The 136,246-nt window shown below is 45.4% G+C and overlaps 9 protein-coding genes across 13 annotated transcripts; 7 read left to right on the top strand and 2 right to left on the bottom strand.

Moving 5' to 3' along the window:
- The first annotated feature begins 27,278 nt into the window (after nucleotides 1-27,278).
- Nucleotides 27,279-30,771, top strand: LOC124704225 (pentatricopeptide repeat-containing protein At4g31850, chloroplastic-like). The gene has a single exon (XM_047236468.1). The coding sequence runs from the start codon at nucleotides 27,294-27,296 to the stop codon at nucleotides 30,558-30,560; it is 3,267 nt and encodes a 1,088-aa protein (XP_047092424.1). The 5' UTR covers nucleotides 27,279-27,293; the 3' UTR covers nucleotides 30,561-30,771.
- Nucleotides 30,772-35,122: 4,351 nt separating this feature from the next.
- LOC124704224 (nuclear poly(A) polymerase 1-like) lies at nucleotides 35,123-41,516 on the top strand. Its single transcript, XM_047236467.1, has 12 exons — nucleotides 35,123-35,511; nucleotides 35,623-35,700; nucleotides 35,791-35,898; nucleotides 36,178-36,240; nucleotides 36,317-36,478; nucleotides 36,718-36,831; nucleotides 36,919-36,981; nucleotides 37,583-37,912; nucleotides 38,474-38,638; nucleotides 38,728-39,606; nucleotides 40,702-40,769; nucleotides 41,182-41,516. Exons 1-12 carry the CDS (start codon nucleotides 35,410-35,412, stop codon nucleotides 41,222-41,224), a joined length of 2,175 nt encoding a protein of 724 aa, XP_047092423.1. The 5' UTR covers nucleotides 35,123-35,409; the 3' UTR covers nucleotides 41,225-41,516.
- Nucleotides 41,517-45,343: 3,827 nt separating this feature from the next.
- Nucleotides 45,344-48,659, bottom strand: LOC124704223 (protein phosphatase inhibitor 2-like). Of its 3 annotated transcripts, XM_047236465.1 has the most exons (6): nucleotides 48,534-48,659; nucleotides 47,587-47,677; nucleotides 46,782-46,897; nucleotides 46,518-46,685; nucleotides 45,755-45,963; nucleotides 45,344-45,555 (listed from the first exon to the last, which is right to left on the bottom strand). In XM_047236465.1, exons 2-5 carry the CDS (start codon nucleotides 47,589-47,591, stop codon nucleotides 45,773-45,775), a joined length of 480 nt encoding a protein of 159 aa, XP_047092421.1. In that variant the 5' UTR covers nucleotides 47,592-47,677; nucleotides 48,534-48,659; the 3' UTR covers nucleotides 45,344-45,555; nucleotides 45,755-45,772. The 3 variants fall into 3 exon arrangements, with proteins under 3 accessions (XP_047092421.1, XP_047092420.1, XP_047092422.1); XM_047236464.1 differs by lacking the exon at nucleotides 45,344-45,555 and having other exon boundaries at nucleotides 45,566-45,963; XM_047236466.1 differs by lacking the exon at nucleotides 45,344-45,555 and having other exon boundaries at nucleotides 45,566-45,963; nucleotides 47,587-47,691; nucleotides 48,534-48,602.
- An 885-nt stretch (nucleotides 48,660-49,544) lies between these two features.
- LOC124700475 (cyclin-H1-1-like) lies at nucleotides 49,545-53,278 on the bottom strand. Its single transcript, XM_047232600.1, has 13 exons — nucleotides 53,211-53,278; nucleotides 53,023-53,073; nucleotides 52,850-52,922; nucleotides 52,515-52,633; nucleotides 52,362-52,435; nucleotides 51,964-52,084; nucleotides 51,818-51,886; nucleotides 51,665-51,706; nucleotides 50,726-50,803; nucleotides 50,450-50,508; nucleotides 50,245-50,329; nucleotides 49,725-49,798; nucleotides 49,545-49,628 (listed from the first exon to the last, which is right to left on the bottom strand). The coding sequence occupies exons 1-13, from the start codon at nucleotides 53,268-53,270 to the stop codon at nucleotides 49,562-49,564; spliced, it is 972 nt and encodes a 323-aa protein (XP_047088556.1). The 5' UTR covers nucleotides 53,271-53,278; the 3' UTR covers nucleotides 49,545-49,561.
- Nucleotides 53,279-53,809: 531 nt separating this feature from the next.
- On the top strand, nucleotides 53,810-56,151 carry LOC124700474 (magnesium-dependent phosphatase 1). The gene is made up of 4 exons (XM_047232599.1): nucleotides 53,810-53,941; nucleotides 54,021-54,192; nucleotides 54,958-55,074; nucleotides 55,670-56,151. Exons 1-4 carry the CDS (start codon nucleotides 53,832-53,834, stop codon nucleotides 55,796-55,798), a joined length of 528 nt encoding a protein of 175 aa, XP_047088555.1. The 5' UTR covers nucleotides 53,810-53,831; the 3' UTR covers nucleotides 55,799-56,151.
- Nucleotides 56,152-59,063: 2,912 nt separating this feature from the next.
- Nucleotides 59,064-68,829, top strand: LOC124704222 (E3 ubiquitin-protein ligase HOS1-like). Its single transcript, XM_047236462.1, has 10 exons — nucleotides 59,064-59,130; nucleotides 59,986-60,376; nucleotides 60,489-60,623; nucleotides 60,781-60,950; nucleotides 61,331-61,738; nucleotides 61,838-61,996; nucleotides 63,026-63,532; nucleotides 64,642-64,773; nucleotides 65,501-66,225; nucleotides 68,568-68,829. Exons 1-10 carry the CDS (start codon nucleotides 59,071-59,073, stop codon nucleotides 68,731-68,733), a joined length of 2,853 nt encoding a protein of 950 aa, XP_047092418.1. The 5' UTR covers nucleotides 59,064-59,070; the 3' UTR covers nucleotides 68,734-68,829.
- Nucleotides 68,830-76,188: 7,359 nt separating this feature from the next.
- Nucleotides 76,189-106,388, top strand: LOC124704219 (CBS domain-containing protein CBSX3, mitochondrial-like). Of its 2 annotated transcripts, XM_047236460.1 has the most exons (7): nucleotides 76,189-76,293; nucleotides 78,175-78,440; nucleotides 78,517-78,598; nucleotides 79,599-79,672; nucleotides 79,767-79,827; nucleotides 79,912-80,054; nucleotides 106,107-106,388. In XM_047236460.1, the coding sequence occupies exons 2-6, from the start codon at nucleotides 78,183-78,185 to the stop codon at nucleotides 80,052-80,054; spliced, it is 618 nt and encodes a 205-aa protein (XP_047092416.1). In that variant the 5' UTR covers nucleotides 76,189-76,293; nucleotides 78,175-78,182; the 3' UTR covers nucleotides 106,107-106,388. The 2 variants fall into 2 exon arrangements, with proteins under 2 accessions (XP_047092416.1, XP_047092415.1); XM_047236459.1 differs by lacking the exon at nucleotides 106,107-106,388 and having other exon boundaries at nucleotides 79,912-80,313.
- Nucleotides 99,166-106,388, top strand: LOC124704221 (CBS domain-containing protein CBSX3, mitochondrial-like). The gene is made up of 7 exons (XM_047236461.1): nucleotides 99,166-99,291; nucleotides 103,945-104,208; nucleotides 104,283-104,364; nucleotides 105,287-105,360; nucleotides 105,461-105,521; nucleotides 105,604-105,746; nucleotides 106,107-106,388. The coding sequence occupies exons 2-6, from the start codon at nucleotides 103,951-103,953 to the stop codon at nucleotides 105,744-105,746; spliced, it is 618 nt and encodes a 205-aa protein (XP_047092417.1). The 5' UTR covers nucleotides 99,166-99,291; nucleotides 103,945-103,950; the 3' UTR covers nucleotides 106,107-106,388.
- Nucleotides 101,823-114,232, top strand: LOC124704218. 2 transcript variants are annotated; one of them, XM_047236458.1, is made up of 11 exons: nucleotides 101,823-102,033; nucleotides 111,509-111,838; nucleotides 111,927-112,021; nucleotides 112,503-112,545; nucleotides 112,646-112,678; nucleotides 112,761-112,858; nucleotides 112,989-113,095; nucleotides 113,173-113,263; nucleotides 113,406-113,585; nucleotides 113,775-113,902; nucleotides 113,989-114,232. In XM_047236458.1, exons 1-11 carry the CDS (start codon nucleotides 101,892-101,894, stop codon nucleotides 114,101-114,103), a joined length of 1,362 nt encoding a protein of 453 aa, XP_047092414.1. In that variant the 5' UTR covers nucleotides 101,823-101,891; the 3' UTR covers nucleotides 114,104-114,232. The 2 variants fall into 2 exon arrangements, with proteins under 2 accessions (XP_047092414.1, XP_047092413.1); XM_047236457.1 differs by lacking the exon at nucleotides 101,823-102,033 and adding an exon at nucleotides 109,859-110,154.
- Nucleotides 114,233-136,246: the final 22,014 nt, after the last annotated feature.

Here is a 136,246-nt window from a genome sequence, read left to right as displayed (position 1 = left end):
ATGCCTAATGAAAATAAAGATATTAAGTCATTTGCTACAGCAAACTCCATCCAAGTTAGAATTAATGAGAATATAAGATTGATGGCCGAATTGCGTGCTAGGTGGGAAAAATAAGAAAATGCTAAAGATAACAATGTAGCTAAAGTTTGGACTATTACCACCACTAGCAATGCTAATGCTGCACATGTTGCTGCACCTCCTACTATCAATGGTAAAATAATTGGTGTTGGCAATGTTTCTACTTCTAATGCAAAGCCTGCAAAACTGCCGGAAACTGCTAAAACTGCTGAAACTGCTTCGTGATAAAGCTAGCTGAAATGTTTTCCAACATTGGGGACAATGATCCCATTGCTTTAGATCATAATGGTTTAGATTTTGATGATTGCCACATCTCTGAAGTTATAAAGTTCTTACAAAAACTTGCTAAAAGTCCTAATGCTAGTGCTATAAATTTGGCCTTTACAAAACATATTACAAATGCTCTCATAAAAGCTAGAGAAGAGAAATTAAATCGTGAAGCTTCTATTCCTAGGAAGTTAGAGGATGGTTGGAAGCCCATCATTAAGATGAAGGTCAATGACTTTGATTGTAATGCTTTATGTGATCTTGGTGCAAGTATTTCCGTTATGCCTAGAAAAATCTATAATATGCTTAACTTGCCACCATTGAAAAATTGTTATTTGGATGTTAATCTTGCTGATAACTCTACAAAGAAACCTTTGGGGAGAGTTGATAATGTTCGCATTACGGTTAACAATAACCTTGGCCCCGTTGATTTTGTTGTCTTGGATATTGAATGCAATGCATCTTGTCCCATTATATTGGGAAGACCTTTTTCTTCGAACTGTTGGTGCTATTATTGATATGAAGGAAGGTAATATTAAATATCAATTTCCTCTCAAGAAAGGTATGGAACACTTACCTAGAAAGAGAATGAAGTTACTTTTTGATTCTATCATTAGAACAAATTATGATGTTGATGCTTCGTCTCTTGATGTTACTTGATACACACTTTCTGCGCCTAGCTGAAAGGCGTTAAAGAAAAGCGCTTATGGGAGACAACCCATGATTTTAATACAGTACTTTTGTTTTATATTTGAGTCTTGGAAGTTGTTACTACTGTAGAAATCTCTCCTTATCTTAGTTTTGTTGCATTGTTGTGCCAAGTAAAGTTTTTGATAGTAAGGTTCACACTAGATTTGGATTGCTGCGCAGAAACAGATTTCTTGCTTTCACGAATTTGAGCAGTAGTTTCTGTAGGTAACTCAGAAAATTATGCCAATTTACGTGAGTGGTCCTCAGATATGTACGCAACTTTCATTAAATTTGAGCATTTTCATCTGAGCAAGTTTGGTGCACCTATAAAATTCGTCTTTACGGACTGTTCTGTTTTGACAGATTCTGCCTTTTATTTCGCATTGCCTGTTTTGCTATGTTTGATGGATTTTTCTATTCCATTAACTTTCAGTAGCTTTGTGCAATGTCCAGAAGTGTTAAAAATGATTATGTTATCTCTGAACATGTGAATTTTGATTGTGCACTAACCCTCTAATGAGTTTGTTTTGAGTTTGGTGTGGAGAAAGTTTTCAAGGATCAAGAGAGGAGGATGATACAATATGATCAAGGAGAGTGAAAGCTCTAAGCTTGGGGATGCCCCGGTGGTTCACCCCTGCATATTTCAAGAAGACTCAAGCGTCTAAGCTTGGGGATGCCCAAGGCATCCCCTTCTTCATCGACAACATTATCAGGTTCCTCTAGTGAAACTATATTTTTATTCCATCACATCTTATGTGCTTTACTTGGAGCGTCTGTATGTTTTTGTTTTTGTTTTCTTTGAATAAAGTTGGATCCTAGCATTCATTGTGTGGGAGAGAGACACGCTCCGCTGTTGCATATGGACAAATATGTCCTTAGGCTTTACTCATAATGTTCATGGCGAAGGTTGAACTGCTTCGTTAAATTGTTATATGGTTGGAAACGGGAAATGCTACATGTGGTAATTGGTATAATATCTTGAATAATGTGATATTTGGCAATTGTTGTGCTCATGTTTAAGCTCTTGCATCATATACTTTGCACCTATTAATGAAGAAATACATAGAGCTTGCTAAAATTTGGTTTGCATAATTGGTCTCTCTAAGGTCTAGATATTTTCTAGTAAGGGTCGAACAACAAGGAAGACGGTGTAGAGTCTTATAATGCTTACAATATGTCTTTTATGTGAGTTTTGCTGTACCGGTTCATACTTGTGTTTGCTTTAAACAACCTTGCTAGCCTAAACCTTGTATCGAGAGGGAATACTTCTCATGCATCCAAAATCCTTGAGCCAAACACTATGCCACTTGTGTCCACCATACCTACCTACTACATGGTATTTCTCCGCCATTCCAAAGTAAATTTCTTGACTGCTACCTTTAAATTTCTATTCTTTATCTTTGCAATATATAGCTCATGGGACAAATAGCCTAAAAACTATTGTGGTATTGAATATGTACTTATGCATCTTATTTCTTATTAAGTTGCCTGTTGAGCGATAACCATGTTCCTGGGGACGCCATCAACACTTTGTTGAATATCATGTGAGTTGCTATGCATGTTCGTCTTGTCTGAAGTAAGGGCGATTTACCATGAGTTGAATGGTTTGAGTATGCATATTGTTAGAGAAGAACATTGGGCCGCTAACTAAAGCCATGATCCATGGTGGAAGTTTCAGTTTTGGACAACAATCCTCAATCTCTTATGAGAATATTAATTGTTGCTAAATGCTTATGCATTCAAGAGGAGTCCATTATCTGTTGTCTATGTTCTCCTTAGACCTTTGTACAGACGGCATAGAGGTACCCCTTTGTGACACTTGGTTAAAACATATGTATTGCGATGATAATCCAGGTAATCCGAGCTAATTAGGACAAGGTGCGGGCACTATTGGTATACTATGCATGAGGCTTGCAACTTGTAGGATATAATTTACATGATACATATGCTTTATTACTACCGTTGACAAAATTGTTTCTTGTTTTCAAAATAAAAGCTCTAGCACAAACATAGCAATCAATGCTTCCCTCTGCGAAGGGCCATTCTTCTACTTTTATGTTGAGTCAGTTCACCTATTTCTCTCCATCTTAAGAAGCAAACACTTGTATTAACTGTGCATTGATTCCTACATACTTTCATATTGCACTTGTTATATTACTTTATGTTGACAATATCCATGAGATATACCTGTTACAAGTTGAAAGCAACCGCTAAAACTTAATCTTCCTTTGTGTTGCTTCAATGCCTCTACTATGAATTTATTGCTTTATGAGTTAACTCTTATGCAAGACTTATTGATGCTTGTCTTGAAAGTGCTATTTATGAAAGGTCTTTGCTATATGATTCAGTTGTTTACTCATTGCATTTACATTGCTTTGAATCGCTGCATTCATTACATGTGCTTACAATAGTATTGATCAAGATTATGATGGCATGTCACTTCAGAAATTATCTTTGTTATCGTTTACCTACTCGGGACGAGTAGGAACTAAGCTTGGGGATGCTGATACGTCTCTAACATATCGATAATTTCTTATGTTCCATGCTACTTTTATGATGATACTCACATGTTTTATACATACTTTATGTCATATTTATGCATTTTCCGGCACTAACCTATTAACGAGATGCCAAAGAGCCAGTTGCTGTTTTCTGCTGTTTTTGGTTTCAGAAATCCTAGTAAGGAAATATTCTCGGAATTGGACGAAATCAACGCCCAGGATCTTATTTTTCGACGAAGCTTCCAGAAGTCCGAAAGGGAAACGAAGTGGGGCGACGAGGCGCCCACACAACAGGGCGGCGCGGCCCAGCCCCTGGCCGCGCGGCCCTGGCGTGTGGGGCCCTCGTGGCGCCCCCTGGCCTACCCTTCCGCCTACATAAGCCTTCGTCGATAATAGTTCCAGTACCGAGAGCCACGATACGGAAAACCTTCCAGAGACGCCGCCGCCGCCAATCCCATCTCGGGGGATTCAGGAGATCGCCTCCGGCACCCTGCCGGAGAGGGGAATCATCTCCCGGAGGACTCTTCACCGCCATGGTCGCCTCCGGAGTGATGTGTGAGTAGTTCACCCCTGGACTATGGGTCCATAGCAGTAGCTAGATGGTCGTCTTCTCCTAATTGTGCTATCATTGTTAGATCTTGTGAGCTGCCTAACATGATCAAGATCATCTATTTGTAATGCTACATGTTGCGTTTGTTGGGATCCGATGAATAGTGAATGCTATGTTATGTTGATTATCAATATATTATCTATGTGTTGTTTATGATCTTGCATGCTCTCCGTTATTAGTAGAGGCTCGGCCAAGTTGTTACTTGTAACTCCAAGAGGGAGTATTTATGCTCGATAGTGGGTTCATGCCTCCATTAAATGCGGGAACAGTGACAGAAAGTTCTAAGGTTGTGGATGTGTTGTTGCCACTAGGGATAAAACATCAATGCTATGTCTAAGGATGTATTTGTTGATTACATTACGCACCATACTTAATGCAATTGTCTGTTGTTTGCAACTTAATACTGGAGGGGTTTCGGATGATAACCTGAAGGTGGACTTTTTAGGCATAGATGCATGCTGGATAGCGGTCTATGTACTTTATCGTAATGCCCAATTGAATCTCACACTACTCATCATAACATGTATGTGCATGGTCATGCCCTCTTTATTTGTCAATTGCCCAACTGTAATTTGTTCACCCAACATGCTATTTATCTTATGAGAGAGACACCACTAGTGAACTGTGGACCCCGGTCCATTCTTTACATCGAATACAATCTACTGCAATACTTGTTCTACTGTTTTCTACAAACAATCATCATCCACACTATACATCTAATCCTTTATTACAGCAAGCCGGTGAGATTGACAACCTCACTGTCACGCTGGGGCAAAGTAATTTGGTTGTGTTGTGCATGTTCCACGTTGGCGCCGGAATCCCTGGTGTTGCGCCGCACTACACTCCGCCGCCATCAACCTTCAACGTGCTTCTTGGCTCCTACTTGGTTCGATAAACCTTGGTTTCTTGTGAGGGAAAACTTGCCGCTGTACGCATCACACCTTCCTCTTGGGGTTCCCAACGGACGCGTGATGTACGCGTATCAAGCACTTTTTCTAGCGCCATTGCCGGGGAGATCAAGACACGCTGCAAGGGGAGTCTCCACCTCCAATCTCTTTATTTTGTTTTTGTCTTGCTTTACTTTTATTTACTACTTTGTTTGCTGCACTAAAACAAAACACAAAAAAATTAGTTGTTAGATTTACTTTATTTACTATCTTGTTTGCCATATTAAAAACACAAAAAATTAGTTACTTGCATTTACTTTATCTAGTTTGCTTTATTTACTATTGCTAAAATGGGTACTCCTGAAAATACTAAGTTGTGTGACTTCACAAACACAAATAATAATGATTTCCTATGCACACCTAATGCTCCACCTGCTACTACAGCAGAATTTTTCGAAATTAAACCTGCTTTACTGAATCTTGTTATGAGAGAGCAATTTTCTGGTGTTAGTTCTGATGATGTTGCTTCCCATCTTAATAATTTTGTTGAACTATGTGAAATGCAAAAGTATAAGGATGTAGATGGTGACATTATAAAATTAAAATTGTTTCCTTTCTCCTTAAGAGGAAGAGCTAAAGATTGGTTGCTATCTTTGCCTAAGAATAGTATTGATTCATGGACTAAATGTAAGGATGCTTTCATTGGTAGATATTATCCTCCTTCTAAAATTATATCTTTGAGAAGTAGCATAATGAATTTAAGCAATTGGATACTGAGCATGTTGCCCAAGCATGGGAAAGAATGAAATCTTTGGTTAAAAATTGCCCAACCCATGGACTGACTACTTGGATGATCATCCAAACCTTTTATGCAGGACTGAATTTTTCTTTGCGGAACCTATTGGATTCAGCTGCTGGAGGTACCTTTATGTCCATCACTCTAGGCGCCGCAACAAAGCTTCTTGATAATATGATGATTAATTACTCTGAATGGCACACGGAAAGAGCTCCACAAGGTAAGAAGGTAAATTCTGTTGAAGAAACCTCCTCCTTGAGTGATAAGATTGATGCTATTATGTCTATGCTTCTAAATGGTAGGACTAATGTTGATCCTAATAATGTTCCGTTATCTTCATTGGTTGCTCAAGAAGAACATGTTGATGTGAACTTCATTAAAAATAATAATTTCAACAACAATGCTTATCGGAACAATTCTAGTAACAACTATAGGCCATATCCTTATAATAATGGTAACGGTTATGGTAGTTCTTATGGGAATTCTTACAGCAATAATAGGAATACACCCCTGGACTTGAAGCCATGCTTAAAGAATTTATTAGTACACAAACTGCTTTTAACAAATCTGTTGAAGAAAAGCTTGGGAAAATTGATATACTTGCTTCTAAAGTCGATAGTCTTGCTGCTGATGTTGATCTTTTGAAATCGAAATTTATGCCTAATGAAAATAATGATATTAAGTCATTTTCTACAGCAAACTCCATCCAAGTTAGAATTAATGAGAATATAAGATTGATGGCCGAATTGCGTGCTAGGTGGGAAAAAGAAGAAAATGCTAAAGAAGATAATATAGCTAAAGTTTGGTCTATTACCACCACTAGTAACGCTAATGCTCCACATGTTGCTACACCTCCTACTATCAATGGTAAAATAATTGGTGTTGGCAATGTTTCCACTTCTAATGCAAAGCCTGCAAAACTGCCGGAAACTGCTAAAACTGCTGAAATTGCCTGTGATAAAACTGCTGAAATTTTTTCTAATGTTGGGGATAATGATCCCATTGCTTTAGATCATAATGGTTTAGATTTTGATGATTGCCACATCTATGAAGTTATAAAGTTCTTACAAAAACTTGCTAAAAGTCCTAATGCTAGTGCTATAAATTTGGCCTTTACAAAACATATTACAAATGCTCTCATAAAAGCTAGAGAAGAGAAATTAAATCGTGAAGCTTCTATTCCTAGGAAGTTAGAGGATGGTTGGGAGCCCATCATTAAGATGAAGGTCAATGACTTTGATTGTAATGCTTTATGTGATCTTGGTGCAAGTATTTCCGTTATGCCTAGGAAAATCTATAATATGCTTGACTTGCCACCATTGAAAAATTGTTATTTGGATGTTAATCTTGTTGATAACTCTACAAAGAAACCTTTGGGGAGAGTTGATAATGTTCGCATTACTGTTAACAATAACCTTGTCCCCGTTGATTTTGTTGTGTTGGATATTGAATGCAATGCATCTTGTCCCATTATATTGGGAAGACCTTTTCTTCGAACTGTTGGTGCTATTATTGATATGAAGGAAGGTAATATTAAATATTAATTTCCTCTCAAGAAAGGTATGGAACACTTCCCTAGAAAGATAATGAAGTTACCTTTTGATTCTATCATTAGAACAAATTATGATGTTGATGCTTCATCTCTTGATAACACTTGATACACACTTTCGCGCCTGGCTGAAAGGCGTTAAAGAAAAGCGCTTATGGGAGACAACCCATGATTTGAGTCTTGGAAGTTGTTACTACTGTAGCAACCTCTTCTTATCTTAATTTTGTTGCATTGTTGTGCCAAGTAAAGTCTTTGATATTTAGGTTCATACTAAATTTGGATTGCTGCGCAGAAACAGATTTCTTGCTGTCATGAATTTGAGCAGTAGTCTCTGTAGGTAACTCAGAAAATTCTGCCAATTTACGTGAGTGATCCTCAGATATGTACGCAACTTTCATTCAATTTGAGAATTTTCATCTGAGCAAGTCTGGTGCACCTAAAAAATTTGTCTTTACGGACTGTTCTGTTTTGACAGATTCTGCCTTTTATTTCACATTGCCTGTTTTGATATGCTTGATGGATTTCTTTGTTCCATTAACTTTCAGTAGCTTTGTGCAATGTCCATAAGTGTTAAGAATGATTATGTCACCTCTGAACATGTGAATTTTGATTATGCACTAACCCTCTAATGAGTTGTTTCGAGTTTGGTGTGGAGGAAGTTTTCAAGGATCAAGAGAGGAGGATGATACAATATGATCAAGGAGAGTGAAAGCTCTAAGCTTGGGGATGCCCCGGTGGTTCATCCCTGGATATTTCAAGAAGACTCAAGCATCTAAGCTTGGGGATGCCCAAGGCATCCCCTTCTTCATCGACAACATTATCAGGTTCCTCTAGTGAAACTATATTTTTATTCCATCACATCTTATGCGCTTTACTTGGAGCGTCTGTTTGTTTTTGTTTTTGTTTTTTTTGAATAAAGTTGGATCCTAGCATTCATTGTGTGGGAGAGAGACACGCTCCGCTGTTGCATATGGACAAATATGTCCTTAGCTTTACTCATAATGTTCATGGCGAAGGTTGAACTGCTTCGTTAAATTGTTATATGGTTGGAAACGGAAAATGCTACATGTGGTAATTGGTATAATATCTTGAATAATGTGATACTTGGCAATTGTTGTGCTCATGTTTAAGTTCTTGCATCATATACTTTGCACTTATTAGTGAAGAAATACATAGAGCTTGCTAAAATTTGGTTTGCATGATTGGTCTCTCTAAGGTCTAGATATTTTCTAGTAAGGGTCGAACAACAAGGAAGACGGGGTAGAGTCTTATAATACTTACAATATGTCTTTTATGTGAGTTTTGTCTGTATCGGTTCATATTTGTGTTTTCTTCAAACAACCTTGCTAGCCCGAGCCTTGTATTGAGAGGGAATACTTCTCATGCATCCAAAATCCTTGAGCCAAACACTATGCCACTTGTGTCCACCATACCTACCTACTACATGGTATTTCTCCACCATTCCAAAGTAAATTGCTTGAGTGCTACCTTTAAAATTTCTATTCTTTTCCTTTGCAATATATAGCTCATGGGACAAATAGCCTAAAAACTATTATGGTATTGAATATGTACTTATGTATTTTATCTCTTATAAGTTGCTTGTTGAGCGATAACCATGTTCCTGGGGACGCCATTGATGTCTACTTCCCCCTCCTTTTCCTGTAGACGGTGTTGGGCCTCCAAGAGCGAGAGGTTTGTAGAACAGCGAGCAAGTTTTCCCTTAAGTGGATCACCCAAGGTTTATCGAACTCGGGGAGGAAGAGGTCAAAGATATCCCTCTCATGCAACCCTGCAACCACAAAGCAAGAAGTCTCTTGTGTCCCCAACACACCTAATAGGTGCACTAGTTCGGCGAAGAGATAGTGAAATACAGGTGGTATGAATATATATGAGCAGTAGCAACGGTGCCGAAAAATAGCTTGTCTGGCGTGTAGTTGATGGTGGTAGTATTGCAGCAGTAGTAACACGGTGAAACAAGTAAACAAGCAGCGATAGCGATATTTAGGAACAAGGCCTAGGGATTAGACTTTCACTAGTGGACACTCTCAACTTTGATCACATAACGAGAATAGATAAATGCATACTCTACACTCTTGTTGGATGATGAACACATTGCGTAGGATTACACGAACCCTCAATGCCGGAGTTAACAAGCTCCACAATTAATGTTCATATTTTAGTAACCTTATAGTGTAAGATAGATCAAAAGACTAAACCAAGTACTAACATAGCATGCACACTGTCACCTTCATGCATATGTAGGAGGAATAGATCACATCAATACTATCATAGCAATAGTTAACTTCATAATCTACAAGAGATCATAATCATAGCCTACGCCAAGTACTAACACGGATGCACACAATGTCACCATTACATCGTGCAGGAGGAATAAAACTACTTTAATAACATTGCTAGAGTAGCACATAGATAAATTGTGATACAAAATACATTGCAATCATAAAGAGATATAAATAAGCACCTCACTATGCCATTCAACAGTGAATAAGTATTCTGTGAAATATAGCCTAAGAGACCCACACGATGCACACACTGTCACCTTTACACACGTGGGACAAGGAGTCTCCAGAGATCACATAAGTAAAACTCACTTGACTAGCATAATGACATCTAGATTACAAGCATCTTCATATGAATCTCAATCATGTAAGGCAGCTCATGAGATTATTGTATTGAAGCACATAGGAGAGAGATGAACCACATAGCTACCGGTACAGCCCCGAGCCTCGATGGAGAACTACTCCTCCTCATGGGAGCAGCAGCGGTGATGAAGATGGCGGTGGAGATGGCAGCGGTGTCGATGGAGAAGCCTTCCGGGGGCACTTCCCCGTTCCGGCAGCGTGCCGGAACAGAGACTCCTGTTCCCCAGATCTTGGCCTCGCGATGGCGGCGGCTCTGGAAGGTTTCTGTGGTTTTCGTCGAACGTATCAGGGTTTTCGATCCAGGGGCTTTAAATAGGCGAAGAGGCGGCGCAGGAGGGTCGAAGGGGCGATGACACCATAGGGCGGCGCGGCCAGGGCCTGGGCCGCGCCGGCCTATGGTCTGGGGGCCCGATGCCCCCTCTCGGTCCTTCCCGGGTGTTCGGATGCTTCCGGTGAAAATAGGAACTTGGGCGTTGATTTCGTCCGATTCCGAGAATATTTCGTTACTAGGATTTCTGAAACCAAAAACAGCAGAAAACGTGAACCGGCACTTCGACATCTTGTTAATAGGTTAGTTCCGTAAAATGCACGAATATGACATAAAGTGTGCATAAAACATGTAGATAACATCAATAATGTGGCATGGAACATAAGAAATTATCGATACTTCGGAGACGTATCAGCATCCCCAAGCTTAGTTTCTGCTTGTCCCGAGCAAGTAAACGATAAACAAAGATAATTTCTGGAGTGACATGCCATCATAATCTTGATCAAACTATTTGTAAAGCATATGTAATGAATGCAACAATTCGAAACAATGTAAATGCAATGAGTAAACAATTGAATCATATAGCAAAGACTTTTCATGAATAGTACTTTCGAGACAAGCATCAATAAGTCTTGCATAAGAGTTACTCATAAAGCAATAAATTCTTAGTGAAGATATTGAAGCAACACAATGGAAGATTAAGTTTCAGCGGTTGCTTTCAACTTGTAACATGTATATCTCATGGATATTGTCAACATAGAGTAATATAATAAGTGCAATAAGCAAGTATGTAGGAATCAATGCACAGTTCACACAAGTGTTTGCTTCTTGAGGTGGAGAGAAATAGGTGAACCGACTCAACATTGAAAGTAAAAGAATGGTCCTCCATAGAGGAAAAGCATCGATTGCTATATTTGTGCTAGAGCTTTGATTTTGAAAACATGAAACAATTTTGTCAACGGTAGTAATAAAGCATATGTATCATGTAAATTATATCTTATAAGTTGCAAGCCTCATGCATAGTGTACTAATAGTGCCCGCACCTTGTCCTAATTAGTTTGGACTACCGGATCATCACAATGCACATGTTTTTACCAAGTGTCACAAAGGGGTACCTCTATGCCGCTCGTACAAAGGTCTAAGGAGAAAGCTCGCATTGGATTTCTCGCTATTGATTATTCTTCAACTTAGACATCCATACCGGGACAACATAGACAACAGATAATGGACTCCTCTTTTATGCATAAGCATGTAACAACAATTAATAATTTTCTCATATGAGATTGAGGATATATGTCCAAAACTGAAACCTCCACCATGGATCATGGCTTAAGTTAGCGGCCCAATGTTCTTCTCTAACAATATGCATGCTTAACCATAAGGTGGTAGATCTCTCTTACTTCAGACAAGACGAACATGCATAGCAACTCACATGAAATTCAACAAAGAGTAGTTGATGGCGTCCCCAAGTGAACATGGTTATCGCACAACAAGCAACTTAATAAGAGATAAAGTGCATAATTACATATTCAATACCACAATAGTTTTTAAGCTATTTGTCCCATGAGCTATATATTGCAAAGGTGAATGATGGAATTTTAAAGGTAGCACTCAAGCAATTTACTTTGGAATGGCGGAAAATACCATGTAGTAGGTAGGTATGGTGGACACAAATGGCATAGTGGTTGGCTCAAGTATTTTGGATGCATGAGAAGTATTCCCTCTCGATACAAGGTTTAGGCTAGCAAGGTTGTTTGAAGCAAACACAAGCACGAACTAGTACATCAAAACTCACATAAAAGACATATTACAAGCATTATAAGACTATACATCATCTTCCTTGTTGTTCAAACTCAATACTAGAAATTATCTAGACCTTAGAGAAACCAAATATGCAAACCAAATTTTAGCATGCTCTATGTATTTCTTCATTAATGAGTGCAAAGCATATGATGCAAGAGCTTAAACATGAGCACAACAATTGCCAAGTATCACATTACCCAAGACATTATAGCAATTACTACATGTATCATTTTCCAATTCCAACCATATAACAATTTAACGAAGAAGAAACTTCGCCATGAAAATTAAAAGCTAAGAACACATGTGTTCATATGCAACAGCGGAGCGTGTCTCTCTCCCACACAAGCATGATGTAATCCAATTTATTCAAACACAAACAAAAATAAGAAACATACAGACGCTCCAAGCAAAGCACATAAGATGTGACCGAATAAAAATATAGTTTCAAGAGAAGGAACCTGATAATTTGTCGATGAAGAAGGGGATGCCTTGGGCATCCCCAAGCTTAGATGCTTGAGTCTTCTTGAAATATGCAGGGGTGAACCACCGGGGCATCCCCAAGCTTAGACTTTTCACTCTTCTTGTCGTGGTATCGTCACGGCATATGCCATAGGGTGGCTAATCGAAGTGGTTCCTGAGGGATCTCACGGCGGTATCCGGATGCGGGTATGGGCACGAGCGACACGGCGACGTACCCAGGTTCGAGGCCCTCCAATGGAGGTAAAACCTCTACTCCTGCTATGAGTGTATATGATGATCACACAATACAATGGTGCTCCTAGAGCTGTGTCCGGCTGCTCCTGAGAGGCTAAGGGAGACGATGGTCTCTCTCACAGGGCAGCTCTGTAGGTGGGTGGAAGCAATAAATGATCGATCCCCTGCACGAGAGGGGGTAGTGCGGCTTATATAGGCACCGGCACTTTACATATAAGACCCTATAGTTTACTGGCCGGCTTGGCCGGCTCCGGCTTCCGCTCCTTCCCGAGGCGGTGACGTCAGGAGTGGTTGAGGCATCGTGGCCTGTCCCATCCGGCTGCCACGGTCAGCGGTATGGAGAGGAGGTGTCCCTGTCGCCGTCAGCCACTGTAGCCGGTACGGATCGTCGTAAGCCCTGACGGCCTGTCCGGCGCGTGGCACTATTGCTCCACAGTGCCCCGCGCTTTACGGAAGATGGAGTCAGAGTGGACTTTGGGAACCCGGATCACCAACCCGGTTCCTTCCGAGTGCAAGACTCGCCAGCCTCGAGTCGGTCCGAGGTACAAACCCCGGTCGGATATGGCTTGTAGAAGCCGGCCCAGCCTACAGCATTGGTGGCCGTAGCCGGACCGACTAGGACCTAGAGCCAGCCGGCTTCGGACCAGCCGGCCACGGCGCCGGCCGGCTGCTCCTCGGCCGGCCTTTGCCGCGAGCCGGCCAGTGGCCAGCCGGCTGCTCCGCGTCCATTGCCCTATCCGGGGTCTTCCCCCCGACATTAGCCCCCGAAGCTGGCAAGGTCCTGCGTTTAGAAGGACCTAGGCAGGTTTTCCTGGCTTCTCGAATATATTTGACGGCACTAGGAGGGGCCGACTGAGAATTTCCATTCAGCCGGCTGCGCCCTCATCCGGCTCGTTCCTGCCGGCTGCTTCTAGCCGGCCGCTTTTTACACTTGTACAATTTTTGCTTTCTCGCAAGATCTGATGGCGTCTCCGCCTTGCTGATGAATTTTGGTTCGGATGGGACTTATCGTCCGGCTCCGGCTTGCGGCGCGCCGGAGTCTCCGCCGCCTCGGGTCCTGCGCCCGACTTGACTGGTCTGACGCCTGGCCTGGCGGTCGGTTCGTCTGGTCACATCAATGTCCCTCCGGATCCGGTGCGGTAGTGGGCGACGTGGTGTGGCCGTTTCTGGTAACGGTAGCGGTCGTGGGAGGAGTTACGGCGCAGTAAATCCGGAGACGTGGCCCACGTCGGCCACTTGGAGGCCAACCGCCCGCCGCGGTCGGCTATAAATGCCGCGGGGGCGGTATCGAGGCGGCACTTGCCCCTTTCTTCCTCCTCGCGCTCCTGCCTCACTCCCTTTCTTCACTCGAGCTCTTCGCTGCTCCGACGCCGTTCCTCTTCCGCTCTTCTAGCGAACCTCAGCGAGCGGTTGCCCCGACGATCCTCCGCCGAGCCGCCGCCGCAAACCCGCCAATCCGGCGCCACGGGGCCACGCGCATCGACGGCGCGCCCTTCTCCACCGCGATCTCCTCCGGCGAGGAGCGGCTCTTCTTCGCCCTTCCGCCTCTCCTGGACCTCCTCTTCTGCTTCGTCCTCGATGGCCCAGCCGAGCGGCTCCTGGAAGGGTTCCTATATGCAAGACGACGACATTGCCCGGCTCGTGCGCCTCCGCCGCATCCCGGCGGGGGTGATTACCAGGGCGTCGGGCGCGGAGAAGGAGCCTCGGCCGGAGCCCGGCGAACGCGTGGTCTTCGGCGCGCATCTTGACCGCGGATTGGGTCTGCCGGCTTCCAACTTCTTCCGCCGGTTCCTCGACCACTTCGGCCTGCAGCCGCACCACCTGCCGGCCAACGCCATGATCCTCCTCAGCTGCTACGTGGCCTTCATGGAAGGCTACGCCGGCTTGTGGCCGGACGTGGAGTTTTGGAGCCGGCTCTTCTACATCAAGGCGCAGACGACCGAAGGCCGCCTGAGGACCTGCGGCGCCGCCTCCATCTATCCTCGCACGGGTACGTCCTTCCCGCGGATTCCGACTGTCGATTCTGTAAAGAATTGGCAGATGTCTTTCTTTTACGTGCGGAACGAGAGCCCGGCCTTCGACCATCTCAACCTGCCGGAATACAACCCGGCTCCGCCAGTCGGCCGGATCAACTGGGGCTTCAACGCCAAGTCCTCTGACCCGGACGCGGAGGTGAACCTCCTGTGGGACTTCCTGGGCCAGTGCGTCGCGGAGGGCCGGCTGAGTGCCGAGGACCTTCTTTGCACCTACATCTCGCGCCGGGTCATACCGCTTCAGTGGCGCGTCCACAAGATCGGCCATATGTCCGGCCGGCTCGACCCGACACGGACATCGAAGGTGGAGCTCTCCAAGTCCCAGGTGGCTCACCGGGTGAACAACATCACCAAGGCCAACATGCCGGACAACTGGAATTGGGGGCTGCCGCCTTACGACCGGGAGCAGCCGCCTGAACTGGTAAGTTTAGCGTTTTTGCCGTCTTCCGGCTTGCGGCTGCGTGGCCGACTTTGATATTTATCTTGTTGTTTTCAGCTTTTCACCCGCCAAGGCATCGAGGATGGCGACTTGGCGACGAAGGTCTGGACGCCGGATCACATCGACCCGGCTGACCTAGCCGGCGACCAAGCCGGCGACGACGATCTGCCGGTGGTGCAGGATCAGGGCGGCCAGGGGGAGTATAACCCGCCGCCCTCGCCTGAGCATGAGCAGGAGCAGGAGCAGGAGCAGGAGCAGGAGCAGGAGCCGGCCCAATCCGGCACGGGGCCCATCCCGGCGGTGCCTCTGCGCGCGGCGCCGCCTACGAGCACGGCGACTTCTGCGCCGAAGGGGAGGAAGCGGGCCGGTGTCGGGTCTACGGCCGCTTCGGAGGCGAGGGCCAAGAAACAGCGCCGGCTGGCGCCCAAGAAGGTCCCGGAGAAAGCCGGGTGAGTTCTTTTTCCTTTGTTGTTTGATTCCTTTTCTTTCCTTCCTCTCTGTACTTATGTTTTCTTGCTTGTTCAACTAGGGCCGCGATTAAGTTCACCCAGGGAGGCGGCTCTCGGCAGGCTCCTCCCGTCACGTCGCCGCTTCAGCGGCAAAGGAGGGAGCCAACCCCGCAACCTTCAGCACGCGCGCGCACGCCGCCGGCCGCTAACGTGCCGCCTGCGGCCACGCCACCTTCTGCGGGGGCGTCTTCTTCTGCCGCGCCTGGCGGCGGAGACCAGGGTCAGTCGGCGCGCCGGCCGACCCTAGACGACATGTTCCCGCGTCGCGCCCCGTTTGTGGAGCAGGCAGCCGGAGCTGGCAGGGGCATGCCATCTGCGGCTGGAGCTGGAGCTGGTGGGGCTGCGCCGCCTTCGACCGGAGTCGGCGGGCCCGCGCCCAACGTCGTGGTGGTGGAGAGCTCTCCGGAAGGAGCGCCTCAAGCGCCGGATGCGACGGCTCCCACCGGGCCGACTGCTTCGACCGCGCCGCCTCCAGCCTCGGAGCCGACGAGGAGGGAGCCGACCGGGAAGGAGCCGGCGAGGGAGGAGCCAGCGCGCTCGAAGGACGCCGACTCCCGGGCGCTGGTGAGGACGAAAGGCCCGCCGGGCCCGACTGAGGGCCTTCATGTGGCCAAGGGGGCCCGGCTGCTGCATGTGCCGTCTGCCTCTGACTCCAGCCTTGGCTCGGCTGGAACCATGGAGGCTGCGTGGCACAAGGCGGATACTTGCGAGGTGTTCAGCCGGGAGGGACAGCCTGGTGCGGCGCCCATGAAGGTGGTCTTCTCCGGCTACCGGGCCAGCCTTAAGAACAAGGCCGCCGAGGCCCTTGCCCAGCTAGCAACGCTGGAGGATGCTGACAAGGTAGGTGTCTTCTTGTTTTTGCAATTTTGTTATTATCCTGGTAGCCCTCCGAGGCATGGTCCGGCTGCTTGGAGCCGGTCCGGGTTTCGTCTGGATATCTGATTGTTTCTTTCAGGCGGTTACGGAGCGACGCACCGTCTTGTACAACAAGGTGGTGACTAGCTACCACAAGGCCAAGATCGAGCGAGCCGGCTTGGCTCGCGAGCTGGAGGCTGTCAAGGGTGAGGCCTTCTCTCTTTTGACTTGCTTTTCCTGTGAGTTTCTTTTTTACTGACGGCCCATTTTTGCCGGCTTGCAGCTGAGGCCGCCCGGATCCCACAGCTGGAGTCGGACCTCCGGGTTGCCCGCGCTCAATGCGCCACAAGTGAGGAGGCGAACCGGGCTGCTGCCGCCAAGCTGAAGGTGGCTGACGGGGAGCTGAAACGGCTGCGCCTCCTTGAGGCTAACCATCTCAAGGAACTTGCCGCCCTCAAGAAGGAGCAGGAGGAAAAGCTGGAGGGTCTGAGCAAGCGGTTGGAGGAGGTGGAGCGGCAACGGCTTTCGCTCCAGCAAGAGGTGACCACCAAGTCCAACGAGCTGTCGGCCACCACCAAGCGGTGGTTGGGGGAACTTAGCGCGCTCGACCGCGGCTTGGCGGGTGAGTCTTTTGTCTTATGCCTTCCCTTTTGCCGGCTTTCGGCCGTCGGCTGCCGGCTTAGGTTGGCAGCCGGCGGCAGAAACTTGATTTTTTTGATACCTCCATCTTCGGGCTGGGGGCAGCCGGTTCTTGCCGGCTGTCGCCAGGCTTTAGAGCTTCGGAATCTCCATCTTCAGGCTGGGGGCAGTCGGATCTTGCCGGCTGCCGCCAGGCTTACTTTAGAGCTTCGGAATCTCCATCTTCAGGCTGGGGGCAGTCGGATCTTGCCGGCTGCCGCCAGGCTTACTTTAGGACTTCGAAAATTTGCATTTTTCAGCTTATTTCGGCTTTGATGGCTTCTGACATGCTTTTCTTCTTTGCAGCGGCCTTCCCTGAGGCGCAGGAGGAGGCGTTAGCGGCTGTTGGCAGGGCGCGGGAGGATCGCCGGCAGGCCACTGGGGAGCAGAGCTCCGACTGCTTCACCATGGACGACTATCCGGCGTCCATCGCCGCCCGCGTGGAGCCGGTCACCAAGCTTGGCCGGGAGCTGCGGAAGGCGGCGGAGGAGCTGATCCGACCGCCGTGGCCGACGGAGACGCTGCCGGAAGATCTCTCCAATCTCATCGCTTGGCTGGAGAGGGCTCCCGACCGCTTCTTGGACTGGAAGGAGTCGGCCACGCGCGCCGGAGCCGATATGGCGCTATCTTTTGTGCTTTCCTGGTATAACGAGGTTAGCCTCGACCAGCTGGAGTGCCGGCGCGCCGGCGTGGAGGACAAGCTCCCGGCGGAGAACAAGGCTGCTCGGCTTGCCCGCGCCTGCGCCATTGCCGACTTCGTCGACAAGTCCGTCTTCATCGCGGACCCGAATCCGCCGTCTGTCGACGAGGAGGAGGAGGCTGAGGACGAAGAGGCGGACGACGTGCCCGAGGATGACCCGGCAGCCGGCTCCGCTGATGCCCCTCCGGCTTAGATTTCCTGCTTTCCAGTTGTTCTTTTGCCAAGACAATTCGTTAAATCCCCGGGATGCCGGGTGCATATGTAAGACAATATTATCGCCCTTTAATTAAGTCACACTTTAATGTGTTTGTTAATCATTTTGCGTGCCGAGTTGCTTTCTTTCGACTCGTTCGCTTTTTCCCATCCGCCCCACTCTTTGGCTGTGCCCTTGCCGGTCGTACGTCCGACTTGCGATCCGTCGCCGGATCAAGAGCGGGCCGCTGGGTGAGGCCGACAATATTTCGGCCGACCGAGCTGAATTCGGCAATCCGGCACTTTTATGAAAAGTTGCAAGTCAACTCGCTTTTACTCTTTCCCTTAGTCGTCTTTCGCGTGCCGGCTCCCTAGGCCTTACTCCCGCCAGCCGGACAGCCGGGTTGCGGTCTGTAGCTGGATCGGAAGCCGGCTGTCGGAAACCGGATCACGTTACTGAGCCAACCACGTGAAAGGGTTCAAGCCAATTGGCGAAACGAGGTAAAGTATGCGAAAAACTTGTCGGAAACGGCGCTCTCGGCGCAAGCTTTTTCATAACTTACAAAAGGGATACAAGGGATACATACATTCCTGCTCTCATGTGTAAAATGGGCGGAGTAACCTGACATTCCAGGGACGTTTAGTCTCCTCGTCAGCCTTGTCCGGCTTGTTTTCTCTAGCCTCTTGGGCATCTATGAGATAGTAGGAATCATTGCCTACCGCCTTGCTCACGATGAAGGGACCCTCCCATGGGGGTGATAGTTTATGCTGTCCGGCTGTCCTCTGGATCAGCCGGAGCACTAGGTCTCCTTCTCGGAATGCTAAGGGCTGGACCTTCCGGCTGTGATAGCGTCGGAGGCTTTGCTGGTAGATGGTAGATCTAGACTCAGCCAGCAGCCGGGCCTCTTCGACCAGGTCAACTCCATCTTCACGAGCTTCTTTGGCTTCGGCTTCTGTGTAGAGCTTGATCCTTGGCGCATCATGCTCGATATCAGTCGGCAGGACGGCTTCGGCCCCGTATACGAGGAAAAATGGTGTGAAGCCAACTGAGCGGTTTGTCGTTGTGCGCAGGCTCCACAGCACATTGGGCAGTTCTTCAATCCAGCAGCCGGCTGCTCGCTCGAGCGGCTCCACCAGCCGGGGCCGGATGCCGGCTAGGACTAAGCCGTTAGCCTTCTCCACTTGTCCGTTGGACTCTGGGTGTGCCACGGAAGATAGGGCCATCCGGATCCCCATTTCCCCGCAATAGCGAGAGAAGATGCCTTGGGAGAAGTTGGTGCCGTTGTCGGTGATGATGGTGTGGGGGTAGCCGAATCTCACAATGATTTCCTTGAGGAATGTGACGGCTGTGGACCCGTCCAGTTTCTTGATTGGCTTGGCTTCGATCCACTTGGTGAATTTGTCAATCATCACCAAGAGATGTGTCATGCCGCCTCGCGCTGTTCTGAATGGGCCTACCATATCCAAGCCCCATACGGCAAATGGCCATGTGATGGGGATGGTTTTCAAGGCGGAAGCCGGCTGGTGTCTCTGCTTTGCGAAGCGCTGACAGCCGTTGCACTTCTTCACCAAATCTTCTGCGTCTCTGAGCGCGGTCGGCCGATAAAAACCGTGCTCGGAAGGCTTTGGCCACTATGGCTCGGGATGAGGCGTGATGTCCGCACTCTCCTTGATGGATTTCCCGTAGGAGTTCAATCCCTTCAGCCGGCTCGACGCACCGCCGGAACACCCCACTTACGCTGCGTTTGTACAGCTCGGTGGTTGATGATGGTATAGGCCTTGGCCCTTCTCTCAATCTGCCCGGCCTCGGACTCTATCATCGAGCAGCACACCGTCGGTGAGGTAGGAGAGGAATTCTTGTGCCCATGAAGGTACGCATCTTATCTCGAATACGCTAACCAACCGGGCCTCCTGCGTGGGAGCTTCCGGGTTCGACTGCATGGTCGCCGGGTTCGGCTTGCTAGCCGGCGGGTTCGGCTTGCTAGCCCCCGAGTTTGGCGATGAAGCCCCGGAGTTGGACCGAGAAGTCCCCGGGTTCGGCATGCTAGCCGGCGGGTTTGGCTTGTTAGCCCCCGACTTGGGCGATGAAGCCCCGGGTTCGGCTGAGCAGCCCCCGGGTCAGCCGGCACGAATATTGAATCCGAGTCCGGTGACGGTATGATGGACGGCTTCTTGAGAACCGCCAAGGCGACACCCGGCGGAATAGCTTGCCGGGTTGAGCCAATCTTGGACAAGGCATCAGCCGCCTCGTTGTTTGCTCGTGGCACGTGGTGGAATTCGCAGCCGTCGAAGAAGCCGGATAACTGCTGGACATGGAAGCGGTATGAGGCCATGTTGGCGTCCTTCGCGTCCCAGTCGCCAGATGCTTGCTGTATAACCAAGTCGGAGTCGCCGAAGCAGAGTATGCGACGCACGCCAATCTCCTTGGCCAGCTTCAGCCCATGAATGAGCGCTTCATACTCCGCCACATTGTTGGATGCGGCGAAGTGGATCTGCAGGACGTAGTCCAGCCGGTCTCCCTTGGGAGAGGTGATGACGATGCCGGCTCCCAAACCATTGCGCATCTTCGAGCCGTCGAAGTGCATCTTCCAGTGTGTGGAATCCGGCACAGGCGGCAGGTACTGCATCTCAGCCCAGTCGACGAAGAAGTCGGCTAGGATCTGCGACTTGATGGCTGTGCGTGGCTCGTAGAGGATGGTGTGGGCGGCTAGCTCCAGGGCCCACTTGGCAACCCGGCCGTTGGCATCCTTGCTGCCTATGATTTCCGCCAAGGGCGCTGTGGCAACCACCCTGATGGGGTGCTCTTGGAAGTAGTGCTTGAGCTTCTTGGCCGCCATGTAGACGCCGTAGGTGACCTTCTGGTAGTGGGGGTAGTTTTGCTTCGACTGGGAGAGCACTTCGCTGAGGTAATAGACTGGGCGCTGGACCAGCTGCTCTCTGTTTTCGGCTTCTTTGCTTATGAGAATATTATTTGTTGCTGAATGATTATGCATTAAAGAGGAGTCCATTATCTGTTGTCTATGTTGTCCCGGTATGGATGTCTAAGTTGAGAATAATCAAAAGCGAGAAATCCAATGCGAGCTTTCTCCTTAGACCTTTGTACAGGCGGCATAGATGTACCCCTTTGCGACACTTGGTTAAAACATATGTATTGCGATGATAATCCATGTTAATCCGAGCTAATTAGGACAAGGTGCGGGCACTATTGGTAATCTATGCATGAGGCTTGCAACTTGTAGGATATAATTTACATAATGCATATGCTTTATTACTACCGTTGACAAAATTGTTTCTTGTTTTCAAAATAAAAGCTCTAGCACAAATATAGCAATCGATGCTTCCCTCTGCGAAGGGCCTTTCTTCTACTTTTATGTTGAGTCAGTTTACCCACTTCTCTCCATCTTAAGAAGCAAACACTTGTGTTAACTGTGCATTGATTCTTACATACTTGCTTATTGCACTTATTATATTACTTTATGTTGACAATATCCATGAGATATACATGTTACAAGTTGAAAGCAACCGCTGAAACTTAATCTTCCTTTGTGTTGCTCCAATGCCTTTACTTTGAATTTATTGCTTTATGAGTTAACTCTTATGCAAGACTTATTGATGCTTGTCTAATTGAAAGTACTATTCATGAAAAGTCATTGTTATATGATTCAATTGTTTATTCATTATCTTTACCATTGCTTCGAATCGCTGCATTCATTACATGTGCTTTACAATAGTATTGATCAAGATTATGATAGCATGTCACTTCAGAAATTATCTTTGTTATCGTTTACCTACTCGGAACGAGTAGGAACTAAGCTTGGGGATGCTGATACGTCTCCAACGTATCGATAATTTCTTATGTTCCATGCTACTTTTATGATGATACTCACATGTTTTATACATACTTTATGTCGTATTTATGCATTTTCCGGCACTAACCTATTAACGAGATGCCGAAGAGCCAGTTGCTGTTTTCTGCTGTTTTTGGTTTCAGAAATCCTAGTAAGGAAATATTCTCGGAATTGGACGAAATCAACGCATAGGGGCCTATTTTTCCACGAAGCTTCCAGAACATCGAAAGGGAACCGAAGTGGGGCGACGAGGCGCCACCACACTTGGGCGGCGCGGCCCAGGAGGGGCCCGCGCGGCCCTAGTGTGTGGCCCCCTCGTCAGCCCTCCGACTCCGCCCTTCCGCCTACTTAAAGTCTTCGTCGCGAATAGCCCAGTACCGAGAGCCACGATACGGAAAAACTTCCAGAGACGCCGCCGCCGCCCTTCCCATCTCGGGGGATTCAGGAGATCGCCTCCGGTACCCTGCCGGAGAGGGGAATCATCTCCCGGAGGACTCTTCACCGCCATGGTCGCCTCCGGAGTGATGTGTGAGTAGTTCACCCCTGGACTATGGGTCCATAGCGGTAGCTAGATGGTCGTCTTCTCCTAATTGTGCTATCATTGTTAGATCTTGTGAGCTGCCTAACATGATCAAGATCATCTATTTGTAATGCTACATGTTGCGTTTGTTGGGATCCGATGAATAGTGAATGCTATGTTATATTGATTATCAATCTATTATCTATGTGTTGTTTATGATCTTGCATGCTCTCCGTTATTAGTAGAGGCTCGGCCAAGTTTTTACTTGTAACTCCAAGAGGGAGTATTTATGCTCGATAGTGGGTTCATGCCTCCATTAAATGCGGGACGATTCTGAGAAAGTTCTAAGGTTGTGGATGTCTCGTTGCCACTAGGGATAAAACATCAATGCTATGTCTAAGGATGTATTTGTTGATTACATTACGCACCATACTTAATGCAATTGTCTGTTGTTTGCAACTTAATATCGGAGGGGTTTCGGATGATAACCTGAAGGTGGACTTTTTAGGCATAGATGCATGCTGGATAGCGGTCTATGTACTTTATCGTAATGCCCAATTGAATCTCACACTACTCATCATAACATGTATGTGCATGGTCATGCCCTCTTTATTTGTCAATTGCCCAACTGTAATTTGTTCACCCAACATGCTATTTATCTTATGGGAGAGACACCACTAGTGAACTGTGGATCCCGGTCCATTCTTTACATCGAATACAATCTACTGCAATACTTGTTCTACTGTTTTCTGCAAACAATCATCATCCACACTATACATCTAATCATTTGTTACAACAAGGCGGTGAGATTGACAACCTCACTGTCACGTTGGGGTAAAGTAATTTGGTTGTGTTGTGCAGGTTCCACGTTGGCGCCGGAATCCCTGGTGTTACGCCGCACTACACTCCGCCGCCATCAACCTTCAATGTGCTTCTTGGCTCCTACTGGTTCGATAAACCTTGGTTTCTTACTGAGGGAAAACTTGCCGCTGTACACATCACACCTTCCTCTTGGGGTTCCCAACGGACGCGTGTTGTACGCGTATCACACGCCGCCACGGCCGAGAGCCACGGAGCCATGGCCATCGCTCTGTTGCAGACCACCTAGCACCGCCCTGGCGCGTCCTCATGCCGCGCCCCCTGGTACCTTCTCGTGTCTCCGACCAGGGCCTCGTCGTCCGCCGCCTAGCGCTGCGTCGGCCACCGCCCAGCGCTGCGCTGCGCCGGCCGCCGCCCAAGCGCCAGGGTCGGCAACAACCGACCAGCTGGTATCTGATTGCTTTTTATCTTTCTGTCCAAGGTTGTTTCTGTAAAATTTTGGACCTTTTTGCAATTGGATAGTTTCTGTAAAACGGTGAATGGGTTGAGCTCAGCTTGGCACACCAAACAACATCCTTACTCAGCATGGCTGAGAAGACCCGAGCTACCAAACATGTGGTAAAATCTCAGCTCAGCTCGCGTGAGGTCAGCTTGTATGAGATAGGAAAGTCTTTCTCTAGTGACACTGGCTACCAAACACACCCTAAGATTTCACATGGAAAGGAAAATGGGAAAGCAAATATAATCTACAGAGCCAGGATGCCATCTACAGGGATAAAACAACGACGTGGCAACTCTCAATTGAGGAAAGGAAGATATCTACAGACTACAATCCCTAAAACAATGTGGTCAACCCTTGTGGAAAGTGTTTCCTTGGGGCGGTGTTCTATGGAGAAGACCACGTCGCGTTGAAATAATTTGGCCCCGTTCTTTCTCCATCCTCGGCGTCGCTCCAACCAGTGGAATCGCATGTTCTTGTCGATCTTCGGATATGGTGAGATTCGCGTCTGGTGGTTGGCGTTCGGCACTTTCAGGGGTAACGATTGCATTGACTACTGCAGCTATGTGTGGCGTCTTATAGTTGGGCGCGGGGATGACAGTAGGTGGCGACGTTTCTCTTCTTTTCGATTGTGTCAGGAGAATACAACGGCTTTGGGATCCTGTGACCACGACGAAGATCCCTAGCTGACGTGCCACAAAGTCTCGGGCTCATCGCTTGCGACGACCCGGTTCATCGGCTCAAAAGGCATCCTTGAATGCGGTGGTACTCTCCCAAATCTAGGTGGTTGTTCGCCTCTTTTTTCGGCACTACGATGGTGGCGGTGGAGGTCGATGGATGATGTTTCGGCGAAGCACATGTTTCTCCAAGGGTGGAATTGTAGTTTTACTTCTTACAGTTTTTTTGGGCAAAGTTGCTTGACATGCATGTTTTCTTGTGTGGTGATCATATACGTAATAGTCTAATGAGATATATGGTTAAATCAAAAACTAAAACAATAGGTAATAATATACCAACTCTTGTGGGAAAACTTAAAACGACGACCGAGCTACACATAGCCCTTTATTCATAAACACTCGTAACTTGTATTTCAAAGTTTAAAAAAATCCAAAATAAAATTCTAGAGATAGTCAACTGTGTATACTACATTTGTGCAAAATCTCAATACAAACTATTTCATATTCTAGGCTAAACAAAAATTACAAATTATAAATTTTTTTATAGTGAATAGTACACGTTTCAAGACAATAAAATTTGTTAGAGTTTGTCAATTTTGTGTAGCCTAGAATATAAATTTGTTTGCATTGAAATTTTACGCCATTGTAGCATACATCACTAGCAACCTTTAGAATTTTGTTTCAAATTTTTTAAATTTTAATATATGAATTTTAACTGTTTGACAATAAAGGGCTATGAAACGTTTTCGAAACACAAAGATGTTCGAGGTTAGAGATAGGATGGCTAGATTAAACGATACCAATATACCCCTTGGAAATTTTACTTCAATTAGGCACAACCCATAATAAAGTAGTGCCTTTAAGAGCATCTCTACCGGCGCCCTCGATAGCGGCCCCGATAGCTTTTTGGGGGTCGGGGGTGAAAATGAGCTCGCACCGGCGCGCGCCAAACGGCACCGACCAATTTTCGAGCGCAATAGAATCACCGGCAACCCCGTGCCGGCCCCTTCGCCAAGGGCGCAAATCAGGCGCGCCGGCGCCTCGCGAGGCTAAAAAATTTGGGCGTGGGAGCCGTCTGTCAGCCACACATCCCAAAAGCCGACGCCAGCTGGGAGTGTAGGGGCCGACGCGTCAGCGGCTCATTCAATTTAAACCTAACCGTCGCCTACCTCGCGACGGGAGTTATTGGGGCTCAGCGGTGGTGCAGTTTCCACAGACGCGTAGCGAACCGTCCCGTCACGCGCGCCTTGCTCATCTTGCTGCCGTTAATGAGCACCACCGCTCCCCCGCTCCCCCGCCTCCTTTCGTCCTATAAAAAGGGCCGCCTCTCATCGTCCCTCTCACACACAAACCCTAGCGCCTCTCTCCCCAACCCTAATCGCCACCATCTCAAGAGTCGACGCCATGTCTGGTAGAGGCGGAGGCCAAGCTCACGGCAGTGGTCGTGGTCGTGGCAGCGGCAGAGCTACACGCTCGCCGTCGCCTGCGACGCCGTCGTCTTCATCGTCAGAGATGGACGAGGAGGGGCCTCTACTGTTCGTGTTCGTCCTCGTCCTCAAGGGCGACCCACGCGGCATCCAGAGGCTGTCGGACTCCTTCGCCGACTTCGTTGCCGGCTACGAGCGCCCGGCCAAGATGCATCTGTGGGAGGGTGCGTGCGGCTACTACCGGTGGATCGTGGGCGTGATCTACGACGCGCGTGGCAAGATGTACCTCCACATCGGCTGGGAGAAGTTCGCGCGCCACCACCACCTCCAAGCCGGCTTCGTGCTTATGTTCTCCTACTTTGGCGACAGGGACATGAGCGTCAAGGTGTTCGACGAGACGTGTATCCGCCGCCACTACCACGGTAACAACGCCGAGGACGACGACGACTGGGTGTTGTTTCTTCGCAGCGAATATCGGCACGCATGTTTTTAGATGTTCTTCCTCGAAAGAACCAACAGAGGCACCCTCACCAGCTGGATTTTCCAGTTTGGATGAGTGGGTGTGCCCTCGAGTGTTCTTTGTTGGCAGCGAACACACGAAACCTGTGTTGACCGGCCTAGTTAGGTTTAGTTTTTTTTTGCAATATTTTATATTTATGTCAACCATGGTTCAAATTATGTATTAGTTTGTGGAAAACCATGTTCCAAACTATATCTCCATGTAAACCACGTTCCCAATAATGTATTAGTTTGTGGAATAAAATGTTTCTTATTCAACTTTCTATGCATTTATTTATAATTTTAATTCAATACATCTATCGGCCGTCGTTTTGGGGACGCCGGGCTCCCCAATAGAGAATGTTGTGCCAGCGCCACCAAACAGTGTGCCGGCGCTTATTTGGGGCTGTTGGTGAAGATGCTCTAAACAAATTTAAGATATTTTTTTATGGATAGATAGAGGGAGTAGTTGCTTAACCAAGAGCGAATAGTTGGCACTTGGCACTACCAGTACCAGGGAGGATACGGTTCTCGAGGAGGAAAAATAACCTCGTTGTGTGGCTTCCCGTTCCCTGTGCGGTGAGGTTTCTCCTTCGTTATCTCCCCAGCCACCGTCTCCGGCCTCCCCATCCTCCATTTCCACCACCAGGCACCACCACCAGCTGCAGGTAATTTCACGGGGCTCAAGAACCGCGCTTCAATGTCCCAATGGATTCATTGCTCAACTCCTCACACTCTGCTTCTCAATTTTCAGGTGGGCGCGGGCGGCCACCATGGAGCTATGCTGCTCGGGAGTCGTCAGCAGCGGCGGCGGCGCCGGTGCCGGGACACCCCGGTCCCAGAAGCCCAGGAGCTCTCCTGGGTTCGTGGTTGCCCCGCCCAAGAGGCGGCCAAGCAGCCGCGCCGGCAGCCGCCAGCTCGCGCCGCCGCCCTGCGACGAACGGGCGGTGGGCCGTCCCGGCGCGGAGGACGTCGTCCACATGCTCCGGTCGGCCGCCGACCCGGCGGAGGCGCTCGAGCTGTTCAGGTCCGTGGCGCGGCAGCCCAGGGTCGTCCACACCACAGCGTCGTGCAACTACATGCTCGAGCTGATGCGCGTCCACGGCCGGGTCGGGGACGTGGCCCAGGTGTTCGACCTAATGCAGCGGCAGATCGTCAAGGCCAATGTGGGCACCTTCACCACCATCTTCGGCACGCTCGGCGTCGAGGGGGGCCTCCGGAGCGCGCCGGTGGCCCTGCCGGTGATGAAAGAGGCCGGGATCGTGCTGAACGCCTACACCTACAATGGCCTCATCTATTTCCTGGTCAAGTGCGGGTGCGAGAGGGAGGCGATGGAGGTGTACGGGGCGATGGCGGCAGACGGCGTCGTGCCGACTGTCAGGACGTACTCCGTGCTGATGCTGGCGTTCGGGAAGAGGAGGGACGTCGACACGGTTGTTGGGTTGCTGGGCGACATGGAGGCTCGTGGAGTGAAGCCAAATGTGTACAGCTACACCATCTGTATCCGGGTTCTTGGACAAGCTGGAAGGTTTGAGGAGGCCCATAAGATTTTTCGGAAGATGGAGGAAGAGGGGTGCAAGCCAGATGTCATCACCAATACTGTGCTGATACAGATTCTCTGCGATGCCGGCCGACTTACTGATGCCAATGATGTGTTTTGGAAGATGAAAGCGAGCGATCAGAAACCTGATCGAGTGACCTATATTACTCTCTTGGACAAGTGTGGTGACAATGGTGACTCGCGGTCAGTAAGTGAAATATGGAACGCAATGAAAGCTGATGGCTACAATGACAATGTTGTTGCTTATACTGCGGCTGTGGATGCATTGTGCCAGGTTGGGAGGGTCGATGAAGCTTCAGATGTTTTCGATGAGATGAAACAAAAGGGTATAGTACCTCAGCAGTACTCATACAACTCCTTGATATCTGGGTTTCTGAAAGCCGACAGGTTTAAACATGCTCTGGAGCTGTTCAACCATATGAATGTTCACGGCCCTACTCCAAATGGCTATACATATGTTCTTTTCATAAATTACCATGGGAAATCTGGCGAATCTCTGAAAGCAGTTAAGAGGTATGAGCTTATGAAGAGCAAAGGGATTGTTCCTGATGTTGTTGCTGGTAATGCCGTTTTGTATAGTCTTGCTAAATCTGGTAGGCTTGGAATGGCAAAAAGGGTCTTCGATGAATTAAAAGCTATGGGGATTAGTCCAGACATCATCACCTACACTATGATGATCAAGTGTTGCAGCAAGGCATCCAATGCTGATGAGGCTATGAAGATCTTCTCTGAAATGATTGAGAACAGATGTGTTCCTGATGTTATTGCAATGAATTCGTTGATTGATATGCTCTACAAGGCAGGCAGGGGAAATGAAGCCTGGAGAGTCTTCTATGAATTGAAAGGAATGGATCTTGATCCCACCGACTATACTTACAACACACTTTTGGCAGGATTAGGAAGGGAAGGTAAAGTCAAGGAGGTAATGCATCTGCTTGAAGAAATGAAATCTAAAAGCTTTCCACCTAATTTAATAACGTACAACACAGTTCTTGATTGTCTATGCAAAAATGGGGAGGTGAACTATGCACTGGACATGCTATACAGTATGTCAATGAAAGGTTGCATGCCCGACCTTTCATCTTACAACACTGCTATGTATGGCCTTATTAAAGAGGACAGATTGAATGAGGCATTCAGGATGTTCTGTCAGATGAAAAAGGTCCTTGCTCCGGATTATGCAACAATGTGTACTATCATCCCGAGTTTTGTAAGAGATGGACTGATGAAGGAAGCTCTGCATATTGTTAAAGAGTATATTCTTCAACCTGGTGCTAAAGTGGATAGATCTTCGCTCAGTGCACTGATGGAAGCGATACTGAATAGGGCTGGCACAGAAAAGTCAATTGATTTTGCCGAAAACATAGCATCAAGTGGTATTCACCTGGATGATTTCTTTCTGTGCCCAATAATTAGGCATCTCTGCAAGCATAAGGAGGCTCTGGCGGCACTTGAACTCGTCAAGAAGTTTGAGAATCTTGCTGTGTCGCTAAAAACCGGGTCATATAATGCTCTTATTTGTGGCCTTGTGGATGAAGACCTGATTGAGATCGCTGAAGGTTTGTTTGCTGAGATGAAGAGTCTCGGATGTGACCCTGATGAGTTTACTTACAATTTGATTCTCGATGCCATGTCGAAGTCAATGCGGATTGAGGACATGTTGAAAGTCCAAGAAGAGATGCATAACAAGGGATACAAATCAACTTATGTGACCTATAACACGATCATTTCTGGTCTTGTAAAGTCAAACATGCTGGATGAGGCTATAAACTTATACTACCAGCTAATGAGCGAAGGTTTCTCTCCCACACCATGTACATACGGTCCTCTTCTTGATGGGCTGTTAAAAGATGGAAACATAGAATATGCAGAAGATCTTTTTGAGGAGATGCTGGAGTGTGGATGCAAACCTAACTGCGCCATCTACAATATTCTGCTAAATGGTTACCGAATAGCAGGTGACACAGAAAAAGTCTGTGAGCTCTTTGAGAATATGGTCGAGCAGGGAATAAGCCCGGATATAAAAACATACACAGTTCTCATCGACACCCTCTGCGCGGCTGGGCGGTTGAATGATGGTTTATCTTACTTTGAACAGCTGACAGATATGGGAATTGAGCCTGATCTCATCACCTATAACCTGTTGATTCACGGTCTTGGTAAATCCGGAAGGTTAGAGGAAGCCATCTCCCTCTACGACGACATGGAGAAGAACGGAATCACCCCGAACCTGTACACGTACAACTCACTGATTCTCTACCTGGGACAAGCAGGGAAGGCTGCTGAAGCCGGCAAAATGTACGAAGAACTGCTGGCGAGAGGCTGGAAACCCAATGTTTTCACATACAATGCCCTGATAGGGGGATACAGTGTTTCTGGCAGCCCTGATAATGCATTTGCTGCCTATGGTCGGATGATTGTTGGAGGGTGCCGGCCTAACTCGAGCACCTACATGCAGCTTCCGAACCAAATGTTGTAACTTGTAACTAACAAGTAACAAGCTAGTTGTTGGACGAGCTGTTTTCTGTATAGTTTTTTTCTAAATGGAGAAATGATCAACTGTAGATAGTAACCAGCAGTGACATGTATCTGAGGGTACACTCCTAGATGTATTATTCTGCACTGATGTTCCATTTTTGCTGGCAAAAAGTTCCACGACACGCGGTTTAGTGGTTTGTCTTTGCCATTTCTGCTTTCTGTTCGGGCTTTTTGGCCTGCTATTTGGCTCATTTGACGTCTGCTTACTGGCGTACTAATGGTGTTTTCCTTGATCTCCAACATGGCTTCTTGATGTATATTTTTTCTGAACTTTGTTCTAGCTGTCAGTTGAGTTACGCTGTGCCTTGGTTTGCTTCTACGTTGTATGTTGATATCGTCTAGGATTTCGGCCTCTTCAGAGTTAATTTGTTTACGCGTAAATGCGTAATGTCTCCGTGCTGTTGAATTATCTCGTCTGTTCAGATGGAGCTTGTCTGTTGTTGCGCACTTGGACTGTATTCATGGGCGGTTTGCTGCTACACAATACTACACTACTAGGGGCGGTGAGAGCATCTCCAGCCGCGGCCCCTAAAGGGTGCTGGATTTATTGTTTGAGGGACGTGTTTTCTTCGTGTCACGTACGTCCCCCAAATGTGTCCCTAAAACTTTAAAATAGTGTATTTTTATTTTAATAGATAGAAGAAAACCCTGTACTAATATTGCCTGTACTAATATTGCTGTACTAATATTTAAAATGGTGCAACATAAATAAATTACATATAAAAACTTCGAAAAAACATAAACAAATTACATATAATTTTTTTAAACTACTTCTTCTTTGATGGCCCCGCCTCGTCGTCCTCATCACGGTGGCGCTTCCTGCTCGTCACCTCTTCCGAATAGGCGGTGTCGTTCGACGCGTCGGAGGAACTTGTGTCCTCCTCGTCGTCGACGGTGCTCGTCGGCTGCGCCTTCGCCTTGGCCTTCGCTTTCGCCTCCGCCTCCGCCTTCGCCCGGGCCGCCGCTGCCGTCATCGCCTCCTCGGCCTCTTCCTCCTCCTCCTCCTCCACGGCCTCCCATTCCTCCGCGCTATCAAGCAGCGGCGGGGAATCATCGCCGCTGCTAGGCGTCGCAACTCTATCCCACCAATGGCGCCATTCCGGAGGCTTACCCTCGATGTCGGTGTCTAATGGAAGCTGGGAGAGGTCGCTCATTGTGAGAGGTTTCGATGAATGGCGGCCGGTTGTAGATCAGAAAGCGCATACATAAGGGTTTTATTGAGCGTGGATGAACGGCGACGCAGATGTTGAAGAGAGCGGCGATTGCTCTTCCGCAGAGTTCGCGCTCCATTCCGGCGGTTTGTGCGTCGATCGACGCGGTTGCCAATGCGACGGTTCCCTTTCCCAGCAACTTCACTGTAGCTACATAGGCGGCGGTTGAGCGTCCGACCCGCTGACGCGTCGGGCCCATGTCTCCTCGCCTCGCTTCTCATTGTGTCCGGCGTGCCCGGAGCGTCCCCTGTGTAGCGGGGACGGGCTCGGGGCGCCGGACACCGTATTAGGCCACGTCGGACAAAAAGGGCCTTTGGAGCGTGCGACTGGGAATGATTTTTTGTCCGACGCCCCCAAATCTCTTTGGGGGCCGCTTTGGGGGACGCGGCTGGAGATGCTCTGAGAGGGGCTAGGAGTAGCAGGCAGCGACGAATTTGTGACCATACGGAGTGCAGATGGGCGGCAGCCGAAAGGGGCGATCCAAAAGCGTTGTACATTCGAAAACTATTTTTTAACCGGCAATGGTACGTGCCGGAGTACCCTCCACCACAGATTATGTTTTAAGATTGGTGACACTACTTATCCCCTTTTTGATAAAACTGAAACATCAGTAAATAATTTTTCACAAGTTTCAGACATGTTTCACAAATTTCAGATATTTCCCAAATTTTTAGAAACTATATCAGCACATGGGTGACATCAGCATTACATCACCACTCGGTAAAATTGTTGCGTTCGTTGTACATCTTTGTGTGCTCTAAACTAAATCAACCTACATACTTGAATCTTAAACTAGGCTCTGAAAATTCTAATTAGTGAAGATAAGAGAAATGTGTTATGGGCAGCTTCACTCCAAAGCCTTGCTTTCTTTAACCAGAAATTTCAGGAATAGATTAAGTAAGGAAAAAAGATCACACCGGGAACATCAAACATCTAGATGTGGGAGTGGGCGGACGCCCTAAAATACATAAAAGCACCCACAAAAGAAAGAAAATACAAACATGCCCTTGAAATCACTCTAGGGCACCATCTCCAGTGTGGTCATGTCTGAGGGGACGAGAAAGCAGACCGGAGCAACCGTCATCCTTAGATATGTAGACAAAACTTCATTGGAGTCGTTGTAGTATCCACATGTGGCGTATGGCTGGGTTCGAGAGAATAGGCGGGGCACATTATAATTATACATATGTCCTAGAGGGATAGGTTGAATAGATGATTTGAAACTTCTACGATATTGGCTTGAAATATGCGAAATAAAACTAGAGTTTAATTTATTAAGCGCAAAATCCTAGGCAAAACTTTGTGCATCAACAAGCTATGCTAAACAAGGTAAGCAACTATGTGATAGTGATGCATGTAAAATGCGTACATGAACTTTGTCCTTTATTAGAATGAATTTCCACATATTTGCAACATATATGATGATAATACCATGTTTTACATGTATTTATAGGGATCTACAAATGATTCACTTTATTTGGTTTATAACTCTGCAGGATAGAAATTTTCTGTTGTGTATATTTTGCACTTTCAGAGATTTATATGGAGTCAAATTGAGCTAGGATTTTTGGAGAGTTATTTTTTCATCGGGAGAAACAAGCTGGGTCTGGAAGCACACATGGGGAGGCCTAAGGCCCAAAAGAGACTAGGTGGCGTGCCCAGACATGTAGAGCGTGCCACCCCCTCTCTTTTGGCCGTCGATCGTCAAAATCGCTTGATTCTTTCGCCCATCGATGTATTTTGACCTAAAAAAACCACTATATATCCGGCCCCTAAGGGTTCTCGGAAGGAGAGCGTCGCGGAAACGCAGAAACACAAAAACAGAGGCTGCAACAACGAAGATTGGAGGGGGATACTCCGCTGGAGCCGCCGCCAGAGGGATCTCCACCTTCTCTAACGTCTTCCTCATAATCACCATGATCAAGGGGGGTAGTCCATCTCTGGACTACAGATTTGTGGCAGTAGATTCATCTATTTCTCTCATGTTATTCATAGTTCTTAGTGTCATATGAGCTGCCCAACATAATTATGATCATATTTGTAATACCTACGTGGAGGATTTTTATTCTATGATATGATACTATGAGATTATGCAATACTTTGTGTAAGATGTATTGATAGTTCGTATTATGTACCCCGTTCTTAAGTATTGGTTCTGATCCAACTTATATGCAAGAACGTTTGTGGGGTGTTGTGTGTGTTAGATGGAATAGTATGGTTTTATGATCTATTATGACTTTGCATTTTCTTTTGCTATCCCACTAGGGATAAAACGAATGCATGTGCTTTGTTCATTACATGACAAAAGTAATGATCTTGTTTTTTTAAGGTAGTATATTTGATATTCAAACATCATGTCAAAATTCTTATGACTATACTCTGATTTTTTTTAAAAACTATACTCTAATAATTCTTAATACAAGATTGCTTAAAGTTATTCCTACCTGTGAAGTATAAGAGAGATGTGTTGCATCATCTCTATGTTAGGACATGATGCTCATATGGATGCTTATTTTATACATGTTAAAGTTATTTTCTTCATATCTCATTGATAAATTGTTATTATGCACTAAAAAAAAGGGAATAGTTAAGTGAACCCATGAACCTCGGTCCAATTTTAATCATAAGAAACATCTTTTGATCACTTTTATCTTACTTTTTATTGTAATAATAACACTCCTAGCCCTCGAGTTGGTGGGAATTAGGCAGCAATGCCACTGGATATATCGCCTGTCACCCACGACCCCCTCCTTTCCGGATTCCTTTTCCTCACACCTCCTCTCCCGACTCTCCCCCACATTGGCGCAGCGCAGCCCTAGGCTCGGCGCCCCGAGCTATCTCCGGCGAAAATCGCCCATCGTCTCCGTCGTCCGCCCCGCAGCTTTCCGGGTTTCACCTGCGCCGCCGTACCGGACCTCGCCGCCGCCGCCGCCCTCCCCCGCCGCTCTCCGAAACACGCCTGTACTCTGCTTTTATTTTTCCAATCAAGTACTGTAATACTACTATGTGCTATCCAAACTAGAAACGGACCCGGAATCCATGTGCTCGGCGGTTTCCTTTCCGCCGCCCCACCTTTATCTACCCTTCCCCTCTCCCCAATCCTGACCCACCCAAGCCCCACCCCGACCGCCGTGCCCTAGAGCTGCCGCCGTGCAGCCGTCGCCGCCGTTTCCACCCCTGCAGTCCCGGCGATTGGTTTTTGGGACGAGTTTTCGTCATCGGTTAAACACCACTGACCTCCACCAAATTTTGGTCGGCGCACCATCTAGATCCGGGCCCCCCTCAGGGAGCGAGAGTTCCGGCCGGAGAATCGAATTGTGGAGTCCAGCAGCCAGGCGCCGGCGAAGACAAGGACTCGGCCTGCTTCTGTTGTCTTGGGGCAGCGTCGATGTGTTAGTGTGTAGGCTCAGATTGATTCTGTTTTCATCCTGTAATATTTTTTTTTTGGTTTTGTTCTGAACTCCACCCTGTAAGCTGGTATCTCCGGCATCCCCCTTTGCTTTATTATATAAAGGCTTGTTCAATCGACCTTTCGTCGAAAATAATAAATAAAAAAATATAAAAAATAATTGAGGAGCCATGATGGCGAAGAACAATGCTGGTTATCTTGGCGTCTCGGAGCCAATCTCGCTAAGCGGGCCGACTGAGAAGGATCTCATTCAGACGGCCGAGGTCGAAAAGGTGCGTGCCTGTGGTATATGTGTATCAGATAGATCAAGAATTTGCATTTTTTTTTCTCTAGTTCCCCTGTTGAGTACGTTTTGCTCATATGTTGTTATTGGTGTCTACCAGTTCCTTGCTGACGCGGGCCTGTACGAGAGTCAAGACCAGGCCGTCTCGCGAGAAGAGGTCTTAGGCAAACTTGACCAGGTTCGAGAATGCTCTGTTGATTGTGCTTATATTTTTGGATTATAATTTTGGTAGGCCGGTTTCAAGACGACCTGTTGTTTGTCCTTGCAGACTGTGAAAGCTTGGATTAAGAAGGCCACTAGGGTGAGCGGTTACGGCGAGCAGTTTGTGCAAGAAGCAAATGCCAAGATCTTCACATTCGGTTCATACCGCCTTGGGGTACTCTGTTATGCCGTTTCTTGCGCACTTCTGTTTCTAAAGAAATACTTAATCGCTAGATGTTACTGTGTTTTTATGCTTTTTTTTTCCTGTTCTGTATGTTTTTCTATCGAATTACATTAGTGCGTTAGTCATGATGCATACATCTTTGTAGAGTCTGATGGTTTTAGGTAGGTATACTGGTATGGATATATATCGTTGCCGCTTTTACGAGGTTTTCTATCTCTGTAACCCAAATTAACTGTTGTGATTCTTCTTAATATGTTGCTAATTGCCCAGGTGCACGGCCCTGGTGCTGATATTGATACGCTATGCGTTGGTCCAAGACATGCAACTCGAAATGTAAGAGGATCTGTTACTGAAATTCCAGTGGCATTGCTGTCTTTACTGTGTCAAATGTGCATTTCATTTTATGCAGGACTACTTCTTCCGGTGTCTTCACGATATGCTAGCTGAGATGCCAGAAGTTTCTGAGTTACATCCGGTACCAGATGCTCATGTGCCTGTTCTGGGGTTCAAACTTTGTGGGGTGTCCATTGATCTTTTATATGCAAACCTTGCACATGTGGTGATTCCTGATGTAAGTTTGTTTTACAGCTTTGTTACTTCAATATTGCAGTATTGCATGCCATATTTATCTTGTGCTAATTGTAATAAATGGGTAGAGAATGTAGCAGTATCCATCTGAAAATGAAAGACCATATAGATGGAGCTTAGCATTTTATTCCATAGTTTTATTTGGCTTGCGAATCATTTCATGACATACTTTTGATGATGTTCGATAGAGATTCCTAACCATGGTACACGATTCCTTTTCAGGATCTTGATCTTTCTCAGGACTCCATACTGCACAATGTTGACGAACAGGCTGTCCGTAGTTTAAATGGGTGTCGAGTTACTGATCAGATCTTACGATTGGTCCCGAACATTCCGGTATGTGTCCTTACGAATGCCTGTTCCTCAAGTAAACATGTTAATATTATTCTAGGGACTAAATCCCACTTCTTTTCTCAAATCCAGAGCTTCCGGACAACCTTAAGGTTCATGAGGTACTGGGGAAAGCGTCGTGGGGTGTACTCAAATGTATGCTTCTTCTTGCTGCAAGAGAATTCTTTAAACTATTAGCATACATGCATGATCAGGGAAACACTGGGAGCTTTATGTGGGGAGGCCAACAGAAGAAGAGAAAATTTAGCTTCATTCTGAAAAAAGATATTAAGTTTCATTTGGTTTTAAGCAAAGGGTTGACACCAAATGTAACAATAGACTGCCTTATTTGTCTTCCATTTATCTGCCTATCATACTGTTTTGAGGTCAACTGTTCAAGTACTACTGTGGTAAAATGAGACAAAATATAAGAAAACGGGAGAACTAAAAAACTTATCATACTGTTTTGAGGTCAACTGTTCAAGTACTACTGTGGTAAAATGAGACAAAATATAAGGAAACGGGAGAACTAAAAAACTTAACGTTTGCTTAAGCTGTTCACTGGTATTTGCAAAATACTGTTGCACATAAAAACTGGTGAGGTGAATAAAACGAATTGCACCATGGGGGGCCCATAATATATAGCTATGCCCCATTGCAGGATTACATGTTTACATTATGATGCATACACATATCACTATCAATATTATGATCTATGAATATGAAATATATACTCATATATTGCTTGCTTGTCCAGGTTATAGGATTTTTGGGTGGCATAAATTGGGCAATTCTTGTTGCTCGAATATGTCAATTGTACCCAAATGCATCGCCCAGCATGTTGATATCTCGGTTTTTCAGAGTCTTCAGCCAGTGGAAGTGGCCCAACCCTGTTATACTTTGCCATATTGAGGAGGGTCCTCTTGGCCTCCCTGTTTGGGATCCAAGAAGAAACTTTAGAGATAGGGGCCATCAGATGCCTATAATTACACCCGCATATCCTTGTATGAATTCTAGCTATAACGTATCTAGTAGTACTAAGTATGTGATGATCCAAGAATTCACGCGAGGATTTGAGATCTGCCAGGTACTTGTTATTTCAGAATGATTTTTATATCCTAATAGGAAATCATCAGCAAATAAAATCATTCATGCATTTAGGGCTGATATATATAATATACTCCCTCTGGCCCGAAAAGGATGTCGCAGTTTTGTCCGTATTTAGACTAATCTGAGATATCCTTTTTGGGACGGAGGGAGTAATAGAGATCAAATGGTTATATGTCTAGTGTCTAGTAGTCACAATATTCCTAAGCGCAAACTGTAGTCCCCATTTCTGTACCTTAGTCTGCAAATGTGTAGATAGTTATTATTTTTTTTTTGCGGGGGAGATAGTTATTATTAATGTAGTAGAGTTATGCAAATTCATTTTGTTCTAGAGTTATCTTTAATTATCTGATTAAAATATATAATGTATGTGATGCCTGTGTTTTCACTGTTAACTTAAACTATACATGAGCAGATTCTTGAGATTATGTGGCTTGTCTGTAGCAACTACTTTGTATTTATGTTTAGAACTTCTATTTTGAGTTCATTCTTATGGATGCCTTGCATCGGACTTTATTTAACCTTGATGTATAAACTGTAGGCAATAGATGAAAATAGAGCAACCTGGGATGATCTATTCGAGCCATATCCTTTTTTTGAATTATATAGAAATTATTTAGAGATTGGTATCACAGCGAGAAATGAAGATGACCTCAGAAATTGGAAAGGCTGGGTAGAGTCTCGTCTTCGCCAACTTGTACTGAAGGTGAATAACTTGAAATAAAACTTCCATTCTTATTAGTTTTAGTGTGCACTGTGCTGTCCTTTAATATGTGATTTTGGCTGCTGATGTAGTTTGAGCGATATACACATGAGATGCTCCTTGCACATCCTCATCCCAGAGATTTCTCAGATGGATCCAGGCCATTGCATAGCTTTTATTTTATGGGTCTTTGGCGAAAACAAACTGCCCAACCTCAAGAAGCTGAGCAATTTGACATCAGAGGAATTGTAAATGAGTTTAAGATTTCAGTTCTTGCTTATGTACATCGGAGAGAAGGAATGGATATTGAAGTCTCCCATGTAAAAAGAAAAGATATCCCCTTGTTTGTTTTTCCTGGTGGAGTACGTCCTCCACGTTCTTCCAGAACAGCAGGCAGGAACAGCCGTGCTGTTTCTAGGAATGATGTTACACCTGATCGTCATGTTGGAAATCCATTGGAGACTGAGAGTTGGAGTGATCCTCAGTCTGCTCAAGATGGTTCTGGTGGCTATCAAAGTACTTCGTTGTTGCCCTCTAATTTATCAAGTAGAGAAACCCAAAATATTTTGAATGGGCATTTGAATCTCCACACAGAAACTGTTGAGCATGAACATCCAGGGCGTTTTCTTGGAAGTCCACCTGCTCCTGGGGATAATGCTGTGGTGGATGTGGTTACACAACCTAACAGCATGCCATCTACTTCAAGCAATGGTGGTCCAACAAATGGGTTGGGCATTTGTTTCAACAGTTCACAAAAGGAATCTGAGGGGATTCGTGTAAATAATCTTGTGAGTTCCCCTCCTGCTCCAGTTGATGAGCTGGTATCGTATCAAGCTAAGCCTGACAATAAACATGGACCTCCTCATGGATCATCTTTGGAAGGATGTTCTGAAAGGATCCTGGGGCAAACATGCAACCTGAGCTCCCATGGTAATAATCATTTGAAGCGCAAGGCTGAGGACGAGCTGGAGGTATATTCTTTTTCTAACTCTTTTCATATGTATTTAGGATTTTTGTATGGCCTCGAGTCCTCGTTTTTCCTCTGCTCTTACTTAGAGTTGTAAGCTTGCATAGATGATAATTTACTGCTTTGTCTTCTGTTCCTCTTTCATGCATAAATACATATGTTAAATTGTCAAAGAAACCCCTGTTGATTTACAACCACAGCACATACTTTGTCGTAATTGTAATTATCTACTCCCTCCGGTCCTAAATATAAGCCATATAATTTCTGGCATGGAAATTAAGAAACGCATATTTAGGAAAAATTACACCATGTTTGGCTAGGGTTAACCGTACGTAATTGCCATGAGCTAATAGAGGACTTTGCATAAGATAAGTAAACCTAATCAAATCTCCAAAAATATTGTCCATAGAAGTAGGGCAACGCAATAAACCTTATATTCTGGTATTTTTCTCAAAAAACTATATAGCTTATATATAGAAACGGAGGGAGTAGTTCGTAATGATATTTCAATGAATGACATTATACTATTCTTTACATGTTCTGCCAATTTATTTCACAAGAGCCAGGACACAATGCATATTAAGTTTTCTGAAAATTCGATATGATAGGACCATTTGATACACTAAAGAGCAATGTAGGAAAAACAATAAAGGAACTCACAAATTGCGGTCTCTCTTCGGTCACCTGTTCACTGTGATGAATGCAACGATACCATTTACACATTTTCAATCCATATATATATTTTTTAGTACATACAAGTGGTCAAAGTTGTGCACCAAAGACCGTGGGAAAAATTCGTGCCTTATATTTTTGGATGGAAGGAGTAATTCCTTACCAGAACGTGGATAATAGTAGATTGTTTTATATCACCTCAGTATATTAAAACAAATGCCAACCAGCACTTTATGATGGCTGGGTTATTTTGCATTCACTATGAATAATTTACTCATTCAACATCATTGATACGATAGAGCTACACCATGCCACGTTGTACAGATTCATTAGCTTATTATGTTTTATCTCTGAATGCGTATTGTGACTTGGCTTATTTGCTTGTATTTTAACATTAGTCATGATTTCCTTTTGTTTTTTAAAACAGCCACTTGAGCTTGCTTGCCCGCCAGTTCGCGCTACTCCTGCATCGACTGTCCAAAGAAAGCCCCTCAGGTACCCCTGTACTACCTATATTTGGAAATAGATGACGTCATGGAAAGCATGCAGTCAAACTTTTCTAGACTCCTCTAGTTAATTAATATTCTAACATATGAAGTATTTAGATTGATCAAAGGAAAAGTAACAATCCGTTGGTAGTATGATTTGTCACGAAAAATGCTTCCATAATATGATTTATAAATGTATAACATATGCATTTGTGAAGTAAGTCAAACTAGTATCTTGGAAACTTTACTCATGTCTGTAATTTTCTTATATTGGTTAATTTATGATTGATGGGATCAATGTTTTGCATGGTCATTTTGCTCCATTTATCCAACGGATATTGGCAGTTCCTACTGTTCCTTGATTTTCCTGATTGCTGTGAGATGTTACGCTGCTAATAATATTTCTTAATTTGTTGAAGGCTTCGATTGTCCACTTTGCCGCAACCAAAACAAGCTGAATGAAGCCCCCGAATCCAATAACAGGCCAAGAAGTGAAGATACAGAGGAGGATCGAACAACAAGATCTTTCTTTTTCTCATTTTATCATGTTCGAAATGTAAACACGCCGAATTGTGTACTGCAGAGAAAGTTAAAAGGAAAATGCTGTAATGTTGAGACATTTTTACCCGTGGCACTTGCATCTGCTAGCTCGAAATCTTATCTTGTTTGACTGGTACTAGCTGTAATAACATATGTTCGGCAAATATTATATTGTTTGGCAATAAATGCCAGCCTTGTGTATAAATTGAACTGATGAACTAGCCAGAACCAACTCTAGCTTCGGTGGCGTTGTTAGAGCATCTCCACTCGTTTGGCCTCCCCATGCCGAAATCCGGGGTTAATTTCGTCCGGATTGGACGAAAAAATGGCGTGGAGAGGGCCAGCTTCCCAGCCGCGATTCCAGGATGATACGGCAAATTCAGATAAAATTGACGAGTTCGTTCAAGCATACGCGAAATTTAATGATATTTAACATATAAAGGCGTAATGATATTTAACATATAGAGGCGAGTTCGTACGTACATATATTTGAATTCGGCGATTGATAACCTAAAACTTAAACTAAAAAATGTCCTCCTACATGCCGAAATGGCGGTAGAAGGACGTGGTCGCCGCCGTCATCTTTGTCGCTCGAGCCGGCGCTGTCCTGGAGCGGCGGCGCCTCGTACCAGCGGCTCGTACCCTGGCCAGCGTCGCCGGCGCGTGGCGGTGACGGCCGGTAGATGTCGTCGTCGCTGCTCTCCTCGAGCTTGATCACCTCCCTGGGCGCGGCGTTCCGCGTGGAGGACGGTGCGGCGGCGCGGGCAGCGAGTTGACGCGCGGCGGCCAGGTCCAGCATCCGCCGCTGCTGCTCCGCCTCCTGGCGCTTCCAGTCGCGCCTGGACCATTCCAGTGCGTCGATGGGGAGGCTGTTGTCGGCGGGCACCAAGTCCTTCAGCGACCTGGCGATCGCCTCCGCCACCGCGGCATCCTCTGCGCGCTTCGCCTCTTCCTCGGCGAGCTGGTTCGCGGCGGCCGCGGCGTCCTCCTTCTTCGCCGACTTCCTCTTCCGCCCGCGCTGCGGAGAGGAGGGTTGGTCGCGGATGACGAGGGCGCCGCTGCTGCGCCCTCTGCTCGGCGGTGGAGACGCCGGCTCCTTCTTGACGCGCGCCGGTGTCGACGGAGACGCCGCCTCCTTTTTCACCGGCGCCAAGGATGGCCTCGACGCCGATCAGGAAGACGACGAGCTGACAGCCATGCGCCGTGGCTGCCAGATGTTTCCCCGGCGGCGGCTGGCCGATGCCCTCGATGGAGGGGCATCGTCGGCCACCGGGAAGTTGCCGCCCTCGATGTGCTCGAGGACGTTCTCCAGCGTCCTATTCGGCGCGGTCCACCAACGTCGGCGACCCGCGGCGTTGTTGCGCGGAGGCGGAGGCGGCGGGCCGTCGTAGGCCGCCAGCTCCCGCTCCCACCGACGGAGGAAGAACGAGTTCCAACTCGTGTAGTTGTCGGGGTGGTGGCGCGGGTCGGCGCGCTCTTCGTCCATCATCGTCATCCGAGCCTCCTCGATGGCGACGTCGAGGGTGTGGCCCCGGGGCGGCGGCGGGATTGGTACGCCGCCAGCACTTAGCCGCCACCCGCCGCCGGGAGGCCTCGTGTCCGGCGGGCAGGGGTACCCCGCCTGGTAGAGGAGGTGCCCCTCCCACGCGTGGAGCGACCGGCGGGGGAAGCCGTTGTTGGCTGCGCCGTCTTCGTCGTAGAACGCCATGGATCGGGAGAGTGGAGGGAGAGTGGAGCGGGGATACGCGTCGCGGCGAGTGGAGCGGGGTATATAGGCGTGGCTGGTGCCGGCGATTAAATGACGCGTGGAATGCGACGCGTCCGCGGCGAGCTGACCGGCGGCAGACTTTTAGTGCGCGCGGAAGACGATGCGCACGCGGAAGACGATGCGCGCGCGGAAGACGATGTGTGTGTCGCTGACCGATCGGGTCCACCTCTGCGGCGAAGACGAAGCGAAAAGCGCGGGAGAAATATCTTGGCGTTTCGCGCGCTTTCGCTTCGTCCGGAGTCCCCGAGCGCTCCCCGGTAGGCCGGGATTGGCGTGGGCTCGCCGGATGGATGAAAGCCCAAATCCGACGAAAAAGAGGAACCGGGACGCGGCTGGACCATTTTTCGCCGTCCGGATGAAAAAATGGCACGCCGGAAGCCTGTTCGCGGAGTTACACCTGGGTATGACGTTACTCACAAAAGCGTTTTGATGCCATATGTGCCTCGTAAAATCCACACAAGAGCGTCCTCCTTGGAGGTGTCGTGGACCCTAGTCTTTTGCTGGAAGGATGTTCCTTGTTTTAGGTTATTTTAGTTAGAGCATCTCTAACAGAAACCGAAAAAGGTGCAAACCGAAAAAGTGGTTTTCAGTCTTCCGAAAACAATAGTTCGTTCGAAATTGGCAGTGGCGCAGATTAGAAACCGAAAAAGTGGAACTGAAAAGCGGAATTTGAAATGGCGCGGGTAAATTATGCGATGATCATAGTTCGACATCAAATTGATGCCCCGATTGAGCATCAAAACATACATTGTTCATAAAATTAAAGCTACGTTACTGGTACACCGGCGAGCGCTAGTTAGCTAAAGCAAAATGCGGCCACTATATTGACCTACGCTTGCGGCGATGCCGGTGGTGGCGGAGCGGTTCGTCGGTAGAGGGCGCAGACGCTGTCGTCGACGAGCTTCACTTGTCGTCGGCGCCAAGCTCGACTATTTCGAGCTTGACGCGGCGGACACGGGCCTCCCAGCGGGCCGCCTCGTATTCACGGACGAGGCGGACGGCTGCCGCCTCCTCCCGGCGGAAGCGCGCGCGAGCCTCCGCCTCGCTGATGGCCTTGGTCTGCGCGAGGACGGCGTCCTCCTCGTCGCTGCCGTGGACATAGTCCCCGGCGGAGAAGGTGGGCGACCGCGCGAGGATGAAATCCTCGTCGTCGCTGCTGTCCGCGACGGGGAGCCGCGGTGCGCGGCTTGACTGGCCGGAGGACGAGCCCTCACCGGCGTTCCCGTACCTGGCGAGCTTCCCTGGGGGCGTGAGCCCCCAGTTCGTCCACTAGCGGGCGCTGCGCTTGCGTGCGCCCTCCGACCGGTTCCATTTCCGCCGCTCCGCGTCAGTGCGGAAGACGGGCGGGCGTGGCGGTGAGTCGCCGCCGCCCAATCCGGCGGCACGGCCTTGGGAGCCTCCACGGGACGACATCGCGTGGCGGCGGGCTTTCGATAGGTGGCTGGGGCGAGCAGGATTTCTCGCCGAAAATGGTCAGGGGCGGCGGCGGAGGGAGAGGAACGACGGAGGGGAGTAGGGTTTGCGACCCGAACTCCCCTCCGCGAACCCTTTTAATAGGGGCCGTTCGGGGACCGATTCGGGCCCCTGAACTTATTTTACAGACCGGCCCATCTTTTCGGTCGCTGATCTGCAACACATTCGGCCCGAACCCGTAAATCCGCCGAAAAAGTTCGGTTCCGACGGGATGCTCTTACAATGTGTTCCTCTCCGCCCTATATCTCTCAGTTGGTGTGCCTGGGCGCGTGGAATTAGGTGTCGGTGTGGCTCGTGTCAACGAAGGGTGCGTGGAACTAGGTGTCTTCTTTGGAGCCTTAGCATGATTACTTTTTGTCTCTCTACTACTATTATAATCTTTGCTCGGCTTCGGTGATTGAGCTATGAGGACGACAACGCGCTTTCAAGTAGTCGTCGCTAGGTGATTCAAGGACATAGTTATTATTTTTATTACTTTTAGAACTCTTATGCTACTGTTAATGATTACTTACATATCACAGTTCGAAAAAACTCGTTTCATTATTCCACTTGCCATCTCAACTCGCGTTGCTCATTCCATGATAAGTGTCATTGTTTTAGCTTATTTTTAGTTAAATTTAAAACAAAACAATAATTATTCTGGATCAGAGGGATATGTGATGTGTGAGTGCCTCTAGTCTTGGGTAGGCTTCTACTTGTACTTCTAGAAGAACAGGAGTACAAGCAGGCCTCAATTTCCTTCTTTATAAGCTGTTTCCAGTAAACCAGCTAATCACAAAAACATTAATGCATGATCTCAGGAAGAAAATTTGCTCAAGAGCTAATCACATAACTCAACTCCAGTATTATAAGAAGTGACCCATACAATTTCTTGCTTGTTGACTGAAAATATAAGTAGCTAGGCAACCACAACATCTCGAAACAAGGGGAGAGGGGTACAGGTTCTTTGCGTGCTTCACCGTCTGATCTGATATGCAAAACAAGGATTCAGCAATACACACAGAGCAGGCACCAGCTGCAGTATTACATAACTCAACTCCAGTATTATAAGAAGTGACCCATACAATTTCTTGCTTGTTGACTGAAAATATAAGTAGCTAGGCAACCACAACATCTCGAAACAAGGGGAGAGGGGTACAGGTTCTTTGCGTGCTTCACCGTCTGATCTGATATGCAAAACAAGGATTCAGCAATACACACAGAGCAGGCACCAGCTGCACGCTCGTTGCTCATGCTTGAGGTGATGACTGTTTGTCCTTATCGCATGCCGCCTTCTCTCCAGCTGTCTTGTTTTGGGTGTTGTTTGCCCCTTCTTCGACCAGAGATCCAGAGCGCATTAGTTCCTTGACCTTCCGGAATTCATCGTAGTGAGCACGGCGATGATCGTTAAAACTCACAGATCCTTTGTCACCTTCTGAGTCTGCATGAACACCAACACATCACTTGTTCAAAATAGCGCCCTGGACTTTGGTTATAAGCTTATTATACCCAGTATAATGATAAAATATCTTAGAAAAGCGCTGTGAAAGCTTTAGGAAAGCTAGGAAACTGAGAACAGCTATATGAGTGGTCATTAGTTGGATCACTTATGGACTTCATTGCAGAAAGTTTGATACCATAACAGTCCCTGTACCATAACATGGAGTTACATAACTCAACTTGTAAAATAGATTGCACAGTGGCAAATGCTGATTTACTCTAGAAACTAACCATCAAACAGATAACACCTCATGTAGTAACAGCTATATACATTCTTGATTTGTCATCACAATCTTGAACTAACACGTGGCATAACCTTTGAAGACTAATCATCCATGCAGTCACTCGAAAAACAACTTAGTTTTTTCACTATAAAGCAAGTGACAAAAATTTCTCTCGTTTAAATCGACTCAAATGGAGCAAAACAATGTAATAGAAAATTACTGTAAGCAGAATAACCACATCAAAATGGCAACTGAGCAAGAAGCTACCAACCATCATCTTGTTCCATGGTATCTGCATCATCATCTGAGGTTGCCCAATCATCATCCTTTGAATCATTTTTACTCGAAGAAGCCACACCATTTAAAGCAGTTAAAATAGCTTCAGCATTAGCAGTCTCCTCTAGACACTTGTCGAACGGGCGTGTTGGTGATAGTGACCCTAGACAGCAAGTAGTGGAAGAAATGTTCAGTTCTTGCACATTATGAACAATAACGGTGGTCAGGTTAGATAAGATAAAGGTAACAAGATATATACCATCATCATCCATCATAGGGTGATAGGGTGTCTTGGGCTCAGTTATCTTCTGCCTCACTGGCTTGTTTGATTCAATCTCATACAGATTGTCCTCATTCCACTTCACGCGATTAGAGCTGGAAACAAAAAAGGTTAAATTAATGGAAGCAAAATCAAGCAACTTGAGTTCTAGCTCACACTTATGCAGTCAGTTCAATCGTTTCTTTACCTCTGTATCGTAGCGCAGCAATTTGTGCCAAAAAACATGGTTTCATGCATATATGCAAAACCATAAATAATGCAAATGGGTCTACAAAATCAAATTCATTTTTTCAAGGGGCACATCCCTGTAGATGTCAATAGCTAGTCCGTATCCGGTTTAAGCATGTAACAGAGCAATGATGTTTTCCAAGTCTTCATAGTACCATCACATGCAAGAGCCAAATTGGGAATTTTGTATTCCCCTTAGACAGATAGCTCTACAGTTTACCATTTAACGTAAACTGGGACAGAGGGGGTAAACAAGTTCCCTATAGGAACTTCAGTTTACCACGTGATGCTGCAACTAAAAAATAAATTTAATATTCCTCAGCACTTATCAAACACATTCACTGATCACTTGTTTACAAGATGATACACAAAAATGAGATTATGCTCTATCGTTGTGCTAGTCCAGAGATAATATTTGAAACAAGTCGAGCCAAGTAATGTACTGTAGTAACTAAGAGTCTGAAACCAAATAGATAAACCGCGCATATCTGAACAAGTCAGTATGCAGGTTCAAACAGGTTTTTATTGATTCAAAGGAGGAACTAAGACTACTAACCTCATGCTTTAAGATTGCTGCACAATTTTGACAAAGCAACTCTGTTGAAGGCTTGAAGCCAGATAACACCACACCACCTCTTTTAGCTTTCCTGCAGAAAGAGAACTTTCAGACAGTCAGAGTAAGCCAGATAACAGAGCGCGTGTACCAACTATTTAACTGAATCATACTTCTTCTATTAAAACTACACAGAACGTGACACGGTAATAAGCAACTTCGCTACATGTGAGAGCAATTGTGCATGCCACGGAAATGGTGGCCGTCGGTTACAGGTACTATATTAATATTGCAATGGTCAGCGAGAGATGTGCACAAACTGTCTAATTCAATTTTCCTTTCATCCACCTAGCACAGCTGCTGAAGAACGAGCAGTCCTCGCTCGGCATCGCACCAGCACACATTGCTGCACAAATTGCTCTTCGCTGGACTGGTCGCCTTGCCTTCCTACAAGCAGCGCTCTGCGAAGGCCTGCCAGGCATGATGATGCTCGATAAAGGCAGTCTTAGTTTGCTGCTGGGCGTGGTCCGATCTGGCTCGATGCCATCTATGCCGGGAGCATGCCACGGTGTAGGTCCGTTGAGATAACCACTAGAGCAAGGTGAGGCTAAATCAGAGGATTCGTACTGTGGTGGTGAGCAATTAGGGAAGGGCAACACAATCCCCTAAAAAATATATAGGGTAAGTGTACTACGGAGTACTACAAGTCTACAACAACAATCGCTCAGTGTGTTGGACGATGACCATCATTCTGGAGCGGCAGACCCCATGATTCTGCACGCTTAACGGAGATATTACCAAAATTAAAACTGGAAAACGGAAGATCATCATCTACACGTCCTGCGGAAGCATGCCCATAGTAGGAGCGGATCTGGAAGGCGTGCCAAAACCCGTAGAGAGGTTGCTTTGGGTTGAACTAACTGATCGCCCCTCGATGACCAGAGAAATACCTCGAAAATGGATGTCCGGGACTGCGGGCGGAGCGGAGACAGCTGGGGGCGATGAGGTGGAACGGCGAGCCCGCGTGGGAGGCGGGAGGGTTGGTTGGGGAGCGGGGTGGGCGTCGGCGACGAGGCGGAGCTAGGGCACGGCGGCAGCGGTGGTGGACTTGAGAGAGATTCTAGCGCCGCATCGGACCGGATTTGGGGCTTGGAAGAAGAGGAAAGGCGCCGCACGGAGAGGAGAAGTCGCCAAGCCAAGGAGAGGGATTTTTCTTTTTTTTTTGACGTGCGGAGAGAGGGATTTTGACCAGCCAGAAAAAATCTGATGTACTCCGTACTGTATTTTGACTTGAGACGCTGATTAGAGATTTGATTTTGTGTATAAAAGTACTATTACAGTACTGATTTAATATATTACTACTAGTATTTTTACTCAGAAACAAGTCGATATGTTTCTGCAAACGTGCACATCTGGTTGAGATGCCAAGGTAAAAAAAAAGGTTTCGGTCTCTTTCAGGACAGTGATTCTCAACAAATACTGTCAAAATAAGGCAGATTATCTTGATTGTCAGCTCACTGCAAATGAAGATTAACTCTAGCAACTTTACCTGACACAGGCAGGCAGTTTGTATCATTCCTGAGGTTGTCACTCCCCATGTGACAAAGAATTAACTTACATCAATATAGCATCCAACGTTCTACACCTCAAGTTTCTCTAACATCGCGCCGAACAATTAAGTTATTACTCCAATAAAATTATGAAGTTATTACAGAATACATGTAAGGCACATCATCTGAAAATGGCTTGTCCTTGTCCTTGGCCAAGGCCTAAGCTGGTCAGGAGATCAGCTCAGCATCACTGGTGCAATGGCTGGAGACGTCGGAGTTGAAGTCAACCGGAGAGCCTGGGCACACGAAGAAACATGTATCATAACTTGGTCGCACGATAAAGCTAGGCGCATAACCACGGTGCAAGTCCTTACCACCGCATTTTCCCTAACTGGTTCTTACAGAACACAGCTGCCCTTACAAGGTACTTACTGCCGGGCATCACCAGCAGTCCTTTTTGATTTGTGCTTCGGCTTCTTTTCCTTCTTCTTGTGCCTGAAGAAATTTCCATGTAGCAAAGCATTAGTTGACTACACAAGGGTAAAAAATAATGGAGGACATGCAGGCCCGTAGAGATGAGAGCGAGCTTACTCATCCAAGCAATGTCTCAGCTTGCGATCAGCATGTTTCATGTCTTCTTGAGTAAGTATTTGAAGCCGGTCAACCTGCAGAAATACGCAAATAGTACAGCACATTGATGATTAGATGTCAGAAAATCCATCAATCTGACAGCTCTGGGTGTTCCAGAATGTCGGGTAAACCTCTGCTGTATAAAAATAGACCCTCATCAAGTATCATCCACATACGAACTGTCACATATTTATAACAATAAACCCTCAAGCATCATCCATGATGTCTATGCAATCGAAGATGCAAGCAAACAAGAACGGATGGTACTCTCTGTCAGGTCAATAGATAACCAATACCCTCCGGAACAGTCACATATGTTAAACAAAGCACGGAAGCACCACCTTATCTAATCCTTCTCTGCTAAAACTACATGTATGTGCAGACCAGTGAAATGAAACGCGCAGTTAAAGAACAATTCTTGGTGGGAGTTCACATAATTATGTCAAACTGTATTTGTACCAACCCAGGTAAAAGTCCTCACCAAGTAATTAATCGTATTCATTATCTGAACAAATTGTTCGACTGGACAATCAAGGCGTTGCCTTGAAAAAACACTTTCCAAGTATCTGCAAACAATCAATGAATTTAGCAAGATCAACAATGAATAAATGGAAAATTGAACAATAGCATCATGAAACACAAAGTTCCAACACAGTAAGGATAAACACTGATAAGAAGCTTACGACCTTTCAAAATCGAGGACCTTGAGTGCGTCATTGGACTTGTACAGAGCAGCCAATGCCAACTGTAAAAATAGGAACACTATTTAATCAGGTCATATAAGAGATGGGTAGAAAACAAGGTTTGAACACGTCAAGCTTGACATATAGGATTAAGCTTTCTTAATTAGACACACATTAACCAATTAATTTATGAAAATGGCAGTGATGTAGCAGATTTTTTATTTTAGACAAAAACAGATTAACTGAAGATTATCTATATTATTGATGGCTCAAGATTACCTGTCCAGGAGTATAGAGAAGAGGTGCGTCGGTCAACATCATTCTGTCAACATGAGAATTCGCAGTTTGATACAAATCCTACAATACAAGCATCTGATGCATAAGCAGGGCAGCCATACAACTTTTGCATGTTTTTTTTAACTTCCAACTTGCATTTTTGTTATTTGTACTATCTATCTTTCATTCCATATAAGGAATAAGCTGAAAGAGCATTTTTTTACATCGAGCCAAATTTCCACATTCAGACTATTTTCCCTGTAATGGATGGTTGAATTATTGTTTGAGCAAGTGACACAAAAAGTTACAATATTTATTTGCCTCTTAACCTATGTGGCTAATTAATTGGTCGTAATACTTATATGATGTATCTTACTGTCGACCAGAAACAAGTGATAAAAGTTAATGTTCAACACAAGCCAGTGTGACGTAGTAAAATTGATAGACTTTTATGTTTTCGGTATCCTTTTGTTGGTGCAATCCCAAATCAATTCTGACACCAAATCAATTCTGACACCAACTCAATTTTCACAGCGAACATTCATCTGTTATCCAAAACAAGGGGATCCAGAGGTTGTAGATAAAATAATTCAATCTTTGCCTTATTCTTATATGACAGTATTTAAAAAATGATCCTCAGAAGTTAATGCTACGATCTTGGTACTAGCAATTAGTAAAACCATAAGTGTACTCAATTACCTTCACCTACAAGTTTAGGCCTTCAGGGTTAACCAAACCAGACATGCCTCATTAAATCATATTATTTCTCAATGATTAGGATTACATATAATGTGTAACTTTTATTCATAGCATACTAGGATAGGAAGATTAAGTAAAATATAGAACATATTTTTCCTACACATGTCAGGTAAAGGGTAACACAGTAAACATTAAATTATTGTGCTTGAACAGTATGGCAAAAGGGTTGAAGAAATGTATGACCTTCAACCGTTGGTGTGCACCATTACCTGCCCGACAAAAATCCTTTGTAGAAAGGAAAAAAAAAACTGGCATTAGCCAACGGAGCCATACGATAAGCTCAAATATGATGAATTTATAATGCTGACTATCATGAAATGTTCACAAGGAACTTACATCCATGTCATCAATAAACCCTTCGATAGATCGATATGGAGCAAAAACGATCAGATCAAAATCTAAAGACTGGAAGAAACGAAGAAATTTTGTGTCACATTCTGTTTGCTTGGAAACGTTAAAAACTCCATATGGAAATGGCTTACTTTCAGAACAATCATTTCGTTATTTAGAATAATCTGGTGGTCCTGGTTAATTCCTTTGCCAAGTTCCTCAGCAGAAACATGATTTTCTTCCACTTTGCAAGAAGAATATACACAAGTTAACCTGTCAAATTAAAATCGATTAACTTGGTCCCTGGCAACATACTAACAGGGTCAAAGACATTGACTGATAGGGATATAAGACACTACAAACACCCATACTTATTTCTTCAATTAGAACACATACATCATTGCCTTTAATAGACGTATAAATGGTTCCATTTGTTTGCATGGTTGTTTAGTTATGGTTGAGCGACAAATAATCTCAGCTGAGTATTTGATACACCAGGATCTTGTCTATTCTAAACCACAAAACTAGTCATTTTACCAATGTTGCTTACATAATATGCTTTGGGTGATGCTCCATTACAGACCACTGTAGATAGAATCTCTTGAAATATATTATTGCTGTAGCCTGCAAGGCAACAATTAACCGTTAGCACATGATCATTAAGCTACCAAAGACACTGTGTACTGGAAGAGGAGTGCTTTACCTGAATCTTGTGGGGGAACTTGAATGCTTTACACACTTCTTGAATCTTCTGCTCGTAAAATCTCCGCATCATTTGCTCCTCTTCGCAGGATAGAGGCTTCACACTCGAGCTCCCGGCAACTGAATTCAAAACAGCGATTTAGCACTTTTACATCCGAATGCGACGCCATCGTACACACTTCGCACAAACTTACATTACAGTGAACATTGGCCAAGCGCAAGGGTAAGTATGAAAGAACAAAACTTTGAACTGAAAGTGGCACAAAATATTGCTTTCGATGCTCATGTGTACCAATCAAAACACATAGGCAGCAGAAACCATCAAATGGCACGTACCGTGATCGGGCGCGGGTTCGGGGTTCGATATCGACCCGTCGACAGGGTCCACCTTCAACCGCGTCGTTCCATACTTCACAAAGAAAATTAAAGTAAAAATGAGCAGCCATTACTCATCCATAATAAACAAGTAAACAAGTGGATTGAATGTAATGAGGCCAGGAGAACCCAACCTGCGCGAGGGTCTCCGCGGAACGCCGGTTCACCCCCGTCCACTTATCTATCTGCAAGCATAATTACAGGCATCAGCATACCATGTTCAGGAGTCAGGAGTCTGTAGGCTATAGGTTAGCCGTCCCAGGGCAAAGCAACCTTGGGGCACCGAGGGCAGAAACAGAAACAATGGATCGGGAAGGGTCACCAGGTCTTGGGGCTGGAAGATCCACCGCTCCCGGTGCGTGGAGGTCTGGAAATCCGACATCTTCGCGCGGCCTAAGCGCTCCTACCCCCGCCGCGCGCTCTCACGAGCTGAATCGAGCTCGCCCCCCCCGGTGAACACTTCGAGATGCCAACCCACCTGATCGAAGGGAGTGGGAACGAGATGGCGCGTCCTTCGGAGGAGCGCGGTGGCGGCAGCGGCAGCCGGCCGCCGGGAAGAAGGAAGAAGGGGTTTCGAGGGGGGAATTGATTATCACCCCCCTGTTCTGTTCGTTCGCCTGGGCAAAATAAGGAGAGCCCTCTTCTTTGTCTGGCTCCCTTAGTTTGAGCTCTCCTTTAGTTTGGTAACTACAGTTATATTATTTGCCCTCTAACAGGTGACGTGCCTTGATTTCTGCGCGATGCGGGTGAACCGGCCCAGTAGCATACTGGGCTGAGATGGGCCTCGTCTTCTGACCTTTTCACCGTCCACGCGCTTTGATCTCGGCGTCGTCATATCCACATTCTCGCCTGCTACAACCGGGTCGCCGTTGAACCGGCGACAAATCCCTCCCAGAGCCGCCGCCGTGTGACCACCGCCGCCGCCGCCGTAGCAGCAGCCAGGATGGGCGACGAGCGGGTGAAGGCGGAGGCGCTGCAGATCCTGGGCCTCTTCCAGGTGCTCCCGCGCCTCGTCGTCTTCGACCTCGACTACACCCTGTGGCCCTTCTACTGGTCCGTGTGCTCGACCCCCCCGATTCCATTACTTGGAATCTAACTGACCATGGTCGACTGCCTTTTTCTCGTTCGTCAGCGAGTGCCGCTCCAAGAGGGAGTCGCCGAGCCTGTTCCGGCACGCCAAGGGCATCATGTGCGCGCTCAAGGAGAAGGGGGTCGACATGGCAATCGCGTCCCGCTCGCCCACCCCCGACATCGCCAGGGTGTTTATCGACAAGCTGGACCTCCAGCCCATGTTCGTCGCGCAGGTAAAGCTCGTCTGGCCGGTGGTATACAGGCTGCTGCACTTTACCGTATTCTGAACTCCATTATAGTTTCCTCGACGCACCAGAATTCAGGTAGTAGCTTGTTGCTTCGTTAGCAATCGGCCTTGGGATGTAAGTAGCTAGAAATTTTGATGTAAATGCACCAAGATTGTTAGCAATTGGTTTCCATACAAACTAAAATTGGAGTAAGGACATACTACTTTACAAGGGAATGTTTTTCTTCTTTTAGCTTGATCACATACAGCTTTTCTTCCTTCAATTTGACTGGACAAAAATAATGAAAACATTAGGCTGACCGGAAGCAGAATCAAGAATGCGTGAAGTGGATATTTTTTTTCTATTTAATCTAAGTTTAGTGCAGAGCACACATATCTCATTGATCCACTGAAAGTCTCACATGATATAGATTGTTATTGGGATAATTGCCGACATATTCCTCGAATATTTTTTTCTTTATTCCTCGAAAAAAAAAAAAATTGCCGACATGCCCAGTTTTATTGATTGAGAAAATTGGGAACATGCATTTTACATTTTTTTTCCCTTTAATCTGATTACAACAAACTCAAGGACGTGTCAAGAGGATTTTGTTGTTCATATTAACTTTAGTACACAGTTGAAAAATAAACACATCCCATTAGTATAGTAGAAGAGCATTCTGTATTTCTATACAAAGGTGCAAACATGTGCGAGTATGCATGGTATAAAGGGAAACATCATGTATCGCTTACTCTTGGCCATTGTATGAAGGAAATATTCTCCAGCTGGACTCACAAGACAGAGCATTTCCAAAAGATCCAGAGAAAAACTGGGGTTCCTTATAAGTCTATGCTCTTCTTTGACGACGAGGACAGAAATATTGAAACGGTAATGTGCTAATTCTGTCTGCAGTTACTTTATCCAAAACAAATATCCAAAATTTTGAATATTTTGGTATAGAATTTTCACTGTCTAGTCTCCAGTTGAGTGTTTATTCAACATGCCAGGGTTAGCATCAGCTTTGTGGGGGCATATCTTTTATTGAACACGCGTAATATTGTTGAAATTGCCATTCCATTACTATGTTGATCAAATATTTGTTATAAGCTTCAGAAGTTTCTGTTACGTTTTTTTCGGGCTCTTCAGAGCTGAAAGTTATTTGATAAGCTAGCTTACTGGGGTTTAATATTTGCTTTCTACTTCCGAATTTTCAATTTATGCGGGTATCTATCTAGTTGGAAGTATGCTTCAAAAGAAGCCCCATGATCTGGCTTCAAGATTACATAACCATTTAAGCTGGAAATATGCTGTTTCATGTTTTCAAGGAACAAATCCTTTTAGATTTATCCTACTTTCTAGCTGATGGTTTTATTCTTGATGGTGTGTGATAGCAGTCAGTGCTTACGCACATGTAAATTATTTTATACAAGCATTCATGTGTCTGACTGATTTTAACGACTAATATCTTCTTCCCTTGCTTCAGATATCAAAAATGGGAGTTACATGTGTTCTGGTAGACAATGGAGTAAATCTTGACATGTTTAAGTTGGGCCTTAGTAACTTCGCTACCACTGCTGATGCTGCTGCTGCTGCTGCACCACAAGACAAGTAGCCTTATTGTAAGTAGAAACAAGACAGACTTATGGCTTACTAATACTTGTGGAAAAGAAACTTGTATTTGGTGTGATTGATTGCCTTGCTCATGAGTAGTAGAGTAAGGATGACTTGGAAAGTACGGAAGTGCATAAACTATTCTTCATGGTGGCTTGGTTCCTTGCTACAGGAAATAAAGTTGGAACCATTAGACTGGAACTGCTACAGATTGTTGGCCTTGGCCAACTTATGGTGTATGCTCTCGAATTGCTACATTTGGAATGTATTGCTCTTCAGTGTTGTGTCTAAGGCTTGAAGCAACAACAGTCTGCACCTTGTGTATCTTGTATGTCATATAGCTGTTTTGGTTGCCGGCGTCAGTGCATTGTGTTACATGGGGGTGCGAATGAGGCGGGTGTTTTTTCGCCAATTTGGATACGGAAGGAGGAATGAATGTCTGGCACAATCTTTTTTTTTTTTTTTTTTGAACAAAGGAAGGACCTCGAAGGGTCCGAAGCTGCATTAAACGGTGGGCTTACATCTTACAAGGAGGACCACATGAGAAAAGGAAAATACAAGCAAATCCTCCACATTTGCAAAAGGAACCCTAACAAAATATTGGAGAATGCAATCCAGTCCTTCTCCACCGAAGAAGATGAAGTACTCAACATCACGGCCGCCTGCACCGCCGTCGGGGACGAAACCACTTGACGATGGGCATACGCTGAGCGCCATGATGGAGTCGCTGAAGAGCCTCCACATCGGCACACCGGCCTGGAGGTTGAAGACGCTGCAGAACACACAGCACCGCAGTAAGGAGTGGTCTCGTCGACCAAGGATAACCAAGGCGTCACCACGCCCCAGTTGATGAACTCCACGAAAGACAGCAACTTCCTGCCATGCCGAAGGAGACAGAGCTCCTCTCCACCACTCCCCCTCTCCACCCCCTTGATGGCTGAAGAAGAGAGGCCAAATCGGAGCAACTACCTCGCCAGCACAACACCATGCCCCCAGATCTGGATCTAGAGGGCGACCCACGAGCTTATTTGGGCGGGATCCTTGACCATCCCCGACCGCCACCTCCGGCTCCCACCTCAGGAGCTCCATGAGCAGAACGAGGACGAGCATCTCCTGGCTGCAGCTCGAAAGATCCAGGAGCACCCGAGACACCGGCAAAGAGCCAAACCAGCACCTAGCTACAAGCCCTAGACTAAGCCTAAGCCTACTATTTACAGGGGACTCCCGCGCTACACTCCCTTCACCACGCCGGCCGGCATCGCCGCCGGGGAGGGAAGCGGAGCTAGCCGGGCACGCGGACGCGACTCTCAACGGGGGCGGAGCTAGAGAGAACCAGAGGCTTCGGGGGGACTCGCGTAATGTCTGGCACTATCAGTGTTCAACTTTAACTGGGAGAAAGAAATGTAGAACCTAGTCGCCGGTTGCTCTGATCATCTACATCCTAGGGGGAGGAGCGCTTATTACTCATCTGGCATTGGTTAGCCGTTGTCATTTTTGTGTTGCACCTGCTTATGCTGCCTTCTACACTTTGGGATGGAGCAGCACAACCGTCATTTTTCCAATTGCAACATTTTTTTTGGCGAGGACATTCCAATTACAACCTGGCAGTTTACCACAAGGTTACACAGCTCTTGAAAGGTCGGTGGCCTCTTGAGTGGTTCTGTCATTGGAGCTGGCCCATCACATGTTACAAAATATGGAAAACATTGCTCCCTCCGATCCATACCAAGCGTTGCTCGAAAGTGTACCTAGTGACTTTTAACATGGATCGGAGGAAGTATGCCAAAATATCAGAACTAAATCGATAAATTGAAATAATGGCATCCTCAATCAAAAATTTGAACAGCTGAAAACTTCCCTACATCCCTATATATTCTAAAATCCAAACATTAAAAAAACCAGCCAAGGGATCCTTTGATTCGTAGGATAGAAAAAAATAGAGAGAAGTTCAATTTACCCCCTAAACTCGTCTCAAAGTTAAGATTACAACCCTTAACTTTGGTTCAATCTTGAACCTTCTACCCTTTTTGACAAGTTTTGAACCGGTTGTTATTCCTATATATTGTGCCAACTCATCAACATACAACATACACGGTACATGTACTTCCTCTCTCTCTCTCCATATCGCATGCTCATCATGATCGTCTTCCTCCCTGAAACGAGACCATGGTGACCACAGAGGGGTGCCTCCATCGGACAATAACACCCGGCATCTGCTCTCTACACATCACATGGTGTGCCCAGCCTTCCGCCAGCATGGGGAAACCACCACGCAGTGAGCCGCGGGGGAGACATTTTTATTCCGGCGGGTGAAGAGTTGAAGATGAAGCATAGATTTGAAGATGAAGAGTTATAGACATAGAATACATGTACGCACTATTTTACTAATACAATACATTACGTGACAAGAAAACCTGGCTTAAGACAATGCAAGGGGTGATTCTGAACCGTTTTTAGAATTCAGGGTTGAAAGTTGAACCAAAGTAAAGTTCAGGGTTGTAAGCTAAACTTTAAGACAAGTTTAGGGGGGTAAATTGGACTTCACTCAAAACAATAGGAATAAGAAAAGTATATAATTGAGATATCATGACTAGTTGAATCCTATGGAAAGATGTGTTCTTTTTGATTGTACTAAAGGAATTTTCCATCCTAATGTTTTATTTCCATAGGATTCACACTGCAAGATTTTTATAGGATTATTTCATATAGGATATGTTCCTATGAATCGAACAATTAGTATAGGAAAAAATTCTGCTGTACAAGGTTTAAATCCTCGAAAAGTCTCTTTGGCACATGAGCACCAGTGCTCCCAGTATTTATAAAACATATTTCTGTAATCCCAAAAAATCTGAAATTAAATACATACATATATATAAACATTTCGAAGGTGCGGTGTAAATTTCGGATGAAAATATGTTGTATTTTGAGCTATACGAAAAAGATAAATTTCTGACAAAAATCCTATAAATCCTTTTCTTTTTGCAGAAAACCCCCCAGCCAAACTGATTTAAGAAAACAATCCAAACAACCCCTAGGCCAGACCTAGGCGCTTCGAAGCGGGCCGCGGACGCACGGTGGACGGTGGCCATAGCACCGTTGTTTGGCTCCTTCCCTTTGAGATTTCGTCTTGTCTCGCCGCCTCCCCGACTGTCCGTCCAGCAGCGCCCATCTCGCCGCCTCCTCTCCGGCTTCTCCCTCTCCCCCGCCGCCGCCGGGGGTGCTCTCCCGCGCGCCGCAATCACCGGGAGCCTCCAGTTGACGAGAGGTGCGCGGATGGAGGCGCTCCCTTCGTCGCCGAGGCACCCTCCCAAGTACGGCAGCGCCGCCGTCCAGGTCCGTACTTCGGCACCCCTCTCCTCTCATTCCTGGATTTGGTGCTTATTCGTCTCTGAATCCTGCCATAGAGTCCTTCAGTTACTTACTACTCTCCACAGCAGACTCGGTCTCTTCTCACATTAACAAGCTAATAATTTCTCGCAAAAAAAAAAAAACAAGCTAATAATTTACATGGTAGTGGGCCGAATTGGTCAAGGGTAAGCAGTTTTGGTCAGCATGGAACGACGTTGCGCTATGCTAGCCTGACATTGGTGGTAGATGGTAAATGTAGTTACCAGTTACTCAGTTAGAAGCAAAGGACTGCATGTTAATATACTGTTAACCTCACAGAGCTCAAACTTCTGCAGCAAACCACATGGCTTTCTTACTAAACTAGTGTGCCTATGCCCTAAGACTGGATACAATTGCTTTACAGTATCATAGATATACCACACCAGCTAAGCGCAATTTCTGCGCGCCTGCTAGTTTTTACAAAGGGGAACAGCTTGCTTAAGTCACAGCGATTGCCTTCATCATCTCTTTCATTTTCCTCTAGCCATAGTTTCGGATTTGCTGCGGGTACACAGTCTCACACGACTCCGTTCAAATGCCAAGCAGCCAGGTGCTTTAACTGTTTGGGTGTGCATGTGAATTCAACCTTTCGTTTCTGTTTGTTATGTGTATCTCGTAGTGCTCATTTAGTAATCTGTATGTTGGCAGTTAGTTAACCGGGTAGAAGTATCAATTTTTTTACTTTACTTATATATTTGTCTCTTGAATGAGCCCCGTGTATAGGGTTTACGAGACAGAAGTGCATCTGTATGTGGTAAAATGCCGTGCGTAGTTGCTGATATATGAAATTTATGTTGGCAGAATGCGTTGGAGCAGCTGGCGACCATTGATCTCATCGAGCTAAGCAAGGAGGCTAGAATTGAGCACTGCCGTGCAACTAGGGACTTGAGTAGCTGCGGCCGCTATGTCCAGCACGTGCTGAACTCGTGTGGGCACGCCTCGTTGTGTGCTGAGTGTAGCCAGAGGTGCGATGTCTGCCCAATTTGCAGAAGTCCGATACCTGATAATGGGAATAGGGTGCGGCTCCGCCTCTACCACAAATGCTTGGAAGCCGGGCTCATCTCTAAGCAGCACGATGAAAGGTTTCAGGAGAGAGAAGGCCACGGTGATCCTGTTAACATGGATGTCCAGCGGCTGCATTCCTTGTTTGATGTTGCGCTTCAGAATAATCTGGTCTCTCTGATTTGCCACTGTATCCTCTTTAGAAGGTTACTTATGCTTTAATTTGATAAACGCAGTTTCATTGTCATTGCTTATGTGGCGCCTTCTTTTTTCCCATTCTGTTACCTTGACATTCAGACCAGATATTACCGATGTTTGTTTGGATGAGAGTGCTGTGTCAAGTGATCCACTTCTGGCTTTTCTTTTGGACGAGGTGGTCATCAAGGACTGGTGCAAGAGGGCTGTTAATGCACTCATATCAGAGATAGGCATGATCTGTATCCACCAACATTTAATTAACGGTTCTAGTTCCAATTGGAGATTTTTATGTCTTTTTATGAGCCTTGCATCTCTTCATGCAAGCACAGACACGCTTGTTGAGGGGGAGGTAAGGGTTATTCTTATATTGTTTGTAACACCTTGACCACACCTTAGATAGATCTGGATTAGAGATAATGAAGTCTAAGTTACCCCAGCTGCAGAAGCTTTCAGTTCAGTTGGCAGGAATTTGCAGCGTTCTTGAAGCTATGATCGCATCTTTCAGAGAAGCAGCTCACGTAAATGACCTGCATCAACTCATTGAGAACACAATGAAGGCAAAACAGGTATTGTTTCTTAACTCCAGTGCTGGGATTTTATGTCACTGACTCGCTGTCAACAAACCCTAAAACAACAAACTATAAGTAGTTGGGAATTGCTATAGGACGATAATGCTGGGAGGTGTAGTTTCATTGAGCAGTTTGCTTCTATTTATGGTGTCATACGAATGGATTTGGATACATAGATCTGTAAGACTGGAATACGGATAGCTGCAGCAACATTCATCCCTCTTTATCCTCTCTTTCCCTTTTCGTTTCTCCAACTCATTCATGTATGCCAACCATCACGTTTTTTTATTGATTTTTTTTCAAAGAAAAGTAATTAGATATTTCTTACACTATCATTATTTCTTCATGAAGTGTTCATTTTGGAGCTTTTCCTACAGCATTTGGAAGCCATGATTTGGTGCATCAGGCATGAATTTCTTGAGAAGATTCCCTCTCGCTATGCTAGTTTTGCAACTTGGAGTGCTGATGTGATTAAAAGAAAAGCATCTGCAGAGGAGCGACAATGGCCTGAAGTTTCTGGTAAAACATCAGGTTACGACGAAGCAAACCAGGGTATACTTTTCATCGAGCAGGCGCTACAAAACCTTGGGAATCAACAAAGTTATATTGATAATGAAGAAGAGGGGGAACTCACCTGTTTGCAGAATGAACAATCATCATCTATGTTCTGTTCCACAATTGATCAGTCTAATGTCAATAGTTATCCATTTAAAAACTTACGCGAGGTAGTTGATATACTCTTTCTGCATGGAGGATCTGACATGGTGGTTGCAAAACAAGCAACTGTATCCTTTTCTGTTATCAGATAGCGAATTTTACATTTACAAGGTTACTTGCAAAAAATTGAAAGATGCTACTTTTTCTTTATCCTTGACATTCTTTAGTTCTTATACTACATATTTGATCGGCATTGGACCAGACCAGATTCAGAATGGAGGTATCTTGTGGATGATTTTGCTGCTACATTTGGCATCTCTAGTAGAACTTTACTTGAATGCCTAGTGTTTTGTCTTTTGGATGATCACTCTTCACAGGCTTTGGAGGTAACTGATTCACACCTGTCTTTTCTGGACATGATGTTGTTACTTGTTAGTATCGCTGCATGCGTCGTGCAAATATATAATCTATCAATGTTGCCTTTGCTTCCAAGTCATTTATTTGTTCTTATTGTGCTTGAGAGTTTTAACAGCTATTTGAGTGATCAACACCTCTTTCCAAATTACCTGCCTATCCTATTTGACCAAAGATTCACATTATATCTTCCTTGGTCACAATTGCTTCAAGCTTGTCTTTTGTAGAAAGACCCTTTTGGAATATTTGGGCTTCCTAGTCTTCTTTGAATGCTGAAGTACAGTTAGTCATGCATGTTTAATGGGATCAGATTGTTTACTTGGAAGTCAACTAACTAAAATGCCACTGTTACATATGTTTATTTTATCGTTCTATGAAGTTGCTTTGGAGGACAATATTTTGTAAAAGAGAGAAATAGTGCTTTCAGTAATTCAGCTGCAGGGTGCCATTTTAGCATACATCTATGGAGCCTGTTAGTATATCCCATAGTATTTCAGGTGTTTTCTCCTCCGTTATGTATGCAAGTCATGTATAGTTCTGCATTCACTTTTGGAGTCTAATCCCCTGAAATATAACTTGCTTATTTGTGTCAAATACATGATCTGAACTTCTTGATTTGTACTGTTGTTGTGGTAGTGGCTACCATTAACCAAAAAGGATGCCCCTGCTAGGATTGTCGATTAATTTAGCAACTCGTACACAGTTTATATATTTTTACAGTACTGAATAAGCATGTAAATGGAGAGGTGTGTTGCATTGGACTGTCCCTTTAGGTGCTGCCTTGCTTTTCATCCACCCTTTGCATTGAAGTGTTGTTTATGATGCATGCTACTTCAGTGTTTAGAACAATCATTTGTTTTCTGAATTCCTGCAGAATCCCCCTCTCTCCACTTATGGTGCCAGTGGAACTTGAGTTCTGCTTGTAAATACTGCAGCTTGCTTATTCACTTGTTACTGATCTTGTATTTGAACTTTGTGATGCCCATCTACTCTGTGTGCAGGAGGCATGCTCTCTTCTTCCTAAGATTTCTAGCAAGGAAACACATCCAAAGATAGCGCAAGTTCTTCTTGAACGCCACAAACCTGATGTGGCACTAGTCGTGTTAAAGTGCACAGGGTGTGATAGCTTCTCCGCTGCTGCAAACATTGAGAAAGATGGGATGTTATGTCTTAGTGAGGCAGTGACTGCACTTCGTGTAAGAATTGAATACGGCCATGTAACAGAAGCATTTATGTTCCATAGGAGCTATTGCTCTAGGGTAAAAGAGCAAAGACCAGCAGATACAGCTCATGTTGAAGATGTTCACATAAATTCTTGGATGTATCATGTTGAGGTGATGATGACTGAGTTTTGTGATATCTGCATTGATCGAAACATAGTCGAAAAAATGATTGATCTGCCTTGGGATTCTGAGGAGGAGAAACATCTTCACAAGTCCCTCTTTGATTCTGCTCGTGAGAGGCCCACAGGGCCATGTGGTAGCCTTCTCGTTGTTTTCTACCTCCAGGTAAATGGTCTGTATGCCTGAGTGAACTAAGGTCTTCAGGGTCATGCTTACATGATACTGTACCTGTATGATATCCTGGTGTCATGAAATTATCATATGATTCATTTCTAATTTACTTACATGCTACTTCATATTACAATAGCCACTTACATCTTTCAGTTGTCAAATGAACAAACATAACAGTTAGAATTCAAAGTGGCAAAGCCTAGCTACTGCAGCATATTTTTCATGAATACAGAAGTTCCTGTATGCTTGAGTTGTAGGTACTTATGTGTATTGAAAATCCTCGGAATAAGTATATATGTGTCCCATGTTAGAATTTCTACACCTGTGAAAAAACCATGCAGAGTGCCCTGAAAAAAATGAATAGATTCAGTTTTTTTTTTGAACTGTGGTGTTACAACGACTTGTCTTTCTTGTTCTGGCGTATTGCGTTGCATTTTCTATTAAATTTGTTTAGGATTTTTTTTGCATTGCATTTAATTTTTGCAGGTGCACATGTTCTAACATAATAAACATCTACTACTTTTGCTAGAATTAGTTTTTAGATGCAGAAGTACTGAAACCATAAACTTAAACATCTGCGCATTTGCAAAAATGATTCTTACTAGTTTGTACATGTAGAGATACTATCTGTATTCGAATAATATAATGAGTAAAGTATTAATCAGTGGTGCTGTGATGTTAGAAGAAGTGATAAATTGGAAGTTCGCACCCAATGTGTCTCTTGTCTGTACTCTGTAGGAGTCTTTTCTTGCCCCGTACAGTTTCTATTATCATGCTTTATGGAAATCTTAACATTTGGTGCGTAAAAGCAACATTCATTTTGTTAAAACTTAAAATAATTTTATGATTTTGATATTGTGGCCATCCTCTTTAGATTTTTGTATGTTGCCTGTGGCCTCACTTTCATTTGTGAAATATACTCTATGTTTTTAATTGCTGTAGTCTAATTGAATTTGTAATAGAAAACTAAGCATTAGTGTTGTCAGTCCAAAGTACTACCATGAGCTACTGATATATGCATATATTTCCAAGTTCCCATCAAACAGAACACATCAGAAGCTAATTATCTAAGGACTTTCTGTTTTTCCTTATTGTTCTTTCAGCGTTATCGGTACTTGGAAGCATATGATGTTCATCGGAGCCTTCAGAGCTTTGAGCAAAATGTGCTGGAATCCGCTGGTGAAGAGGTTGCATCCAAAATCAGTACAATTGCTCAATGGAGAGAAGGTTTAGTGGTAAGTACTTCCCTACTATAGTTTTGTTTTGACTTGCATGTCTTGTTCTTCCTATGCTTTATCTTGCCAGGAAAAGAATTTTTGATTTGTTGTCTTCACAATATATGCATAGGAAATTGCTGGGACTTAATTTAAGACTTCTCTCTATGTTGCCATTTTAGAATGTGTGCAGTCAACCACTTAAATGTTTGACAGCTAATGTACAGAAAGAAATTCGCATGTGCAAATGTTGTTACTAGTTTGGTCATGATTTTTATTTATTAAATGTAATGGGTAATAGCTGGATCTCTCCATGACCCTATCGGGCCACTCTGTGGACCTCCAAACATGATATACTGCAACTAATACAATACTGCCTCCATTTGGAGAGACATGACAATTTAGAAAGCGTGTGATCACACATCTTTAACTTTGACTACTAATTTATAAAAAGCTAATTGGATTGATCACATCAAAATAGTACCAATAGATTTTCATGAAATATATTTTGACAGAATAGCAATCTCATAGTTGTTCGCTACATATCAAAAGTTACATGCTTAAGATTGCCGAAGTCACAAACGTCCTATATTGTTGAATAAAGAGAGTGTTTGTTCAACACAAACGTCCTATTCCTTTTGGATGAATGGAAGAAGCCTATTTTCTTCAACACCTTATAGGCTCTACCACATGATTCTTTTGAGGTGTCAACACAACACTCAGTGTCGTTGTATATATGTTTTTACAGGCCAAATGCCTTGAGATGCTTCCTGAGGTCCAGAGGGAGGATGCGAGGGCCATCAGCAGTGGACACCAAAGTCAATCTGCTATCCGAACCATGCAAACATCTTCGCCAGTTAATCCTTCGGTTAAATCACCTAATCCTGCCATTGGGTTGAGCTCGTCCTTCACCACTGCTCTTCAGAATAAGTCAAACCTTGTCCACCCCAAGAACATTCATGCATCGACTGATTCTGGTGCTCTTATCAGTAGTGTCCGTTCAGAGTTTGGCAGAAAGGTTCCATCTATTCTTCAATGTAGGCCAGTTCCCCCAGGGACGCCTACATCCAATATGAGGTCGACTGCAGGGATCATGTTCCCCTCTGTGGGCCAAAATGGAACTGGGACAAAAGAACTCGGGTTTATGAAAGGAGAGTCAGGTTTTAAAAAAGGAACCAAACCTGCTGGTCATGATTCAGTTCCTACGTATTTCAACTTGGGTGCTGGTGATACACCTATGAAAAACCAAGGAACAAGTTTGTCGAAAACTGAGCGCAACAAAACCACTTTCTTTCAAGGAAAGGATTCTGTCAGAAAAGGAGAGTTTGACTTCGGTTTACGTGCTGAGAAGCCTTTTATCTTAAGTGGCACCAATGCTGGTCAAAATGGCCACACAAAGGTATCTGAGAGTGTTGGATTTCATGAGGGTCATGTGGGAAAAACAAAAGTTCCAGCGACACCGAACATTTTCAGGTACTCACTTCTCTGTGTGTGGCAATATGTTCAGTTATTGTTTTACTCGATGCTGCTTATTTAGTTACTATTAGTTGACACGGTAACTTCTGAGGTCTAATACGATTTGAAAGCAAAGTTCCATAGATCTAGGGTTTAGAGTGATTGGTACTTGATTGCATAACACTGGTTGGTAAAAAAGGCAGTTCCAGGAAATCATGGCCCATGGGTGGTTCCTGCGGGAAACGGTTTTTGCTTGCGAAGTTTAATTTTGAAGCTGACACCATTATCTGTGGTACTGTCACTTTTACTATTCGTATGATAAAATGTAAAATATATGGATGGTTTTACTTTTAATTTACCTGAACCTGACTGTGATGGGTGGTTCCTGGTGTTGTGTTTGATCTCTGTCCCTGGGCTGTCAAGGTGGGAAGTTCGGTGAGTACATCATACCTGCTAGTCCACTAGTGTGCAAGACAATTGCCAAGAATCTGGATACTTAGAAATTTTCAGGTAGATAACAATTTGCTAGCCTCATTGAAAGAAGTTTGCATGGGAAGACTAAGGGTTTGTTTTGTCACTGCCCATACTTTGTCACATTTCTGTATCAGAGGTTTCGCAAACCAGGTTTTTTTGTGAGGACAAGTTTGGTGGCTACGGGCTTCTGGCAAAAGTTGGCTAGCAAATGGGTCTTACCACAAGTAGTTAGAAGGCTAGAAAAAGTACGTCTGCTACAGCCGTGACTTAGGGTCTGTTTGTTTGGGCTGCAGCTTTTAAGAAGCTGGTGGGCTGTGAAAAAGCAGCTGTAAGAAGCAGCTGTTGAAAATAGAGATTTGATGTTTGGTAGGAGTACTTTTTATGGCTGCTGCTGTTGGTTTTATGAGTAAAATGTCTGAAATGTCCCTGAATACAGAAAATGTCGTATAGGTGATGATTTGAAACTAATTAGCTATTTCTAACTGTTTTATTACACAATTAGCAAGTTTAATAACCAATTTATCTTAATTTGCCTTTTCTTTGCTTATTTTTTTTATACATGCTTTGTATTGGAATAATTTAGAGTTTGGTTAGAATTATCTATTGCCAAATATTGTTGATATTTTACCACTAGTAATATACTGCATACATCCACACATGCGAGCACCAACAGATCCACCGAGACAGTCTCGCTAATAATAACTATCCATGTGTACATTCAAGAACACATCCATCAATTACACATTACACATGTGTACAACATGAACTGGGCGACGCAGCTGGACTGGAGAACGACAGGGACGAGGAGATGCGCTGCTCGACACAGGGACGTGGAAAACGAGCTCTTCTTCCGGCGGGGTCGGAGCAGTACCTGCCGGAAAAGCACACAGAAACAGGGGCAGATGAGGGACGGCGGCGCCTGTGTGGCTGTGTCCGGACGAGGCGCTCAAGGAAGCTGCAGACGGGAACGGCCTAGCTCGGAGAGGACGGGGACGTCGCGACCTTGTGGAGGACGAGGACGGCGCGAGCTTGAGGACGACAGGGACGGCGGCGCCTCGACCTACTGTCGCCGGCAGCCGACGGAGACAACGCGAGGGCGGACGGCGACCTTGAGGAGGACCGGAATGGAGCGGGGCCAGACAAGTGGGACGGAGGCGGAGGACACTAGCGACGACGGCGGCCGGGAACGGCGGCGACGGACGGTGATGGCGGCGGCGGCGGCGGGGAACCCTAACCTTATCTCCTATCTCTGTCCAGTGAACGGGAGGGGGAGGAGGGGAAAACGCCCAGGGGGCTGTCGGGCTGGGCAAATTTGCAAGGGGCGGGCCTGTTTATATGGGAGGGTAGTTTTTTCGTAGTTTTGCTGAAGAGGTAGGGGTATTTTTGAACACTGCCGCTCGGGAAGCTGGGGGAAGCTCGGGAAGCACCTCTCGCCCAGCTTTCGGGAGTCAGGTTCATTTCTTCACAGCGCTTTGCACAAGCGATTTTCAATTTGTTGCTGTTTGTTTCAGCTTGTGATTTTGGCCTCCAAAAGCTCTAAAAGCAGAAGTGGAAGCTCAAACAAACATAGCCTTAGAACCAGACAGTGTCACGAAACTTCAAACTGCCTAACTTCCTGAATCAAAGTTTGCAGTGAACCAAATAGGCCTAGCATTGCTGGATTGATGTAAAACATCCATATGTCACCTAAACACAGCTCAACATAGATACTGACCTCAACTGGTATGGCCTGCCATTGATGACATAGTTGGCCTTCACTGGTGGTTACCTGAACCTCCAAGTGGTCACAGTAATTCCGTGAAAGTTTTTTTTCACCGGGTATGGATGTCTTATACATTGATGAATATGATGGTTTAAAAATAATCATTTTTCACTCTTATTTGAAGCTTTGGCAAGAAGTCTTCAGTTGGTGAAGGAGCAGGCAGCAAAGGTGGGTCAAGGTGGAGATCGGATGAGTCTAGCGAAGATGAAGACGAGAAAAGAACTGGTGGGTACATGGAGAGTGGAGCTTCCCTCAAGACCCGAAGGCGGCCGAAATTTTCAAGAAGATGATAGATCATCTCAACCGATCCTAGGATTCTAGCCACTTCAGGGGATAGCTCTTTCGTTTTTCCAGTCTCTCTAGTCCCCTTAATGTAACATCGCCCATGTGTTTGAGTGAAAACCAGAGACCAATCTTGGGAATTTTTTTACCGCTGTGGTCATAGTGACGTGTGAGAGAGCTAGAAAATGGAAGGGTGCATACTTGTTGTATCGAGAATTTGAGATAGTCAAGAGCTGTTTTGAGTACCTGATTCGTTTCTAGGGTCTCGCACAACATTCCTCTCTGAAAACTTAAGGGAGACAGTCTTGTTGTCATGTTGTGGATTGTGATTGTATTGCTAGGGAAGTAAAACTCCAGTAATTTGTAATGCACTCCGGTAGATGATGTCGCGTGGCAACGGAGTTGGATGTATCTGACGATGAGGTGGGCAACCTGGAACACGATCCGGGACCACTCAATCCAAAATGGAAATGGTGGTACTCTTAAAAAAAGGACATGGTGGTAACAGACGATGGGTAGCCCGAAATGTTCTCTCCTCCCACAACCGTATTTTCAAGCTTACAAATGCTACGAGAACAATAATGCGTTGGGTAGAAACTTGCTCCATGGAATTTTGGTGATAAGTTGTGAAAATTTGCGAACTGCCTAAAATCGCAATTTTGGAACCTGGTATGCTCGCGATGTATATAAATGATCATATTAAGTTTCAAATTTTACTAGGGCAGTGTCACCCTTAACTCACCAGAGTTCAAACCTCAGGTTTGACACTTTCGTGTCTCATAACGACGGAATATTCTTTCAGTGGGAGACGACGTTCACCTCGATAGCGAGGCGCCTGTGGTCTATCTCAAAACCGCCAGACATTAGTTTCTTTGACTCAGTCTCTCGGAGGTGCTCATAGAGATAGAGTGTACGTGCGTGCATTCATAGGGATGAGTGTATATATGCGCGTATTTGTGAGCACCGACTACGTTGTACTGTGTTTCGCAATTTTTTTTTCAAATTTTACATGCATATTGCCGTATCCATTCTCTACATGCACGATTTTTTCGCAATTTGTGAAGCTTGGAGGTACGTATTTTCGTTACCTTTATTTCATACTGATGTGCTTTCGAGCTCAGCCGTGCTCCCGTTGAAAAAAACTTAAATCCTCTGGTAGCAGACGCCAGACGATGAAATCGAAACGTCAATGCTGTGAAAACTAGGAAGAACATGTTGAGCTGTACGCATTGTCTGATTTCTGTGTGCTAGCCCTGCGTATCAGGCTAGTATACAAGTACCGTATCCATTATCTGTGGGCTGCTGCACGATCGTTCACATTATTTGCAGTACCGCAGTAGTTAGTTTACGTATCGAATTCCGTTGAGATATGCGTTGATGCACTGAAGAAGAAAACGACGTGCACCTTCTCTGTGGGCGGGGAACCAAACCCATCCATGAGCAACTCACCCGCGACCCTGCGGGGAGATGATCTCCAGCTGGCTCATCCATTTTCGGCATCCGTTTTGATCTGTTTAGATTGATCCATGAACAGAAATGTGCCCATATCCGTCCTTGATCCGTTTGAGTTGGGAGTAAACTCAGCTGCCGACCTTTTAATTTTTTATTAATAAAAATCAATTTATATAGGGAAAAAACATAAAAGACATTAGAAATAAAAAGTTGATAAAGTCCTACCTAGGATTTGCGCCAGCTGCGACGCCTACTCATCGTCGTCATCGGCTGCCAGGTTGATGAACGATGCCGGATCCCACGGAAACGGCCAAGGCACTAGCAACGCCGGAGCTGGAGCTGGGGACGTCAGCGAGGCCTTGGCGATGCCGTTGGCTAGGGCCACGCTGCCCCTGGTGCCGTCTGGAGCGGGGAAGTCTGTTGCACCGTGGCAGGTCCTCTTGCCGCACGCGTGGACTCCCGCACGTGCATTGCCAGACCTTGCCACTCAGCTAGGGCCTCCAACTCCGACGTGATGGTGCTCGGCCTAAGGGCTTCGTCATCGTCTAGGTTGAATGGTTAGGCGGGGAGCCTCTCGTTCTTCACGACCGCCAGCTTCTCACAGTCCCATGCGAGGAGGCCGAGGTAGTTGAGGGTGTCATCCTGTGGCTCCTCGCACACAATAATACCGAATCAAAGTGCAAAAGGGCACACCGTTCATGTGAAATAGACAAACTATGATCACGCATCTTGTTGGCGGATGATGGCTCACTTCTTCTCGAACAAGCCCTTTGTTCTCGCTCTATGATGCTTAAGTCAGCGAGCATGATCTGGTTCTCCTTCACAAGCAATTTGGCATCGACCTCAATGGTCTTTGTATGTGCATTGCGCTCTTCAATTTCAATAGCCCTCTTTGTGAGGTCAATGAAGTTAGCATATGCGGTCTCTTTCTCCCAGCGCCACTTCTCATCTCTCTTGGAAAGTGTGTCCCCCTTCTCGGCCATGAGCCCCCTCAAGGTGTCACTCAATGCAAGTGCGGAAACATCACGTTTGAGATCAACCTTTGTAGCCTTGTGGCCCTTGGTCAAGATGGAAGGACACCATTGCTTGGTGCTTCCTCTTCGAGATCAATGACCGGCGATACATTGCCCCCACCATTTTTGACTTTGTTGCATAGGTTCCACTTGGGACACTAATTGAGCTCCCTCCAACAAATGAACCAACATGTGGGACTTGTTGATATGGGATGTCTTGAAGTACTCCAAAGCAAGGGGAACCTACACATATGCAAACCGTTAGAGGTACTCACGCATGCCAATGCACATAGCCATATTGTAAATGGCCGAGGTCTTACCGTGTTCGCGACATCGAGGCCGCTCACAAGGCGCTGAAAGACATGCTCCATCACACTGCAAAATTTGTTGGTCTCAAGTTGGATGAATTCTCGCCTTTTTTGAATTGACAATTGGTCGGGACCGCTATGAATTTTGAAGGGAGCAAGTTGCCTACTCTCTTGAAAATCTTGTGTAGCCTTCCTCCAATACGATTTTTGTTTTTGTTCGGCACCACGAATAGGATCTTGGCTAATTTCCAACCAAGACCGACAAATGCACCGGTCCTCCTCTAGCGTGCATCCTCCGGTCATTTGGTTTTTTTGTGCCAGTGCCGACGTCGGTGTTGGCGTCATCGCGACATCATCATCCATGATGGTGGCTTTACCTAGTGACGACTACAAACACTAGCACGATCCTTGATGTGTCCACCCGACACATTCTTAGACGAATTTTAGGTCTGGAATACGTCGCCGTAAACATCTCGATCCGTTTACGTCGAACCGTTGGCTATGTTTTTCACATCCTCATATCCTCTCACACCAAAATGAACCGCTTTGATCTATTTATGTCGGGCCACTTTCCCCGAGGACGGAGACAGCTCTGTGTCGGAGACCATTCTTCCCCTCCAGCCTCGGCGGAACAGGCCCCCTGTGGCTATCTTGCAGACACACGATAGTGAGCGGGCCAAGTGGGAGGAGAGAAAATAAAAATGAAACACCCAACTTGTTGACAGGAAAAGATGCAGGAATCCCAGGGAATCCGTGACATGGTCACGCGGCCCCGCCCTATCCGATCCGCACCCATACTGGCTAAACCCCACCAATCTGATCCCTACGATAGTTAATTAACTTTAACCTCCGGCACTCGCAGAGAGTTTCCGGCCATTTCACGGTCAGTTAACACGTCGGCGTCAGACTATCAGAGGGTCGCACATCGCACGCACCTGGCCTCCTCCTCCCGTTCGCCATCCATGGCCTGAAAGGGTGAATTCCCCGGCCGGGCCGACGATGCATAGGAGGGCATCGGGATTGCGACGGCAGTTTTGTCTACGTGCGTTGCGTCCCGTGACGCCGACCTGACCCCGACCCGACCGGCCGGGGCTGCCGTCGCCACCATCCGGTGTTGCTTCCTCTGCATTTCAGCCCTCGCAATTATTGCCACCGGCGAATCGGTGATATATACCAGGTACACAGTTTGGCAGCACTACTGTTTTCTTCTCCTTTGCCTTTGCCTGCGTGCGGGGTATATAGGGCGTGTTTGGTAGTCTGCATGTTTCTAGGCTCGCATCAAGCCAACAATTTTCGGTCCGTTTGGATGCCTGATCGAGGTTGTGTTTCTTGTATGAACCGCTTCTTAAAGCACCTGGCCAGACCCTGGAGAAACGTCCGGTTCGGCCGTATCTAGCGAGCCACCCCCGTTTTCGTACAAGTGGAGAATGTCGCGTCCTCGCAGAGCCACCGCGGGAGATGGCGAAATCTCGGCGCCATGAATTCGGTCACCGCGCTTGAATTTTCGCCACCGTATATAGGGGAAACTCTCTCACCGGCAAATCCAAATCCCTCATTTCCCCCTTTCGAGCTCATCCAATGTTCCCGATCTAGCGACATGGCCGGCTCTACCTCTACTCCGGCAATGTCATATAGGCGATCATACCTTTGGGCTCCCCTGATCTATTTGCGCCTACTGTGAATGCTCAACCATGTCTATTGCAAGCAAACCAACCATGGTTTGGAAACCTAAGCCATCAGAGTTTGTGCTGAACCGGTTGGTTCAGCTCGTCCGTAGTGACGTCTGCTTCAACATGGGATTCAAGGAGCAGCAGATGAAGAAGGTAGCCGCGGATGTTCTTGCATTCGTCAGCGTACATATCACCACTCTTCAGCTGTACAACCACATCAGAAACTGGAGGACGAAGTGTAGCTTAATTATGAAGATAAAATCCGATCGCATTCTAGAATGGAGCGAAGATGGTTGCTGCTTCTACGGCGGTGATGAAGGGACGGTGGACGAGTACATCCAGGTACAAAGCATCATTGAGTTCTTGCATAGATCTGAAAGTACATATGTGTGAATGTCCTCCGTACTAACAATTGTTTCTTGTGGGTTGCAGCGCTACCCGAAGCACCGTCAGTATGTCGGCACCCCGATCACGAACTACGCTCAGATGAAGATGATCTTCACTCCTCGGTTTGTGTGCAAGAAGTTGTTGTTCCAGCCTAACTTGCTGGTGAGGGCTATCGACTTCATTGCAGACAATGAAGCAGAGTATGCCGTCTACCGTAAGCTGCAGACACCGGAGAGGAGGAGCTGGCTTAGGACTGGCTCCGCAACCAGTTTGCTGCTTAGTGCTTCTGCTTCCTTCGTCATGATCTGTTGATTTTGGGAGGTAATCTTGTATCCCTTCATTAGCTAGGACTTGCTACAACTTGATCCCCGGTCTGTAATGATGAACTTGTTCGAGGTGGTATATATTAACCCCTCGTGTGATGAACCTGTGATGCATCACGAAGTAGTTGCTTCCCTCGTGATGCATCGCCCACTAAGTAATTGTTGTGTATTACTAGCACCTTTTGTGATGAACTGAATTTGATGTCTGCTGTTATTCAGTACTGGCTAACCTCACACTCTAAATGAAGGGGTTACCACATCACTGAGCTATCTGCAACCAAACAGGCTCTAGGCTGCACGAGCATGGAAGAAAGTATTGTAAACGGGCAACCAAACGATGGGGCCTGGGTTCCTTCTCCGACGTGCAAAAGGCCGCACAGGCTACCAAACGACCCAACTTTCATGGTCCATGACCCGTTCGCGACGCGCATGTGAGCCCATCTTGCTGACGCAGTCATGCAGGAAATGAGTGCACGCAACCAAACGCGCCCATATAGGCTTGTACTTCGTGCGAGACCTGCGCTCTTTGTATGGTCGGTGAGGCCACATGCAGCTAACGTGTGCCCACATACCCACTCCTTTGTGGTGGTGGGTACTCAAAACATTTTCAACCTTTTCTAGTACTCCATCTAATTGATAATAAATATTTAAATTTGGTTTAAATCTAAATAAGTTCGAGCTAAAATTGAGATAGACACATTTGTCGATTTTATGTACCCAGAATATAAAGAATTTTACGTTGAGATTTTGCACGCTTGTAGCATTATAATCTGCGTTCCAATGAATAATTATTGTACTCCATCCGTCCATAGATAGATGTTATAGATTTGTCTGAATTTGGATGAATCTAAATACATACATCCAAGTTTTGATAAAACTAAGACATATATTTATTGACATAGGCAGTATTAATTTTAAAAAGTCAAACCATGTAAAGTTTGGCCAAGTTTTTACAAACAATTATCTACATAATTAATACTTAGATACATTATGAAATATATTTGTATATGATATCCACATAATATCACATTTGTTGATAGATTTTCCTAAAATTTTCGTCAAACTGTGTTTGCATGGACTTTTAAAAAAGAATGTGAGCCTTATTGAGTGGAAAAGAGGGAGTATAACATTGGCTACATTCAAGATTTTTCCCTTTTTAAAACTTTCAAATTCTTGACAATAAAAGGTACATGTAGCTTGACATCCATTTGTAATTTCCGCACATACACTCGCAAAATTAGGTACAATATATCACCAATCGCCCCCACCCCCTTCACGAAGTTACATGAAAGTTAGAACTTGCCATTTTGCTCAAACTACATACTTTCGAATTTGATTATAAAAATATGGCACACACATACATACGTGCAACCTCTACATGCAAACTTTTTATTTGAAAATTTTAAAAACTACAAAATACCGATTTTGGGGCCGCCCCTTTATCAGGGTCAACAATCCAGCCATGTATTTTTGGGTGCGGACAATGAAGATAGTGACAATGAATTCAGAGAAATGCGAAGTAACTTTTATTCTTGTAGTAGTTTATGGTGATATTTCTATTTTATGGTATTTTAATCTATAATAATAATAACTTTTCTTGTGTTGCAGAAAGTGCATTTGACCCATGAGCGTCAGTGCTCCCGTTGTTTCAAAAAAAAACATAACTTTGGGACTCAAGAAAATCTGAAATTAAATATGCACCTATATATATACCTATTTCTAAGGTATGGTAGAAATTTCAGGGAAACATATGTTGTATTTTGTGCTATACGATAAAGACAAATTTTAGACAAAAATGTGAGTTTTCAAACCAATACAAACAGCCACAAATTGTAGCTCAAAGTACAACAAAATTTCTACTAAGCTTTTTCACGAGTATTCAGGACATGTATATGTATTCATGCAATAAATTTTATAATTTTTCAAACACATACATACAATATTCAAATATTTAAAACCAGGAGCACTCCTTTTTTTTCTTGGTGGGAATATAAAGTGAGATCGTTGGTAGAGAAATACCCGGAGGAGTGCATACGAGTGCGTGCGTGTGTATCCTGTGATTACTGGCACTCGTTTTGCACTGAAATTGCTCAAGAAAGAAACTTGTACAACCAGCCTCGAGAAAGCGTAGCACTGAAACAAAAGCTTCGAAAGTCCAAAACAAAATGTTAAAGAACCGAAATAAAAGTGGAGACAGGCCGGTGTGGATAAGACCGGACTACTCACTCATCACATGACACCACCACACCACCCCACCTCACCTCGAGAGAGCGTGTGAGAGTGTCGCTTTAATTAGCAGGGCTCGTCACTCCCACCATCGCCTCCCAGCAGCACAAGTGTCCCTCCCCTCATCTTCTTCCTCCCACCCGCAGCTCCTCCGGAAGCGAAGCGAAGCTCGGTCCCGCGGCTACGCAGGTAAAGCGGCCGGTCTCTTCTCCCCCTTTGTGTGGATCGATTAGTACTAGCTGTCTAGAGACGCGACGCTGCTGGTTAGTATTGGTTCTGATTTCTGAAAGAAACACGACGCTGCTGATGTGTGTCTACAGTGCCTGCTGATGCCATCCTGAAGTGAGCACAAAAGGGTCAGATGGCTGTACTTCCGGTGTTGTTTCTCTTGGTTCTTGCACGATCTGTTGTTTTCCTCTCGTTTCTGCTAGCAGACTAGTTGCTCATCTTACCAGAAGAGCTGTTCAAAAGAGACGAGAATAGCTGGGCTGGTAGGATTTCTTGTAGGAGGAACAGAGGTGCTTGATGTCTTCTGCTTGATCTGTTCCTTGTGGGTTTTCTTAGGTTTTTTTTCCTGTTCCAGTTAGCAAGTGTTTCGTAATTCTTAGTGGGCTGCGCCTGCTGCGTACTAATCAGCTTCATTTTTGATGGTTGGCTGATTTCTTATCTGGATCGGTGAAGACTTGATCCGGATGTCCTAAAAAGTGCAGTTTGCGTAGTTGCAGAAGTAAAAGTAGAAGTTATTTGGTCCCGAAAATTCACATCCTCTTTTGTGGTTCATGCGTGATTCATTTGTCCATTTGGTTCTTGCGGTGGCAGCGAGTTGATAGCGCCGGATCGAATATCGCGGCACCCCGAGTGCATCGAGTTTAGTGTTCTGGGTGAAGGCGTCAGTTGGATTCTCTGTTTGTTGCTGATTCCTTATTGTTCTGATTGTGACATGAAATAAATTTTCCTGGTTAGCGAACTCTGAATATGGCCCTCCAGAGATGTCTAAAGATGTTATGCTAAACACATCACATCAAGTAGGGTGGACATATTGGTAGCGGATTTCTCTAAGAAATACTAGTACGTCAAAACGAAACTGATTAATAGGTAGGACATGCCACGTGACTATGTCGACGTGCATAAATATTCAGTTCTTAACAGATGATTCAACCAAAAAAAAGTAGAGACTAATTCAACGAATTTTCTGCGCATAAATTTCCTTTTTCCAGTAGTACTACACTACTACTTATCTCTCTACTGGCTAAAGTATAAAATGGTAGATAAGCTCGACATCCTTTTCACTGCATCAGCCTAATGGAAACCAGTTCTTTTTTGATGTGGCGTTCCCTGTGGGATTGAGATAGGGTTGTTTGTTTATGCGGAATGGTGAGACAGCTGCATTATTGTTTCCTCGCACTGTGTTGGTCAACAGCCATCGTTATATCATATGTTTATGAGCTAGTGTCTTTGCTTTGTCTGACGGCCTCCTAAATTTTAGCCAAGCCCGCATCTAGTCCTGTAATTTGATCCTCCTATTGGGCTGTGATTTTACTCTGTACTGTGGGTTTTGCTGATGTTCCCAGAAGGAAATATCTGCAATGTAAATTAACCTGTGAACACCTCTTTTTTACTGTCACTTGTGTTTCCTTGAGTCATGATGGGTGTTGGCAGAAACTTGGTTTCAGTCTGGTTGTCGTGTTAGTGTTACCTCCACTGCTATTTCTGCTACTTTCGACAGTTCAGTTACGTGCCATGAGCGTAGCCCTATCTATTTCCGTATCTAGTTTACCTCCTCTTCACATTATATCCAGTTACTGTTCCCCAATAATGTGGTTACCTGCTACAAGAGTTGATCTGCTTGAAAGAACAAAATTTTGATATTATTTACTAGTTAATTTTTGGGTGTTAATTTTCGTGGATTTATCAAGAATCTGGGTTGGTCTATGTTATTCAAATTTTGAAATTTTAAACTATTTGGAAAATCTCCGTTCTAACTGAAAAATAGTTCTGTTATATAGAAGATAGTTACAAGTCAATCATTTTCTCCATTCAAATGATTTATGTATGTGTATGATCTGACAGATAAGAAAATGCAACGCGCAATTCAAGCTATCGGATCACATGGCAGTGTGCTCAAATCTGCTGTTCTGAAACACATCAGTGTTGCGAAGCCTGCTATGCTGCCTGCTGTGTTTCCGCGTTTCATGTCAGTGTCATCTGCTCAAATAGAGGAGAGTGGATTTGAGAGCGGCACTATTGCTGATATTCTGAAGTCTAAAGGGAAGAGTGCTGATGGATCGTGGCTCTGGTGCACCACGGACGATAGTGTCTATGACGCTGTCAAATCGGTATGATTTCTTACTGGTCATATTACTTGCTGCGTATACAATTTTTAGGCTTTGAATGACGATAGAGTTTTAACAGATGACTCAACACAATGTGGGAGCTTTGGTGGTTGTTAAACCTGGACAGGATAAATCAATTGCTGGTATCGTCACTGAGAGAGGTAAACTGCTATCTAAACTCTGTGTGATGAAGAAATATATAACCAAGTGCTAAAGGAATAAATGCTAAATACTATTGCTAACTTCAATTTTTACGCGATATATTATCTGGCATCCATTTTTCTTTGATTATGTCCTTCTCTTCTGCATAAAAAATGTCTGAACACTATTTCATGTTATATAGAAAAAATAAACAGCATATTAGGAAGATAATGGCTCTAAGTAAGAACGTTAGAGTGAAGTTGCAAATGCTTGATAACAGACAAAATCACTTGTTTTTACATGAATTATAATTCTGGACAATGAAGAGCTTTAGGATTGATGAATAAATCTAATACTTTTGGATTTAATGCATCATGCACAAAAAAACTGCAGATTGTTTGGCACATGCCCGCGTCTAGTAAGTAAAACATACACATGAAACTATATGTGGTAGTATTCTCATGCCGCACTGCAGTCACCAAGTTTACAGTGAGTTCCCAATAGAAAACTATTAAGTTGGTTTAGGTTATGTCCAACATTGCAAGGGATATTTCAGGTCTGAAAAGGAAGTGTGTGCTTTGAACCATTTATATTGTGCCCTGAAATGGTCGAACTTTCATCCTGGACCTCCAACTACCATAGGCTTAGACCCACTTATTATTGTGCTCTTAATGGTCGAACTCTGATCGTGGACCTCCAGCTACCATATACAACCCTTAACTTCTTCGAAGTCACATGAACTTTAAGGTTTGCCAACCTCAGGCCCACCACTCTGACACTCACAAAGTCACACAGATCTTGGTCATTTACCTATTATCTCATTGAGCCATCATCCGAATGCATAATATCCAGGAATAGTATCAGCCAGCATCTCAGTACCTACTGTGGTAAGATATATGAAGATGCTCCTGAGAACAAAACGAACACACATGATCAAAGAACATGACAGCAAACATGTCCAGCTTGTAAGCAAGATTGACCTATGTGACTAACACTTTATTCTGATACTTGCCTGTTCAGATTATCTCCGGAAAATCATTGTGCAGGGTCGATCCTCCAAGTCAACGAAGGTTGGAGATATCATGACTGAAGAGGTACTTAGTACAGAACCTCTAGTTGCAAGCATGTACTCCATTAACAAATCATCATTTGCCGCTGAACTGCATTGACATGTCATCTTTTTGACAGAACAAGCTGATCACGGTGAAACCTGACACTAGAGTGCTACAAGCAATGCAGCTGATGACAGGTAACTCATGAGTTCTCTTGTCAATGGATACGAGATGTGTCTAAAGCACTGAACTTAACCAGCCATGCCCATCGCTGCTTGCAGAAAAGCGTATTAGGCACATCCCAGTGATCGACGGCACTGGCATGGTGGGGATGGTCTCCATCGGTGACATCGTCCGCGCGGTGGTCAGCGAGCACAAGGAGGAGCTGAACCGGCTCAACGCCTACATCCAGGGAGGATACTAGGACCCTATCCGGCCAGCGTTCGCTGGGCGTCCCTTTGAACTCTAATAATGATCAGGGTGATGATGACGAAATGTAGGCCGTGTTTTTCTGTAGACAATGGCCGTTGTTGAACTTATATTTGCGTGCGATTTTCCCCTCTTTGTTCATGTTATGTGTATATCGCCGTGACTGTGGATCGATTGGTTCCATAGCCAGCGTGCAGACCATCTCAATCTAGCAGTAAGAGACACTGAATAAAGTGTTGGAATGTCTCAAGACAGGATACCGATGTTTGTTGTTCTAGAGATGCAAAATCTTTTCGGTGTATGGACGCTTGTGAACTGGGACAGCATGCTTGCGTATCTGTTCTTGTGAATAAATCGTCGATTGTGCTCGAATGTGTTTTCTGTTCTCTGGTGACGACATCCCAGTTATGTGCTTTTGCCTATGCTTTTCCACCAGAGGACTGAAGAACAGATGAAAGAGTAACACCGCCTGAGCTCTACAGCTTCATCGGCAGGAGGACTCGGCAACGAGCGCATTGTTTGATATTGGTTCATGTCGTACATGCACAATGGGGCTTCCCGATTTGCTGGGTGAATGAGCACCACGGAGCAAATATGAATGGCCCCGGAAGCGCAGCAGCCAGCAACAATGGCGCAATGCAGTAGTGCTCAGGTACGAGGCTTAGAGCATCTCCAGTCACGTCCCCCAAAGCAATTTGGAACGTGCTGGACTAAAAAACGGTTCCAGCCCGTCCCCCAAAGCTTAATTTTGTCCGGCGCGCTTCGATACGGTGTCCGGCGTCCCGAGGCCGTCCACGCCGGACACAACGAAAAGCGAGGCGGGGAGTGACGGGCTCCCACATGTCGGCGACGTGTTGCATAAACCGTTGATTCGCGCCTTTTTTTCTCGTCGCTCCTTCCTTCCCGCGTCTCCCACCCCTCCGCCGCCGCTGCTGGATTTGCCGGCCGTTTGAGGGTCTGATCTCTTCTGAGAGTCGGCGCCGTCGCCGCGGCAGGCGCTACCGCCGGTCGTTCCGCCGCCGCCGCTTGGCCATCGCGTCCCAGAACGCGGCGTCGAATCCGCCCCACCTCCGCGCACACAAGGTGCTCGACGACTTGCCAGGTAGGCGCGGTTGGCCGCTGTTCGTTGCGTCGTCTGCCTCGACGCAATTTTAACAATTGATTTTGCTTTTAGACATGGATAGCGACGATGAGATGGTTGCCCTGCTGCTGGAGGACGAGCAAGCCTTCGACGACGACCTCCAGGAGCATTTGCTGATCATCGCGTCCCTCCAGGACATGCTTGACGCCGAGGCGGAGAAGAGGAAGAGGTCGCGCCGCGGAGGATCAAGGCCGGGGAGAAGGAAGTCCAAGCCCCGGCAGAGGATGGAGGGGCATGCCATGCTGCACAACGACTACTTCGCCGACGATGCAACACATGCCGACAATTTTTGGCGTCGGTACAGGATGAGCAAGGGGCTATTCATGAATATCCTCCACGGCGTTCGAGAGTTCGACCCCTACTTCAAGTTCAAGCTCGACGCTGTAGGCGTTGTCGGGTTCTCGTCGATTCAGAAGTGCACCGCCGCCATGAGGATGCTTGCATACGGAGCACCTGCCGATACATAGGACGACTACCTTCGCATGAGTGAGTCTATTGCCATTGAGTGCATGTACAAGTTTTTCCGAGCTGTGGAGGGGAAAGTTTGGCAAATACTAGTTGAGAGGGCCAACTGAGGAAGAGACTGCAAGGATCATGGCACAAAATGCTGCCAGAGGATTTCCTGGAATGCTTGGAAGCATCGATTGCATGCACTGGGCATGGAAGAACCGCCTGTTTGCTTGGCAAGGTATATACAAAGGGCGTCATGGATATTGCAGTGTGGTACTTGAAGCTGTGGCAGATTATGACCTGTGGATTTGTCATTCTTTTTTTGGCATGGCGGGATCACATAATGACATCAACGTGTTGCAGCAGTCTCCGGTGTTCAGCAGACTAGTGGAAGGGCATGCTTCACCATGCAACTATGAGATCAACGGCCACGAATATACAAAAGGCTATTATCTAGCTGATGGTATATATCCAAAATGGGTCACTTTTGTCAAAACAATCTCGAATCCATCAGGTCTGAAGAATTCCCACTTTGCTACGCGACAGGAGGCTTGCAGGAAGGATGTCGAGCGGGCATTTGGTGTGCTTCAAGCACAATTTGCCATTGTCCGGTACCTGCTCTAAGCTGGTCTCACGACCAAATGTGGGAGGTGATGCAGGCTTGTGTGATCATGCACAACATGATCATCGAGGATGACCGCAAGAATCATGCCAGGACACATGTCGGTCCCTATCAGTGTGAGGGCCCTCTTGCGGAGGTTGATCATGAGTTGCCTGCAGATTTTGCTGATTTCCTCGCCATGCACGCAGAGATCCGTGACAGCAATGTTCATGATCAACTTCAAGCTGATCTCGTTGAGCATTTGTGGAGGATCAAAGGAAATACCGTGGCACCTTGATCTAGCATCTAGCCCTATTTATTGTTTGTTGTATTTTAATTTGAAAACAATCCTCACAAACATTTTTATTCATATGCTATATTTGATCACCGCTACTATGATCGCGACGATTCGGCGGGAACGATCTCTTTTGAATGCAACAATTTGAATATTCATTTGGGGCCGGCGTTTGGGGGACGCGGCTGGGGAGCGACGTCCCAAAACGCGGCACGAACAAAACACGTCCCCCAAACGCTCAATCCGGCGCGGTTTGGGGGACGGTTTGGGGGACGCGACTGGAGATGCTCCCCCAAAGGGATTTGAGGCGCGCCGGACAAAAAAACGTTCCCAGCCGCATCCCCAAAGCCGATTTTTGTCCGGCGCGGCCGATACGGTGTCCGGCGCCCCGAGCCCGTCCCCGCCCCACAGGGGACGTTCCGGGCACGCTGGACACAACGAAAAGCGAGACGAAGCGACGCGGGCCCGACCCGTCAGCGACTCGGAAGCCTAAAATCCCGTCGCCTACCTTTGGTCAAGCGACGTTAATGTCGTCCTAGTTTTCCCAGGCGAAGCAGGGACGCGTCTCGTCGTGCATGGCTGCGTGGCCGTCCGCTCTGGCGTTATTGCCTGCAACCACCCGCTGCCGCCGTTGTACATTAAGAGGCCCTGCGGTTCGTCCCAATCTCTCACCGCTCCCAAACCTTCTCCTCGCCGCCCCAGATCTTCTCCTCGCCGCTCCAAGCAATGTCGTCCTCGTCCTCCCGCAAGATCGCCGCGGCGAACGGCTTCGGCCGCGGCAGCCTATTCGAGATGGAGGTGTGGGAGCTGTACCACGTGGGATATCCTGTCCCGCCGGACATGCGCCTGCCAAGCAGTGGCGGCTGGAAGATGGCCATGAACGGCATTGGCGTCCCGCCGCCGCCGACGCCGGGCACGGAGCGCTGGAAGGACGCCATCAGGGCCCGGCGGGCTGAACTCAGCGCCGAGGAGCGGGCGGATCCGACCTGGGCGGCCAAGAACAACGATGACTGGTGGGCCACGTACTTCAAGGCCAAGTACGACGTGAAGATGCGCAGCACCACCGGCCTCATCGGCGGGCCGAACTGCTGGAATAGAGACGAGCGTGCCCAGCTCTGGGGCGTTCCGGGGCGCACCCTCGAGAGCGTCATCCGCGGCATCCGCAACGGCGCTCCAAGGTTGGAGGCGCCGCCCTCACCGCCACCGTCTCCCGCAGCGCAATGGCAGGCGAGGAGGACCACGTACTCGTCCTCCTCGTACTCTTCTTCCTCAGGACCGGCCCGATCGATGCCGTCCTCGTCGTACCGCTCGGCGGCCTACACCGTCCAAATCGCGTGAAGGAGGAGCCGGCGACGCCCGTCAATCTGAGGCGCGGCGGCAGCGCCAGCCAGCGCCAGCAAGAGAGGCGGGGCGGTGCCCTACTCATCCCGAAGCCGGAGGTGAAGGAGGAACCGGAGGAAGCGTCGCAGGCGGCGCTGCTGGCGGAGTACGAGCGGCAGCAACACCTCATCGCCTGCAGCGACGACCCCGAGGACTACCCAGGGCAGCGAGCGGCGTACTTGGCGTCGCTGAACGACAAGGACGCCTGGAGGGGCGACCTCGACACGGCGATCGCCATGTACATCCGCGACACCGGGAAGCCGCTCGTGGACCTCTCCGACGACGGCGAGGCAGGACCAAGCGGCCTGGTGAAGGACGAGCCCGTCGACGAGCCCGACGAGCGCGTCAAGTAGGAGGTCATCACCGACGACATATAAAACTTCCACTAGTACTACGACGCCTTCGGCCACCGCAGGTACTTCTAGATTAGGTTTAGTTTAAATTTAGTCGAATCACGTTCGAATCTATGTAATATATATATGTCAAGTATAGATGAATTTAATCGAATTTCGCTTAAGTTCAAAATTTCCGAAATTTTGTTTGGGGGACGCAACTGGGGAGCGACGTCCCTGCTGGTGTGTAGTTAACGTGGGAGTTAGAAATCTTTGTGGTGTAACTTTTCTTCGTTCCCCGGCAACGGCGCCAGAAAAAATGCTTGATGGCGTGTACAGCACACGTCCGTTGGGAACCCCAAGAGGAAGGTGTGATGCAGACAGTAGCAAGTTTTCCCTCAGAAAGAAACCAAGGTTTATCGAACCAGGAGGAGCCAAGAAGCACGTTGAAGGTTGTTGGTGGCGGGATGTAGTGCGGCACAACACCAGGGATTCCGGCGCCAACGTGGAACCTGCACAACACAACCAAACTACTTTGCCCCAACGAAACAGTGAGGTTGTCAATCTCACCGGCTTGCTGTAACAAAGGATTAGATGTATAGTGTGGATGATAATTGTTTGCAGAAAACAGCAAAACAAGTATTGCAGTAGATTGTATTCGATGTAAAAGAATGGACCGGGATCCACAGTTCACTAGAGGTGTCTCTCCCATAAGATAAATAGCATGTTGGGTGAACAAATTACAGTCGGGCAATTGACAAATAGAGAGGGCATGACAATGCACATACATGATACGATGAGTATTGTGAGATTTAATTGGGCATTACGATAAAGTACATAGACCGCTATCCAGCATGCATCTATGCCTAAAAAGTCCACCTTCAGGTTATCATCCAAACTCCTTCCGGTATTAAGTTGCAAACAACAGACAATTGCATTAAGTATGGTGCGTAATGTAATCAATAACTACATCCTCGGACATAGCATCAATGTTTTATCCCTAGTGGCAACATCACATCCACAACCTTAGAACTTTCCGTCACTCGTCCCAGATTTAATGGAGGCATGAACCCACTATCGAGCATAAATATTCCCTCTTAGAGTTAAGAGTAAAAACTTGGCCAGAGCCTCTACTAATAACGGAGAACATGCAAGATCATAAACAACACATAGGTAATAGATTGATAATCAACATAACATAGTATTCTCTATCCATCGGATCCCGACAAACACAACATATAGAATTACAGATAGATGATCTTGATCATGTTAGGCAGCTCACAAGATCCGACAATGAAGCACATAAGGAGAAGACGACCATCTAGCTACTGCTATGGACCCATAGTCCAGGGGTGAACTACTCACTCATCACTCCGGAGGCGACCATGGCGGTGAAGAGTCCTCCGGGAGATGATTCCCCTCTCCGGCAGGGTGCCGGAGGCGATCTCCCGAATCACCCGAGATGGGATTGGCGGCGGCGGCGCCTCGCAAGGTTTTCCGTATCGTGGCTCTCGGCACCGGGGGTTTCGCGACGGAGGCTTTAAGTAGGCGAAAGGGTAGGTCGGGGGCGCCACGAGGTGGCGACACAACAGGGCCGCGCGGCCGGCACTCGGGCCGCGCCGCCCTAGCGTGTCGTCGCCTCGTGGCCCCACTTCGTTTCCCCCTCAGTCTTCTGGAAGCTTCGTGCAAAAATAGGACCCTGGGCATTGATTTCGTCCAATTCCGAGAATATTTCCTTTGTAGGATTTCTGAAACCAAAAACAGCAGTAAAACAACGAATCGGCTCTTCGGCATCTCGTTAATAGGTTAGTGCCGGAAAATGCATAAATACGACATATAATGTGTATAAAACATGTAGATATCATCAATAATGTGGCATGGAACATAAGAAATTATCGATACGTCGGAGACGTATCAGCATCCCCAAGCTTAGTTCTCGCTCGTCCCGAGCAGGTAAACGATAACAAAGATAATTTCTGGAGTGACATGCCATTATAACCTTGATCATACTATTGTAAGCATATGTAATGAATGCAGCGATCAAAACAATGGTAATGACATGAGTAAACAAATGAATCATAAAGCAAAGACTTTTCATGAATAGTACTTCAAGACAAGCATCAATAAGTCTTACATAAGAGTTAACTCATAAAGCAATAAATCAAAGTAAAGGTATTGAAGCAACACAAAGGAAGATTAAGTTTCAGCGGTTGCTTTCAACTTATAACATGTATATCTCATGGATAGTGTCAATGTAAAGTAATATAACAAGTGCAATATGCAAGTATGTAGGAATCAATGCACAGTTCACACAAGTGTTTGCTTCTTGAGGTGGAGAGAAATAGGTGAACTGACTCAACATAAAAGTAAAAGAAAGGTCCTTCAAAGAGGAAAGCATCGATTGCTATATTTGTGCTATAGCTTTTATTTTGAAAACATGAAACAATTTTGTCAACGGTAGTAATAAAGCATATGTATCATGTAAATTATATCTTACAAGTTGCAAGCCTCATGCATAGTATACTAATAGTGCCCGCACCTTGTCCTAATTAGCTTGGGTTAACACTGATCATCATTGCATAACATATGTTTCAACCAAGCGTCACAATGGGGTACCTCTATGCCGCCTGTACAAGGGTCTAAGGAGAAAGTTCGCATTGGATTTCTCGCTTTTGATCATTCTTCAACTTAGACACCCATACCGGGACAACATAGACAACAGATAATGGACTCCTCTTTTAATGCTTAAGCATTAAACAACAGTTAATATTCTCATAAGAGATTGAGGTTTTATGTCCAAACTGAAACTTCCACCATGATTCATGGCTTTAGTTAGCGGCCCAATGTTCTTCTCTAACATTATGCATACTCAAACCATTTGATTGTGAAAACCGCCCTTACTTCAGACAAGACGAACATGCATAGCAACTCACATGATATTCAACAAAGAGTTGATGGCGTCCCCAGGAACATGGTTATCGCACAACAAGCAACTTAATAAGAGATAAAGTGCATAAGTACATATTCAATACCACAATAGTTTTAAAGGCTATTTTGTCCCATGAGCTATATATTGCAAAGGCGAATGATGGAAATTTAAAGGTAGCACTCAAGCAATTTACTTTGGAATGGCGGAGAAATACCATGTAGTAGGTAGGTATGGTGGACACAAATGGCATAGTGGTTGGCTCAAGGATTTTTGATGCATGAGAAGTATTCCCTCTCGATACAAGGCTTAGGCTAGCAAGGTTATTTGAAACAAACACAAGGATGAACCGGTGCAGCAAAACTCACATAAAAGACATATTGTAAACATTATAAGACTCTACACCGTCTTCCTTGTTGTTCAAAACTCAATACTAGAAATTATCTAGACTTTAGAGAGACCAAATATGCAAACCAAATTTTAGCAAGCTCTATGTATTTCTTCATTAATGGGTGCAAAGTATATGATGCAAGAGCTTAAACATGAGCACAACAATTACCAAGTATCAAATTATTCAAGACATTTTAAAATTACTACATGTAGCATTTCCCGATTCCAACCATATAACAATTTAACGAAGAAGATTCAACCTTCGCCATGAATACTATGAGTAAAGCCTAAGGACATATTTGTCCATATGCAACAGCGGAGCGTGTCTCTCTCCCACACAATGAATGCTAGGATCCATTTTATTTAAACAAAAAACAAAAACAAACCGACGCTCCAAGCAAAGCACATAAAATGTGACTGAATAAAAATATAGTTTCAGGGGAGGAACCTGATGATGTTGTCGATGAAGAAGGGGATGCCTTGGGCATCCCCAAGCTTAGACGCTTGAGTCTTCTTAAAATATGCAGGGGTGAACCACCGGGGCATCCCCAAGCTTAGAGCTTTCACTCCTCTTGATCATAATATATCATACTCCTCTCTTGACCCTTGAAAACTTCCTTCACATCAAACTTCAAGCAAACTCATTAGAGGGTTAGTGCACAATCAAAAATTCACATGTTCAGAGGTGACAATCATTCTTAACACTTCTGGACATTGCACAAAGCTACTGGACATTAATGGATCAAAGAAATTCATCCAACATAGCAAAAGAGGCAATGCGAAATAAAAGGCAGAATCTGTCAAAAACAGAACAGTCCGTAAAGACGAACCTGGAAGGGGCACTTAACTTGCTCAAACGGAAAAACTCAAAACTAATGAAAGTTGAGTACATATCTGAGGATCACGCACGTAAATTTGCAGATTTTTTTGATTTTTTTACAGAGACTTCTGCGCGAATTCGTGACAGACAGCAATGCTGTTTCTGTGCAGCAATCCAAATCTAGCATCAACTTTACCATAGAGATTTTACTTGGCACAAAAACATGATAAGGAGAGGTTGCTACAGTAGTAAACAACTTCCTAGAATCAAATATAAAACAAAGTACTGTAGTAAAAACATGGGTTGTCTCCCATAAGCGCTTTTCTTTAACGCCTTTCAGCTAGGCGCAGAAAGTGTGTATCAAGTAACATCAAGAGATGAAGCATCAACATAGGTGTTGGGAGTTTTCTCAACTATGCATTTTATCTTATCTATGTGAGTTTCAGAGGCTCTCTTTTCATTATTCTTAGGTTTGCTATCCTCGTCAAACAAATTTTCAGGAACAAGCCAACCATAGTTATTTTCTAGAGCGTCATTCATTCCCAGGAGCTTACAAGGTATTGTTGTCTTAATCTCCCCACCATCATTAACATCATTAGTGTACTTTATCCTATCAATGTCCATCTTTTTAAGGGTACTAGCAAAGTTGGTGTAAGAACCAAGCATATTGTATTTAATAAAGACCTTTCTAGCCTCTCTTGCTACACCACCAAATTCTTTAAGAAGGGTTTCTAAAACAAAATCTTTCTTTTCCCCTTCCTCCATATCACCGAGTGTGAGAAACATGTGTTGGATTATAGGATTGAGATTAACAAATTTAGTTTCCAACATGCGAACTAAAGAAGCAGCAGCAATTTCATAAGTAGGAGCAAGTTCTACCAAGTGTCTATCTTCAAAATCTTCAGTGGTACTAACATGAGTGAAAAAATCTTCTATATTATCTCTCCCAGTTATAGACCCACGTCCTACCGGTATGTCTTTTAGAGTGTACTTAGGAGGAAACATGATGAAATAAACAAAAAGTAAGTAAATGCAAGTAACTAATTTTTTTTTTGTTTTTGATATAGAGAACAAGACAGTAAATAAAGTAAACCTAGCAACTAATTTTTTTGTGTTTTGTTTAAGTGCAGCAAACAAAATAGTAAATAAAGTAAAGCAAGACAAAAACAAAGTAAAGAGATTGGAAGTGGAGACTCCCCTTGCAGCGTGTCTTGATCTCCCCAGCAACGGCGCTAGAAAAAATCTTGCTGGCGTGTAGTTAACGTGGGAGTTAGAAATCTTTGTGGTGTAACTTTTCTTCGTTCCCCGGCAACGGCGCCAGAAAAAATGCTTGATGGCGTGTACAGCACACGTCCGTTGGGAACCCCAAGAGGAAGGTGTGATGCAGACAGTAGCAAGTTTTCCCTCAGAAAGAAACCAAGGTTTATCGAACCCGGAGGAGCCAAGAAGCACGTTGAAGGTTGTTGGTGGCGGGATGTAGTGCGGCGCAACACCAGGGATTCCGGCGCCAACGTGGAACCTGCACAACACAACCAAAGTACTTTGCCCCAACGAAACAGTGAGGTTGTCAATCTCACCGGCTTGTTGTAACAAAGGATTAGATGTATAGTGTGGATGATGATTGTTTGCAGAAAACAGTAAAACAAGTATTGCAGTAGATTGTATTCGATTAAAAGAATGGACCGGGGTCCACAGTTCACTAGAGGTGTCTCTCCCATAAGATAAATAGCATGTTGGGTGAACAAATTACAGTCGGGCAATTGACAAATAGAGAGGGCATGACAATACACATACATGATACGATGAGTATTGTGAGATTTAATTGGGCATTACGACAAAGTACATAGACCGCTATCCAGCATGCATCTATGCCTAAAAAGTACACCTTCAGGTTATCATCCGAACCCCTTCCGATATTAAGTTGCAAACAACAGACAATTGCATTAAATATGGTGCGTAATGTAATCAATAACTACATCCTCGGACATAGCATCAATGTTTTATCCCTAGTGGCAACGAGCACATCCACAACCTTAGAACTTTCCGTCACTCGTCCCGGATTTAATGGAGGCATGAACCCACTATCGAGCATAAATACTCCCTCTTGGAGTTAAGAGTAAAAACTTGGCCAAAGCCTCTACTAATAACGGAGAGCATGCAAGATCATAAACAACACATAGGTAATAGATTGATAATCAACATAACATAGTATTCTCTATCCATCGGATCCCGACAAACACAACATATAGAATTACGGATAGATGATCTTGATCATGTTAGGCAGCTCACAAGATCCGACAATGAAGCACATAAGGAGAAGACGACCATCTAGCTACTGCTATGGACCCATAGTCCAGGGGTGAACTACTCACTCATCACTCCGGAGGCGACCATGGCGGTGAAGAGTCCTCCGGGAGATGATTCCCCTCTCCGGCGAGGGTGCCGGAGGCGATCTCCTGAATCCCCCGAGATGGGATTGGCGGCGGCGGCGCCTCGATGGGTTTTCCGTATCGTGGCTCTCGATGCCGGGGGTTTCGCGACGGAGGCTTTAAGTAGGCGAAAGGGTAGGTCAGGGGGCGTCACGAGGTGGCGACACAACAGGGCCGCGCGGCCAGCACCTGGGCCGCGCCGCCCTAGCATGTCGTCGCCTCGTGGCCCCACTTCGTTTCCCCCTCGGTCTTCTGGAAGCTTCGTGCAAAAATAGGACCCTGGGCGTTGATTTCGTCCAATTCCGAGAATATTTCCTTTGTAGGATTTCTGAAACCAAAAACAGCAGAAAACAGCAAAGCGGCTCTTCGGCATCTCATTAATAGGTTAGTGCCGGAAAATGCATAAATACGACATATAATGTGTATAAAACATGTAGATATCATCAATAATGTGGCATGGAACATAAGAAATTATCGATACGTCGGAGACGTATCAGTCCCCCAAACGCGGCACGAACAAAACACGTCCCCCAAACGCTCAATCAGGCGCCGTTTGAGGGACGGTTTGGGGGACGCGACTGGGAGCATCTCTAAACAGCCGAAAACCGAATAATAACCGCTAGTTTAATGGTTTGGTTCAAAAAGCGACGCAGATCAGTGACCATAAACTAGTCAAAACGAAAAAAAGTTTTGGGTCGAGACCGAAACCCCAACTCGGCCTGTATTTGTAGGGGTCGAACGAGTGAACCGAACACAACCCGAACGAAACCCCTAGTTTCCGCGCGACGGAAATTTCACCTCCTCCTAACTTCCACCGCCGCCACCGATATGCGCGCCCTCACCCTCCTCTGCGCCGCCGTCGCCCGATCTCGCAAGCATGAGTCTCGAATCGACCCCGCCGCCCGCCGGAGCTAGCTCGCAGGCCCTGCCACCCTATCCCATGGCCACCGGAGCTCCCGCCACCCCCACCGACGTCGTGAACCTGGTCGCGTCCACGAGCTTCCTCAAGCGGCGGCGCGCTGGAACACACATGATCTCGCAAGCAGGTGCTGCATCCACCGGTGCTGTCACGGGTGTCCCCGGCCGGGCCAAAGGGGCTGGCGCAGCCAAGCCAACGACGGCGCCGAAGACATTCCGCGCCAAATCGAAGACTTCGGCGCTGAAGAGGACAAAGTCGACGACCACGATGAGCCGTGGCGGCCCAGTCTCGCTCCCAGCCCCATCGCCGCCGGTGGGTGCCAACGCGAACGACGCCCACGACGTGCTCGACGACGGTTCAACAAGGTAAAAAGAAAATTTCAATCCAAATCGGTTTAAATTGTGAGCAGAAATTGAGCTCGATTATTGGTAGGAACGACAACGGCTCGTATATGGAGGTGTTAGAGGAGGTTGACATCGCTCCACTCGCTTGGTTCGATGTTGGGGTGGACAGAGATGGGGAGGAAGACGAGGATGGATGGAAAGAAGGGGAAGAAGGGGACGAAGGGGAAGAAGATGAAGGCGAGGAAGGTGTGGTTGAGGTCGAGGCCAATGGAAAGAAGAAGAAAAGAAGGGCAAAAAACTACATGGAAATAAAAGACACAACATTGTGCCGAGCTTGGGCGGCCATGGGGATGGATGAAGTCGTCGGCACCGATCAAACCGAGAAGCGGTACTGGCAACACATCGAGGACAAATTCCATAAACTGATTCCTCGCGTTCGCCATCCTGTCGATCGCACGTACCGATCCCTCCAAGATCGTTGGGACGCGATTAAACCGGCATGTAGACGTTGGGCGGATGCAATGGATCAAGTATAGTGGAATCCTCCTAGGGGCGCAACAGTTGACGAATATGTGAGTGAATTTTCTTACTTTGTGTTTGCACAATTTGTGTTTGGTTTGGTGATCACACCTAGACGATTTCATCTTTGTTTTGCAAATGTAGGATCGCATTGCCGATGCTAGGTACATAGACATGGCCGACAGCAAGGGCAAGAGCTTCATAATGAGACATTTCTTTGATGTGCTCCAACACCTCCCGAAGCAGCAATTGAGGGACGAAGAAACGACACCCAAGAAAGTTGCAATGGTTGCGCTGGACAATATTGAGGATGAGAAAAAGGGTCGAAACAATGACAAGCCCGAAGGAAACAAGAAGACTAAACAGAGACTGAACCTTGAGGGGGAGGCAACATTGTTGAGGGACAAATTTGATCAAATGATGAAGTCGAAGGAGGTTGGCGGCGGAGACTTTGGAGACAAAGCTTGTCATTACCGAGAAGAAAAATGAGGTGAAGCTTGCAAAGGTTGAAGCCAGCTAAGAGGAAGCAAGTAACAAGGCCAAGTTGGAGGAGATGAATATCAATATGAAGAAAGCCAAAGCAATGAAGCAACTATTGGGCGAAGAGAGGGAGATCATGATGATAAACACAAAAGACATGAATGAGCAACAAATGTAGTGGTGGAAGGAAGCCTCGACGGAGATCATGGAGGGACGGAGACTAGCTCATGAAGGGGCAAATGGTGGTGCATCGCCTACGCATGGAGGTGGTGGCGATGATGGTGACGACGGTCCTACCTCCGTTTGATGCAGGTGGTGAGAGGAGATGGTGAGGAGAGGCAACAACTTTTTGCTATGAACTATGTATGATTTGCTACGATTGTGTCGTCGTGATTTGATGTAAAACTATGAATTGTATATGGTAGTTTGATTTGCCGAATTTGTGAAAAATCCTGCGTTTCACTTTTGATTTACGGTCTTTCAGATCGCCTATTTACGGAATGCGCCTGCTATCCTAGCTATCGCTGAACGATTTTCGGGATGGGCTGCGCTTTGTGTTAGCCCATTTAAGGTTCTTGTCATCTTCGTTCGCTTGCATTTAGTACGGCGCGGACAGCGCGCGCCGGGCAGCTTCGACGAACGATTCGGGAGGATCGCGGTATTTAAGTTGGTATCATTTTTCCTAAAAAATCGAGGTGGGACTAAAAATGAGTTAAGACTACCCACAATGGGAGTATCATAGGTAGTATCATGCATTCCATGCATGCAAAATGCTGATGTGGCAGTGCAATTAAGGATGAGGGAGAGGGTACTAGTATCATAGGTAGACACTGTATCATAGCACATACTACTAAAAAAATTAATGTCAAGTAAATCTTGTACATATATTTGCATTGAGATTCTACAAAACAATTAATATATGGAGACTATGATACTACTATATGATACCATGCATTGTGGAGATAGTAACATGTACTAGTATCATACGCATGATACTTCTATATGATACTATGCATTATGACTAGTCTAACTCACATGGTACTGCAGGTACTGCATGCATGCACTGCCACACGCGCGCCTAGCTAGCTAGCTGTCCACTACGAGTTTGCGACGCAAAGCCAGGATTTTGACTTAGACTACCCACAATGGGAGTATCATAGGTAGTATCATGCATCACATGCATGCAAAAAGCTGATGTGGCAGTGCAATTAAAGAAGAGAGAGATGGTAGTAGTATCATAGGTAGATACTGTATCATAGCACGTAGTACTAGAAAATTTAATGCCAAACAAATCTTGTACATATATTTGCATTGAGATTCTACAAATTAATTAATATAAGAAGATTATGATACTAGCATATGATACCATGCATTGTGAACATAATAACATATAGTAGTATCATACCCATGATACTTCTATATGATACTATGCATTGTGACTAGTCTTACGCTAATTAAGCTAGCTGTCGTACCATAGGTAGGTAGTTGTCTGATGCTTGCTTCCGTAGCTAGCTATCAGTCCAGTCTTATACTGTATTGCGCGTGCCGGTTAGCCGGTCGTACGTATCTTACTCTCTATTCACAATTACTCTGCCCTTTGGGATTTAGCAGAAGGTAAATTTGTAAAATTCGATCAAATATAGAAAAATATTAACTTTTATAACACCAAAAATGTTAAAATATAATTTATGTAGATTCTAATATAGTTAAATTTTAGGGTGTGAGGGTGTGCCTATGTCTCAGTTGACTGAGATTTTCTTAAGTCTCAGTCAACTCAGAAAAGTGCAACTACAGTTCAAAGAAAAGTGCAACTCGGTTCAGTTGCACATTTCTGTCAGAAAAGTGCAATTGCACTTTTTTAACAGAAAAGTGCAACTCAAAGCATATTTTTGTAAGTGACTTAGACTTAAGAAAATCTCAGTTGACTGAGACATAGCAAAACCGGGTTTGCCTATGTCTCAGGTGACTGAGATTTTCTTAAGTCTCAGTCACCTCAGAAAAGTGCAACTGCAGTTCAAAAAAAATGCAACTGAAACGAGTTGCACTTTTCTAGCAGAAATGTGCAATTGCACTTTTCAGCCAGAAATGTGCAACTCATGTACATTTTTTTGGGTGACTGAAACTTAAGAAATTCTCAGTCACCTGAGACTTAGCAAAACCGTTAACCGTAAATTTTATATAGTAGGTGTTATTTTTTTAAAAATATTTAGATGGTGAGGAACAAGAGCATACACAGAGGGGAACAAGAGACTAAACAAAGAGGAACAACAACCTGAACGGAGGGAAACAACCATTTAGATGATGGGAAACACGAGCATAGACAGAGGGGAACAAGAGACTAGATAGAGGGGAACAACAGCCTTAATGGAGGGGAACATTGAACTGGATGGAGGGGAACAACCATTTAGATGGTGGGGAACACGAGCATAGACACAGGGGAACAAGAGACTAAATAGAGGGGAACAACATCCTGAACGGAGGGGGACACCAAACTGGGCGAAGGGGAACAACCATTTAGGTGGTGAGGAACAAGAGCCTAGACGGGGAACAAGAGACTAAAAAGAGGGGAACAACAACCTAATGGAGGGAAAGACCAACCTAGACGGAGGGGAACAACCATTTAGATGGTAGGGAACAAAAGCATAGATGAAGGGGAACAAGAGACTAAACAGAGGGGAACAACAAACATGAACGGAGGGAAACACCATCCTAGACGGAGGGAACAACCGTTTAGATGGTGGGGAACAAGAGGCTAGATGAAGGGGAACAAGAGATTAAACAGAGGGGAACAACAACCCGAACAGACTGGAACACCAACCCGGGAGGAGGTTAGCATTAAAAAAAGAAAGTTTAGTAAGAAAAATAGAAAGAAAAACATGTAAAAAAATATATATAAAGAAAAAGAAAAAGAAAAATAATCCTGTCTAGGACGGCCAGGTCACCATAAAAACGGCATGCTAAACAAAGGAAAAAAAAGTAAGAACGCATGCTAAAGCCATGTGGTGTTCTGTTATTCAAATTTCGCGTTTAGTAATAGATAAAGTAGGTCCGTACGGAGAACCAATCTGAGGTTGGGCGGTTAGGAGGGTGGTTGTACCCCCAGCCCACCAGAGTTCAAATCCCAGATTTGACATATGTGTGTCTCATAAAGGCGGAATATTCATTCAGTGGGAGGCGACGTTCCCGTCGACAGCGAGGCGCCTGTGGTGACTTCGTCAATTTCAAGATCCAATCCGCCGGCTCAGTCTTCCGAAGATGCTCATAGGGGTAGGGTAGGGTGTGCGTGTGTGCGTTCATAGGGGTGAGTGTATGCGCGTGTATGTGAGCGTCTGCGTTTGTACTGTGTTTCTCAAAAAAAAAAAGTAGGTCCGTACGAATGAATAAACACCAATTGCTCTCTAGGCCAGCGGCAACGGGGAGCTCCTCGACACCGACCTGGTGGGCGCTGGGAGGATGCCGCACACGGGTAGCTAGCTGGGCCGCGGCCCAACATCAGGTAATTCGTTTTTTCTTTTTCGTTTCTTTTTGTTTTCTGTTGTTTATTTTCTTTTTTAAATTTTTTTTAAAAATCTGAACATTTGTTAAAATTAAAAAATTCAAATTAAAAATAAATAACTTTTTAAAAATCTGAACATTTTTCAGATTTGAACATTTTTAAATTTGAACAAAAATGTAGTTTACTCTATGAACAATTTCCGAATTTGAACAAAATTTATATTTGAACAATTTTCGAATCTGAACGATTTTCATATTAGAACAATTTTCGAATTTGAACAAATTTCAAATTTGAACGGTTTTCAAATTTGAACGGTTTTCGAATTTGAACGATTTTCGGATTTGAACGGTTTTCAATTTTGAACATTTTTGAATTTAAACATTTTTCAATTTGAACAATTTTTAAAAATTGAAATTTTCGAATCTGAAAAAATATAAACAAAACCGAAAATAGAAAAAAGAAAAAGAAACCAGAAAAGAAAAAGGAAAAAGGAAAAACGAACTGCTACAGGCTAAATAGACACTAATGGGCCTGGCCCATACCCGACCAGGGGGTGTGCGGTGGCCGGTAGCCACCGACCTGGTCGGTGTATAGGTTTTCCCGCGGCAACGGCTCTTCGAACGTCTAGCTGGTGGGATCGAATCCTATCTTTCTGGTAATTTTTCAGATTTTTACCTCGTGCTCTGTCGACAAAATGGGCCGGCCCACGACTGCGCGCCCTTCAGCGAAACCGTGCTCGGCAGCGCACGCGCGCTACCCGCGAAACCTATTCGTCGCTCATAGCGGGCGCTATGTGGCGCTCCGCTCAGAGCGGGGTAGGTCCGGGCCGGCCCATTAGCGAGGGTAGAGCCTTTCCTTCGTTTTTTTTTCGGTTCTGCTAGTTTTTTCCTCCATTTTCTGGTTTTGCCGATCTGTTTTTTTGAATTTGTTTTTTTTTTCAAACATGATTTTTTTAATTTTTCAAGTTTGATTTTTAAGATTTGATCATTTTTCGAATTCGAACAATTTCTAAGTTTGAACATGTTTTTATTTTGAACAATTTTAAATCTGAACTTTTTTTGAGTTTGAACAATTTTTCAGGTTTGATATTTTTTGAAATTTGTAAAAAAACTACCGAACATTTTTCAATTTGGAACTTTTACATGTTTGAACATTTTTTAAATTTGAATATTTTTGAAATTTTAAATTTGTTCGATTTTGAAAATTTGGAACTTTTACATGTTTGAACATTTTTTAAAATTTGAATATTTTTGAAATTTTAAATTTGTTCGATTTTGAAAAAAATTCAGGTTTGATATTTTTTGAAATTTGTAAAAAACTACCGAACATTTTTCAATTTGGAACTTTTACATGTTTGAACATTTTTTAAATTTGAATATTTTTGAAATTTTAAATTTGTTCGATTTTGAAAATTGTTCGTCTTGAAAATTTGGAACTTTTACATGTTTGAACATTTTTTAAAATTTGAATATTTTTGAAATTTGAAATTTGTTCGATTTTGAAAAAAATTCAGGTTTGATATTTTTTGAAATTTGTAAAAAAACTACCGAACATTTTTCAATTTGGAACTTTTACATGTTTGAACATTTTTTAAATTTGAATATTTTTGAAATTTTAAATTTGTTCGATTTTGAAAATTTTTCGTCTTGAAAATTGTTCGTTTGAAAATCGTTCGGTTTTAAATTTTGTTCGGTTTTGAATTTTTATAGATTTCAAATATTGTACAGGGTTTAGAAAGTCAAAACCGTGCAACTCACGTTGGACGCTGCCACGCACCAAAGAGAATGAGAGAACAACGATAGAGTAAATGGGCCTGGCCTAGCGTACATTTTTCTTGAGCGGAGGGACGCTGGCTCCCGCTTAAGGCTTTGTTTGGTGCAAGAGTATTTATGTGTGTTAAGGGGTGTTTTATGAAGAGTTTTTGGTGAAAATTAACCTTCATGAAATACTCTCCATCTTTTTAGGGGCATCTCTATGATACTAGCGCGTGTGCAGCAGCTGATTAGAGGATATTGTGAGGGCTGTCTGCAGTTTCCGTGTGAACACTGCGCTGGGCAGAGTAGCTGCACCCAGCTGGTAGCATGCGCGTGAATTCGCAGCATCACCGAGTGTAAAAAACGCGAATGGTACCTCGCGTTTTAATCCTCTTTTGACCCGACGAGTTTTAGCGCCAATACTCAGTGTTACTCGATTCAATACTCTTCAGCCAAACAGCTAGTTTAGTAAATTTGAAAGCAATTATTTAATTACACTGGGAATATACATTGAAAAACCGGCCAAAACTCCCTAGCCAAACGAGGCCTAAAGCGAGCAGTTTCCGCGGGGTGTAAAATCCGGACCCGATTAAAACACTTAAAAACACTTGTGGGCTGTTCGGTGGACCGGTTTCGGCCGAGTAAGAGCCCAGAAAACACCCGGAAACCCGTCGGGCCGGAGTGGAATCGAGACGCCCCACCCCCCCTAGCGTTTTCCTGATTTCCTCGCTGCGACGAAAGGCGAGCGACTCCCGTTCGCCACCGCTGCCGACGCCCGAATCCGCCGCCGCGACTACCGTTCGTCGCCGCTGCCGACGCCCGAATCCGCAGCAAGCGACCCACACGGAGCTCGTTCCGCCGCCGACCCGGAGATCCTTCTGCCGCCGGAGCTCCTTCCACCGCCTACACGGAGCTCCTCTCGCCGCCCCTCTTCTCCGGCCAAGCTGAATTCCTTTGTGAGTATGCACTACCCACCTTGCCGCCCCCTCTCTCCTTGTATTGCTAGATGCGCATGATGTGAGATCTATGGTTCTTGATGTGACATTTAGGGTTCTTGGTTCATTCCAGTAAGTTTCTTGATTGCCCAATCTTGTTAGTTTGTAATTTTGTGGCTGCGATGCTCTAGCAATACTTGCAATTCTGTGTGTGTGTGTGGTCTTCCCTGACATGTGGATGGTGGAGACTTGGACTCACTCGAGTAGTCCAGAACGGGTGAACTATTACTTGTTAGTTGTTACACATGTATGCATCAGTTCAGTGTGCATGCACTTTTACCTAATGTATTGCGTATCTGAACCAAGAGTAAGTATCAACTGCAGATGGAACAATACTGCTAATTTGAAACATCGAATACAGTAGCATGGTGCACATATGCATTCTAGATATGATTTATTGCAAAACCAAGTTTAATAGCATTTGTTTCAGCTGATTGTTTTGATCGTTCAAAATTCTCTGAAGTTAATCTCAATTACAAGGAGAACAATATGTCCCATCGATACACTGGCACGTACTGTATTGTGCCAAGCATGTTAATTCGAAAATTCAGGTTTGTCCTGTTCATGGTCTGCGAGTCGACGAGTCGACCGGTCGTTCGGAGCCAGCGACTCGTAGACTAGTCTAGAGTAGTCTCGACTCAGCAAGACTCATGTTTAATAAAAATATATAATTTAGGATAAAATCATAGAATGGATCGTAGCCCTCAGTAGCTTCAGCTTCAGCTTCAGCTTGACCTGACCGAATGACTTGGGATATCTCTGGAGGGGCCATGTTGCTTCCTATGAATGAGATGGTGAACAGATCATATCACTTGTTATCCTAACCGAGCCCTAAACCCCTATGCGGAAGCACTGGAGCAGATCAGAGGAAAAGGGAAGCAGAGAGGAGGAGCTTGTTACCTGGTACCTGCAGCAGCCGTGGAGGAGAGGACCAGCCGACGAGAGTAGACCAGCAGCAGCTGCCGGCGGAGGAGGAGCTGCCGGTGGAGGAGGAGCTCGTGGCGGAGGAGGAGCTGCCGGCGAAGGAGGAGCTCGTGGCCAGGTTCTTGCAGAGGCGGCGGCCAAGGGAGAGGACGCCAAAAGGAAAGGGTCGAGCGGGGTCTCGATCTAGGTTTCACGGGCCAAAAGGAAAGGGTCGAGCGGGGGGGGGGGGGAAATGGGAAGGACAGGAATTTTTTTTGGGTCGACCGACTCAAAAATTGCGACTTACCATGACTAGTCTAGACTAGTCCATCGACTCGATCGACTCGTGCCATGAGTCTAGTCGACAGGCTGAGTCGGACTTTGCTGGGCCACTCGTCGACTAGTCGACGACTAGTCGTGACTAGTCGTTCGACTCGAAAACCATGGTCCTGTTTGACATCCCGTAATACTCTTTTACTCTATCAAAAAATTAAACGTCTAAAAAATTCAGTCAAAACTTCAATTAACTCTCTTTTACTCTGTTTTTAGGTTTTAGTTAACTCTTGTTTTTAAGAGACTTTCATTTGTATAGACTTACTGGCACATTGTCTTCAACACTAACCAGGCTACTGTTTACTATTTGCTGTTCAGTTTTGGTATAGTTATATGTTCTTAGTTGGCTGTTAGTAGGTGGCAACTTGAGAAGTTCAGGTTTAGTGGTCGTTGTAGTTGGTCGGGTTTTCAGAATTCTCTTTGTTTTCTAATCTATACTTTGGCCTTCACTTCTTCATCCATTTCTTCTTCATAGTATAACTCGTCCTTGTCCGTGTTCACGAGGAGGAACTCGTGAAGATCCTCGCGTACGAGTCAAGCGGACAAGTGCGGAGGAGGCGACGGGGGGCTGATCCTTTGCACCTCACCATCCCAGGGAGCCCAAGCGGCATAGGTGCCTCGCCCTCCGCGAGGGAGCTGCGTACGGCGACGGCGGACAGCGGACGGCGAGGGACAACCGGGGAGAACGTATGCGTAGGAGACAAACCGAGATCTTTTATTTCAGATTGTAAGGATCCCAATGGAGAAGATTTGAAGTGACGAGGGATTTTTTTGTAAATATGCAGTTGTTTAAACACTCACGGATGGAGGGAGTTCAAGTTTAGTTTAAACTGTCAAAAAAGATTGTCTTTTTATCCATTTGCGTTGAATATATTTGAATACACTAGTTTGTAAAACCAGTCTTCCAAACAAGTGTTTTGACAAGTGATTTGAGTGAAAGGGGTTTTGTAGTGTTTTGGGTAGTGTTTTGGGTGATTGGTGTTTTCACCCAAAACACCCCTCAAAACACTCCTCAAAACACACAAAAACACTGGCACCGAATGAGGCCGAAAGGTTTCTTCCCCCCCCCCCCCGCTCTGTATTTCTTCTTGCCCCGCTCTTCTTCGTTGTCGTGAACTCACTTTCTTGGCTTCTCCCTGCCCTCTCTTCTTCTTTCCGATCGATCAGCAATGTCTTGTTCCACTTCTAGTCCTGCTCCGGCGAGCTCTCCGCCGTCTTCTACCGCATTCCCGGCAGAGATGGCCGGAAGCCGGGTAGAGCTGTTTCTACCCTGGCGTCAGGGCATAATCTTGGAGCTGCAGCGACAAGAAGCCCAAGAAGCGACGATGGTCCAGATAGAGGTTTCTGGAGCTTTCTATCCAGACAGGATTCGACACCTTCAGACCATTGGAGGGCTCAAGTTCCAGGGCCCCGTCCACACGGACGAAACCATCACGCAGGCCTCACTTCTCGTCAGAGACGACGCAGGTCAGTTTCTTGCTATCTTTCTTTCGCCCCCAAATGTCGCCTCTCCTCTTCTTTCTGTTCTATGCTTCTTGCTGCGGCACAAGCTTGGTTGATTGTACTGGGCGATGCTGCAAGTAGGCTTCCGATGGCTGTACTGGGCGATGCTACATGCTTATTTCTTGGTTCTGTTCTTGCTGAATCTTTGTTCTGCCAGTAACAAACTGAGAATGTCAATTAGGATTCAAGTTCATGAATCTTGCTGCAGCAGCTAGGTTTTGCAGAGACAAAATATGTTAACGTTGCCAATGCCACTGTCTGAATTATTATTACTGAACATACTGTAAGTGTCTTTCTGTTCTGTGTTTCTTGTTGCTGCGCAAGTTTGGTTTGGCAGGACTAAAAGGTCCACTGCAGCCTTCTGATGGCTGCACTGAGCGAAGATGCTACAAGCATATGACGTTCTTGGTTCTGATCTTGCTTAATCTTTGTTTTGTCATTGAAAAAAAACTAGTCCAACTTAGAATGTCAATTAAGAGGCAAGTTCATGGAATCTTGCTGCAGCAGCTAGGTTTTCAGGACAAAATATGTTAGTGTTGCCAATGCCACTGTCTGAATTATTATTACTGAACATACTGTAAGTGTATTTCTGTTCTATGTTTCTTGCTTCTGTGCAAGTTTGGTTTGACAGGACAAAAAGGTCCACGGCAGCCTTCTGATGGCCTGCGCTGGGCGATGCTACAAACATATGATCTTCTTGGTTCTGATCTTGCTGAATCTTTGTTTTGCCAGTAAAAAAACTAGTCCAACTTACAATGTCAATTAGGAGGCAAGTTCATGGAATCTTGCTGCAGCAGCTAGGTTTGTCAGGACAACATGTGTTAATGTTGCCAATGCCACTTTATTATTACTGAATTATGATTGTGCATGAAATGCCAGAGCGACTTGTAAGTGAGATATTCTAACCAATATGGCTTATTTACCTGATTTGTCATGCATACTGTAAGTGTCTAGGCTGCCTAGTAGGGTGAAATGTTCATCTAACCTTTTACTGATTAGAAAAGAAAACATTGTAAGACATGAGATTATCAGTTCCCAGGTTTTTTTGGTCAAGTGCAACAGTACTGTAGATACTAGTCATAATTGTTGAAGATCACATTTTTTGAATGTCTCCAGCGAAGTAGGACTTGTAAACTCACAATATTGTTGACACGGCAAACGATCGTTATCATGTGGTTGGTCAACACCAAACGATCGTTATCATGTGGTTATGAACTCTTGTTGCGGCTGTGTGCATCTTGGTTATGGCTGGGTATAATCGTTAAACCTATTAAGTATAAAGTGCCCTTCATCGAAAAAATTGAGCTAATGTCTTTACTTTGTCTGACAGCATCCTTAGTTTTAGCCAAGCCCACCTTTTGAAGTCATGTAATCTGACTCTAGTTCCCTTGAGGCAAAATGTGTGATGCAAAATAACTTGTGAACACTTCTTTTTTACTGCCACTTAGCTTCCTTCACTCATGGCAGATGTTGGAAAAAACTTGTCGTGTTAGTGTTACCTCCACTGCTATTTCTGCTACTTTCGACAACTCAGTTACATGTCATGAGCATAGCCCTATGTATTTCCGTATCTAGTTTACCTCCTTTTCACATTCTATCCAGTTACTGTTCCCCAATAATGTCGTTACCTGTTACAAGAGTTGATCTACTAAAAAGAACCAATTTCTGATATTATTTACTAGTTAATTTTGGTGTTGATTTTTGTGGATCTATCGAGAATCTAGGTTCGTCTGTATTATTCAAATTTTGAACTTTTATACTATCTGAAAAATCTCCGGTCTAACTGAAAAAATTGTTCTGTTATATAAAAGAAAGTTACAAGTCAATTATTTCCTTCGTTAAAATGAAGTATTTTTTCCATGTATGATCTGACAGAAGAAAATGCAACGCGCAATTCAAGCTATCGGATCACATGGCAGTGTGCTTAAATCTGCTGTTCTGAAACACATCAGTGTTGCAAAGCCTGCTATGCTGCCTGCTGTGTTTCTGCGCTTCATGTCAGTGTCATCTGCTCAAATAGAGGAGAGTGGATTTGAGTGCGGCACTATTGCTGATATTCTGAAGTCTAAAGGGAAGAGTGCTGATGGATCGTGGCTCTGGTGCACCACGGACGATTCTGTCTATGATGCTGTCAAATCGGTATGATTTCTTACTGGCCATATTACTCCCTACATAGGCATTTTTTAGGCTTCGAGTGATGATAGTTTTAACAGATGACTCAACACAATGTGGGAGCTTTGGTGGTGGTTAAACCTGGACAAGATAAATCAATTGCTGGCATCGTCACTGAGAGAGGTAAACTGCTATCTAAACTCCTTGTGATGCAAAAGGACATAATCATGTGCTAAAAGAATAAAAGATAAACATTAATGCTAACTTCCACTTTTACCTGGTTTGTGACATGCATTTTTCTTGGTTAATGTCCCTGTCTTGTTCTACAGTAAAGCTGCAAATGCTTGATAGAAGATAACATCACTTATTTGTCGTTTCTTACATGCATTATAATTCTTGGCAATAAAGAGCCTGAAGACTGACGAGTAAACCTAATATATTTTTATTTAAACATATCACGCATCAAGAACCTGCAGATTGTGTGGCACATGCCGCATCAAGTAAGTGGGAAAAAGTATATATGCTATTGTTCATATGCTGAAATTGCAGTGACAAAGTTTACCACGAGTTCACAGTAAAAAATCATTAATTTGGTTTAGGCTGTCCTATGGTGCAATGGAGAGTTCAGGTATAAAAATGAAGTTTGTGCTCTGAACCATTTCTTGTTGTGCCCTTAAATGTTCGAACTCTTATCCTGGACCTCCAGCAACTATAAACGCTCAGAACCAGTTATTAATGTTCCCTTAATGGTTGAATTCTGAATTTCTGACTCGGGACCTCCAGCTACCATAAACAATCCATAACTTCTACGAAGTCATATGAACCATTAAGGTTTGCCAACTTCAGGCCCACGCCCACCACTCTGACACTCACAAAGTCACAGAGATCTTGGTCATTACCTACTCTGGTTGAGCCATCGTCCTAATGCATAGTATCCACGAATAGTATCAACCAGCATCAGTACCTACTCTGGTAAGATATATGAAGATGCTCCTGAGAACAAAACGAATACACATGATCAAAGAACATGACAGCAAACATGTCTAGCTTGTAAGCAAGATTGACCTATGTGACTAACACTTTATTCTGATACTTGCCTGTTCAGATTATCTCCGGAAAATCATTGTGCAGGGTCGATCCTCCAAGTCAACGAAGGTTGGAGATATCATGACTGAAGAGGTACTTAGTACAGAACCTCTAGTTGCAATTGCAAGCATGTACTCCATTGACAAATCATCATTTGCCGCTGAACTGCATTGACATGTCATCATTTTGACAGAACAAGCTGATCACGGCGAAACCTGACACTAGCGTGCTACAAGCAATGCAGCTGATGACAGGTAACTCATGAGTTCTCTTGTCTGGATACGAGGTATGTGTAAAGCACTGAACTTAACCAGTCATGCCCATCGCTGTTTGCAGAAAAACGTATTAGGCACATCCCAGTGATCGACGGCACTGGCATGGTGGGGATGGTCTCCATCGGTGACATCGTCCGCGCGGTGGTCAACGAGCACAAGGAGGAGCTGAACCGGCTCAACGCCTACATCCAGGGAGGATACTAGGACTCTTCCTGGGCATTTCTCGGGCCGGGCCGGGCTTCGGGCTGGCCCGAAAAAAGCCCGACGGGAAATCCTTGGCCCGAGCCCGGCCCGGCCCGACCAACTTTCAGCAAATTTTGGCCCGAGCCCGGCCCGCGGCCCGAAAAAGCCCGATTTTTTCCGGGCTGGCCCGACGGCCCGGCCCGATCTAATGGTAATTTTCTTTTTTCTGTGGCCCGAGCACGGCCCGATATAATTACGGGCTGAAGAATGATGGCCCGAGCCCGGCCCGATAGAGAGAAAAAGCCCGGCCCGGCCCGGGATTTTCGTGCCGGGTTGGGTCGGGCCGTTCGGGCCGGGCTTCCCATGCCCAGGTATAACTAGGACCCTGTCCGGCCAGCGTTCGCTGGGCGTCCCTTTGAACTCTAATAATGATCAGGGTGATGATGACAAAATGTAGGCCGTGTTTTTCTGTAGACAATGGCCGTTGTTGAACTTATATTTGTGTGCGATTTTCCCCGCTTTGTTCATGTTATGTGTATATGGCCGCGACTGTGGATCGATTGGTTCCATAGCCAGCGTGCAGACCATCTCAATCTAGCAGTAAGAGGCACTGAATAAAGTGTTGGAATGTCTCAAGACAGGATACCGAGTTTCATTTCTTTCCGATGTTTGCTGTTCTAGAGATGCAAAATCTTTTCGGTGTATGAACGCTTGTGAACTGGGACAGCATGCTTGCGTATCTGTTCTTGTGAATAAATCGTCGATTGTGCTCGAATGTGTTTTCTGTTCTCTGGTGACGACATCCCAGTTATGTGCTTTTGCCTATGCTTTTCCACCAGAGGACTGAAGAACAGATGAAAGAGTAACACCGCCTGAGCTCTACAGCTTCATCGGCAGGAGGACTCGGAAACGAGCGTATTGTAATGATATTGGTACATGTCGTACATGCACAATGGGGTTTCCCGATTTGCTGGGTGAATGAGCACCACGGAGCAAATATGAATGGCCCCGGAAGCGCAACAGCCAGCAGCAATGGCGCAATGCAGCGGTGCTCAGGTACGAGCCTTAGAGCATCTCTAACAGAACCCGTAAATAACTAAAAACCGAATAATAACGGCTAGTTTGGTGGTTCGGTTCGAAAAGCCGAAAATCGAATAATAACTGCTAGTTTAGTGGTTCGGTTCAAAAAGCGACGCAGATCAGTGAACGTAAACTAGTCAAAACCGAAAACAGGCCGAAACCGAAACCCGAACTCGGTCTGTATTTGTATTTGTAGGGGTCGAACCAGCGAACCGAACACAACCCGAACGAAACCTCTAGTTTGCGCGCGACAGACATTTCACCTCCTCCCAACTGCCAGCGCCGCCGCCGATATGCGCACCCATCGTCCCCTGCGCCGCTATCGCCCGATCTCGCAGGCATGAGTCTTGAATCGACCCCGCCGGCTGCCGGAGCTAGCTCGCAGGACCTGCCAGCCTATCCTGTGGCCGCCGGAGCTCCCGCCACCCCCGCTGACATCGTGAACCTGGACGCGTCCACGAGCTTCCTCAAGCGGCGGCGAGCTGCAACGCACGTGGTCCCGCAAGCAGGTGTTGCGGCCACCGGTGCTGTCTCGGCTGTCCCCGACCGGGCCAAAGGGGCTGCCGCAGCCAAGCCAACGACGGCGCCGAAGACATCCCGCGCCAAATCGAAGACTTCGGCGCTGAAGAGGACGAAGTCGAATACCACGATGAGCCGTGACGGCCCGGTCCCGCTCCTAGCCCCATGGCCGCCGGCGGGTGCCAACGCGAACGACGCCCACGACGTGCTCGACGACGGGTCAACAAGGTAAAAATGAAATTTCAACTCCAAATCGGTTAAAATTGTGAGCAAAAATTGAGCCCGATTATTGGTAGGAACGGTAACGCCTCGTACATGGAGATGTTAGAGGAGGTTGACAGTGCTCCACTCGCTCGGTTCGACGCTGGGATGGACAGAGATGGGGAGGAAGACGAGGATGGAGGAAAAGAAGGGGAAGAAGAGAACGAAGGGGAAGAAGATGAAGGTGAGGAAGGTGTGGTTGATGCCGAGGCCAATGGAAAGAAGAAGAAAAGAAGGGCCAACAACTACATGGAAATAGAAGACACAATGTTGTGCCGAGCTTGTGCGGCAGTGGGGATGGATTCAGTCTTGGGCACCGATCAAACCGAGAAGCGGTACTGGCATGTCCTCTAGGACAAATTCCATAAACTGATACCTCGCGCTCGCCATCCTGTTAATCGCACGTACCGATCCCTCTAAGGTCGTTGGGACGCGATTAAACCAACATGTAGCCGTTGGGCAACGACAATGGATCAAGTACAGTGGAATCCTCCTAGCGGCGCAACTGTTGACGAATATGTGAGTGAATTTGCTTACTTTGTGTTTGCACAATTTGTATTTGGTTTGGTGAGCACACATAGACGGTTTCATCTTTGTTTTGCAAATGTAGGACCGCATTGCCGATGCTAGGTATATAGACATGGCTGGCAGCAAGGGCAATAGCTTCACAATAAGACATTGCTTTGATGTGCTCCAACACCTCCCCAAGCGGCAATTGAGGGATGAAGAAATCACACCCAAGAAAGGTGTAATGGTTGCGCTCGACAATAACTGAGGATGAGAAAAAGAGCCGGAATAATGACAAGCCCGAGGGAAACAAGAAAGCTAAAGAGAGGCTGAAGCTTGAGGAGGAGGCATCATTGTTGAGGGACAAATTTGATCAAATGATGAAGTTGAAGGAGGTGATAGCGACGAAAACTTTGGAGGCAAAACTTGTCATTACCGAGAAGAAGAATGAGGTGAAGTTTGCAAAGATTGAAGCCAGCCGAGAGAAAGCAAGGAACACGATCAAGTTGGAGGAGATGAAGATCAATGTGAAGAAGCCAAAACAATGAAGTAGCTACTGGCCGAAGAGAGGAAGATCTTGATGATGAACACGAAGGACATGAATGAGCAACAAATGGAGTGGTGGAAGGAGGCCTCGGCGGAGATCATGGAGAGACGAAGACTAGCTCATAAAGGAGCAAGTGGTGGTGCATCGGCTACCCATGGAGGTGGTGGCGATGATGGTGACGACGGTCCTACCTCCGTTTGATGCAGGTGGTGAGAGGAGATGGTGAGGAGATGCAACAACTTTTTGCTATAAACTATGCATGATTTGCTATGATTGTGTCGTGATGATTTGATGTAAAACTATGAACTATGTATTTGGTAGTTTGATGTGCCGAATCTGTGAAAAATCATGCGTTTATGAGTTTGGAAGCTGCTGTCGCGGATTCTGTTTTACAGTTTGGTTTACGATCTATGTTCCCCGCTACCTCTTTCTTAACCCATAAACACGAAATGGATGAACCGAACTCTTACTTTCAGTTCGTCTGTTTACGGACTCGGTTAGAGATGCTGTTAGTTCACTAATAAACAGTAATAAACATGAGCATTTCAGCCGAAACCCTCAGCCACAGGCACAGCAAAAGCAGCAGGCTGACCAGCCGCCGCTTGTAGCGGGCGGGGGGAACTGGGGAAGAGACGGCGAGCCCCCACCTATCACACATCCACTGGAGCTGGAGGAAGGATGCAGGCGAGGGCACTCTCCTCTCGCTCGCCGAAGGGGTCGGGGTGATGCCGCCGCTGGAGCTGGAGGAAGCAGCGGCGCCGGGCGTACCTGGAGGAAGCAGTGGCGCCGGGTCGTGGTGATGCCGCCGCTGGAGCTGGAGGAAGCAGCGGCTCCGGCGAGGCGTCCGCGCCGGGATGGCACGGCACGGCCGGCTGGAGGATCCTTCGGCGGCCGCGTGCCTTGCTCCGGCGCTGCGGCGGCTGGAGGTGCCGACGCGGCCGGGCGCTCCGGCGAGCCATCCGTGCCGGCGTGGCACGGCACGTTGGGCGGGCTGTCCCGAGCCCGACGCGGCCCGAAGAAGGATGGGCCATCATGGGCTGAACCGGCCCAAGCCCAGGTAAATTTATCCGTCCCCTCGTTGGGTCCAGCCCACGAAAGGTTTCTTTTCCCCCCGCTCTGTATTTCTTCTTCCTCCCCCGCTCTTCTTCGTTGCCGTGAACTCACTTTCTTGGCTTCTCCCCTGCCCCTCTCTTCTTCCTTCCGATCGATCAGCAATGTCTTGTTCCACTTCTAGTCCTGCTCCGGCGAGCTCTCCGCCGTCTTCTACCCCATTCACGGCGGAGATGGCCGGAAGCCGGGTAGAGCTGTTTCTACCCTGGCGTCAGGGCATACTCTTGGAGCTGCGGCGACAAGAAGCCCAAGAAGCGACGATGGTCAAGATAGAGGTTTCTGGAGCTTTCTACCCAGACAGGATTCGGGACCTTCAGACCATTGGAGGGCTCAAGTTCCAGGGCCCCGTCCACATGGACGAGACCACCACGACTCAGGCCTCCCTTCTCGTCAGAGACGACGCAGGTCAGTTTCTTGCTATCTTTCTTTCGCCCCCAAATGTCGCCTCTCCTCTTCTTTCTGTTCTATGCTTCTTGCTGCTGCACAACCTTGGTTTGATTGTACTGGGCGATGCTGCAAGTAGGCTTCCGATGGCTGTACTGGGCGATGCTACATGCTTATTTCTTGGTTCTGTTCTTGCGGAATCTTTGTTCTGCCAGTAACAAACTGAGAGTGTCAATTAGGATTCAAGTTCATGGAATCTTGCTACTGCAGCAGCTAGGTTTTTCAGAGACAAAATATGTTAACGTTGCCAATGCCACCTGTCTGAATTATTATTACTGAACATACTGTAAGTGTCTTTCTGTTCTGTGTTTCTTGTTGCTGCGCAAGTTTGGTTTGGCAGGACAAAAATGTCCACTGTAGCCTTCTGATGGCTGCACTGAGCCAAGATGCTACAAGCATATGACGTTCTTGGTTCTGATCTTGCTTAATCTTTGTTTTGCCATTGAAAAAAAAACTAGTCCAACTTAGAATGTCAATTAGGAGGCAAGTTCATGGAATCTTGCTGCAGCAGCTAGGTTTTCAGGACAAAATATGTTTGTGTTGCCAATGCCACTGTCTGAATTATTATTACTGAACATACTGTAAGTGTATTTCTGTTCTATGTTTCTTGCTGCTGCGCAAGTTTGGTTTGACAGGACAAAAAGGTCCACTGCGGCCTTCTGATGGCCTGCACTGGGCGATGCTACAAACATATGATCTTCTTGGTTCTGATCTTGCTGAATCTTTGTTTTGCCAGTAAAAAAACTAGTCCAATTTACAATGTCAATTAGGAGGCAAGTTCATGGAATCTTGCTGCAGCAGCTAGGTTTGTCAGGACAACATGTGTTAATGTTGCCAATGCCACTTTATTATTACTGAATTATGATTGTGCATGAAATGCCAGAGCGACTTGTAAGTGAGATATTCTAACCAATATGGCTTATTTACCTGATTTGTCATGCATACTGTAAGTGTCTAGGCTGCCTAGTAGGGTGAAATGTTCATCTAACCTTTTACTATCTCATCTAGTAATCTATCTGGCCTGATTAGAAAAGAAAACATTGTAAGACATGAGATTATCAGTTCCCAGGTTTTTTTGGTCAAGTGCAACAGTACTGTAGATACTAGTCATAATTGTTGAAGATCGCATTTTTTGAATGTCTCCAGCGAAGTAGGACTTGTAAACTCACAATATTGTTGACACGGCAAAAGTTAAATTCATTTAGATAATCACAGTAAACTTCAAATCATTGCAACCTACCTAAGAACTTTTTTTTGGTGGGACCTACCTAAGAACTTCTGAATTACATTATTTCCTTCTTTTGCTTTTATGTAGTACGGTCTTGCCGCTGCTGCAGTGATATGGACGTCCCAACTCCACCCTTCTCATCGACCATCGAGGAGAGTGCAGTCCGCTTCTCCGAGTCAGAGCCCCACACATTTGAGGCGACCATCCTGACAGTAGAGAAGCACCCCACTCTTAGTGTTGTACACCTTGAGCCAACCAGTGTGCCTCCTTATTCTGCATGCATAGGTGACAGAATTATGCTAAGGTCTGGCTTGATTACTTGGGAAGCAACTGTCATATACTTTGGAGATCACCAAACACCGCCTGATGTAACAGCCTTGGAAAATAGAATATGCATTCATGTGCTAGATCAGCATGGTGAGTCTCCTTTCTTCATTTATTGTGTTTTATTTATCTGTTTGTTTGTTTTCTGCAAGAAAAATGACATTGCATCTCTTTGTGGCAGTGCCTCAAGGACCAAGATGTCTGCCTCACCCTCACTGTTCAGTATTTGTCCGGCCAGCCCAAGGACCTCCAGCTAATATTACCATCAGCCATCTGGTGAGACAGTTTTTTAGTTCTTATTTCCTGCATGTGTTGTATTATGAATTGGTGGTATGTAGGTTGCTATGTCTAGTATACATCTACTTCAAAGGTTCAAATTTCACTGGTATCAAGGAGAACTTGTGAGTAGTGACACTGGAACGTACCATGCTTGACCAGGAACTTTGCCAGTGTTGGACTTGTATGTTTAGGGGTGTTAAATCTGGTGTCATGTACTATGATTTGGATGCCTGTCTATTTTGTTACGATTGTACAAATAACTAGATAGTGAAGTTGCTTCTTGTGTATCCTGGAAGTGTTTCCCAATTATGCTAACCGTGACACCGATTATTGAATTGCCGTATAATGTACTCAGATAGCTCATAGTCTTAGTGCATTCATGCTCCGAGTCTGATTTTACAACAGATCTTTGTCAAAAAAATTGTTATTGAAGCATACCATTCCAGTTGATTCACTATTTCCTAATTTTGACTTATAGGGCAAGGGGCCCCAGAGAAAACGCAAGCAGAAACAAATTGAGGGTAAGCATCGAACTGATAATTCAATAGCATTACTAGCATCATATATGACTCTGATACATATCCCCCTCATCTCCATTTCATTCTGATTCCAATGTTGCAGCGATCCAAAAGAAGATTAAAGTAGCAATAAATGGTAAGCTTCTAGAACTTAGATCATATACTTATTGTGATTAGCTGAGACCTATGAGAGACATATGATAATTTTCTTTTCTCAGGTTACAGTGACATAGGGAGGGCTCTTGCAAGAGTTGCTTTGGACAGTGAAGATGTTGAACTTGTTGCTATCAATGACCCCACAATCACAGATCAATTGGTAAGTATCCTAACATGTGGTGCAAGTTTCCCTTATTTCCTTATATGAATAGATTGCATATCTTCCCTGAAAAAAATGCTGCATGCTAATCGAAATTTTGTGACCACTGCTTACATATACTGGTATGCAGAGTTGTATGTTTAGGGATTCCAAATGTGACTTTGAAGTGAAAAGCGAAAGCCGTAACCCCGGTATTCTTTCCTTTGGTAAAAAGGAGGTCAATTTCTTCGAGGAAAGGTATAGAATAATCTGCACATGTTGTATATTCATTTCTGATATGTTTTATCTAATATTTGGTGTATTGTGTGTTCTAGTGATCCTGGGGCTGTCCCTTGGTACATGGCCAGTACCAAGCTTATTGTGAAAAGTAGGAACTCTAGTCCGGAGGAAGAAGTTTCCTGCAAGGTATAATCTATCCTTCAATATTACTTACTGCAGATTCGTGGCTTTCACAATATCTTTGATTTTATTTTCAATATGGCCCATGTTTCTGTTCTGCCTGCTGTTTTTATCAAATGCTCATGATTTGCGCCAATTTTTTGTTCAGGAGTTTGCTGCTGAGCACGGCCAAGATTTGGACGTTAACCTCTCTGGTCCTCTTGAAGAGATGCTCCACAGTTGCAACCCATTCTCTACCACTCCAAACAGTTCGAGGTTCCCAATTCTCTACATCAGGCCCATCACCCCAATTCTCTACATCAGGCCCATCACCGCAAGTGATGCTAAGGTGTGTCATTTGCTTGATCCGTTGTTGCCTGCTGGGAACTTCCCCCATATTTCTATCAATGTCTTCATGTAACACAACCTCTTAACATTACACCACTGAATCCCCAATCCTTTGCTTGCTGTGCAGTGACAGTTCCTTTTAGCCAGCTTTCATTAGAAATTACTTACTACAGATTTGTGGAAATTACAGGCTGTGAGCGATTGTTTCCCCCTCTGGATGGGCAATCGAGCTGTCTCGGTCGTTCGGTTTCAGGGGGTAGATGTGATCTTTGCGCTGGGAGCGTATGCAGACTACCATCAATTGCCGACTAGCACCTTGTAAGTTTCTTACTTTCTTACTTTCTTGCCTTCTGTTACTCATTTCACACCTATCTTATCGATTTTCTTGTTTCCTTTCTCCACAGGCCTAGTATCAACATGAAGCAGCTTGTGAGATGGTGCTTGCATATGCTCAGCCAGACCCCTGCAGGACTTTGTAAGGTTGAGATCAGCAAACTGTCAACATATTTTAGTCTATAGCCTCCTGTACACATGTATGGTCACACGATAAAACATAGTCAGCTGGCCCTTGGATAACTGCGAATATTCTCTTTTTCGCTGAAGCTATATCGCTAGATGAATATATGTCTGCAAATATTCTCATTGTGACTTTGCAGTCTGTCAACCGTTTTGTAGTAGTATATATATACCTGCAACTTCTGTCGGTTCCGTGCGGGGCTGTTACCGATGGCATACATGTTTTTGCTTGAAGTCATCAGGCGCAATGGTCGAGATGTACAGGATTGAACAGTGGAAACATAAAAGTTCAACCATTTATTTATATAGAGTTACTTGTGCGTTCTGTAGCATCTCAAACCCATGTTGTTTCTAGCAAATGCCCCTCGACAACAACTGTGGTTCTGAAAGCAGTCGTACTGTTATGGACTGGAGTGAGGCATATATAGTAGAGAATTTTATGTACAAAGTGCTAGCTCGAGCGTCCTATATGCATTCTGAATTTCTGATACCTGGATTCAACTTTCACAATCGCTGTCGGATACAGTCCACTCAACGGTAGAAATTGCATTCTGGTGCCTGGATTGAACTTTCACAATTGCTCTTCAAACTTTGAAGACTGGTCCGCTATATCTAGTATATGTCAGGATGCAAATGGACACCCGTGGCGTCCGTTGCATTAGCCGTAATATAAGCCGCATTAACTAGTTCACCTGTCTGTTGAGATCAGCAAACGGTCAACATACTGATTTCTTGCTCTTGTTAGTCTATAGCCTCCTGTACACATGCGGAGGGGCTAGCTACTTTGTATACAATGACATTTTCAAAGCTAGCTGACCGATCAGCACGTATTTGAATACATAGCCGACCACGTACTACTCGACCGATCAGCCGCCGTTGACGATGCGGCTGACCTTGCCGTTTGGAGACTCTTGACGCCGAGGCTGGTGAGCCTAGCGAATGAGCCGACCCAGCTGCGGAAAAGCTTTCCTGGTTCTTTGCCAAGGCCGCCACCAGCCCGCGTCATGGCTTTCTGCACCAGCAAGTCGTCGTGTCCTGCGCTACCATACTCTGAACTGCTTCCTTAATGCGAGTTGACGAGGTGTTTTCTCTTAGCAGGATAGACGGACGTGCCGGACTACACAAGCGATGTCCGTGAGTCCGTTTAGTTTAAGCGGCCGGTCTGTGATGCCGTTTAGGCAATTTATACAGCGCGGACACACGGACTCCGTGGAATTCGTGCCCATTTGCATCCTGATTCCCCGCCCCCCGGTCGTTCCAAGCCGAAAATCTCATTGGGTCATGAGGAGCTGTTCCGAGAGCCAGCGTGAAACAACATAATTTGTCACTGGGGAATCCTCTCAAGTTTTGCCCTCTTTGTTTTGTTCTTCACGTCCACATATCCATGTCATATCCGCACCTCTTCTTCTCTTTTCCCAAGCCACTCATGCTTTCTCCACCCTTCTCCAATCTTGCCACCTTCTTATACTTTCTCCCGTTCCTCCCACCCTTGGTATCACCTGCACTCTCGCTCGGTCCCTAGTTTGTGTTGTCCTGCATCTCGTTCACCACCCTCGTGCCAGTAAGCACCTCTTCTTCCTTCCCCATGCGCCTTGTTTGGGATCATCTCAGTTGTTTATGTTTCCCTTCCTTCACCATCGCCGTCCCTAAACCTCCTTGAGCTCTCCGGTATAACGCTCTCCTTCTCATTTAGACATAGGTGTTTTTTCGGACAGACCTTAGATGCTCCCTCCACATTACCCTTACCATCACCCATCTTTTGCGTTCCATCCCCCTTCTCCCCCTTTGCTGTCAACTTGAGCCGTCTTGTCACCCCCTTGTCACCATTCTCCCCGTCACCCTCAGGAGCACTATTTTTGAACTAGTATCAGGCTTCCTCCACAATGGAGCACCGCTGCCGGATCCACTCCCACCCTCAGGACCACTGTTTTACGATCGATGTCCAGGACACATGAGAAAATTACAAAAAACCACCACATATGAGGCAGAAGTTTCAAAAAACCACCACTCTACGGTTAAGCCGTTGAAATAAGCACTGATTCACGTCCGATCAGATTTTAATCAGGAAACTGACATGCCGGGCCTAGTGACAGGCTGACGTGGCACCAGTTAGACGGTTCGGTCGGAGCGCCGACGACGGCCGTTAACGGCGCAGTGGGGCCCACCGCTGGGTCGTTCGTTATGGAGGTACCTATCCATCCCGTGTGGCATTGACCACTTCACTCTCCTCCCGCAGCTAGTGAGCTCTTGCTCGTCGCCGTTGCTGCACTGAAGCAGCGCTGCCGCCTAGAGACGTGTCGTCCTTCCCGCGACCCGTGGCGAGGGACGCGATGCCGAGCTAGCACGATGGGTTGACGAGCTCAGAGAGGCTTCCTGTAGGTGTTCGATTTGAAATTCTAGAATTTCCGATTTGGGAATTTCTATCGATTAGTCGATTTACTTCGAATTCATGGTCATTTCTTGCTCAATAGGACTTCAATGACACTGAGTATGCTCCTGACACCATTGAAGATCCGACATTTCACGGAAAAGCGGAGGGATATGACGAACGTTGTCGCATCCACAACCTTGAGCCTGTGAAATGTATGGCTTTTGAAGGGACGAACACGGGACGTCGATTCTATGTGTGGTCAATTGAAAATGTGAGTGTTGTTCTTTGCAGTGCAACCATTTTCTTTATGCCTCAACCATAGCTAAATATATTTTCAGCGGACATAGTATATGCTCATGGTATGTTCATGACATAGTATGTGCTCAACCATAGCTCATTTTACTGTGTAATTCTATCTATGTAATTGTAGATTGAGTACATGGACATATATTAATTTAATGTTGCACAATTTACATGATCATGTCTGCGTAATTCTAGTTTGAGCAAATGGACAAATATTTATTTACTGTAGCATAATTTACAGAATTTACACCAAATATTTGCCCTGATTGTGCTCATTTTACTGCATCATGTCATGAACTGTGGGTTCCATGCATGGGGAGATAGTGATGCAGCCCGACCTTTGGTCTTCACCGCATCATATGTTTCATCGCCAAGACGACACGCAAAGGTGAATCTTCTCCTTTATGCGTGCCTACAATCGCCTATGTGGAATGATATACTACTTCATACTCCGTCATACCTTGATTCTAGGAACTCGACGACAAGTACGGAGGAAAGAGAGGATGCCATGGAGACCCGAGGACGCAAGGCCGATGTCACGGAAGCATGGAAGAGAAGGAGGAAGAAGCGATGGATGCTCCAGGCCGGAACTTCCGCCCAACATCACCGGAACTTCCGCCCAGATGCAGTCAAGACCGAAGATGCCAGCACAGAAGAGCTGCGGCCGGAACTTCCGCCCCTGATGGCCGGAACTTCCGCCCCCAGGAGCCGGAACTTCCGCCCTGTCGAACCTTAGCCAGATCTCAGCCCCCTTTGTCTTGTAACTTACCCCTTCGTCCCCTTACCTATAAATAGGCACCTACCCCCACCTTCATGAGGGAGAGATGATGTTTAGATGAATTGACTTATGCCTCTATTATCCCCAAGTGGATTTGGGAAACCCTCACCTTAGATTAACCATCTATTGTATCCCTCCGTATTGAATCCTTTTGATCTCTTTGGTGACTTCTACTGATTGTTGGTCTTTTGCTTGCACTTCTACCGTTTGGTCTTTTGCTTGCACTTCTATCAACCTTCCGGTCTTTTCACCCTTCTAGATCTCTCGGGTTCGATTCGTTGATCTCTTTGCGGGACTTCTACCGGAAGGTCTTATCTCGCAACCTCTATCGAGTTGGTGGTTCGGGCCAACGAGGATAACCGATTTGTGTTGTGTGCGTGTGTTTGTATCGTGTTCTTCGCGTTCATCCACTTCCCCGCGAATCCCCCTCCGCAATCACACTCACCCGGGTCAATTCGTGAGATCGGGCAACCCAAACGGGCTCAGCCCGTATCATATGGTATCAGAGCAAAGGTTGCCACGGATTTGACCCTCCAATTTCACCAATTTCGCCCAAAAATAGCCCCAAAAATAGCTCTAATTTGGATCTCAGGATTTGTTGCATTTTTTGTGGTTTTGGTCCACAAATCTATTGTCTTTGGTGTTGATCTATCATCCCTCCAATTTTCACCGGCCAATTCCACCTATTCCTCTCGAAATCGACGATTTTCTTCTTAGTTTTCCGCCCCCGAGTTCGTGCTGTTCTTCGCCCAGATCCAGATCCAGATCCAGAAATCCTGGCATTTACGGAACTTCCGGTCCCAACCACCGGAACTTCCGGTCCCAACCTCCGGAACTTCCGGCCGTAACCACCGGAACTTTCGGTCCAGCGGAACTTCCGCCCAACTTCCGGAAACGGCAATTTTCGTTGCAGTAGCCCCTGGACCCAAATCGCACATTTCCGGAACTTGGCCGGAACTTCCGCCCGGACCACTTTTTGACCCCAATTTTCACTAACTTTTGACCCCAACTTTGACCCAACTTTTGTCAACTTTTCGGAGCCGTTTGACCTCAAATTTTGACCACTTCGATCGCTCGTTTTGACCCAACTTTTTGGGCATTGACTTTTGTGTTCGGATTTCCTTGTGGAGTGCATTGGTTGTTTAATCCGCTTCCACGCCTACACCAACACCGCGACGAAACCTTTGGCACCCGGATTCCGGTGCAACTTCGACACCATCATCGACACCCCTTCGATCATCGCAAGTTAGTGTGCTTGACACCGCCTAACATCAATAGGTATAACTTGCCCCACCCCTTGTAGCCCTTTCTTCCTTTTCGTACCTATCCTATTGAGAGTGGCTTTCCGAGTGTTGCGAAGCATTGCACAAGTGTCACGACCGTGAGAGGGTGTGTATGTGCGTTGTGTTGAGCAAAGCTCCGAAGCAAGCTCGGTGAGAAAGATACACAAAAGAAGAAAAAGTGTGACATATACATAGAGAAAAATAAAGCTTCTAAGCATAGAAAAAAAGAGAAAAAGAAAAAGGAAATAGAAAAAGAGTGTGTGTCCACCGATACAAAGGAGTGCAAAGCGTGTATGCACTAAGAGAGAAAAGAGAAGAGTGGCATTTGTGCAAATCTAGTTGCTTCTCTCATACGCAACCAAGCTACGGTCTCTCTTGTGTTGGCGCGACAACGATCTTATAGTCTCCGTTAGGACCATTTTGTTACTTGCTCACTTCCTTGGTCGCGCTAACCCCATTGTTCTTCCTTGTGTGTGTTTCCGTGTTTCCTTGACATAGATCATCGCTTTTGACATTTGACTTTGGATCTTACCCACATTTGACAATAGACATTTTCTTTGGTTCTTTTCGTTTGCTATCCACTTCCTCACCTACCACCATATAGAGTTCTTAGCCTTTTGCGTGTGCTTTGAGTGTGTGTGTGAGTACATATCGGTTATTCTCTAACTTGAACCATTTTCTCGATTTTGTTGCTAGTTTTGACCTTTTGGTAGTTCTCCTTCCACCATATATACACCAATCCTAGAGACTAACATGTATAGTGAGGATGAGCCTACGGAGTACGACATGGAGTACGATGAGGGTGATAGCTCCGCAAGCACCGCGGATATGGAGGACCATGTGGAGCCCGACACCGACTATGGCTCCGCAAGCATTGGCGACGTGACCGACATCGAGCATCTCTACACCGACCATGACTCGCCAAGCATGGACAACATGGTGGACCACCACTCCGAGCTCGACTACAACATCGACGACATGGTGGAGCACCACCTCGACCATGACTACGACTACGACGACAGGGTGGAGCACCACCTCGAACACGACTACGACTACGACGACATGGTGGAGCACTACCTCGACTACGACTACGACACCATGATGGAGCACCGCACCGAGCACTACCTCGAGCATGACATCGACACCATGGTGGAACCTAGCTTCGACTCCACCTTGAACAAGACCGGTGCCTACAAGTTCCCCATCTTGGCCAATAGAACTACATATGAAGATAGAGGATCTTCAAGACGGCGAAACCATGAGAGTGCTTATGCACATGATCATCTACATCGAGCTCATCATATGGAACATCAAGAGCGCCACCATCATGATCGCCATCGACACTCTCCTCCGAGCTTAAGAATGCGCCACAAGCAAAGTGCCAAGCTACATGAACCATCATATAGGCATGCCGAGGATCGTCATCGACACACGTCACCTCATGATCGTCGTCGAACATCACCACATCATGACCACCATCGACATGCATCATCACATGATCATCGCCGACACAAGTCACCTCATGTTCGCCATCGACCAACTAATCCCAAGGATCTTCGACGACACCCCCCAAGACATGGTGATGATGCAAGAAGACGAGAGCCTCGACATGAAGCGGCCAAGGCTACAAAGATCAACAACACCAACCATATGGTGTCTACAAAGCCTAGCGCCACCACCACAATGGCATATCCAAGACCGCCTACACATGAGAAGATCTCCAATGGTGCGAGACAAGGCGCTACACCAACAAGCAAGATGGTGCCAAGTGCAAAGAAAGAGGAACCACATCTTATGGTGCTTCCCTCTCCTACCGCCACCACCACAAGGGCATCTCCAAGACCTCCTACATATGAGAAGATCTCCAATGGTGCAAGACAAGGCGCTACACCAACAAGCAAGATGGTGCCAAGTGCAAAGAAAGAGGATTCACATCTCATGATGCTTTCCTCTCCTACCGCCACCACCACAAGGGCGCCTACAAGAAGCTCAAGCCCCAAGATGAAGACCATGGAGTCTATACTTCAAGATGAAGGACGATCTACCCATCTTTATGCCAACATGACAATGGTTCGTCCTCCAAGACCACGTAGCTCCCAATGCTTTCGTTGCACACAAGACAGTAATCATCGCGTTGCACACAAGACAGTAATCATCATTGGGAATGCCCCAATCTCCATTGTGATGTGTGCACATCCAACAAGCACATGGCATGGGAGTGCAACACACCTCAAGCCCAAAAGCTCTAGTTCGCCCAATTGGATGCCCAATTCGCCAACAAGACACTTCAAGATACCATCGTGTTCAAAGAATGGTGCAAGGAAATGGACAAGATGACGACTATGAAGACCACACTTCAAGATGGAGCACGAGAAGGCCAAGACAAGAGTGACGTTGATTCGAGCCTAGCTCTCAACAACACCATAGCGCCATCAAATGGTGTCAACATGGGAGGCGATGGAGTTGAGAAGGTTGAGCATGAGATTTTCCCTTCAACCAAGGAGGCGAATGGAGTTGAGAATGGTGAGCATGGGATGATACCTTCACCAATGGAGGCGCATGGAGATGAGAAAATCGAGCCTACTCCAATATGCTTGAATGAGGAGATGGTACCAATCCCATGTGAGCATGAGAGCCACTTATCCCACTTGAGTGAGAGTGATAGTGAGTTGAGTGACTCCCACCCCATATGTGAGTTTGAGTGCTTCCATTTGGAGGACATGAGTGATACACCGAGTGAGTTGAGAGAGGTAGTTGATAGGTCCATGGAAGCCATTTCAAATTCTAACAACTTAACCTCTACCTCTAGTGCGTTTTCTCATGTTGCAATAGGTTCCATGGAGGACGAGTTCCCGATCATGGAGAAGATGTACATGGTGCATGAAGATGATGCTATCACACCATGCTTGATTGAAGATGAACATGGATGCCACATGGAGCCCACCTCTTCCACAACACCCACTTCAAATGAGTCGGACTACAAAGGTACTTATATGGGTGTTGATGATGCCATGATCTCACTAGTGGACATGATGATTTCTGAGTTCGTGCATGATGATGATGATACAATTGCTATGTCATATGCTTCGTTCATTCCTCCAGGTGATGCTTTGCTTGATAACATTGTTGATCATGTGGAATTACTTGCTTGTGACAATATGATCATGCCATGCGATGAATGTTTCAATATATCTCCCATTGCATGCAACTTGTCGAACAATTTCTCTTTCACATGTGTTGCTTGCAATGACGATAATGAGGATGCTAATGCTTGTGTTGTGACAACCTTGATGAACAATTGCTCTTTCCCTAGGTTTGTCGACAACAATGCTAAAATCTTGAACATGTTTTGTGAAAAATGCTTGCAATACTCTCCCATTAGTGCAACCAAAATATTGAACACTTGCTCTTTCAAATGCTTGGTTTGCCATAATGTTAATATGCTTGTAAATGCGATTGCCCCATAGCTCTCTCAAATTTTGGAGACTTTGCCTATATCCATGATGAGCATGTTCATTTGTTTACCCCGCATATTCACCATACTCTCCCATTAGTGCCCCATTTCAAGATCGAACCCGGCTCTAATACCTTTTCCATGCTTTGCATTGAACATGTCGAACAATTTCTCTTTCTCTTGGTTCTTTTGCAAGCATGATGATGTGATTCTTACCATTGGTGTTGCCTCAAACAAGTTGACCATTTCCTATTTCATTTGGTTTGTTGGCACACACGGTTGTGTAAATGTTGTTTTGGTGAATGTTTTGGAAGATATGTTGTGTGTTGCACCAAATATGAGGACCAATTTCTCTTTCCAATGGTTTGTGTGCACACATGTTGATGATATTTTGGACACTCTTCCGTATGTGTTTTTGCCAAATTCTCCACTTGTTGCTTCAAGGATGTTGAACAATTTCTCTTTCCGATGCCTTGAGAGAAACAATGAAAATGAGTTTCTACATGAGATGGACACCACGGTCGTCTCACAATTGGGAGTTTTTGTGTTTCCACATTTGAAAGATGTTCATACGAAGTTCTTACACATTGACCTTGCACATGCCTTATTCTTGATAAATTTGTGTTGAGCTAACGGTGCTGTGAACATGAAAGGACATGTCATCGATGATGTGCTCCAATATCACACACAAACATACTTTGCTTGGTCTTTGTTGTGTGAAGGTAAACATGACTTGAGAATGAGCGTCAACGAATGGGTTCAACCCCATACATCTACTACACAAGATCTCTCAATGAGAGCACACCGACATTATGCAAAGGCGACCTCCTTCTACTTACGCTCTCTTGGTAAACCCGTGGAACATTGGCTATGCTTTGAGTGCTGTTTGGCTTTTCTTGTGCTATTCATAGGGCTCTTGACAAGCGAAGCGACATTCAAGCGTGGTTGTCATCTACCTCCTATACAAGTTCATGAAGAGCTATCGTCGAGGACGACTCTTTTTCAAGTGGGGGGAGATGATGCAGCCCGACCTTCGGTCTTCACTGCATCATATGCTTCATCGCCAAGACGACACACAAAGGTGAATCTTCTCCTTTATGCGTGCCTACAATCGCCTATGTGGAACGATATACTACTTCATACTCCGCCATACCTTGATGATAGGAACTCGATGACAAGTACGGAGGGAAGAGAGGATGCCATGGAGACCCGAGGACGCAAGGACGATGTCACGGAAGCATGTAAGAGAAGGAGGAAGAAGCGCTGGACGCTCCAGGCCGGAACTTCCGCCCAACATCACCGGAACTTCCGCCCAGATGCTGTCAAGACCGAAGATGCCAGCACAGAAGAGCTGCGGCCGGAACTTCCGCCCCTGATGGCCGGAACTTCCGCCCGACCGGAACTTCCCCCCAGGAGCCGGAACTTCCGCCCTGTCGAACCTCAGCCAGATCTCAGCCCCCTTTGGCTTGTAACTTACCCATTCGTCCCCTTACCTATAAATAGGCACCTACCCCCACCTTCATGAGGGAGAGATGATGTTTAGATGAATTGGCTTATGCCTTTATTATCTCCTAGTGGATTTGGGAAACCCCCACCTTAGATTAACCATCTATTGTATCCCTCCGCGTTGAATCCTTTTGATCTCTTTGGTGACTTCTACCGATTGTTGGTCTTTTGCTTGCACTTCTACCGTCTGGTCTTTTCCTTGCACTTATATCAACCTTCCGGTCTTTTCACCCTTCTAGATCTCTCGGGTTCGATTCGTCGATCTCTTTGCGGGACTTCTACGGAAGGTCTTTTCTCGCAACCTCTATCGAGTTGGTGGTTCGGGCTTGATACGTCTCAAACGTATCTATAATTTATTATGTTCCATGCTAGTTTTATGACAATACTCACATGTTTTATATACACTTTATATCATTTTGATGCATTTTGCGGTACTAACCTATTAACAAGATGCCGAAGCGCCAGTTCCTGTTTTCTGCTATTTTTGGTTTTAGAAATCCTACACAGGAAATATTCTCGGAATTGGACGAAACAAAATCCCACGGTCTTATTTTCCACGGAGGCTTCCAGAACACCGAAGAGGAGACGAAGAGGAGCCACGAGGTGGCCACCCCACCTGGCGGCGCGGCCAAGAAGGGGGGCGCGCCCAGCTATGGGGTGGGCCCCTTGGGACTCCACCGACATCGCCCCTTCGCTTATATATTCTTCCGTCTCCGAAAACCCTAAATCAATCGGTCTTCCTCCACGAAAAGTAACATAGCCGCCGCCATCGCGAAGCCAAGTTCGGGGGACAGAAGTCTCTGTTCCGGCACGCCGCCGGGACGGGGAAGTGCCCCCGGAATCCATCTCCATCGACACCACCACCATCTTCATCGTCGCTGCTGACTCCCATGATGAGGAGGGAGTAGTTCTCCCCCGAGGCTGAGGGCTCTACCGGTAGCTATGTAGTTCATCCCTCTCTCCCATGGTGTGATCTTTATGTGATCATGAGCTTTGTATCACTATTAATCTATGTGCTACTCTAGTGATGTTATTAAAGTAGTCTATTCCTCCTCCATGATGTAAAGTTGACAGTGTGTGCATCATGTAGTACTTGGCGTAGGTTATGATTGTAATCTTTTGTTGATTATGAAGTTAACTATTACTATGATAGTATTGATGTGATCTATTCCCCCTTTCATAGCTATTGGTGACAGTGTGTATGCTATGTTTGTACTCGGTCTAAATTGCAAGGGTCTATTATGCACTCTAGAGGTTACTTTAATATGAACTCCGGACGTTGTGGAGCTTGTTTACTCCGGCTTGAGGTGTGCTTTTGTAGCCCTACACAATGAATGGTGTTTTTTATCCAACAAGAGAGTGTTTAAGAGTAGCATTTATTTATTCAGTTATGTGATCATTGTTGAGAGTGTCCACTAGTGAAAGTATGATCCCTAGGCCTTGTTTCTAAGCATTGAAACACCGTTTCCAACAAGTTCTGCTACATGTTTGCTTGCTGCCATTTTTATTTCAGATTGCAATTACTACTTACAATCATCCATATTACTTGTATTTCACTATCTCTTCGCCGAACTAGTGCACCTATACATCTGACAAGTGCATTAGGTGTGTTGGGGACAAAAGAGACTTCTTGTATCTTAATTGCAGGGTTTCTTGAGAGGGATATCTTTGACCTCTACCTCCCTGAGTTCGATAAACCTTGGCTGATTCACTTAAGGGAAACTTGCTGCTGTTCTACAAACCTCTGCTCTTGGAGGCCCAACACTGTCTACAGGAATAGAAGTGTGCGTAGACATCAAGCTATTTTCACGGCGCCGTTGCCGGGGAGGTAAGGTAAAAGGTATTCACATCCTCCGACTACTAAGCTATTTCCTAGCACTGTTGCCGGTGTGTGAGTGCTCGAAGCTATTTCCTTTAGATTCTGCAATTATATCTTTTTGTTTCTTGTTTTTATTTCACTAGTTAGGCTTAATGGAAAACAACAAAAAAATTAGAGATCTTTATGAAATTTATATTGAATTAGGACATGAGTTGTTTGAAGAGAAAATTTAAAAAACCTATGGAACTTTATATGCATGCTAATGGCAATGTTATTAGTATGAATGCTTTGAACACCATTGTTGCTAATGCTATGAAAAATTCTAAGCTTGGGGAAGCTGGTTTTGATGAGCATGATATTTTTAGTCCCCCAAGCATGAAGGAGAAAATTTACTTTGATGATACTATGCCTCCCATTTATGATGATTATAATGATTGTGGTATTTTGGTGCCACCTACTATGGAGGATAAAGTTTATTATGATTATACTATGCCTCCTATATTTGATGATTATGGTGATGATAATAATAATGATAGCTACTTTGTTGAATTTGCTCCCACTACAATTAATAAGAATGACTATGCTTATGTTGGGAGTAGTAATTATTTTATGCATGAGACTCATGATAAGAATGCATTATGTGATAGTTATATTGTTGAGTTTGTTCATGATTCTGCTGGAAATTATTATGAGAGAGGAAAATATGGTTGTAGAAATTTTCATGTTACTAAAACACCTCTCTATATTCTGAAAATTTTGAAGTTACTTGTGTTTTATCTTCCTATGCTTGTCACTTTGTTCTACATGAATTTATTTGTGTACAAGATTCCTATGCATAGGAAGTGGGTTAGACTTAAAAGTGTTTCTTATTTGATTTTGATGCTCTCTTTTGCTTCAACTCTTATTTCTTGCGAGAGCATCATTAAAATTACCGAGCCCATCTTAATGGCTATAAAGAAAGCACTTCTTGGGAGATAACCCATGTTTTTATTTTGCTACTGTTTTGTTGTGTCTTGGAAGTTGTTACTACTGTAGCAACATCTCCTTATCTTTATTTTATGGGATTTCTATTTTCGTGCCCCCGGTTCCTTAGTTGTGCTCAGTTTTCCCCAGCTCCTTAGTTTTTCCTCAGTTTTCCCCAAGACCTTGTCTGAAACCATCACAGGTGCTGTAACGGCCGGTTGCCCGACGGTTGACCGTTATCTTCTGACTAGTGGGGCCACGTAGAGCCCGCAAAGACACGTCAGACCATCCATGTTTGTTTGACCGTAAGCATCGCTGTATCCCTGACCAAAATGCGCACGAGTGGGGCTTCGGTATATCGAATGACAAGTGGGCCATGGCGCTGATACAAGGGGCAATACACGGGTAGGAATAGATTTTTAAACGGAGCTCTACAGCGATGGCACGGAGGAGGTGGCCTGCGGGGTGCCGAGATGAGATCGACGTCCACAAAGAACTGCATGAGGCGAGACCAGACGCATTAGATAGATATGAACTAGACGCGTTTAACCATGCAAAGAAGAGAAGAAATGGTCGACGACAACCTCAAAACTTTGACTGACCGTGTCCGACACGAACGCGAGCAATGTAGAGAAAACTAGTGTCTCTCCTTTCTGGCGTGTATAGATGGGTGCTAGAAGAGTGTGGTGGCGAAGGGAAAGACCTCGCGGTGGTCCGTGGCGTCCGAGCATAGCGGGGCGGCGTGGCCGTGCCCACATCGGCGTGGATGCATGTTCGGCATTGGCATCAGCATGTACGTTCGGCATTGGCCTCGGCGGTATCTCTGGTGTGTCAGTGATCGAATGAGGGGACGGGATTGAGGGTGCATCCCGACGGTGACCTAGCAGTGGCGGCGAGCATAGCCGTTCTGACCATGCCGATATCGGCATCGGCAAAGTTTGGAGGTTGTGGTGCTCGAATCAAGGAGGGATTTGTTTCTTGTACGCCAAAAGTGATTTGAAACAAGTTTCGTGTTGAAGGTTAGGTAACGAAAGTTTGTAACTAAGCCCAAAATTATACTAGCGCCATGGTGAGGTTCTTTTTGATAGAGCTATACGGTTGGGCAAACTTTTTTGACACTTTTTAGATAGGGTTCCTTGTTGTTACACGTATGGCATCATGTATGGCAAATTTGGGGTCATTTGGAGATGTTCGAAAAAATCACTTTGCTTAAACGCATGCCGTTTCGTCTCACTGAAACCAGCTTTTCTAACAAGGTGATTTATTCTACCTTCTCTTAATGAACTCAAATTTCATATAGCTGATCTTCTATACATAGATAGATATATTGTTTCGTTTTTATATTTTTCGAACTTTTTATTTCCCTTTATAATAACCAATTGATTTTCAGGTCAAAACCTCGAAAAACAGCATCATGTATGGCATCATTTTTGCCATAAATTTCGAATTTTGTGAAACTTTCCCTTTTAGATATTCCTTGTTGTTATAGATATGGCATACTGTATGCCAAATTTGGTTAGGTCTCACTGAAACCAGCTTTTGTAACAAGTTAGGTTTTTTCGACCTTCTCAAAAGGGATTTTTTTCTAGGGATTTCTATTTTCGTGCCCTCGGTTCCTTAGTTGTGCTCAGTTTTCCCCAGCTCCTTAGTTTTTCCTCAGTTTCCCCAAGTCCTTGTTTGAAACGCGCAGAAGCAGCTCAGACGGCAGGATTCCGTTTAGTTGACCGTTCCGTGCTGATGTGTGGGGCCGCGTCGCGTGGGGCTGGTAGAAAGGGACCGCGTGGGACAGGACGAGATAATGTTTGGTTGCACGTGAGCAGGAGCTAGGTTTTGTCTCTCTCGGCTCAAATTGGCATTTTCCTTTTAAGAGCACCTTTTCCCCTCTTTCTCTCTCTGTCTTTTTCACCAAATTAGTATCAAATCTAGAGAAGCTTCTATTTCTGCCTTTTGGCCCTCGTTTTTACCCAATATGGCAGCAAATCTATAAGCTAGTATATGATAAATTCACAGCAGCATAATCAGAAAACTACGTACAATACATACAGCAGCCAAAAGCAGCCAATAACGTTGTTAATGTTCACGACAAACTAAGCTGAAAAAAATACAAGACGCACGCAATGTATGGCCAACTAGAAGATTCCTCATTCCTCATATATTTCTTCGTCGCTCCATTCGTGCATTACCCCAAGGAAATATTCATTGAATTCGTTCCGTCTGCAGTGTGCGGCCAATACATCCTCCAGACGATATGGCCTGTGTTCATTTTTCATACCGTAGTTTCCTATTCTATCCACACGTAGTGGCCACTCATCCCATGCCTTTGTATCATGAGAGTACTCTCTGATATAACCCAAATCCGTGTAGTAGATGCAGCCAGGTCGAAGTGTCGGGTGCACTCTAGTGTCGACGGAGATACATCGGATATAATTCACGAAGAAGGCATTACTGCCAATGTTACTGACCGAATGGAGAGAGCGGCTCTGAGTGTCCACACGGTACACCAATGGTTTGCCCGCCAAAGCCCGGTTGACCAACAACACAAGCAGCAGATCACCATCCGACTTCACAAGGTAGAACTTCTCATTTCCAAGTTCTGGAAATGAAATTAGTGTCTCCATCTTGACAGTGCTCGCGCGCTACTGCAACTGTACATTGGTGCACACTATTCTTCCGGACTCAAAATTGTTCGCAGCTATTGCATACAGTTCACCATTGAATGGGGTAATGCAACGCAGACAATGTTTCTCGATCGAAAATCTTTCTTCTCCCCAATCTTCATATATATCCTTAGTTGGAGTGCTCTCATCGACCCAACCAATTTCCGGCGGGTAATGTGCGGCAACGAAGACCATAGTCGGGGATTTGATTACAGCGACTGAATTCAGAAAAACAGATGGCATCTGCGCCTCAAACATAGTGTTCGATGCCTTTGTGAGTGGGTTTAGAAGCCGTATCTTGTGCGGCGGGTTCTTCTGGGCAAGCACGATGACGCCACGGCAAAAGCCGACGAAGTAGTATCTAAAATATATAGATGAAGATAACATTCAGCACTAAGATGTTTAAGATTGAAAATAAAAAGGTAGATATGGAGGAATTTGAACCTTGTATGAACTTCCGATAGATCTATGGCGACGGAGCGTGATGTGCCGAGTTGGAGGAAGGTGAACTCAGCGACGCGTGGAAGGGCGTGGTCTAGCATGATCCATTCGTCCAGGTGCACGTTGGGCTCAGGCAAACCTGAGCGCCAATTTCTACAGACTTGCCTCATAGCAGAGTAGGTGTCGGCGTACTCCTCGTTCGCCGATGAGCATTCGCCGATCTTGTGAAGTGGTCCATCAGCCGAGAGAGAGGCCCGGTTCACGGAGGCGCCGCGCTTGGATGCGCCGCCCTCGGCGGCGACGGGCTCGGCGGCGACGGGCTCGGCGACGGCGCGGCGGCGGCGCGGAGGCGACGGGCTCGGAGGCGACGGCCGCCGGCGCATTCTTCTTCTCCATCGCCGGCAGGGTAGCGTGCGTAGGGCGGTTGGGGTTTTTCCGATTTGGAGAAGTTGATGGGACGTGAGAGGGGTGGTTTCGTGCGTGAGCGAGAATGATACGACTGTGTGCAGAGGGAGGGAAGGAGGGGCTTACGCGTCCTAAATGCGACCCGCGTCCTACGCGTCCACTATTTGCACGTACGCACCGCGACACGCGTCAACAATGGCACGTCTTCCACTTCGCACCGCAACACGCGTCCTCGGGTCTAACCACGGAAATTTAGATATACTCAGGTATACCCTCGAGTCACATACTAGCATTTTTTGTGTGCTCAGTTTTCGCCTTGAGTGCTAATACTGGCTAGTGCAATATACTCAGTTTTAACCTCAAGTGGTTGGTCAACAGAGAGTCAATAAATGGGATTAACTAGTTAAATGAGTTATTTAATGTGCAAAAAATTCCGACAAAGAGTGGCACTTACTCATTGAGTCTTTACCACAAATTGCCACTTCTCAAATCATAGATAAATCATAGATAAATCAAGTTTCACCACAAATTGCCACTTCTCAAATCACTGATACGTCTCCGACGTATCGATAATTTCTTATGTTCCATGCCACATTATTGATGATATCTACATGTTTTATGCATACTTTATGTCATATTTATGCATTTTCCGGCACTAACCTATTAACGAGATGCCGAAGAGCCGATTCGTTGTTTTCTCGCTGTTTTTGGTTTCAGAAATCCTAGTAAGGAAATATTCTCGCAATTGGACGAAATCAACGCCCGGGGGCCTATTTTCACACGAAGCTTCCGAAGTCCGAGGGAGAGACGAAGGCGGCGGGATGTAGTGCGGCGCAACACCGGAGATTCGGCGCCAACGTGGGAACTGCACAACACAACCAAAGTACTTTGCTAGCGAAGCAGTGAGGTTGTCAATCTCACCGGAAACTGCTGTAACACGAGGATTAACCGTATTGTGTGGAAGATGATTGTTTGCAAGAAAAACGATAAAACAAGTATTGCAGTGACTTGTATTCGGTATAAAAGAATGGACCAGGGTCCACAGTTCACTAGAGGTGTCTCTCCCATAAGATAAAAGCATGTTGGGTGAACAAATTACGATTGGGCAATTGACAAATAAAGAGAGCATGACAATGCACATACATATCATGATGAGTATAGTGAGATTTAATTGGGCATTACGACAAAGTACATAGACCGCCATCCAAGCTGCATCTATGCCTAAAAAGTCCACCTTCGAGGTTATCATCAGAACCCCCTCCGAGTATTAAGTTGCAAAGCAACGGACAATTGCATTAAGTATGGTGCGTAATGTAATCAACAACTACATCCTTAGACATAGCATCAATGTTTTATCCCTAGTGGCAACGGCACAACACAACCTTAGAACTTTACATCAGCTGTCCCGAGTGTCAATGCGAGGCATGAACCCACTATCGAGCATAAGTACTCCCTCTTGGAGTTAAAAGCATCTACTTGGCGAGGCATCTACTAATAACGGAGAGCATGCAAGATCATAAACAACACATAAGCATAACTTTGATAATCAACATAACAAGTATTCTCTATTCATCGGATCCCAACAAACGCAACATATAGAATTACATATAGATGATCTTGATCATGATAGGCAGCTCACAAGATCCAGACAATGATAGCACAATGGGGAGAAGACAACCATCTAGCTACTTGCTATGGACCCATAGTCCAGGGGTAGACTACTCACTCATCACTCCGGAGGCGACCATGGCGGTGTAGAGTCCTCCGGGAGATGATTCCCCTCTCCGGCGGGGTGCCGGAGGCGATCTCAGGATCCCCGAGATGGGATCGGCGGCGACGGCGTCTCGGTAATGTTTTCCATGTATCGTGGCTCTCGGTGCTGGGGGTTTCGTCACGGAGGCTATTTGTAGGCGGAAGGGCAGAGTCAAGAGCGGCACGGGGGCCCACACCACGGGCCGGCGCGGCCGAGGTGGGCCGCGCCGCCCTAGGGTTTGGCCGCCTCGTGGCCCCTCTTCGTCTCTCCTTCGGACTTACGGAAGCTTCGTGAGAAAATAGGCCTCTGGGCTTTTATTTCGTCCAATTCGAGAATATTTCTTTACTAGGATTTACGAAACCAAAAACAGCGAAAACGACAAGCGGCACTTCGGCATCTTGTTAATAGGTTAGTTCCAGGAAAATGCACGAATATGACATAAAGTGTGCATAAAACATGTAGATAACATCAATAATGTGGCATGGAACACAAGAAATTATCGATACGTTGGAGACGTATCAGCATCCCCAAGCTTAGTTACTGCTCGTCCCGAGCGGGTAAAGCGATAACAAAGATAATTTACGGAGTGACATGCCATCATAAACTTGATCATACTATTTGTAAAGCATATGTAGAGAATGCAGCGATCAAAACAATGTGTATGACATGAGTAAACAAGTGAATCATAAAGCAAAGACTTTTCATGAATAGCACTTCAAGACAAGCATCAATAAGTCTTGCATAAGAGTTAACTCATAAAGCAATAATTCAAAGTAAAGGTATTGAAGCAACACAAAAGAAGATTAAGTTTCAGCGGTTGCTTTCAACTTGTAACATGTATATCTCATGGATATTGTCAACATAGAGTAATATAATAAGTGCAATAAGCAAGTATGTAAGAATCAATGCACAGTTCACACAAGTGTTTGCTTCTTGAGGTGGAGAGAAATAGGTGAACTGACTCAACATAAAAGTAAAAGAATGGTCCTCATAGAGGAAAAGCATCGATTGCTATATTTGTGCTAGAGCTTTGATTTTGAAAACATGAAACAATTTTGTCAACGGTAGTAATAAAGCATATGCATCATGTAAATTATATCTTATAAGTTGCAAGCCTCATGCATAGTGTACTAATAGTGCTCGCACCTTGTCCTAATTAGCTTGGACTACTGGATTATCACCGCAATACATATGCTTTAACCAAGTATCACAAAGGGGTACCTCTATGCCGCTTGTACAAAGGTCTAAGGAGAAAGCTCGCATTTGGATTTCTCGCTTTTGATTATTCTCAACTTAGACATCCATACTGGGACAACATAGACAACGAGATAATGGACTCCTCTTTTAATGCTTTAAGCATTCAACAACAATTAATTCTTTTCTCATTAGAGATTTGAGGATGTTTGTCCAAAACTGAAACTTCCACCATGGAACATGGCTTTAGTTAGCGGCCCAATGTTCTTCTCTCACAATATGCATGCTCAAACCATTCAACTCGGTGTAGATCGCCCTTACTTGAGACAAGACGAGACATGCATAGCAACTCACATGAAATTCAACAATGAGTTGATGGCGTTCCCCGATAAACATGGTTATCGCACAACAAGCAACTTAATAAGAGATAAAGTGCATAATTACATATTCAATACCACAATAGTTTTTAAGCTATTTGTCCCATGAGCTATATATTGCAAAGGTGAATGATGGAATTTTAAAGGTAGCACTCAAGCAATTTACTTTGGAATGGCGGGAAAATACCATGTAGTATAGGTAGGTATGGTGGACACAAATGGCATAGTGGTTGGCTCAAGTATTTTGGATGCATGAGAAGTATTCCCTCTCGATACAAGGTTTAGGCTAGCAAGGTTATTTGAGGCAAACACAAGGATGAACTAGTACAGCAAAACTCACATAAAAGACATATTGAAAGCATTATAATACTCTATACCGTCTTCCTTGTTGTTCAAACTCAAAACTAGAAATTATCTAGACCTTAGAGAAACCAAATATGCAAACCAAATTTTAGCATGCTCTATGTATTTCTTCATTAATGGGTGCAAAGCATATGATGCAAGAGCTTAAACATGAGCACAACAATTGCCAAGTATCACATTACCCAAAACATTTATAGCAATTACTACATGTATCATTTTCCAATTCCAACCATATAACAATTTAACGAAGGAGAAACTTCGCCATGAATACTATGAGTAGAAACCAAGGACATATTTGTCCATATGCTACAGCGGAGTGTGTATCTCTCCCATAAAGTGAATGCTAGGATCCATTTTATTCAAACAAAACAAAAACAAAAACAAAACGACGCTCCAAGAAAAAGCACATAAGATGTGGCCGAATAAAAATGTAGTTTCGGGGAGGAACATGATAATTTGTTGATGAAGAAGGGGATGCCTTGGGCATCCCCAAGCTTAAACAGCTTGAGTCTTCTTGATATATGCAGGGGTGAACCACGGGTGCATCCCCAAGCTTAGAGCTTTCACTCTCCTTGATCATGTTGCATCATACTCCTCTCTTGATCCTTGAAAACTTCCTCCACACCAAACTCGAAACAACTCATTAGAGGGTTAGTGCACAATATAAATTGACATATTCAGAGGTGACACACTCATTCTTAACACTTCTGGACATTGCATAATGCTACTGGACATTAGTGGATCAAAGAAATTCATCCAACATAGCGAAAGAGGCAATGCGAAATAAAAGGCAGAATCTGTCAAAACAGAACAGTTCGTATTGACGAATTTTAAAATGGCACCAGACTTGCTCAAATGAAAATGCTCAAATTGAATGAAAGTTGCGTACATATCTGAGGATCATGCACGTAAATTGGCATAATTTTCTGAGCTTCCTGCAGGGCAGTGGGCTCAGATTCGTGACAACAAAGAAATCTGGAACTGCGCAGTAATCCAAATCTAGTACTTACTTTTCTATCAACGGCTTAACTTGGCACAACAAAACTCAAAACTAAGATAAGGAGAGGTTGCTACAGTAGTAAACAACTTCCAAGACACAAAATAAAAACAAAGTACTGTAGGTAAAAACATGGGTTGTCTCCCATAAGCGCTTTTCTTTAACGCCTTTCAGCTAGGCGCGAAAGTGTGTATCAAGTAACATCGAGAGATGAAGCATCAACATCATAATTTGTTCTAATGATAGAATCATAAGGTACCTTCATTCTCTTTCTAGGGAAGTGTTCCATACCTTTCTTGAGAGGAAATTGATATTTTATATTACCTTCCCTCATATCAATAATAGCACCAACGGTTCGAAGAAAAGGTCTTCCCAATATAATTGGACAAGATGCATTGCATTCAATATCCAAGACAACAAAATCAACGGGAACAAGATTATTGTTAACGGTAATGCGAACATTATCAACTTTACCCAAAGGTTTCTTTGTAGAATGATCAGCAAGATTAACATCCAAATAACAATTTTTCAGCGGTGGCAAGTCAAGCATATTATAAATTTTCTTAGGCATAACGAAATACTTGCACCAAGATCACATAAAGCATTACAATCAAAATCTTTAACCTTCATCTTAATGATGGGCTCCCAACCATCTTCTAGCTTTTTAGGAATAGAGGCTTCGACGCTCTAGTTTCTCTTCTCTAGCTTTTATGAGAGCATTTGTAATATGATGCGTGAAAGCCAAATTTATAGCACTAGCATTAGGACTTTTAGCAAGTTTTTGCAAGAACTTTATAACTTCAGAGATGTGGCAATCATCAAAATTCAAACCATTATAATCTAAAGCAATGGGATCATCATCCCCAATGTTGGAAAAAATTTCAGCGAGCTTTATCACGAGCGGTTTCAGCGGTTTTAGCGGTTTCGAGGCAGTTTTTCGCGCTTTGCATTAGAAGTGGAAACATTGCTAACACCAATTCTTTTATTAGTATGAGTAGGAGGTGCAGCAACATGTGTAGCATTATCATTACTAATGGTGGTAATAGTCCAAACTTTAGCTATATTTTTCTCTTTAGCTAGTTTTTCATTTTCTTCTCTATCCCACCTAGTACGCAGTTCAGCCATTAATCTTATATTCTCATTAATTCTAACTTGGATGGCATTTGCTGTAGTAACAATTTTATTTTCAATGTCCCTATTAGGCATAACTTTCGATTTCAAAAGATCAACATCGGAGGCAAGACTATCAACTCTAGAAACAAGAATATCAATTTTATTGAGCTTTTCCTCAACAGATTTGTTAAAGGCAGTTTGTGTACTAATAAATTCTTTAAGCATGGCTTCAAGTCCAGGGGTGAATTCCTATTATTGTTGTAAGAATTTCCATAAGAATTACCATAGCCGTTGCCATTATTATAAGGATATGGCCTATAGTTATTACTAGAATTGTTAGATAAGCATTGTTGTTGAAATTATTATTTT

This window comes from Lolium rigidum, chromosome 3 (genome assembly GCF_022539505.1).
Source record: "Lolium rigidum isolate FL_2022 chromosome 3, APGP_CSIRO_Lrig_0.1, whole genome shotgun sequence".
Lineage (NCBI taxonomy): Eukaryota > Viridiplantae > Streptophyta > Magnoliopsida > Poales > Poaceae > Lolium > Lolium rigidum.
This window is presented reverse-complemented; position numbering and strand designations above follow the sequence as displayed.

What these genes read in the sequence shown, in the direction of transcription:
- LOC124704225 (XM_047236468.1), top strand. Translation starts at nt 27,294, where the DNA reads ATGGAGCTATGCTGCTCGGGAGTCGTCAGCAGCGGCGGCGGCGCCGGT.
- LOC124704224 (XM_047236467.1), top strand. Translation starts at nt 35,410, where the DNA reads ATGATGGCGAAGAACAATGCTGGTTATCTTGGCGTCTCGGAGCCAATC. An exon ending in AGACGGCCGAGGTCGAAAAG is followed by an intron (nt 35,512 to 35,622) that starts GTGCGTGCCTGT and finishes GGTGTCTACCAG; the next exon opens with TTCCTTGCTGACGCGGGCCT. An exon ending in GTCGTGGGGTGTACTCAAAT is followed by an intron (nt 36,982 to 37,582) that starts GTATGCTTCTTC and finishes TTGCTTGTCCAG; the next exon opens with GTTATAGGATTTTTGGGTGG.
- LOC124704223 (XM_047236465.1), bottom strand. An exon ending in CCCTATGATGGATGATGATG is followed by an intron (nt 46,686 to 46,781) that starts GTATATATCTTG and finishes CTTGCTGTCTAG; the next exon opens with GGTCACTATCACCAACACGC. An exon ending in TACCATGGAACAAGATGATG is followed by an intron (nt 45,964 to 46,517) that starts GTTGGTAGCTTC and finishes GTGTTCATGCAG; the next exon opens with ACTCAGAAGGTGACAAAGGA.
- LOC124700475 (XM_047232600.1), bottom strand. Translation starts at nt 53,270, where the DNA reads ATGTCGGATTTCCAGACCTCCACGCACCGGGAGCGGTGGATCTTCCAG. An exon ending in TCTTCCAGCCCCAAGACCTG is followed by an intron (nt 53,074 to 53,210) that starts GTGACCCTTCCC and finishes TTATGCTTGCAG; the next exon opens with ATAGATAAGTGGACGGGGGT. An exon ending in TTCTCTATACTCCTGGACAG is followed by an intron (nt 50,509 to 50,725) that starts GTAATCTTGAGC and finishes CTATTTTTACAG; the next exon opens with TTGGCATTGGCTGCTCTGTA.
- LOC124700474 (XM_047232599.1), top strand. Translation starts at nt 53,832, where the DNA reads ATGGGCGACGAGCGGGTGAAGGCGGAGGCGCTGCAGATCCTGGGCCTC. An exon ending in ACCCTGTGGCCCTTCTACTG is followed by an intron (nt 53,942 to 54,020) that starts GTCCGTGTGCTC and finishes CTCGTTCGTCAG; the next exon opens with CGAGTGCCGCTCCAAGAGGG. An exon ending in AGCCCATGTTCGTCGCGCAG is followed by an intron (nt 54,193 to 54,957) that starts GTAAAGCTCGTC and finishes CATTGTATGAAG; the next exon opens with GAAATATTCTCCAGCTGGAC.
- LOC124704222 (XM_047236462.1), top strand. Translation starts at nt 59,071, where the DNA reads ATGGAGGCGCTCCCTTCGTCGCCGAGGCACCCTCCCAAGTACGGCAGC. An exon ending in AATGGAGAGAAGGTTTAGTG is followed by an intron (nt 64,774 to 65,500) that starts GTAAGTACTTCC and finishes ATGTTTTTACAG; the next exon opens with GCCAAATGCCTTGAGATGCT. An exon ending in GCGACACCGAACATTTTCAG is followed by an intron (nt 66,226 to 68,567) that starts GTACTCACTTCT and finishes TCTTATTTGAAG; the next exon opens with CTTTGGCAAGAAGTCTTCAG.
- LOC124704219 (XM_047236460.1), top strand. Translation starts at nt 78,183, where the DNA reads ATGCAACGCGCAATTCAAGCTATCGGATCACATGGCAGTGTGCTCAAA. An exon ending in TGGTATCGTCACTGAGAGAG is followed by an intron (nt 78,599 to 79,598) that starts GTAAACTGCTAT and finishes TTGCCTGTTCAG; the next exon opens with ATTATCTCCGGAAAATCATT. An exon ending in AGCAATGCAGCTGATGACAG is followed by an intron (nt 79,828 to 79,911) that starts GTAACTCATGAG and finishes CGCTGCTTGCAG; the next exon opens with AAAAGCGTATTAGGCACATC.
- LOC124704221 (XM_047236461.1), top strand. Translation starts at nt 103,951, where the DNA reads ATGCAACGCGCAATTCAAGCTATCGGATCACATGGCAGTGTGCTTAAA. An exon ending in TCTATGATGCTGTCAAATCG is followed by an intron (nt 104,209 to 104,282) that starts GTATGATTTCTT and finishes TAGTTTTAACAG; the next exon opens with ATGACTCAACACAATGTGGG. An exon ending in TGGCATCGTCACTGAGAGAG is followed by an intron (nt 104,365 to 105,286) that starts GTAAACTGCTAT and finishes TTGCCTGTTCAG; the next exon opens with ATTATCTCCGGAAAATCATT.
- LOC124704218 (XM_047236457.1), top strand. Translation starts at nt 109,923, where the DNA reads ATGGCCGGAAGCCGGGTAGAGCTGTTTCTACCCTGGCGTCAGGGCATA. An exon ending in TCTCGTCAGAGACGACGCAG is followed by an intron (nt 110,155 to 111,508) that starts GTCAGTTTCTTG and finishes GCTTTTATGTAG; the next exon opens with TACGGTCTTGCCGCTGCTGC. An exon ending in GTCAATTTCTTCGAGGAAAG is followed by an intron (nt 113,096 to 113,172) that starts GTATAGAATAAT and finishes TGTGTGTTCTAG; the next exon opens with TGATCCTGGGGCTGTCCCTT.